Genomic DNA, 144,179 nt, shown 5'->3' with positions numbered 1-144,179 from the left:
GTGTTAAATTTTGCTATTTTCTCATAATATTTTCTTTGCTTTTTTTCTTTTAAAAATAATTCCTACACTCACAAGGTCTTTTTTTTTGGCGGGGAGAGGGGGAGGTCATGGCCCTTAGGGCCCCTTATAGCTCACCCTGCCCCATTATCCTCCTCTTGTATCCACCCCTGGTCAGTGATCAGAGATTCAACTTCAAATTCTTCAGTGAAGGAATATTCTATGACTATTGATTTAACTTGAGGTTGTTGAGGCGAAGAATTGTCGGTTTTTGGCAGGGTTCGGAAATATCAGGATATTTTCGGAAATATCGAAAATATCCCATATTTTGATATATATCGGATATTTTTATACATATCCGATACTTTCAATCAGCACAAACTAGCCTTCAAAATAGTAAATGTATCCTCAAATCACTCTTCATTTTCTTATATTATTACAATATATGGACTTAAAATTAAGGTTTCTTTCTTTATTTACATCTAATATTTCATTTTACATTTTCATCAGTTTTAATAGAGCTAAGTTAGCATTAGCTATTTTACTCATTTTTCTTCTATTAGCTACTTTAGCAGTTATATGATTCAAAAATAAAATATATTAGTCGGTGCACAGTCTTAAGGCATTTTCGTTAGATCTGACGAATGTTCAATATTTAATTAGGCACTTTTAATGCGAGTTAAAATTGTTACATTACTCATTTTATGAATATAAAATAAAAGTAAAAAAAAGGAATTTTATATTACTTTGTTATATTAATGATGCATTAATGCATCATAAAAATATAATACATAACTACATAACCTTTTGGCTATTTTTATTAATAAATAAACGATATTGCTACGATTAATATAATTTTTATATTGAAAGTACAGTAGTTGAAAAAATAAATATTGAAAATATCAAAATATCATGGTATTTTCAAAATAAATATCAGATATATGAGGCCCCTAGTTTCAAAACCGGATACTTGCAAAAAATTCATTTTCTTTTTTTTTTTTTTTTTTTTTTTTTGTTAATCTTGTAGAGAATCATAAGGCCTATTTGCCTGCTCAATATTAGGTTCAAAAACCGCTTCTTTCCTTCTTGAAATGGGGCGGGAAGGTCTGCCTCAGTTTCAAAACCGGACTTTTACGTCTCCTGTAAAATTTGGTTTTCTACAAGTATCCGGTTTTGAAACTAGGGGCCTCATATATCGTAATATATATCATGATATGTATCGACTGATATATATCGGCGAACCCTGGTATTTGGTGATTCCACTAGATGTTGTTGCAAAGGATCATCCCCAATCTCCATTGGTTTTTTCAGTTATAGCACAGGAGGCAAAGAGTTAATCAGGAAATGCATCATTTTTGAGTGAGTAGATCCCGGTTTCCTGAAACACTTTACAGATGTCTTGGGAATCGCTACCCTTAAATATGCAGCTTTGAAAAAATGTTCAATTTGGTAAATTGTCAAACATGAACTGAATGACTGATCAGCCACTTCCTCACTTCCTGTTCGTAGAATGTACTTAATGGTGCCATTAGATACATATTAAGCGGCTGTAGGCGGTGGGTTGTACAAAGTAGGATACTACAATGTAGTAGCCTAAATTTGTACTGTAATCCTTCTAAAAAGTAGTAAAGGTCTATTCCTGTTGTGGCTCCAGCAGCCGTACTTAACTTTTAAACATATAAGTCAAAAATTTCAAAAATGTTGCCTACACTTGTTTTGCGGCTCAAGAAGCCACAATTTCGGAGCAGAAAAAGTAAAGAATATGACAAAATAAAATACAAATGAATTTATTTCTTTTCACTTAATTTCTCAGAATTCTTTTGCGGAATAAAATAAAAACTAGTTAAGCAAATGGAGAAAAACTGATCAAATTGTGAGTGAAAACATTTCTCTGGCAAAACCGCTTTCATAACACTATAGTAAGCTTTCGTGGAGAAAATGTTATTCAGAAAAAGCCCATTCAAACATTTTCCCGCATAAAACAGGCTTCTTACTACATATTGCTTTCCATTTTTCGGTTTTTATTATTTCCTTTCCACTTTTTAACAAGAAAGTCTTTAATTCTTTAATTAATAACTCATCGTCGTGAAGATCAGTAAGTTCAGCAACATCGCACACATTTTCAATAGAAATGTCAAGCATAATTAATTCTCGGCAAAAGATTTTTAACCCAACCAAATCATAACGGTCGGCTGCTACATAGAGATTAAGGGCTTCTTCCGTAGTTAAGTCACGAATTTTTCCGCAGTAGACGTAACGTAGCATATCCCGGACTGTCTCGACTTCCATTTGCACGAGATCAACGGTGTCTTGTTGATTTTCTTTCATGTCGTGCTCAAACATGGCGGCAAACACCTTCGATCGAGCACTGAGCACCGACTTGTGGACGTTGAACTCCTCGTCATCCAACTTCAAAGTGACATCGGAAAATTGACGATTGTTGAACAATTCCTCAAAGTCAGCGGATAATGAATTTGATATGTAGTCCGGTAACAACAGCTCCTTTCTTTCATCTGAAAAGTTAAAAAAAGAAATGAAATTACAATGATAATATGATCAGAACATAATGACCGATGTTAAACCGATCGGGTAGGTTCGTGGTTAGGGGGTCGCGAGTTCGAAACCGGCCGGTTGAAGACCTTCTGAGCGCGAAATGCTAATTGGTGCAAAAAATCTTCCAAATTCCACTCCAAATACCTGTGGGGGGCGCTGAACCACCGGCACCGCCATCTTGACTAGTTCAAGAAGGCAGTGGCTGAACCAGGGGTTTTTTGGTTTTCGGTTTGGATCAAAATTATCGACATGTCAATACATAGTGCTTCCACTTATCGTATGCTTCTGAGCTAAATTGGACTTCCGAAATATTTTGAACTAGAAAACAATTTAAAATTTTGGGTTGGGGTGGGGGGAGAAATAGACGCTGTGAAAAAAGTTCTTACATGTTAGTTCTCTGGTCGCGAGTTCATTTTGGTCGTAAGTTAGTTTTGACGCGAGTTCTGAAGGGTTACGAAATATAATCTTTACTTGGTATTCAGGAACTTTTACCTAAGCTTTTAAAATACTCTAGGATCCCCCGTACTTATCACTACACGTGGTTTAAATGGTTCAATGAGATCCTGAAGACAGCTCGGTTTTTTTATGATCCAGACCGGAAGCCGAGCAATCCCTAGTCCAGCACCCTCAGAGGTACTGTTCACTCAGAGGACTTTGTGACCACGAAATATTTAACATGCGCCAGTCGTCAATAACGAACACGGAGGGTCTCTAATCGGCTGGCATCTACCCGGGAACCTCCAGTTAGTAGTCCGACGCCTTATCGATCATTCTAACTTGGCTTCACCCAACACAATTACAAAGTTTTCATTATGTTTAGCTTGCAATGTGTTTAAAATGTAGTGATAAGTTAGTATTCTAATCATCATAAGTAAATAAATCTTTGCAAAAGGTCACAGAAAATTATGAAAATGTCTTCAAAAATAATTTTAACCGAATAAATTGTTGTAATAAATTGTTGTTATGCATATTTTGAATCAGAAAACTTGTTTTACTACAACAGGTAAAATTCTCCGCCAACCTGTAAATGTCCGCCGCACATGTGGGAACGGGTTGAGGAAAATTATGATTCAGACATTTGATAAGTATACGAAGGACGAGATGACTTTGCGTGAGACAGATATCGCTTATGAAGTTGGCAGACGCTTTTTAGATATATTTTCCAAAAAACATGAATCTGATGGCAAAATTTTCACAATGGACGACGCTAAACCTAGACACATTTTTTCAGATAACCCAAAACTTGATTTTGGAGAACACACAGTAAGTTTCTTCAAAATTTACTATGAACTAACTCCAGAAAATAGTTGACTTCTGACGTACGAACAGGCTACAGCAAACAGGCATTTTATGGAAGTGCCTGATACATAGATTAATCATCAAAAAACGGAAGAAAATAAACGTTTGGAGTCTACAATAGTTACAAGCGCATCAGTCACGGAATCATAAGGGAAAGAAGCTGCAGAAAAATTTGCAAATAAAGTTATTAAGATAGAAACGACAAAGAAAAGGTTGAATAACTTTGTCGGAATTAAGACAAATGAAATGGAAAAAAAAAAAAAGTAAAGTTAATCCAAAAGAAGTGTGCCAAAATTGAATTTCAAGACTGAGGAAGAGGATGACGGATTATGTTTAGTCTGCTTGTAACCTTTTTCTAATTAAAAGCAAGATAAGACTGAATAAAGTCTAGATATTTTTATGTAAAAAAAAAGTGCACATAATGAATGTGGAAAGAACAGAAAAATAAGTACATGTGTTCACTGTACTTCTGATTTTGCACTTTTCGATTATGACTAGTTCTCTGAAATTAATTGTTCAGCCTGGTCTTTTCATTTATTAGTTCACATATTTCATTTTTATGCTTCATTCTTGGAAATGCTCTTTTTCATAACCTGAATTGCAGTATAAAAACTGGATGATATATGCTGGCATCAACTTGCCCCCATTTGGAAAAGGTTGATACACTTGAGTTTCATTCTTAAAAATTCATTTTTAAAAAATGGTAAGAGTTAACAGTTAAACGTAGCATGGTTACTAGGAGGTTTCAAAACACATGTAAAAAAAAAGTTTCTCCTAGATAACAGGATACCCCCTCAATATTTTTTGACTTGCGGATAGTAATGTAGTCTTGCATAATATAGATGAACGCGCGAACGGTGTTCGCAGAAAATTTTTGGCTCTACAGAAATTTTTTTTTCAAACTGCTAATGTGTTGATTTTTAAAAAAAAAAATAAGGGAATTTTTAAGAAAATCCCAGAGTTTATTTATGTTAAAGCCTTTTAAAGCATATGTGTAAAAAAAAATGGTTTTGGCAGTTTTCTTCAGTTGGTGAAAAATAAGCTAACTATAAGTTATTGTAAAAAAGAATTAAATGATTTAAAGCACTTTTTTTTGTCTCTTTCATATTTGAATATAAATTTAATTTTTTATTCAAGGGTGAGTTAGGCAAAATAATTATTTGCAGAACATTTTCCAGTTAGGATTTGTATTCGCAGAAAGCTTTTCGTTTTATCTAAGTCTGGTAATGTACTGGAAGAATTTTAGCTTCCTATTTCAATTGAAAAAGGGTGCTCACCCCCTCCCCAAACTTCATTAGTATGGGGAGGGGGGTTGAAAAAAAACATTGAACTGAAAAAACAGTGTTACATATTTTAATGTACACTAGAAATATGCAAATACATTGCAATAAAATAAATATTTGCAAAAAAAAAAAAAAAACAGCTAGGAAAACTAAATTTTTCTAAATTTATGACATTTTTTACGGTACGGCTAATGTTAAATGGAGGGGTCATTGAGCACCGTCTTAAATTTTGCGTAAGAAGCTAAAACTTTTACAGCATAATACTATTAGTAAGTCTGAAAAATATAGGGGGGTGTCCTGGACTCTAGCTGAAGAAACGTTTTTTTTTTTTTGAACCACCCTAATGGTTACATGCGCAAAGGATGAAATTATGTTAAAGTGCTTTTGCCGAGTCAAAAATTCAAAATGAATAAATTTAAAAAATATCAAGCATTAAAAATGCCTCAACTTGCCCCATTTCCGCTACCATTGATGCCTGAAACGGATGCATATAATTTATCTATTTTTTTGCTGCAACAGATTAGCAAATTCCGATTTCAAAGAACTGTTCTATGTTCCGCAGTCAATAAGAGTTATTTCAAGAACTGGATTTCCGGAGGGGTCAAGAAAAGAAAAGAGGGAAGTTGATAAGTTTATTCGACACTATCTTTCCAAACATCAGCTAACTGACGAGAGGTTAAAATAAGAAATAACAACATATTATCGAACAAACTGCCTACACATGTTTCGGCGTTACGAGGAACGCCTTTTTCATTGCAAAAGAAATGAGCTTATAGACTTAAATACATCTGACAGAATCGATAAGCTCTCTTCTTTTGCATTGAGAAAGGCGTTCCTTGTAACACCGAAACATGTGTAGGGGAGATACGGGCAAGATGGGGTGGCGGGCAAGACGGGGCACCCGGTCTATTATAACCTTCTAGTCGCGCGAACACGTTCAAACTCGCACAGACGATGTGGCACCACGACGGCTTCCAGTGCACTCTCGTATGTGATTCGTGCGACACGTATTTTTTAGGTTATCGAAACAAAAGTGATTTCGCCAAGTTTTCTTCTTATTTTCTCAATTCGTTTAGTACGTGTTTAATATACAAGTAATAGTAGTGTAAATGAGATAAGAGTTTATCCGCATGCGCCGAATATTACGCTAACAGGTAAAAACTGGTTTATTTCTGTCTTGTGTGTTGTTTATTTTGTTTTCTTTTTTAAATACATCAAGACCCATGAGGGCAAGATGGGGTATGTGTTCCCCGTCTTGCCCGCTCTAAGTTTTTATTACGGTTCGAGCTTTTGTGTTGATTAATGTTAATGTATCTCTCGCTCTATATGTATGTTTGTGATTGTATATATGCATGTGGCTTGGCTGTGTAATGCATAGGCGGACTTGTTTGTTTTAGCATGGTGAAAACATACAAGAGAAAGACAAATAGAGGCGAGTGGCCGGAAGAGAGCATGGAAAAAGCTGTTAAAGCTGTTTTAGAAGAGAAAATGGGGTATATGCTAGCAGCAAAGACATTTTCAGTTCCTCAGACTACTCTAGAAAGAAAAGTAAAAAAAGCTCGGGAGAACTTGGCCCTATCTCCATCTAAAAGTATTAAAGTAAAGGTTTCATTAGGACCTAAGCAACCTGTTTTCACAGAAAAAGAAGAGGACGAGCTTTGTGGCTATATATTGGACATGGAGACTAGACTTTACGGACTTACAGCCAAAGACTTAAGAGCATTAGCGTACAATTTAGCAGTAAAAAATAATAAAGTCCATCCTTTTAACGTTCAAAAACAAGAAGCCGGCAAAGATTGGTTTCAAGGGTTTTTGAACAGACACCCAGACTTGTCAATAAGAAAACCCGAAAGCACTTCTGCTGCACGTGCTGCCGGGTTCAACAGAATAGTTGTTGATCAATTTTTTAATTTTTTGGGCAATATCTATGACGAACACCATCTTACACCAGACCGCATTTATAACTGCGACGAAACTGGTGTTTCAGTTGTACCAAAGACTAAATCCAAAATTATAGCAAAACGAGGCCGAAAACAAGTAGGGGCATTAACTTCTGCAGAAAGAGGTACTACAATCACAGTAGAGATATGCTTCAGCGCCAGTGGACAATACATGCCCCCTATGATGGTGTTTCCCAGGAAGAGGATGGATCCACAGTTAATGCTTAATGCTGCCCCTGGAGCATGGGGAGTTGTTAGTGACTCAGGCTGGATGACCACGGAGTTGTTTCTTGGATGGTTTAAACAGTTTGTGAAATTTAGTGGGGCCACAGTAGATCGACCTGTTTTGCTATTATTGGATGGCCATAGCACCCATCGATTTAATAGATGAAGCTCGAGCCAATGGGGTAATTATTTTATGTTTCCCCCCACATACAACTCATCGTCTTCAGGTCGCCGATGTTGTTTATATGAGACCGTTGAGCAATTATTACGATCGGCAAATTACGACCTGGCTTCGCAGCAATCCAGGGATGGTTGTAACAATGCGGCAAGTTGCAGAAATTTTTGGAAAGGCATTCATAGAAACATCTACCATGGCAACAGCTGTAAATGGCTTCAAAAAGTGCGGAATTTGGCCTTACGATCCGACGGTCTTCTCTGAAACCGACTTTGGTCCTTCGTTGGTGACTGATATTCCGCTCACTCAAACACTGACTTCAGCGACCACAAATGTAGCAGTCACAGCACCTGCTGAGTTAGAAACGCAGCAAGTTGACGTATTACCTGTGCTGGATACCAGTGAAGCTGCTATTACTAATGCAACTACATCTCGTGCCTCACTTCTATCTACCGGGGTTGAAACAGAGGCAATTCGCAAAACCATTAATAATGTTCCTGTATCAGCTACTTTTCACGAGACACCTACGGTGACTTCTGCTACCTCGTCGAGTCCTCAACCTGGATGTTCCACGTGGGTTGATGATACAGAAATAGACAGAAGACCAACTACTCCACAACAGTCAACATTTTCTGTTGTTAGTCCACAGCAAATATTACCCCTTCCAGCAAGTCGTAGATCTTCACGCGTGACTCGTAAACGAGGAAGAACAGCCATTATTACTGAGTCACCGTATAAAAAAGAACTGGAAGAAACGATTAAAAGAAAGCAGGTCACGGAAGAGAATAAACTAAAACGAAAAGAAATTAGACAATTAAAATTGGAGAAGACGAAAACGAAGGATAAAAAAGGAAGACCCAATAAAAGAGGAGTCATAAAAAAGAAAAAAACGATAGATAATCGCAAATCATCGGATAACAATAGTGATGCAGATATTGAAAATACCCCTTGTTTGTACTGCAGCGGTCTTTATTTAGATTCCAATGAAGGCTGGATCAAATGTTCTCTCTGTGGTACGTGGGCACATTGCTCTTGTGCTGGAGTGGATGATGAGGACGATGAAGCAACATTCTCCTGCGAATTCTGTCAGGAAAAGTAGGTGAAATGCTGTACCCCATCTTGCCCCTAGGGGTACCCCATCTTACCCGAACCAGAGGGTAAGACGGGGTGGTGGGGCTTTTTTTACTTTTATATCTCTAGAATAATAACTACGCTATGATTGTTCCTAAAATTATAAAAAAATTAAAAACTGATTACCAAAGGAAGATTTTGAAATAAATATGATTGTTTAAATGCAATGGTTTCAGTTTTATTGCCCTTTAAACGTTAGATATCCCATCTTGCCCGCATCTCCCCTATCTGAAATTTTGGGCCATAAAGCATCGTTATTTTTCAAGTTCAAAGGTATTTATTCAATTCTAACTAGAGATTGTTTAAAAGTTTTCATGTCTTTTTTTCAACTGCAGCTATTCCGGGTAGTTTTGAACCAGAACAATCGAAGAAAATTGCTAAACATTGATAGTTACCAAAAATTGAGAAATAAAAATATTTAAATCAAACTAAAATGAGCAGTTAGTCTTTTATTTATAATAAGTTATCCTGACATGTAGAGTAACTTTGAGCCGTGCCATAAATGAGATGCATAATAAATAAGTTTAATACCAATTGAGCTACTTTAACGCAGCACAATAAAATTTCTAAATGTTTGAAAAGTCCCCTTTGTACTTTCCATCATCTTAAGAGTTCTATCATTCATAATATTGCATAGAGCAGTATTGCCCAACCTAATTCCCGCCAAGCTGATCAGGCCCGGATCTGCGAACCGACGCACTCCGTAGTACGGGGGACGGGGCACGTTCTTAAAAGGCCAAATAGCCCAAGAAATAGAAAAAAAAAACTCTAAGACTTATTAGTGACGTTGTAAATATGCACTACTGGCCTCTGGGGCCCCTTCAGATTTTGTCGCAGGGGGGGGGGGCAAAATTTATAGATCCGGACCTGAAGCTGATCTATGTGGTCCGCTGCAATGTTAAATATGTTCAATGTTACGAACAGAAATATACGTTCCGGAACGCAGTCTTTATTTGGTACTACGAATTATTGTCGCAAATATGAAGCCAAATAGTAGAAATTGGTCTCTAAAACTTAACTGGAAAATTAATATCCATAGAATAAGCATGTGGTTGTGACAAAAAGAGTTTTGGCTTTTAATTTTCTTTTCCTTTTCGCGTTTTCCCAAGTTATCTATAGGAAAATTTTTTAAATATATTAATTATTTTATAAGTGTTCTGGCCCGCGAGATTCATCTAATTATAAATCGCGGTCTTTGAGTAAAAAATGGTTGGGCACGACTATAGCAGGGGCGTGCACGGGGGGAGGGGAGAGAAGGGACACCTGTTGGCCCGGGCTCGAGCTTGAAAGGGGCCCGAGATTTTCAAAAAGAGGGATGAAATCTATGTAAGACCTAACGCTAAACAATAAGGAGAGGGGCCCGTAAAAGTCATTCGTGGAGAGCCCCAAAATTTCTGTTCACCCTTCTGATCACTAGCATAGAGTATTACTATGTAGGAAGAAAACTTTCAACAACTTCAAAAATAGTTTCTTGAGTGTAACTTCAGAAATAGGTACATCAGAAAAGGATATGTACTCGAAGAAAATTTTCCCATAAAACAGCAACAACCACCCCCAACTGACATGTAAATACATTAAATTCTCAAATGCAGGCATTATTTTTACCCAAGCATTATTTTTAAATTTGCATTATTTTTGTTCTCTTGCAAACCAAATATTTCGAAATTGGGCGCTTGGAGCAGTCCACAATTGATCTCATGATGAAGGGGAGGAGGTTTCGTGAAATCGTAAGTTTCTGACGAGGGGGAGGAAGGGAATCACAAAAAATGTAACATCACGCCTTTTTTTATAAAATAATATGCTTGTGAAAAATATCATGACATGTGTCAGAAGGGGAGGGGGTAGGGTGAAGTGCGACAGGGGAAGGGGAAGGATGAAAAAGAGCCCCCCTACTCATTTACGGATAGCCCTTTCCCCTCCTACTATAACACTGCGCTCAAAGTATGTTTTGTTTTATTGAGTTGCTAAAATAAAATCTTCGTTTTATCGCTTCAAACAAAACATTTATTGCTCCAATTGTATCCGGTATACACTTCAAATTGATTTTTTTCATTAACTATATGTTTTAGTTTGCTAATTGCTGATCCAATACTTTTTAACCGACGAAAAAACGGAGGAGGTTCTCAATTCGACACGTATATTTTTTTTTTTTAATGTATGACCACGCATAACTTTTTACAGAACAGTCTGATTTTGATAATTCTTTTTTTATTGGAAAGGGTATACCCCGAAGGTGGTCCCATAAAAATTTTGAAAAAAAATTCCTACCCTAAGGGTGGGAAAAGGGGGAGATTTGTTGTTCACTCACAAATTTTTTTTATATATGACCACACGTAACTTTTTACAGAATAGTCCGATTTAGAATATTCTTTTTTTTTTATTGGAAAGGGTATAGCCTAAAGTTGTTCCTATATAAATTTGAGGGAAAAAATCCTACCCTAAGGGTGGGGAAAGGGGGGCGATTAGTAGTTCACTCTAAGATTTTTTGATGCTGAATTGGGTATAACAAAAAAAAAAAAAAAAAACTCACGATGAATGAGATGCAGACTTGTATGTCTCTCGTGTGTACTGTCTTGAGCAGGTAAACGACAGTATCTGCAGAAATGAGTTTTCGAGATTTTTGAAGAATTGTGCGCTGGATTCAGTACTATCAACTGGGAAATGTTGGAATTATATTTTTTTTTAGCGGAAACCAAATAAGTTAGTTTGTACAACAAAACTAACGTACAAACAATGATGACAAAATGCAAAAAAAAAAAAAAAAAAAAAGATAAAATTGCAGTTATAGCCCTTTACCTGCACACGGCAGTGTAGACCTCTCAATCTCTGGTACTTGTGATTAGGGTTAGTTTTCAGTGCCAGTCGTCAAACATTTTTTATATTCAGGATTTGTATGAAAAAATAGGGCGAAGTTTAGTGATGGTGACATACTATTTTTAACCGACGAAAAAACGGAGGAGGTTCTCAAGTCGACACGTATATATATATATTTTTTAAATGTATGACCACACATAACTTTTTACAGAATAGTCCGATTTTGAATATTATTTTTTTATTAGAAAGGGTATAGCCTGAAGTAATTCCCCTATAAGTTTGAGGGAAAAATTCCTACCCTAAGGGGGGGGGGGGGGGGAGAGGGGGTGATTAGTTGTTCACTCCAAGATTTTTTGATTCTGAGTTGGGTATTACAAAAAAAAAAAAAAAAAAGCTCACAATGAATGAGCTTCAGACCTGTATGTCTCTCGTGTGCACTGCCGTGGGCAGGTAAACGGCAGTATCTGCAGAAATGAGTTTTCGAGATATTTGAAGAAATGTGTGTTGGATTCAGTAGTATTAACAATAAGAAAATGTTGGAGTTATATATTTTTTTTCAGCGGAAACCAAATAAGTTAGTTTGTACAACAAAGCTAACGTACAATAGATGACAAAATGCAAAAAAAAAAAAAAAAAAAGAAATGAAAAAAAAATGCAGTTACTGCCTTTGACCTGCCCACGGCAATGTAGACCTCTCAATCTCTGGTATTTGTAATTAGGATTAGTTTTTTAACCGACGAAAAAACGGAGGAGGTTCTCAAGTCGACCCGTATATATAAGTTCTTTTTTTTTCATGTATGACCAGGCATTACTTTTCACAGGTTCGTCCGATTTTGATAGTTCTTTTTTCATTGGAAAGAATTTTCCCAGAAGTTGTTCCCATATAAATTTGGAAAAAAATTTCCCATCCTAAAGGATGGAAAACAGGGGTGAGTTATTGTTCACTCAAAGGTTTTTTACTTTTTTTCGTGTAAGACGACGCATAACTTTTACAGAATAGTCTGATTTCGATAGTTGTTTTTTTATTGGAAAGAGTATACCTAGAATTTGGTCCCATGTAAATTTGGAAAAATTCCTTATCTAAAGGTGAGATATTAGGAGTGATTTATTGTTCGCTCACAGATTTTTTATTACTGAGTTGTGTATTCCAAAAAAAAAAAAAAAAAACAACTCACGATGAATGAGCTTTAGATTTGTCAGTCTCTTGATTTAGAGCTCTCAGTCTCTGCATTTCTGCTAAAGCTCGTTCATCTTGAGGTTTGTGTAGTAACTTATTTGGCTCTAGATCAGATAAAGCAATACCCTCAAGTGTTTTTACTCTACTCAGTGCCACATATGCCTGTCCTTTAGCAAACACTTTCTTTCCGAGGTCTATTACAGCTTTATCAAGGGTCGTACCTTGCAATTTGTGTACCGTGACGGCCCAGCATAGAATTATTGGCAACATCCTGCGCTCAATGTCACCATAACCTTTCGTTCCTTGAAAAGTTGCAACCACTGGAGGTATGGCGACACAACCATCGCTATCTTTTAGTCTGCTTCCTATGCTTTCATCGTCAAACTTAACTAATATGCAGTCCGGTAATTCTCCTTCCTCTAGTTGATCCCTACGTATTGATGGCCATTTTATTTTTTTTTAAATACCCATTGCACCATTGACGAAGCCGTCAGATACTGATATGTTACGTCTCAACATCACACGAGATTCGGCAGCAAGTTTTACCTCTGATAAAAGTCCACCACAATTGTTCACATCTTTCGGGACAACATTATCTGGAGGTTTCTTTCCATAGGTAGCAATTTCACGAGACTCATCTATGGAACGGATTGTATAGACACGACGTCCTCAATTTCATTTGAAACTCGCTCTCTTATCAGATCTAAACGATGAGCGCGTTGCTCTTCACTCTCATTTGAAAGTCGCTCTCTTATCAGATCTAAACGTTGAGCGTGTTGCTCTTCACTCTCATTTGAAAGTCGCTCTCTTATATCTAAACGACGAGCGCGCTGCTTATCACCTTCTTGCAATAAACTATCGTTATTGTAGCTTCTCATTCTCGACAGTCTTTCCTCGCGCTGACCTAAACTCTCCTGTGAACGTGTTAATGTAATTCTCTTTCTGTTTGCTTCCAACCTTTTTTCTTCCCATTAATAGATTCTTCTAAACATCTTTTCCTCATCCGAGCAGCATTTTTTGTAGGCCTACCCATGTTAGTATATAAAGCCTGCTTTTTTAAAATTATTTATGTAACACAACAGATAATTGTTAAAATACGATTATATATATATATATATATATATATGTTAATAGCTAAAGTAAGGTAGGTAGCTATTTTTAACCGACGAAAAAACGGAGGAGGTTCTCAATTCGACACGTATATTTTTTTTTAATGTATGACCACGCATAACTTTTTACAGAACAGTCTGATTTTGATAATTCTTTTTTTATTGGAAAGGGTATACCCCGAAGGTGGTCCCATAAAAATTTTGAAAAAAAATTCCTACCCTAAGGGTGGGAAAAGGGGGTTGATTTGTTGTTCACTGACAGATTTTTAATGTATGACCACACATAACTTTTTACAAAATAGTCCGATTTTGATAATTCTTTTTTTATTGGAAAGGTTATACCCTGAAGTTGGTCTCATATAAATTTGGAGAAAAAATTCCTACCCTAAGGGTGGGAAAATTGGGAGATTTGTTGTTCACTCACAGATTTTTTTATATATGACCACACATAACGTTTTACAGAATAGTCCGATTTAGAATATTCTTTTTTTTATTGGAAAGGGTATAGCTTGAAGTTGTTCCTATACAAATTTGAGGGAAAAAATCCTACCCTAAGGGTAGGGAAAGGGGGGCGATTAGTAGTTCACTCTAAGATTTTTTGATGCTGAATTGGGTATAACAAAAAAAAAAAAAAAAAAAAAAAAAACCTCACGATGAATGAGATGCAGACTTGTATGTCTCTCGTGTGTACTGTCTTGAGCAGGTAAACGACAGTATCTGCAGAAATGAGTTTTCGAGATATTTGAAGAATTGTACGCTGGATTCAGTACTATCAACTGGGAAATGTTGGAATTATATTTTTTTTAGCGGAAACCAAATAAGTTAGTTTGTACAACAAAGCTAACGTACAAACAATGATGACAAAATGCAAAAAAAAAAGATAAAATTGCAGTTATAGCCCTTTACCTGCACACGGCAGTGTAGACCTCTCAATCTCTGGTACTTGTGATTAGGGTTAGTTTTCAGTGCCAGTCGTCAAACATTTTTTATATTCAGGATTTGTATGAAAAAATAGAGCGAAGTTTAATGATGGTGACGTACTATTTTTAACCGACGAAAAAACGGAGGAGGTTCTCAAGTCGACACGTATTTTTTTTTTTTTTTATGTATGACCACATATAACTTTTTACAGAATAGTCCGATTTTGAATATTCTTTTTTTATTAGAAAGGGTATAGCCTGAAGTAATTCCCCTATAAATTTGAGGGGAAAATTCCTACCCTAAGGGGGGGGGGAGAGGGGGTGATTAGTTGTTTACTCCAAGATTTTTTGATTCTGAGTTGGGTATTACAAAAAAAAAAAAAAAAAAAAGCTCACAATGAATGAGCTTCAGACCTGTATGTCTCTCGTGTGTACTGCCGTGGGCAGGTAAGCGGCAGTATCTGCAGAAATGAGTTTTCGAGATATTTTGAAGAAATGTGTGTTGGATTCAGGAGTACTAACAATAATAAAATGTTGGAGTTATATATTGTTTTCAGCGGAAACCAAATAAGTTAGTTTGTACAACAAAGCTAACGTACAATAGATGACAAAATGCAAATTCGTCAGGAATTTGTGTTATCGTAGAAATATCGATCACAGTAGGAAAATGCACACGAACATCTTTATACAGTGCATTATTCTTTAGGAGCCACTGCAATGCCACTTGAAGTTTAACTATATCAATTAGAAACTCCCTAGAATGTTCTAAATTTTCACGACTTTCTACTACGAGCACTAATCCAGTTTGATTACGTTCAAGCGGAAGTTGTTCCGCCAGCTCGACCACATCCTGAACAAAAAAGGATTGCCTGCCCTTTGCACCAGTCTTGGCTCAAACGATTTTGAACTTTTATTATTTTAAGAAATGGCACTACTCTGCAAATAAAACGTTTTTCAATTTCCGATAACTCATCAATTTCTGTAGGTATTGCAGCTACCGACATTTTGTTCCAATAGGCCTGAGGTGGAGTTTTATGTTTTTTAATATTGTTTGAGCATCGTGAACAAGTAATTATATTACCTAAAGCTACCAGTTCGTTAGGCAAAATAGAGCCTAAATTTTTAGTTTGCAATTTCCTACGTTGCTGAGGATACAAATTTTTTTTTTGCATATTGAACACGACAAGTCAGCATAAACATTAATTGATTTCTTAAAGTTTTCTGCGTTACACTGGTTTCTTCGCTCGCGAGCTGCTTGTCGCATGGCGCTCAGACGATTAGTTCTCTCCTCGGAAGATTCGTGAAGTACCACCATTGATGAACGGTTACGAGCAGCATCCAAACGCAGCATACGTTCGTCCTCAATTTTATTTGAAACTCGCTCTCTTATCAGATCTAAACATTGAGCGCGTTGCTCTTCACTCTCATTTGAAAGTCGCTCTCTTATTATATCTAAACGACTAGCGCGCTGCTTATCACCTTCTTGCAATAACCTATCGTTATTGTAGCTTCTCATTCTCGAGTCTTTCCTCGCGCTGACCTAAACTCTCCTGTGAACGTGTTAATGTAATTCTCTTTCTGTTTGCTTCCAACCTTTTTTCTTTATCATTAATAGATTCTTCTAAACATCTTTTCCTCATCCGAGCAGCATTTTTTGTAGGCCTACCTATGTTAGTATATAAAGCCTGCTTTTTTAAAATTATTTATGTAACACAACAGATAATTGTTAAAATACGATTATATATATATATATATATATATATATATATATATATATATATATATATATATATATATATATATATATATATATAATGTTAATAGCTAAAGTAAGGTAGGTAGCTATTTTAAAAGTAATCAAAAATATAAGCATACAGATTATAGCCACATTAGTAGCTTATAGCCACAAAAAATTATAAAATAAAAACTTTTTAACAAAAAAAAATTGAACCGCCGAAATAACTGAAAAGCAAAAAATAACAAACCATTTTAATTAAACCTTAATAACTAAGTTCTTAAACTGATGTAAGTATACTTAAGTATATATTTTTGTAATAATTTAGAGTTTTTAATTAACCTTAATAACTCATTCTTAAATTAATGTAAGTATACCTAAGTAGTTTTGAGTCGGTGCCAAACAATAAATAAACAAAGATCCCTAAATTATCTAAATTTAAAGAAATAACCAAATAAAATTAGCAATGTAATGTGAAATGTCCGGCGATAAACATAAATGTTTCAAAAAATGCTCCCTCCACACGCCATCATTAAATCATGAATACTAGTAGATCGTATACAACAAAAAGTACCTCTCGTTGGAGCTTTGAAACCTTTGGGACCTCGCACGAGAGAGGCAAACAACTAGTGAGAAAAATCTTCAGGATCATGTATGCAATTAACGGCTACAGTTGTTATGCCATACTTACGCTGAATAATACTATGACCCACAAAAACATTTATTTGAGCTTTTAACAAGATGAGAAATCCTTCTTCAGTATGATGAACAATGATATAAACATTTTGACTGTTGTATATGAGGCAAAAGCTCAGTAGCAGCCAAATACTCGACACGTGCTTCTTCGAGACCACTCGACGACGTTCGGGTTTAACTTCGTGAACGCTCGGCATTTTCCGGCGAAGGGGCGTGTCGCCATACGCCATCGCTGCGCCTCACGCTTTACAAAAATAATTAATTTGCTTGTTTGGCACCGACTCAAAACTACTTAGGTATACTTACATTAATTTAAGAACTGAGTTATTAAGGTGAATTAAAAACTCTAAATTATTACAAAAATATATACTTAAGTATACTTACATCAGTTTAAGAACTTAGTTATTAAGGTTTAATTAAAATGGTTTGTTATTTTTTGCTTTTCAGTTTTTTCGGCGGTTCAATTTTTTTGTTAAAAAGTTTTTACCTGACTATCTTGTAAACTGTATAGAGGTAAATCATTAACCATTCGCACAATCTTACATGGAAAAAGTTTCAACGATAAAAATCTCTGTCCAAACATCAATAAGCGGATGTTGGAGTGGGGTATGAGCAAAGTAGAAGGGGTCATGTATTATAGTTGACAGTCAGGATTGATGTTTTTTTTATTTCATTTTCAACAGTAGCACTTGAACATAATGTTTACAATCAGCACTAACATATGAAGATAGAGCAAAATGCAAGAATGCAACAAGGTAAAATACAAAAGTAAACTATAAAAACGTAACAAGTAAAAAATAAAAAAGTTAAAATGCACAAGTATAAAATTTTAAATGTAAAACTGGAAAACTATAAAAATATAAAACTCCATATAACCGTGCTCTACCGCTGTAGTGGATTTAGTGGTAACCAGGTTGCACCATGAGGAGGCATCAGGGATTGATGTGGAGAGACACTACACCCCCCTCCCCCCTCCATCGGCTCAAATTTTAAGAAGGTAAACATATTTCATATTTTGCTCAACCCATTTACACCCCATGAGACTTTATTATTCCGGGAATTTTGATCTTGGGCCTTTAATTGTGATGCATTTGAATATAAGGAACCATTTTGTGCACCTATCATAACAGGAAGTATCAATTTCCTAAAAAGTTCTCTTGCCTTTTAAAAATAACGAGCACTTATTGATTATTTTTCTATTTTTTTAGAAAGTTGATGTGTCATAATATGACACATAGTAGATTCTTATATTCGAATAGATCATAATTAAAAGCCAAAGTTCTAAGTCCCGGTAACAAAGGGCAAGTACATGCGTAAAAATGCCTCATTTGAGTAAATGTGTAGAGCAATTTATATATACGGGGGGCGCTTTATCTTCGATTTTTGTTGTTTGATAATATTATATTGGTGACTGCAGTGTGGCTCTGGTTAGTTGAGATATGACTTTGACAATGTTTACCTTTTTATGTTGAGTTCAGTGGAAAAGAACGGGTTATTAGCATGGGTTTGAGTTATAATACTTTTACAAAACTGCAACAGAAGTAACCCTACTTAACTCAGTGTCAATTACCGTTTCCCATTACCCTAAAAAAGAGGTAAACATTGACAAGTTCAAAGCTTAACTAACCAGAACCGCTCTATACACGGGGCACAAGGTCCAAAGCCCGACTAAGATATGAGGTGGCCCTAGGCTAAACACATCTTTGTTGTCAAACTTAATTATTTTCGCCATTGGATAAAACAATTTCGGGGCCCCTAGAACGTGGGAAACGCCAGGGCCTAGTTAGCCTATTCAGTAATCAGACCTGACTAGAGTCATATCCTCTATAGGAGGATATATAGAGAGAGACATATCTTCCAACCTTAATCTTCCTGGAAAAATTTGTAATGGCTTGAGTTACAGATCCAATGTTAAAAATCATCGATATTTCAATTGTGTATCGCTGTGAGACAGCCTCTTTTGCATCAGATCATAACAAATTAGGAGTTGTAAACGTTTAAAACGTTCTTATCGCTTTAAGGCTATTATTTCAGTCATTATAATTTAACTGTTTAATAGGCGTACAAAGACATCAGGTTTCTTAAAATTCAATGTATTATAATGTAAAAGATTTTTTCCTTAATATCAAATCAATGAATGAACTTACTATTTCAGATCGAAATTCACGAAACGAAAATATTTAAATAAATTAAGTTCTATAGTTTGTGCAAACCTTGCCTGACAGCGTTTTAATTGTGTGATTAGGATCAGCATATCCTTCACAATGCTGCCAGATTAGGTTTGCTCCTAGCATATAAATAAGCATTTATTATTAAGAATTATTTTAAATTATCAAATGATAAGAATATTTTTAATGTTTCAGGATGTCATTATTTTTGAAGTTTTATGTCTCGGTTTAGGTATACAGTATAGTTTTCGAAGGGAAAAAAATACAAAATTTTACTTTGTTTTTGCATTTAAAATGTTATCAACATGAACAAATCATAAAATGCAATGCAACAATACATTAGAAAGAAAATTGATAAATGTATGAAAAAATACCGAAGTGTAACTTTACCTTTGCTCACTTTAGTTGCTTCTTTTGAAGGAAACACTGTGCTATCTTCTTCCACACAGATACTGAAATTAATCGTCAGCAGACTTGTATTGACGCAGGACAAACTTGTGATATTAGCGAAATTTAATAAGATTTTTTCATTTGGATTTATGTTGCTGAAACAGTATTTGCTCTCAGCAAGCTCGCACAAATTATTTCCTCTATCGTCCAAAATCCTAAATTTTATAAACGTGAAGTAAGAGTATTTGAATTGTGAAGTTAAGGCATTGCAGCTGATCCGAAAGGAAGCACTCTCTTGTTGAGTTTCTCCTTCGGGAAAATAGATCAGTTGCCAAGAAACATCGGAACACCGAAAAAGCGGGCTGATTATCTTGTCGCCTGCATCTCTAAATCTGCTTTTTATACGCGCTATTTTCCACACAAATGATGTAGAGAAATGCCTCTTTTCAATTAATTGCGAGTCGGAAGAAGCGGAAAAAGAATCGGCGGTTTCAATATCCATCGTGCTCAATGATATGCAAAAACATCAATCATCTAGCGTTGATCTAACCCGCCACGCAACAAAATAGCAGAATTCAATAAGGAGAGGAAGTGGCTATCAGATGGGCGTTTAGACACAGACCAAAAAATCATTCCACGCTATTCTGATTGGCTAAAAAAGGGTTCGTGTGTTTACAAAGTTTCATTTATTAATTCATTTATTTAAACGGAAGCTAGACAGTAGGGTGGTTCAAAAAACCTTTTTTTCAGCTAGAGTCCAGGACCCCCCCCCCCCTCCCTCCTTAGGACAATTTTTTTAGACTTAATAATTGTATTATGTTGTAAAAGTTTTAGCTTCTTGCTCAGATTTTAAGAGGGTGCTCAATGACAACTTAATTTAACATTAGCCGTAGCATAGAAAATACCACAAATTTAGAAATATTGAATTTCCCCAGCTGTTTTTTTTTTCCGTAAATAATTATCTTATTGCAATGTATATGCATATTACTAGTGCATATTATAATATGTAGCATTCTTTTTTCAGTTCAATGTATTTTTTAAGCCCCCTCCCCATACGTATGAAGTTTGGGGGAGGGGGTGAGCACTCTCTTTGAGTTGAAATAGGAAGCTAAAATTTTTCTAGTATATTACTATCCACAAGTCTAAAAATATTCAGGGGTGCCTGTTATCTAGGAGAAACTTTTTTTTACATGTATTTTTGAACCATCCTACTTGACAGCTTCACATAGATAAGGGACTGCGTAGAAAGCGCCTCGCCTCCGGACGGGAAACGAAAATTTTACAACCGAATCAGGTCCCTGTTTTCTGTTAGGCACCAAAATGTGGTGAAGAGTTGAGAAATTCAGTTAAACATTAAAATTGAGAATTTTGTCGTTAAATGTTTTAAAATTAAAAACGCTATCCCTTTGTACATATTCAACAATATTTAATTTAACAAACTATGGGGTGATGTATGCGAAAATTAACAAACAACCCACATGGGTAAACATTTAATTTTAGTATATATAGAAGAAAATAATTGGGCGTTGCATTAAAAAATGACATTGCATTGTGTTTAAAGAACCCAAAAATAGTAAAAAAGAAAAAAGGAGGTTAGCATAATTAAACATTTTTAATGATGTAAATAATTTGGAGGAATTCGGCAGTGATATGCAAAGCAACGTATGGAACTCCATTTATATGTAAAGCGAAGTTAAAAACACAATTTAATATGCAAATGTATGTAATCAATTTAGTTTGACAATGTATGTAATCAAAAGGGCGAAAAAACCCATAGGAAATTTTAGAATTATATTAGGAATAAGTGGAGTCGTATGCCCCCTATTCGTACCCCAAAAATTGCACTTTACGGCCCTCCTTCCGAAAAAAACCCCTCTTAAATCAGAAACTGGATTCGCCGTTAACTTGAACTCATAAAGCAAAAGTTCTCTAATTAGTTTCGGTTTGCGGCTCTTTTTTATAGGACAAACGAGAGTAAGGTGTCGAATATAACTTTCCTATAAATTACTTTATAGATTGCAAGAGATACTGTTGTAGATTACTGAAAAAGACCTCGGGATGGATATTTTTGTTAAACCGTAACCACCAGTTTTTTTTTTTTTTTTTTGCTTGCGCTTGTGACTTTACGACTTTGCAATTGTAGGTTGCCTTCTACTTATTATTCCCAAATACAATTTGTCAAGTAAAAATCAAGATTCTGATAAGCAAAGTCAAAACGAAAGTGGTGGAGCGGTGTATGATAACGAACGGCTGGGCGGATAAGATAACGAGAGGGTTGCTAATGAAATTCGTCATCTTTTCCGACACGTTTTGTGGGTACTCATAGGCGACTGGTGCACCAAAAAAATTGGGGGAGCAAAGGAGGAGCGTGTCGGAGGGAGAAGGCAAGTTAGGTGGGCGGAGCGCCGAAAGATGATTTTCTTTAAAAAATGGGCGCAGTTGAACTTTAACTTCATTATTGATTGAAGAACCTAGCAACAGTCAACTCCCTCCTTAAAATTCAAAGCTCCAGTTTAATTGTAGTTGTCTTGTGCCAGCTAAGCTGGCAATTTGGGGTGCGCTGCTTCACTTTTCCAACTGTACCGTTATTAGGTGTGTAGTCCGATTTCCACAGTACATACATGCCATAGGGACCCGTTTATAGGTAGGCAACCATTCACAACACAACAACAAGTTCACCAAAAAAAAAGGGCAAGAGGGAGAGTACATGTATGCCCGAGCCAGGATTCGAACCTGGGACCTCCCATCGCACTCAGACTTCCCTGACCAATAGACAAGGCGCCCGACTCCAGTTTAAGTTTCCTGAAATAATAACATGAAAAAATTGCAAAACACCTACTTATTAAGTCAATTCTTCTATCTTTAAACACGTGAATCGATCAATTTTATCATTTTTCAATCAATCTTTAATTTTGAACGCAGAAATATAGAGGTGCAAGGCACTATAGTTTCGAAATTCGGGAGTCAGTTGCTCCAAATTTCAAACACATCAAATATTCATACATAAAATATTCCCAAAACGTTTCATAAATCTTTAAATTAGAATCGAAATGACTTCAAATTCTAAGCATATACTAGTTTTGTATGTGAAATTGTAATTTCTGTCTCAAGTATGAATTCTTTTAATTAGTTTTTAAATCAACTCTGATCGGACTTTACTACTTTACAAGCAACAAACCTTGTTTGAACTCAAATGAGCTGTTATTCGTTGCTAATACGTATTTTACAGGCTAAACCAGCAAAAGCAAGGTTTTAATCTGTTAAAAGTATTACTTTCATCGAAAAAGTCAATTATGCGACATATTTAGCAAACACAATTCTGAAATCATTTAGTTGTTTAAAATTGCTGATCGAATCAAATTCAACGATAGGCTCTGGTTCTCTTGGGCAAACATCATCCAATTGTCCGTCTTAAGAATTTCTTTCATATTTTTATTCAGAAAGAACTTCACAGCGTTCAATAATATCTGGTCAGCGTGCGAATCGGCAGCATTAGCTATTTCGCAAATATTGTCGATAGATATCTCATGTAGCATAATTTTGCGGCAGTTGTGCACCAATCCTTGCAAGCCGTACTGATTTGCTGCAACGTATAAGCTAAGAGCTTCTTTGGGAGATAGTTGACGCACTTTGTCACAGTAGATGTAACGAAGCATTTCCTCGAGTGTACACGGTTCCATGTCAGCAAGATCAAACACGGCATCTCCCGTGTCATTTTCGAACATTGTTGCAAACCTCTTTGATCGACTTCTTAGAACAAGTCTATGTGCTGGAAATTCATGACGGCCTGCTTTCAGAATGACGTCAGAGAATCTCGGGTTCGTGTATAATGCTTCCATGTCGGTCGACAAGGTAGCAATATCATCTTTTTTTGTTGTTGGCTCATCACATAAATATAATGCATCGAACTCTTGGGATAACGTACTTGAATTAGCGTCTTTTTTCTCGGGTAGGATCTTCCCTGAAATAAATGAAATAAAACCATGGTGAACGTACAAGTTTTTAGTGTATATGGATTTCTTACAAATGATATGGAAAATTTAGGAAAAGTAAAAAAATACAAAACTAAAACAAAATAAATATACAAAAGTTTGACTGAAAAGGTTAATTCGGAAGGTTGCAAGTTGAACGAATGACAAGGCAAGAGTAAGTGGCGTGTCACGGCAGAACCTCCCTCCTGCTTAAAAATACACTATACTAGCTTGCAAGTTAACTTGTCAGTGACGTCATTAAGCGCGGAGGAAAAACACTGAGTGAAAAGACCGCCTGTAGGTTTGTAAGGAGGATCTCCGATAAGACACCGCACTGGCAGTTGCCTGCTTGGCGAATTAATCCGCTTTGGCATACTTCAACGAGAGTGGAGCACTTGAGCAAAATCGCGCCAAACGCAGAATATCCCGAGATCGCCAACTGTTTGTGAGCTCTGATTGGCTGGTTCGTTCAGTTGCAAATGAATGTATGGATCCGCGCTGCACCGCTCTTAAAATTGAAAATATTTAACGATTCACAGAAATTATGACAAAAAAATGTCCCTTTTGCGTCGGTTTAACTAACTAATCCGATTTCTAAAGCAAAGTGCGTAATTTCCCCCCGATTATCTGGCAAAGCGCAAGGAACTATTTCCTTCACTTGGCCGCAGCTCATTTCTCCATAGCCAAGAAAGCTTGCAATCGAGTATAGGACCGATACACCTCGTTATGTTTACGAGTGAGTGGTAACAACTTAATAAAAATTACGAATAACAACTTTCGCTACGTTGTAGCATAAGGAGTACCTCACAGTTTTAAGATGAACACGTCCATGTCATAGTAAGTGCACCACACTTTTTTTATTGGTAATTAATCAAACTTTGTGTGGTCCACTGTTTGGATAATGATATACATAATGATTTGATTTGGTTCGAGTTATGAGCAATATGAATAAAAAATTGCGCTCGGGGAGCACTTATAGGCCACCAAGTTTAAACCAAGGTCACGACAAGTCCAGTAAGAGATCAGACACTATGATAGGGGATTTATTTGGATATTGGGATTGAAACTAAAAAAAGGAAAAAACTAGTCCATTGATTGGAATAGTTTTTGACCTCAGTAATGGCAGAGAAGAGGAATTTTCGAAAGTAGGGGAATCTAGGCCAATGTGAAATACTTAAGATAATTTACTTTTTCAAAGTGAACAAATTGAAAATTAGTTCTGAAAATTACGGTACACAAGGACCGAACAATACATTTTACAATAAAACTTGCATTGAAACATTATTTTTTTATTTTTGGCAGTAAGTGTGTACCTCAAAAAAAAAAAAAAAAAAAAAAAAAAAAAAAACAGTGGAAAAATTTCACTTGGTTTTTCAAAAGGGGCAAAGTGAAAAATAAAATATCTTTCTAATGAAATGCTTTCTATTCGATCATTAAAGATATTTTTTACTAAATAAATGGGTAAATAAAAGAATAAATGAATAGGAAATGAAAAAAAAGAAAATAAATAAATAAATGAGTGAATAAAACACTGAATTAATAAGAAAACAAGAAATGAATAAATACATTAGGCATGTAAATGAACTAATTAATAAATGAATATATAAGTGATTTGATAAAACAGTGAATAAGCAAATGAAAGGAACTATTTCATTTGCCCCACATCGACATGCGTAATTGTACAAAGCAATTCCAATACAAATAAGCTTAATAATAAGTAAATAAATATTGCACTGAATATTAATAGGTCTCAATATTTCAAACGTTAATACCAAGAACTTTATCATTTAATAATACCAAAAACATATTATGACTGAAGCAAATTATTACAATATGCGTATAAAGTTTTGAAAATTGCTTGTATTATCATATTTTTTGGTTTTCAGATGTAATTTTTCTTAAATAAAATAGACTACACTTGCTACAATATAGTTAAAATATTTCTAGTTAGGTGGCGCTAAAAGCGGAGAAAATATTTCACCATTTCACTTTGCCCCGCTGTTTCAATTTTCCCCACATTTCCCTTATTGATGACTTTTTTAATATCCAGTAAACAGTTTGACTATTCCAAAACAGCAGCTAAGTTTACTCGTGAAAATTGACGAACGGAAACAAAGATGTGAACGAGATTGACAAATAATTACGCTGTTGCTTCAAAAGTCATTCGCTACCATCCTTGACATAGGGTAACGGCACCAGTAACATACAAGAGTCCAGTAACAGACAGTCGTAAGTTTGGGTTTAAGTAATAAGAATTTTACGCAGGTTAAACTGATGTTGCTGCGACCTATGAATATGATGCAACCATCTAGTGTTATTAGAGTGAATTTTATGAGCTAGTTGGTATTTACAAGGCAGCGGTGGAAAGTTATGAACAGCCAACACAAGATCTGCCGGCGTTTCATGTTCATTTGAATTTAATAAGGTTTTAGATATAAAAAAAGAACTTTTGCACAATTTGAAGAGAAAGGGGGAGTTCTTTCAAATACTAATCCTTTCCTCATCCTATCTGTTACTGGGTGTCATCAGAATTGTCAGTGTCTGTTACTGTGGAATGGGAACTTTTTTCGAAATGGAGCAAATAAAAATAGAATGAACTAATTCATAGGATCCAGAAGCAGCCGAACGTTTGATGAGATGTAGTTGCATGAGAGAAAAATAGTTTAATAAATATATTAAAACTCTGAAAATTGAGTTAACCTGAGAGCGATGTCTTGAGCATGTCTGTTACTGGTGCTGTTACCCTACATGATTTAATAACATAAAGGTTACTGATGTGTGAGATTTTGATGACGCAAAAAATGGAATAAAGAAACGAAAACCGCTTTTGGGAACGTTGGAAAACATAACAGATTTTTCAAAAAGCGAAACAATTCTGTGAGAAAAAGTAAGTTCGCGTAGCCCGCGTAAACGAATCAGGGACTGAAAAACAGAAAAGAAAAAAAACCACTTGCATATGTAAATTTTCTTTAAAAGAAATGCATTAAACTAAGAAAAAATAGTTTTCAACTTTTAATGGTCACATGCGATATGCATCTAGGATAAGTTTTATGTAAAATATTTTCATCCTCTATATTTGTCTTTTGTACATTAAGTAACTTAAAGTTTCGTTATAACGTAATTAAAAACAAGTTGTCCCGGAAAACTATGAATTTTACGCTTGTAAAGCATATTTCTTTTCTTTTTTTTTTTTTTTACGGTTGGGGGAATGAAGGTGACACGACAAAATAACCGCCCCGGGTGAGATCATGCTAGGTATGTTTCTTAATCTTGTTACGAAGGTTAATTCTGCATTTAGAGCAACAGCTACTAATACTAAATTGTTAAACACTTGACGCAAAAAATCAAATACAAATAATAGGAAAAGTACCTTCCTGATATTCCGTTTTTTCTCCAAATACTGTCATATCACACTTGATAGTAAAAATGCCATTTTCAATATAGCCTGAATTATGTTTCATTATCTCCTTTCGGCTAACTATTTCCAAAAGCCCACATTCTCCGAAATTACCTTTAAAATTATATTTGTCAAGTTCACAAGTTTTATTCCTTCCTCCATAGCAAGGTATGATGAATTTCACGGACACTAAGTGATTTGCAGTAGCGGCATTCATTTTGTGTAGGCAAATGCATACAACACCACTGGATTTCTTCGTTCCATTAGGATAAACAACCACCGACCAAGAAGCATCAGCACACCGGAATTCTCTGCTTGCTATACTTTCATTAGGCTGTGCATTATAATTAAAATTCGATATTTTCCAAGTAACAGAAGCATGGTATAATTTCTGCTCTAGCATATGTCTTTCTGTTCCTGTGGAAAGCTGTACATCGAAAGAATTATCCATGTCAAAAAACTACTCTCTTATTGTTTTTGCTGCATACTTTATAAACTGCAAAAGGATTTTCTAAAAGTTTTGATACGCAATAAGTAGAGGAGCAGGATGACGCATTCAACATGTACTCGATAAGCATGACTACTTTCCCAGTTGAATTAAGAAGGTGCTAGCCTCAAAGATAAGACTTCAGATAAGAATAATCTTGGTAAAGCAGATAATTTTGAACGAGCCTTCTAAGTACGGACTCCATTTTTCTATCTTAAGGGGAGTTGGTACCCTAAAACCTTTTCAAAAACATTTTTCATTTTCAGTTTTTATATATTCAAAATATTCAAATCAAGAGCTTTAAAACGGCACTGAAATCATGTTTCTATGAAGATTAGAAGAGATTCAATTTAATGTGGTAATGAGGCAGGAGTGTATTGAAATGTACCTACGTTCGATTTCACTTTCAAACGCGATTTTCTCAAAACGTCGATTTTGAAACCTCACGTTCCATTTTCTAAAAACTACTTAAATCACTTAAAGTTTTCGCTGCATTTTATTTATATGTTCATTATTATACTGAAGTGATTTTTGCTTTAAAACTCAAATTTTTTTGCAGAATAGCTGTTTTTATGGGGAAAAACGATTTTTTCCTTCACTTTAAAAAGTGACTATTGGTTAAAATTTAATGAATTAATAGCTCCCTTTACCCGGCGTTGCACGGGCTACCTAAAAATGAAGAAGATGCCCAGTTGAGATGTTTTTGTAATACTCTGACATCAGTTTCTAACGCGTTAAGGATTTAAAAAAAAAATAACTGTGCATTGCAGAGTTTGCAAAACACCAGAAGAACATATTTTTGGCAAAAATCTCATTAATTATAGTTGTCAAACATACCAATCATAAGTATTTTCAACTAGCACAAAAGTTAAAAATATATGCATCATCAACTATAATCTGGGCTAACGTTGAACTGAATTACGTCTGATAGATTATATCTGTTCAAAAACAACTCTGTTGTAAAAATTTCCCCGCCAAGAAAACCCTTAACTTTTCCGCACAAAAAAGAAGGCCTTCACACATCCTAAACCCAAAAACCCTCAGCCTTAAAAAGTTATGATATCTAGTTTGCCCGCCAAGTATCTGCCAAACTATCATCCTCCCTCTTCTCCTCTTTCATCACACCAACTTCCATTAGAACCTCCTCCCACCTTCAACTCCTCAGAAATATGGATAGATCCTTTAAATTGTTTATCTTGTTTGGCGGGAAGCTTTTTGCTCACCAAGAACAACTTCACTTCGAAACGCTTCCCGCCAAACAAGATAAACAATTTAAAGGATCTATCCATATTTCTGAGGAGTTGAAGGTGGGAGGAGGTTCTAATGGAAGTTGGTGTGATGAAAGAGGAGAAGAGGGAGGATGATAGTTTGACAGATACTTGGCGGGCAAACCACATATCATAACTTTTTAAGGCTGAGGGTTTTGGGGTTTAGGATGTGTGAAGGCCTTCTTTTTTGTGAGGAAAAGTTAAGGGTTTTCTTGGCGGGGAAATTTTTACAACAGGGTTGTTTTTAATGAGATATCACATATTTTTGCATTGATATTATGTACACGTAACTATTTACAAAATATTACAGTTCGTAACTTTAAGCAGAAGGGAAATAAAAGCAAAGGTTTCCTATTATACTCTGTTTGTATTAAGCACGTTGTGTGGGGGAGGACGTGACCTCATAAATGTGTTAACCACATATGAGGGGGGGCGTGACCTTATGTCAGTCTTCAAAGGGGGGTGCAGAGCCTGAAAGTTTGAGAACTCCTGTTCTCCACCACTAACTAAAATGATATCACATCTGCGAAAGTAGAAATTTGATAAATGAAAAAGACCGGGGTTTAACCAATTTTTTTTTTGGGGGGGGGGAGTTTTGAAAACTTTCAAAACGTGAGAATTTGGGCTCTCTCCCTTTTCCCCTTGGTTCGAAAAAGTTTCTGTATCAACTGTTTTTGTTACCATGAACAAAACAGCTAATAAAATTCATGACCGATAAATATAGAGACTTATTGATATATATAATTGACACTTGTCTGGTCTTATGTTCATTAGAATGAAACTTCAACATACGGAGCATAAAAGTAAGATTAGTTTTGGAAGTAACTTAGCAATCAAAGTCGCAACTAAAACAAAAATTTATCATAAAAACTATGGTACTTCGTTGTGAACGAACTAGTGTTGGATGAATTATGTAAGCTCGTCCGTATTTTCAAAGTTTTCGGTGGGAGAAGGGCATAGGATATGAATTCAATGCATTTTATAGGAAAAAAGCAGCAAACTATATAATTGCTTAATTTTTTAGAAAACCTTAGAGGTCAATTGCCCCCCCCCCCCCTCCCTCCCGTGATTGCCCAAATGACGGGTCTGTATGTAGGTATATTGAAATTGTGAAATGGGGGGTGTCATGAAGATAATATTACAACTTTCAACAAGAATATTAGTAAACGATGAATAAACTGAAATGGAATTTGTAGCTACGTGGTTCAATTTTGAAAAAAGTCAGCATCATTTTTAAACAAGCAATAAATATTTATTTCCTAGAATAGAAAACCCAAGAAATTAAATTTTTCGTTATAGAAGCAGTAATAAGAAGTGGTACCAACATTTTAAATAATAAATGTTAATAAAATACAGGCTTCTTGAACCGGAGTCTGGAGTTTGGCGTCAAGAGCTATTTCCAACAAAATTTGTTTGAAAAAAAGTCCGCCTTCAAGTACGGAATCTACATTGACTTTCAGTTTCCCCGTAGGCACTAATGTTAAGTAATTTGAACTGTTCAAAATTGAGCGGAAAATTCTTCAAATCAAAAAGATATTTTATATACTAGTTTTTTATCAAAAGCTTTTTCCTACAAAGTTAGTTTGAAGCAAATTCGCCTCACAGTTCGGAATTGCCTTGAATTTCCCCGTAGGCGCTAATGTTAAGTTTTTTTGAATTGTTCAAAATTGAACAAAAAATAGTTGAAATCAAAAAGTGAAATACGGGAATGAGGTGTCCTCGCCAAGATCTTTCGAACAAAAAAGTTTAAGATAAATAAATACCTTTGTGCTGAACAGTAAAGTAAGAAAAATAACGTTAAAAAAAGCACAAATTTGCCAATAACAGCAAAATTATATTATTGGCAAATTTGTGCTTTTTTTAACGCTGTTTTTCTTACTTTAAAAAACTGTTTGTTCGAATCGGACTATTTATTCAAAAGTTATTAGGGGGGGGGGACGGACAGACAGGCCGACAGAAATTTTTTCCCATCTCAATACCCTACTTTCCAATTTTTAATTTTTCGATATTTATTTAATTATTTTATTAATTTTTGACTATTTTTTGTTTTTTGTTTTTCGCGATATTTTTAAGATGCATCAAGCCTTCTTTCATGCTTTTCTCTTCTTTTTCTGACTTTTACTGGGAAAGTAGGCTAAATGTGTAGGCACAGGTGTAACTCATTGAAATAACTTGAGCTAACGGAATTATTTTAGTATCGTATCTTAATACCTTACAATTAGAATGTTTATTGCCGAATGAATGCGAATGAAATCAAATGATTTGTTTCATCAATTTCATCAACGTATGATAGTTTGATAAGAAAAATGATAAATCGCCATTTGGTAATGACATGTTGAGTATTAGAACTTATTTTTCTAAACGCAACGAATTGTCCCTGGGGGTTGAAATTTTGTAGATGTCCTCAATGGGCCCCCAAGAATATGTAAGCAAAAAATCATTACATCAGCCCACCGGGGAGCTGTTACAGAGGGTCAAGAGGTATATGTGCAACTGTACTCGACGTTCAAATCGTAGATATCACAAATTTGCCACAAAGCGGATATCACAAATTTGCCGCAGCGACTGCGCATGAACCCGAACTTAGCTCATTTCAAAAGTCTTGCTTAATTTAATTGCAAAAATTTTGTCTGTTAACAAATTCCTGCAAAACACGGATATCCACACACATATTTCATATATTTTCAATTCATAATGTGTTATGTTTGTAAAAAAGGCAATTTAGAAAATAAGCAAACCAATAAATACCCCTGTTTTTCGCTTTCAATAATAAAGTTAAGATGTATCATATTCATATACGTACAGTTTCATATAATATGTCACGCAAAATATTAAATATTCTAATGTTTAACTTCAGTTTCACTGACATTTAAGTATTCTTCCCCCTGAAATATATCAAAACTGAAAAACAGGAAGGAAGGAAATTTCGCATCAACGAAACTGGATGGGGGGTGGATTGTATTCTAATCTTATTTATTAATTTGCTTCTATGCTTAAATCTAAACAAACGACATGGAATCTTAAAACAAAGCCCAATGAGCTAAGTCCGCGCGCATGCGCAGTCGCTGTGGCAAATTTATGATGTCCACGATTTAACGTCTAGTTCCAAGTGTTGGATCTGTTTTATTAGTCTTGATTGGGGGGGGGGGGGAATTTCATTTCCTAAGACAACTTTTGAATAACTGTTAAATCTTAGATCTGTTCTAGCTTTGCAATTGCAGTCAGAGATTAGCAAACCCTATGAGCTAAGAGTCAGTACATAAGAATTTAGGGGAAATTAGGGATTTTCAAACTTTAATTACTCCAGCTCATGATGTCCCTGGGGGTTGAATTTTTGTATATGTACTTAATGGCCCCCGAAGAATAAGTATACAAAAAATCATTACCATAGCCCCCCGGGAGGCTGTGACAGAACCATGGGAAGGTACAATTTGGGGAATAAAAACGAGGGGAGGGGGAGGGGAGTCAAATGGTACAAAAGGCACATCAGTAGGGCACAAGGAATGTGTGTGCGAAATTTCAGTTTGATTCGTCTTTTCGTCTGGGCTGTAACCCTGTCAAAGAAGGCGAAAACTTTTTTCAACAGCGATTTTCTAACTTGAATTCCTCTTCCCCCTGATGGTCCTGGGGATCGTATTTTGGTTTACGTCGTCAGGGGCAGCTAGAGATTGAGAATACCAAAAATTAACTTCGGGGGTCTTCATGGGGCTGAGATACAGAGGGGTGAAAACCCCAACTTGTTCTGTCGTGTAAACTGTTTCTTAGTCAAGTTTTTTCTTTCGTCTTTCTTGGCGGTGGATTTGCTTTTGTTGGCTGCTGACGTTTGGTCTTCTTGGCGGCCGGACGCTCCCGCGTCCCGTGATACAAAATATTTATGTACAATAACAATCAGCGTTTTCATAAAATGACACATATTGCTTTACTGATTACATGAAATTAAAGCATCAGGACTTATTAAGTGCTAATAATTGCATTCCTTTAGTACCAAGTCATCAGCTTCCAACTAAGCTTCAGTTAAAATCATTAAAAGCAAACTTTTTTTTTTTTTTTGAGCAATCACGATAGCTTATTGTTCTCACTTGACCGTCTTTGATGTCTGGTTCCTTTTTCAGCTTGGACCAGTGGACTGCAGCCCCACTGTCCTCTGCAGGCGCGGCTCATCCGGTCCTGAATGCTTTTCCTGGGCGGTGGCGTTCATGTCCAACACACACGCTCGCGTTTTCCCACACATACACACACGCCTACGTGCATACACACACCACTGCACACACGCACGCACAACTATACACACGTAACCGCCCAGGTGGAGGCTGTTTTAAGAAACAGTAAACCCACTAAGTAGGGTCCTGTCACAACTCGTTGTTGCGAAACACATAATTTGAATTAAAAATTTTAGAATCTTAATTTAACGTGTTCTTTTAACTATACCAATGCAAAGAGGGAAAAACAGAGATATTATGATTCGAAAACTCACCCATGTGAAGGGTAAAAGTCCAACAAAATAAACATAATTAGTCATACATCCTAATTTAACCAAGATATGAATCTGGTAAGATAAACTTACACTACAATACCTAAACATAACTAAAGAAAACTTTCGTAAGCTGAAAAAAGTTAAGAACGTTGGCCACAAAAAATAAAAAATACAGACAATAAATAAAGGTTATGCTCGAAGAGAGCATCCGATTAACCCAATTGGTTATTTTGATGACGTCAGTCCTACTGAAACAGTTATTAAAATGTTATTTGTTAACACGTATGTAAAAGGGCAACAGAAAGAAATAAAAATCGTTGCTTGGAATAAAAGAGAAACGAAGCTAATTCAAAACAGAATTCTAAACGAAAAAAGTGTTTTAAAAGTAGTTTTAGGATTTACATATCAAAATAAAAGAGAAGTGAAACTAATTTAAAATAAAATTTTAGACGAAAAAGTGAGATTTGGATAGCAGCCAATAAAACTTCGTTTTAAAACAATTCCTATTAGAATTTTATTTGCTAACCTATATGCAAAATGGCAACAGGAAAGAAATAAATGTTCCTGGGAACGTGATGTTAAACGTTTAATTAATTTCGTCAGCGGAGAATTTTATTTGCTAACCCATATGCAAAATATTATTTATAAGCTAACCCATAGCGGAGATATTAATTAAACGTTTTAATTAATATCTCCGCCAATTAGAGTCGTACAATTACGAGATTAGTCTTATTGTTTTCTTTGGGAAATTTCGAGTCGATCGGTACCTCGTTCAACTCTTGACTCGCAGCGATTCTCGAAAACACCAAGCTTCAGACAAACAGACGGACGCGTATAGATAAAATAAACAGAGCTACCTTAAAATTTCCCTTCCGTAGACTCTCGGATATCTCTTGAAAGCACTGTGAAAAATTCTATCATTCAAACTTTTTGAGAAAAAGGTACATAAAATTTAGCAATGAAATATTACGCGTATATACAGGGTGTTCCATTTTAACTTGCAAAATCTTTATTTTCGCAAACGTTAGTTCTAGACGTATACTACTTCTAATTGCAAAAATGTTCAAAATCAGATGCAGAGTTAAGATATTGAAAGTTTGAAATGGAAGTAAAAATAAGTCAAAATAATAATAATAATAACTTTTCATGCGGGTCCCAGGTTCCCTAACTTATGTTTAGGGAAATATTCACAATTGAAAAATAATTCCAACACAAAAAGTGTGACATTAGTACGACCAATATTCACCGAGATCTGAAACGCAGCGTTTTGTGCCTTTCACCACTCATCACTCGCCGTCAATAACACCTTTTGGGGGGGAATATAGCGGTTCACAAATGTTTAAAATTATGTGTGCATAGCGTGTGATTTTTCAAATTGTTCAAGGTTTTGTAGCTTGTTTTTGCGTATCACGGCATAACATTTGCATTTGTTTTTGAATAGCAATGAAAAATATAAAAACATTGTTTTTCTTACTTTGCCGACCTGTCGATCTTCTGAAAGGGCGATAAGTTCCAATCTTATCTTCTGTATGGTCCCTTAAAATTTTGAACTCGAATATCTCCTTGAGTTTTGGTCCCACAAATGTCAAGTTTTTTGTGTCAGTTATAGTTTTCAATTTAAATTATTTCTTTAAATATTAGTTAGGGCTAAGGCTCGTATAAAAAGTTAAATTTTAAATTTTCTTGACTCGATTTTATTTTTGCTTCAAACTTTCAATATCTTAACTCTGCATCTGATTTTGAACCTTTTTGCAATTGGAAGTATACATATACGATTAACAGTTGCGAAAATAAAGGTCTTGCAAGTTAAAACGGAACACCCTGTAGAGTACCAACTACTCTTAAATAAAAATTAAACGAATACTTTTCACGACAAAGAATATCTAATGGCAAGAGTTTCAGGATTTGTTTTTCGTGTGGTAAATTTTTTATTTCAAAGGATTGCAAGACTTAAATTTTTGGTCATTTTATTTTTAATAGTCAGTCTTATTTTCCTTACATCTATTAACAGAATTCCATTAAAATAACAACATTTCACTACGAGCATCTTTTTTTAGAAATATCTTTCAAGCTTCTCAACATCTTTCAAGCAGAGGATTTATAAGCGGTGAGATGCAAAAATACAATACTTTAATATAATCAATTATGTAATTTGTTTTAACAAAGAAACACTATGAAATCAGTTAATTGTTTATGGCTGCTGATTGAATCAAATTCAAAGATAAAATCGGATTCTCTTTGGCAAACATCATCCACTTGTCAGTCTTAAAAATTTCCTTCATATTTTTGTACAAAAATGGTTTCACGGCATCCGTGAGTAGCCGATCATTGTGCAAATCGGCAAGAGAAACTATTTCGCAAATGTTGTCGATAGACAACTCATTGAGCATTATTTTGCGGCAGTTGAGCACCAATCCCTGCAAGTCGTACCGATCCTGCAGTTACGTACAAGTTGAGAGCTGCTTCAGGAGATAGTTGACGCACTTTGCCACAGTAGATGTAGCGAAGCATGTCCTTCACTGTGTCGACTTCCATATCGACAAGATCAACGATGTCCCGTCGATTTTCCTGCATGTCGTGATCGAACATGGCATCGAACACCTTGGATCAGCTTCTCAGAATCACCTTATGCGCCGGAAATTCACGTTCTCCTATTTTCAAAATGACGTCAGCAAATCTTGGGGTCTTGTGTAAGGCCTCGAGATCGGACAACAAGGTAGCTATATCATCTTTATCTGTTTTTGTCCCATCACTTGAATATAAAGAATCGAAGTCTTTGGATGATGTATTAGTATTTGCCTCTTTTTTCTCGGGTGATTCCTCTCCTGAAATAAATAAAAAATAATAAGAAGCTAACATAAGTAATGTACAAGCATAATTTATGGAATTTCAAAAGAATGGTTCGGTAAAAAAGAAAAAAAAACATAAAATGTTTTTAAAAAGCGATTGTTTTATGCATTACATCATATTTGCACTTTTTAAAACTTTATCTATTTTTTACTTAGTTTCCATAGTTATTCAAGAGGTCACAGTACCTTTCAAGCATTTTTTTTTTAATTTAAGTAAATTTTATATTTTTTTGAAACCATAACATGCATACTTATTTCTTAATCAATAACTTATTTTTGAAATTTAAAAATATTGCCTACTTTTTTTTTTAATTCAAAAAATGGAAAGAAATTTCAATTTTTTGAAATCGTTAAGGCTTTTTTATTTTTGCACTAATTAGATTTTTTTTTTTTTTTTTTGCTAAACGATCACTATAATCATCTCTAAAGGTCTGTGCATTCATTTGCTTATGAGTTTATTAGAAAATTTTCTGTGATTAATTATGTAAAAAATCAAAGTTTTTTTCAATTGGTTTTTAAAGGTTTATCATGCTCTAACCATTTGAGTAATTTATAAAATGCTTATCCAATGCACAGATTTGTCAAATATGTTATCCCAATTGCAAAAAGTATTACTTTAAAGCTGTATCTTTAATAGAAAAAAATCCTTAGGGATTCTAATGACATGAAAACACAGAAATACCATCATCGGGAAAAAGCAGTTTAAAGTTTTTCTTTTGCATAAGAACACATAGGGAGCATGGCCTAATACCACTCAAATCTTTTTAAATCTTTGAACTAAAGCAATGAAACTTTTTCCCTGTGTTCAGAATAGTTTTTAGTTTTGAAATAAGCAATAAAATTTTTTTTGATCGTTTCATCCCTTTTGAGATACTGTAACCCCTTAAACATTTATCATGTTGCTCAACAAGCTTTTGAATGCTTAAGTCATAGAAATCGACCGCCAGTGAGGATAATCAGTTTCTAAAAACTTTTTTCTCTTCATCATCTGTGATGAAGTGTTGGCCGTAATAAACTAAGAAACTGTTTTAAGTAGGTAAAACAAGTGGAAATCGCTAGGATCCGATTCCGGACTGTACGGTTTGTTGTCCATCTGCTTTTATTCAAAGTAATTGATCATAGTTTGAGTTCATTTTTTAGTATGGGGTGTGGCACTGTCATGCAACAAAGACTCTCCTCCAAATAATGAGCCTGCTTGTAGCGATCTGCTAGTGCTATTGGAATGTGAGTGGCTCATCATTGAAAAAGATTGAGCACCCCTAATGTACATACATTATGAGGTTTGAAGATAGGTAAATCAATAATTTAAAAAAAAGTCTCGTATAGCACAGTTTCGATACAACACGGTGCGAATTAGCCGTATTATACGAGGACTACCGGTACTTTTTAAATGGTTATAAAACACTAGTTTATCAGTAATGCATTAAATGAGATATTGAACCCACAAGTCTTTGTTAATCAGCAGACAAGACTTTTTTTTTTTGAAAAATAGAAAAAAAAACCCCTCTACACTTAAAATTCTCCAAATATTGCGTTCTCATAAATTTAACCTTTTTTTTTCCCCTATACTTTTAAGTAATATGTGTTTTTATAGTAGTTGCAGTTAATAAATATTAACAATCATTTAAAAGAACTAAGACAATGTATTCCTTTTCTTGTACTGATTATATTTACAAGAAATGAACATGACAACAATTTAATCAAAAATTGCTCCATCTTCTTTAAGGGGGAGAAAACATTTAACGTCCCTTACAGTAAATAATTTGAATGTTTAAAACATGTGTGGAAGTGCTAATGAAAAGTTAACATTTAAAAAAAAAAAATACTTGGGAGCTCTGCTTCTTGCTCGCTGCCGCTCATCAACCCAGTGAAGATTGCTTCGTAATCTTATTTGGTTCGCAAAGATTTAATGCGCCTCTTAAGAAAAATCAGATGAAAATATACGTACGTTACGATTAGAGCATAGGAAAAATCCCGCTCCCCTTGCCGTTAAAAATACAGTTTATTAAATTTAGCAAAATAATAAAATTCCATTCCAATCCGAAGACAAAAGAAACTTGAACTGAGTTGAGTTTAGAACTTTTGCTAAATTCGGAACCCTTTCATCTGTTGTTCTAACTAATCGAGAAAACTGGAATAAGCTCAATCTGATGCAGACAAAAAAAAAAAAAAGCTCTTTCAAATGGCATAGGATGTTAAGGGGTGCTGCATATTTTCATCCAATGAATAGGCAATTTATGTGATATTTTTTCTTAAAAAATTAAAAGCAAAAAGACTAATTCGATTAAAAAAAAAACAGGTGCACACCTTCGGAGCTTTGCAAAATTTCAAGTCTGTAGGTGCCATGGGGTTTCCTGGATGCAGACCCGTCACAGAAAGAATTTCATAATTTCTTTAACTTTTTTTTTAATTTTTTTTAATGTATAGAGAAACTTAAAAAAATGAAGAGATGGAGGAGAATAATTGTAAATAGTATATGGATCATTCTCTAGAAAATGTAACTTTAGAACGCAAATATTTTTCAATTTCGAAACCTTCTTTTTTTTTTCTTTTTTTTTCATTCTTACATGAAAGTGTTACCAACGAAAAGTAACCATAAACAATGGCCCAGCTAAGTTCCAATTATTATACTCATAAATAAGAAAAAATTAAAAAATGCCTTGTTCATGGAAACAAAAAAGAGGAAAAAAACTTTGAATGTTTAAAAACCGAGACCAATTTAATATCAAAGTAGTAATTTTGTTAATTGGTGCAAACAATAAGCTATTTCAATGATTAGTCTCATATTAAACTCTCTTAATTAATGTACGGCTTAATTAGTAGGTATCCTTTTAGTTCAAATGTGTGTTAAAAAATAGTATTTAGTAAATTTGATAATACACTGGCAATTTATAATTTTGGTATAATGCCTATTAGTGATGTATTTCCCCTTCATCATTTATTTTCACCTCAGAAATAATGACATTAATAAGGTTTGTCACGGAGGGGAGATGAACGGAGGTCGTCTAGAAGCAACAGATGTCACCTAAGATAAAAATAAAATAAAAGTGTCACCAAGCACGAAAATAATTAGCTTGAAATACTGTTAGTCGTTCCCGAGAAAAGTTCGTTCTACAATGTATAACGGATTGTGCTTTCCTGAAAAACCAGTTTATAGTAATTTTACAACTGATGTTAGTCAGAAATAGTTTTTATTCTTCTTTCAAAAAGTTAGTTGGAAAACTAAATATGAGACAAACAGCAAAACATCTTGTTCTGTCTGATGTATTAGTCAGTTTCCAGAACAAGCTTTTTTTCTTTGTCATCTTTTATTTGCAAACTATCTTTCAAACAGGGAAATAAAAAACTTATTTCTGACTATTAACAGTTGCAAAATCAGTATTAACCAGTTTCCATGGAAAAACCATTCGTTATTCATTCTAGATGAAGATTTTCTCGCAAACGATAGATAGCTCCTTTTTTATGCTCATCTGAAAGAACACCATCGGGGAGGAAAGAACTATTTTTATAGGAAAAAATATGTTCTTTCTAATGGTACCAACCAAAAGAGGATGAAAGGTGACAAACTTGAGGTACAGCGCAAACAGAATAGGCTATTATTCATGTGATCAATTTTCATAGCCATTTTAGACTGATGACAATATTTTTTAGAAAATCAATATTTACGCTCTGCAACTATAACCCATTAAAAATATGTAGGGGAGTGTGGGGCACAGTGAGCTAAAAATTATAAAATTCAAGAAATTCGGAAATTTTGATTCTATAACAAATTTTTTGGGGTGGATTTGTATTGCAGCTTAAATAGACGAACTTTTGAGACACAAAAATTGAGTTACTACTTAAAGTTTTTGAAATAATATTTTAAAAAAATTAATTTGAATTTTGAGCACTTGAATTCAAATTATGTTTTTCGCAATCACGAGTGTGTGTGTGTATGTAGGCATGTGTGTTTATGTGTGTGTGCGGAGGGGTATGTGTGTTTGTGTGTAGGGGGTATGTGTATGTGCGTGTTGGCATGTGTGTTTGTGTCTGTGTGCAGGTATGTGTGTGTGGGTGGTTGTGTGTGTGAGTGTTTGTGTGTGGTGGGGAATATGTATGTGTGTGTAGGCATATGTGTTTGTGTCTGTGTGTAGGCATGAGTGTGATGAGTGCGTGGCTAGTTGTATGTAGGTGTGTGTGTACGTATGAGTGTCTGTATGTGTATGTAGGTGTCTGTATGTATGCGTGTGTGTGTATGTATGTGTTCGAGTGTGTATGTTTGTGTATGTGTGTAGGTCTATGTATTTGTATGGGCGCGTGTGTGTGTGTAGTTTTGTACGTATGCGCGTGTGTGTAGCATATGGATGCAACCTGGAGACGGTTTTCGCTACAGGAGCAGCATCGTGAGGAGCCGGTCGACGGTGATGCTGCAGAGGGTGCTGGCGGGAAAATAAAATGATAGCACATCAAAACAGTCAAGTGAGAACAATAAGCAATCGTGATTGCTCAAAAAAATATTTTAAAAAAACGTAAAATTTTGCTTAACTGCAACGCACAGAGAGACAGCATATAGGGTTGAGTGAAACATAATATGTTCAACGTTTAAAAGCAAAATTAAACGATAATGAAAAAAAGATTCAAGTTTCATCGTACACCTAAATAAAAATTTAATTTTTAATCCCCAACAGAGATTGATTTCGCTTTGCATCATTTCTTTTCGTAGGAGCTGCCATCAACAATTTTATAGATTTATTCGGACCGGATGCAACATCTGGGACAGATGTTCAAATAAACACAGTCAAAATAGTTTTACTTTTGCTCAATTAACTACTGTACAAGTCTCCATCGTTATATGCTATACCATTAGAACATTTCCAACATAAAAAATATTTTGTTTTGTGTCAAATTCTATCAGAACTTCAAGTGTGCCTCCATCTAAATCTTCAAACCCACAAGATAAATTTTCGCACACTTTATGTAGTTTGATAAATATAAGATTCCCCATTTAATTTTTTCTACCTCATCAGTTGTGTCAAATAAGCCTACAACTTTTCTATATTGTTGACCCTAATTTTTGCTCTTTCATCTTCCAAAATTTTTTTTCGAGAAATGTACTTGCAGTGATACTCTTACCCTTTTTATGCTCTTTCTTTATTACTCAACCGTTCTCTCTTCGGTTTTTTAGATATCCTCCAAAAACCTTAAAAAACACTCACTGCTACAAGCAAGGCTGTTTGATATATAAATTTTATCTATGATTTACAGATTATTAAGATCAACTTTATCTGAAATGTCACTCGGAATCAGAAGGTAAGTTGCAAATGAATTTCTCATGGAATCGTCAGAAAATGCCCCCATTTTCGCCTTACGTGGTTTGATTCGTATTTTTAATGAGAGAAAAATACCTGTAAAGTAAATACACAGCAAGTTGAAAACTCTAAGATCATAAAATCAATTTTAAAAACCATCCTATTCGAATCAGAATTTAGGATGAGGCACAGTGCTCACTGTGCCCCATCTGTGCCACTGTGCCCATGTTTGGGGCAGAGTGAGACTGCCTCACTCTGCCCCAACTTCGACTGTCTCACTGTACCCCAATCCGCCTTTTCTTCTAATTCAGCATTTTAAGAAGTTGGTTTAAAGCCTATCCTAAATGTTTTTAATGATAATTATCTACATATGTAGAATAATTAACGTGATTAAATGGCTAATTTTTATTCATAAAAGAAAATAATATAAATAGATTTATGCAAGAGTCAAAAAAAAAAAAAAATCTTGCCGGAAACCGGAAAAATAACAATCATTTGATTGCAAACGCGAGCAACAACTTTATATCCCAGAATCCATAAGGTCGATTGCTGCAGATTCACGGTACCTGGCCTCATTTCCCCAATTATAATTAAAAAATCCAAAAATAGCTTTGTCTCACTGTACCCCGCGTCTATGGTCCGAAAGTCATGTGGTATCTCAAACGTGATGATGTACCCCGCGTCTCACTGTGCCCCACCCGCTCCTATATTGGAAATCGATTTTTCAAAGTGCGATATTTTGAATTATTTTTTGTTCAGAATTTATGACACTCCAATATCCAGGAAAAAAAATTTCTCCACTGTGTTTTGTCAAGACTTTGCATGCGTGCTACACAAAACTTGATGAACCCGAACGTACCAAAACATTAGAACGTATTAAAAACCAAAAGTGCTTTAAGCTCCTAAAATTTCAGGCTTCCAGTGTGATAAAATTTTCTGCAACCTTAGCCTAAACATGTTAATTTTTCTCAAAAAGCTGATCCGCCTTTTTGGATCACTTTTTTGGAAGATCCTATAGATCCTCAGGATTTTGATCTCGGAAGCTGAAAATGTGCATAGGTTACTTTCAAAGACATCTCTACACCCCTATAAAATTTCATCCAAATCAGAGATTGTCGAACGGGTATCAATAGGTCTATTGACATAGAATGACTCAATAGAGAAATTAGTAAGAGGAACACGTACCTTTGCAAAGTTCCGCCTCAGAGGCATTTGCTTCAAAAACTGTCATATCGCACTTGATGGTAAAAGTACCATCTTTCAAATAACTTCTCCTTACCTCTTCTCGGTGCATTATTTCAAAATCATCTTTGAAAGAATACTTGTCAACTTCATATACTGTTTCCTGTCCTCCACTTCTAGGTACTGTGAATTTTGCCGAAACTGTGTAGTTTTTAGCTGTGCCCTTATGAAGATTAAGGCGAACATAACCACCAGGATATTTGTTTGTTCCATTAGGATAAACATACAACACCCACGGAACATCGGCGCACCGAAATCGCTCGCTTTTTATGAAGTCGTCTCTTCGCCAGTTTCTATCCATGAAATTAGGTATCTTCCAAGTGAAAGAAGCGTGGTTCAATTCTTGCTTTACCCCCTCCGGGACTGTCGACAGCTGTAAGTTAAAAAGCATTTTACTTTTCCAGTACCGTTTATAGTTTGGTAAGATTTTGCTTCAATTTAACATTGAATTCGCTGCTGCAGAATTAACTTTTGTAACTCGTTAGTTATGAACACAGTGCCTGCAGCTACAATGGGCTTGCAGGTATCTCCAATTAAATTTTACCACAGACAAAGCCAAGTCGAGTAATGCTCATCAAATTAATCACCGATATCACAATAACATACTCTTAAAACTTTGACATATGCTCACTGAACGATTGAAGTAGTCCTTCATACAATTTTGAGGCGTAATATTTTTAATTTTGAGGAGCACAGAAACCGTTTCAGTTAAACAAAACTTTGAAGCCAAATTTGACAATTGGATTTTTTGATTTGATAATGATTGCTTTCCCAGTTGAATTGAAAAATGCCAGACACATAGATAGCAGACATCGGATAAGAATGACAATGGCAAAACCGATAACAGTGAATAATCTTCAAAAATATAAACTTTTGTTATTCACCTAAAAGCTCACCTGGAGCTTATGGAGCTCACTTTTCCCCATCGTAGAATGAATCTTTGACAGTGCAGCGTTTAGTATAAAAACTAGCTCAATCTCTTTTTTTAATTTTACTAGAGCGACTAAAAAACATTCACGCTTTCAGCTGCTTTTCGAACAGAACCAGATATTCGTAGCAGTTTTCGAGAGGGGTGGATACAGACTAACATTTCGGAGAGAGGATCATGCTCAATGATATAGTTTTAAGAACGAAACTTTTTTGGAGTTTTTCAGGTGTCAATAAAATGCTTAAATCAGCCAGAAATAAGATGCCTAGTAGGGCTAAACTATTAATTTTCGAATTAAGCGATTAATTTTTAAAATTAGCTAATTTGTACCATAATTTTTAAAATTCATCGATTTATTTCAAACATTTTCTTGAAAAAAAAATTTAAATTTTTTTTAAGAAATTGCAATTATTTATATTTTATTCTAGGAGGGGGGGGGGGGGTCATGGCGCAGACTGTCCCATTGAAATTTTAAGGGGGTTTTGTTTTGAGGGGTAATTTTCACTTTAGGGGCTCTTGTTTCTGGCGGGGTTATCGCTATAGTTGGGGGAGGGGTATTTTTCTGTTTAAGATGAACTCTAGAGATTCGAAGTCAATTAGAACTGGAGTTTTTAAGGCTTTAACTCGAATTCAGTAGGCCTTCCTCTGTTTTAGTCGTTAACTGTCTCTTTCTTCTGTCCGCTTTTTCCTTCCTTTGCAAAACGTTTTAACATTTTTTTCCCTTTCGAAAGCAGGTTTATTTCTTGGAAGAAATAACTTATGGCATCTTGATGTTTTATATTTTTCTATATTCTAAACTTTTCTGTTAAATTTTACTTCTTCTGAGTTTAAACATCTCCGATTGGTACTTTCCTCCGCTATCTTTCGATGTTGTAGTTTAAAAAACACATTTAATGTTTTAGGCAACTCTCATAAGTTTTGTGTTTTCACTAGACCGTAATCGTTGCACTCTCTTTTTTCAGATTACAGATTGTAAGTAGTAATAACTGAATGGAATGAATTTAGTAGCCTGGTGAAAATTGTCACAAAGACTTAAGGGAAGTTCAAAACATTAGAAAAATAATATTAAAAATTTTATTTTCCTGTTTTTTCTCTCATCTCCCTTTTTTACCCCTTTCTTGGGGGGGGGGGGAGGTATCTTTATTTGTCTGAGTTATTTTTTGCATTTGTAATTATTTCCGTATAATTTTGTTATATTTTTTCTAAGCTTCAAAGGCAATAAATATGACAAAATTACTCTTTAAATCATAATTTACGGTACAACTTCTCTAACTAATAACACTTTCGGTCATTTTTCCCTCCGACTCTGCAGCTAAACGTGAAGGGTTTTGGATTCGAGGTTTGGAATTTTGGTGCTGCCATCTAAGGAGGAAAACTACAACTAATTCCTCACCCTGTTTACTTCCCTCCGATTCTGACTGAAATTCCATTTTATTTTCAATTTTTTCCTCTAAGATCAGATGAACTTTTCAAAAAGAGCTTCTTATCGATTTCACATGAGAGTCTCTTTCTTTTTTCTGTGCTAAAAGGAACTTTAAACCGAATTTTATGAGTATTATCACCCTTTACCATTTGTGAACTAAACTCCTGTTTCAAACAATTTTTCCACTTCTTTTTCTACTCTTTTTTAGGGTACAAATGAGGTCAAGGGATAAGGGCTTTGTCCGGTAAAGGCCCCCTAAATTTCTCCCATGGTGCAAGAAGGTTGAATGTATGTATGATCTGTATAATTTGTACTTTTTGGCACCCTCCCTATTGATTGAAATCGATTTTTTTTGAGCAATCACGATTGCTTATTGTTCTCATTTGACTGTTTTTGGCGTCCTTTGATTTTTCCCACCGCCACCCTCCGTACCATCACAGTCCACCGGCTCCTCACGATGCTGCTCCTATAGCGAAAGCCGTCTCCAGGTTGCATCCATGTCCTACACACATGCGCACACACACACAACTACACACACACACAAACACACACACACACACACATACAGACACCCACACACACAAACACATACACACACTCATACAAACAACTACCCACACATTCATGCCAGCACACAGACACAAACACATATGCCTACACACACATACACATACCCCCCCCACACACAAATTCATACACACAACTACTCACACACTTATGCCTGCACACAGACTCAAACATACATGCCTACACACACAAACACATACCCCTACACACACAAACACATACCCCTACACACAACACACATACCCCACACACAACACACATACCCCCACACACAAACACACACACCTACATACACACACTCGTGATTGCGAAAAACATAATTTGAATTCAAGATGTCAAAATTCAAATTTTTATTTATTTTAATGAAGGCGCTAAATTATTTTTTTTTCAATGGCAAATCTATCTGATCGATTCTCAAAGGCTTTGGATTAATTTTCGATTTTGTTTTCGACACGGTTGCGTGATGAATTTCATATGAAATCGGTGATTCGGAAGCGATTTTATCCACGTGGTTGGTTAAAACGACAGAGGAAGAAGGTCGACTGGTGCGAGAATCGCCTGTACGTCAATTGCAAATTATTTTTTCCATCCCGGTACTTTCTCCAAGACATCAGCTTTATAGTCAAATAAACATTTCAAGTAATTTGGGGAATGCACAGACTTCCCATCACTTTATTATTACTTTATTACACGCACTTTAAAAAGTTTTATAATATCGAAAACTTTCGGCGTTCAGATTTCAAAGCCATTTTTTTTTGGTACTTATTTATAATCGGCATCACGTTTAGGTGACATTCGCGACTGGTATTTCCGAGTTATCGTCAGCAATAAATAATCCTGAAAAACTGCTATGCCTTCGAGCAAACTGTTACGCCGATAGTTGAAAATAAGCTCCACGTATTCATCATCATGTGTCTTTGATGAGTTAAAGCTTGACCTTAACAATGTTTTATTTATTTTTGGAGCAATGGGAAGGACTGATTGGCGCTTAGTTGGTAGTAGTTTAGCAAAAGTTTCACTACCTTGTTTCCTCTGACTCCCTAAACTGAGGTAAATATTAATCTTTGTTTCTTTCAATGTAAAACACAAAACTGGCAAAATGTGGAGCTCTCCCCTTTCTGCACTGAGGTCATCAGTTGTCATTTTGTGATTCTGTAAGTCGTACAGTAAAAATTATTTAGGTTACTCTTCATTCGAGAAAATAGCCCTTTAGCCGATCTCATCCATCTAATTGAATCGTTAAAGATAGTTCAAATATGAAGTTTCATTTTTTTTTATTCTTTAAGTCAGAAAATTCCATCAGGTTAGTCATTGAAATGATAGGAACAGGGGGTGACAGTTGTAGCCGCTTTTCACTCGTGAAAATAACCCTTTAGCCGGTCTCATCCATTTAAAAGCCGGTTTTTAAAAAAAATGGTTCAAAACCGAAGTGATTTTTTTATGATTCTGGAAATCATAAAATTTCAATTATATTTAATTTTCAATCTTAAAAATAACCCTTTAGCTGGTGTCATCTAATTAAATTTTAAAGCATGGTTCAAATATGATTTTTTTTTTATTCTGGAAGTCATAAAATGAAAATTATGGCTACTTTTCGCTTGTAGAAATAACACATAAGCCTGTCTCATGTCTCACCCAAGTAAATTTACTTCTAATGCTAAATATGACTCAAACCTTAATTACCATCTTCCGACTTCTATAAGTCATAAAATGACAATTATGGTTACTTTTTCTCCTGAAAAATAGCTTGCCAGTCTGTCTCATTTCATTTCATTGAATTGTTTGACATGATTCGATTATGAAGTGGGATTTTTCTCGTTCTAGAAGTCATAAAATGACAATTATGATTAATTTTCGCTCTCGTTAAGAAAGCCCGCAGACTTGTCTTATCCATCTAATTGAATTATCAATGCTAAAGATGGTTGAAACCTGAATTGCTATCTCATGATTTTGGAAGTCATAAAATAACAATCATGGCAACTTTTGACTCGTAAAAGTAGCTCACCAATCTGTTTCATCCCACCTAATTGAATTTGTTAAATTTGGTTCAAACATGAAGTGATTGTTGGTTTTTTTTATGACTACGGAAGTCATAAAATGACTCGCTTGTAAATATAGCCCGCAGACCTGTCTTTATCCATCTAACTGAACTGTTAATATTAAACATGATTCAAATCTGAATTGCTATCTTATGATTTTGGAAGTCATAAACTGACAATAATGGTAATTTTTGGCTCCTAAAAATAACTCACCAAAATGTCTCATCCCATTTCATTTAATTGTTAAATATTGTTTAAACATGAAATGAGGGTTTATTTATTTATTTATTTATTTATGACTACGGAAGTCATAAAATGATTCGCTCGTAAATATAGCCCGCAGACCTGTCTTTGTCCATCTAATTGAATTGTTAATGCTAAACATGATTCAAACCTGAATTGCTATCGTATGATTTTGGAAGTCATAAAGTGACAATCATGGTAACTTTTGACTCATAAAAATAGCTCTAAAGTCGGTCTCATACCAATTAATTGAGTTGTTAGACATGATGCAAATTTGAAGTGGTTTTCTTGTGATTCTCGAAGTAATAAAATGATAATTGCTCATACTTTTTACTCGTCAAGATAGCCCTTAAACATGTCTCATCCAAGTGAATTGACATGCTAAACATGGTTCAAAACTGAACTGTCATCTTATGATTATGGAAGTCATAAAATGACAATTATGGTTACTTTTTGCTCGTAGAAATAAACTTTTTTAGCAGGTCTTATCCATCTAACTGAATTGTTAATGTTAAAAATGGCTCAAAATGAAATGCCATTTAATGGTTCTGGAAGTCAATGTGGATGGCTTTTGCTCCAATATTACTGTCATGAAGAGTGTTGAGTTTGAGAATGAAACAAATACAAACATTAAAAAATTAAAAATTGGTCATTTTTTATTTTTAGAGTACAAAAGAAAATATTTTCTCTACACAAAGTACTAAATATATAAAAAGAAATAAACCAAATGAAAATATACAATGTTTCTCCGCATGATGTAGGAGAAAATATGAAATCCATCTTTGCTTTTATGGCAAAGATTCTTTGTTTTTGTTCTGATATTTCTGACGGGTGATCGATTAAAAAGATTATCCGTCGGTGTTTTTCGTTATAACTTTTAATGTAACTAATGTGAATGTGGCAAAACTATTTTAGAGTTGAAGTATAATGATTAGAGTCTACTTTGAGTGAGGGTGAATTTCTCCATCCTGTTGAATGATCGGGGATGAAGCAGATATAGAGATGCAATGTTACTTATAGCCATGTTTTTTCCCCTTGAAGATATTTCATTTAATCGGCGCTATCGGCGAAAAATAAACAATTACGCTTTTGGCAGTTTTTTGAAACATTTCACTTGGAAAAATCCGTACTTTTGAACTCCCTCGATCGACTTAAATGAACGGACGCAATCTATTGAGAAGTAAGTGAAACGTTTTGATGATTGATGTTGGAAATAAAAACAGTAGGAAATTTTTGTGTTTTCCTTCATAAATTTTCAAAACAGAAAAAAAAGGCGACTCATAAAAACACGAGAAAATGTAAAAAAACACGAAATCGGGAGATTGACGTTATAACATTTATGTTAGATAACTTATTGAGAAACATCGAAGATGAATCAATATCGATTTGATGCGTTTACTATTTTGTTTTGAATTCAATTACGATTTAACGACACGCTTTGTGAACTAATCACTGACTATGCTTGGAGTGTGTCCGGGCACGAATGCTCCGCACGGCAAATCTATCAGCAATAATAATTACGAAAAACAGATCCTCTTTTAAATCGATCACCCAGTTCCTTCATGGTCTTCTGCTGATATCACTAGCAAGATTTTGTTCCATTCTTTCGGAGACAACTGTCCTTTTGCTCGGTCATATTGATGCTTCCTCTTTCTCGGTGGTATCGCAACATTTCTTTCAATAAATAAACATCTATGAAGTAGAGAAAAGATGAATAATGCTGCCACAAAATTAATCATTTAAAGGAATAAAATTACAGATTCGTTACTTTCAGTCAACAATGTACAAAAAACACAATACATTTGTATCTAAGGAACATTTTCCATACTGGTTAATTTGGCTCCATCAATATAGTTTTAAGTGCCTATTTCAATGAATCTTTTCATACAACAAGTGCTGTAGTTGGGGAAGGGGGGGGGGGGGGGAGAGACGCAATTTCCCAAAATATTTGGTTTATTATTGTAAAAATAACAAATTTAATGTTAATTAGATGGAAACCATATGTTAAGAAAATTAATGTCTACTTTTGGGATTAAAGACGAACTAAGTAATCTAAGCTAGCATTTTTTAGCCTTACACAAATTCGTTAACTATGATATGTACACAATGAAATGTGTGTGTGTGTGCCTCGCTCTAAATATTTTTCTACAACTACAGCACAACTTGCAATATAAAGAGCATTAGGTTTGCCATGTTTTTTTTCCGCCCAATCCAGAAAATAAATTATTTTCAGGTGTTAAAATTGAAAGTTGTCTATTTTTGTCTCAAGGCTAAAATAATAAAACACGCGCTTTTAAATGATATTCTGTATTTACAGAGGTAAATGCCTTTGCGGAACAAAATTCTTCAAGCAGTATTAGTAACTTTCCTCCGAAAATATCGTGAGAAGGGATGTGATTGTATCCAACAGGTTGAACAATTTCAATATCAAAATAATTTTACTTACCTGTGAAAACAGAGGTTTATCTATTTGTGTGTGTGTTAGAGAGGGGGGGGGGGGAGAGGGAAGGATCGTTGAAAAAAAATCATCGTTCTACATAAAACTAACTCTAACTAGCTTTTTCTCAAATATTAAACTAACGTAAAACAGTTTTCCGGTTGAATTTTATACTCAAAATCTCGAATTCCCCAAGTGAGTACTCAAAGGAGGTTCCTCAAAGTGTTCATGGTATCAAATCGTTGTTGTTAATGGCATAAAAAGATAAAATGATTACTCATAAAATCTTACCCTGTTTCAAATTTTATTTCAATAAAAATAATTGTAAATAAGAGTGTTACTGTTTCTCTATCTTAGGAGCTTTGAAAAGCATTTCAATAAGCAATTAAAAAATGGAAACCCTATACCTCCATATTTTTCGCTTTTTTCTACAAAATAACACAAATGTGTAAGCATAATGTTTATCTATCTATCTCTATATCATACAAACATACACTCAAAAAATGATGCCTTAGAATGCCGTGAGAAAATTCCAACTTTTCTAAGGATACCAAGACTTGGGAAAAGTTACATAAAATGCTCTGAACTAATAGTGTATAATCTGAGAGTTTTTCCTCTAATCTTATGAGATAAGTCCGTTACTGAGAAAAAAGATATTGCAGTAGAACTCCAACTATCCGAATTGCAGATTATCCGAACGTATTTCGAAATTTCAGAATAAAAAGAGAGTTTTAAAAAAGATTAGTATATAAAACTAGAAGGAGCGCAGCGTAAACATTATTGGAATGATGAGTCACCGTCTCACAGTGCAGTTCTATTATTCGCTTCTGATGTATAACCCTTGTAGGTACATTTAACATGTAAAAAGGGTTGAATTTTCATTTAATTAATTAAAAGCTTTTTTTCTTTAAAAATAGTATTTTCCCCTTTTCAACACGTAGAGTGATTAATCAAAACAGATTAACTAATTAAATCCAATTATCCGACTTTTTCACTATCCGAAAGAGATCCCAATCGATTTGGGTAGTTGAAGTTTTACTAAATTTAAAATTTTCCTACTATATTTAAATATAGTATATAGTTCTACTGTATAGTATATAGTATATAGCATATAGTATAGTATACAGTATATAGTATATGGTATATAGTTCTACTATATTTAAATTTTTGATTTCCTGAAAATCTTCAAAATTTAATTGCTTTATATAGAAGTAGAGTTCATCTTCTGCATGAAGTTCAAGCAATAAAAACAAGGATAAACATGTTTGCAATCTTTGTAATGTGTTTTGTGCAACAATTGATGCGCTTTTTACCGATGAATTATCCAATTGTGGCAAATTCAGTAATTGTAATTAGATTCATAGAGTCAGGAAAGGATTAAAAATATTAAAAAACAAGTAACAGGAGAGTCTTACTTGATGCGCTAATCCATATGATGTATCACATTTTTGTCGAATCACCAATGTAAGCTCCATTAGCTTTTCCGCCTTCTTCTGCATATCGCACAGCACTTACGTTGCAGTCGGCTGCAAAAATAAAAAGAAAAAGAAGTAAATTTAGAACTGCCAGAAACACTACTGAATGGAGATCAGTTCAACTATAGGACATGTTATATATCAGCTACAGGCAGCCTAAACTAACAGTCGATTTAATTTAAAAGTTTGACTAACACCAAGATTGACTTTGAGAAGAGGGAGGATAGCTGATGCTTTCTCTCGTAGTGTCACTGGTGAAATCCCGTTCAAAATAATGTTTTCCTACTTTAAAAATTTGTAAAACATTCATACCAAGTTTTATTTGCAAATCACTAGAAACTTTAATGTACATCTTTCAAGAAAAAAAGGCAAAAAGATTTCTTTTCTTAAAAATTGAAAGATGTTGAATTTTAAAGAACTCTCAGCGATGATAAAAAGTTTTGAAAAATATTTAAATAACTTTTGATTATAAAGTTTTGTTCTTTTATTTTTCTTCTACAAAAAATAAATAAATAAATAAACAAATAAATAAATAAATATATATATATATATATATATATATATATATATATATATATATATATATATATATATATATATATTTTCCCCCAGACAAAAAATAAAATGTTCCAGAATGTTGTTGCGATGGATTGAGTACAGTCTCGAGATCGACCGGTCTCCTGCAGTTGTATCTTCCCCAGAAGTGAAGGAAATTGGGGTAAGGATTTTAGTTATAATATCGCAAAACGGAAAATAATAGGAAACAATGGTGAGGACTACGGAGATCTTTGACTGTGCAGAAATTTTAACGCAGGAAAATTAATACAATTAAAAAATATATACAAAGTAGGGTAAATTTTGTGAATAGTTTTAAAAAAAAAAAGATGATAAAATATTGCGATTACTTTGAACATATTCAGCTATCAATAAGCCACGGAACTTTTAAAACACTCACATTACATTTGGGGGATTCCTAAACTAGCAGAATTGTTAAAGCTACGCAGTTCCTAATTTCAGCAATACGACGCTACTGTAGTTGACCTGGGGGTTTTAAACTAAATATATAACGAACAATAAATAGGGAATGTTTCTCCAAATAACAGTAATAAGATATAAAATAATTGCTGTGTGCTGAAAACAACAATTAAATTAATTTTAATAAAGCATAAAACTTTCAAATAAATACACACACGTGTATCAAGGATCGAAGAAGGGGAAATTACAAGAGTTATAAGTAGTATGTTCTAGGACATCTTTTGGTTGTCTTTTCTGCCGAGTTATCGCGTTAAAAGGTTTTTCACATGAACTGCTTATTAAATAAAATATTATTTTTGCTAATTTGGCAAAACCTGCTACAATGAAAAATCCGAGAGAGAGGATGAGAAGAGACTTAAGCATCATTTAAAAAAAAAAATTAATTAAAAAAATTTTTTTTTCCGAATTTGCGAATTGTCAAGCAAAAGTTACCAAGTAAGAAAATTTTTGGGAGGTCGCAGTGACCTTTCCTGGCGCCCATGAGAAGACAAGTTTGATGACAACTGGTCTAAACTCAATAAGCAAAGTTGTTAACCTGTACTTGCTTTAGTTTCACTTTATGACATTAGATGCCGCCACCATTTTAAGTTATTTTCTTACTTTATATGATTATTCTTATTATCGCTTGTTTTTAAGATGTGGCAAAATTTGTACTTGATTTCTCAAAAGAAAATTTCTTATTTCAAAATGCTCCAAGTGGCGACAGGTTGGAAGACTGTTTGTCTGAACTCGGCAAAGCAGTATCGTAGGTTGTTCGAACGCTCTAATAAACCCAATAAACATTGTGTATGTGTGCGTGTGAAAAAATAGTACGTGATTCCTAAACAAAATATTGTAGTTCTGAAGAATCCACGAGAAGAAAAGCTAGAAGATTGTTGGTCTTAAACTCGGTAAAGCAATGCCGGATATTAGATTTTCCAAAGCTTGAAACTGTCATCCCTTTTTTTCTTTCAAGTTTTTTCATTGAGTTTCGAAAACCCCGCTCCCTATACAAAAAAAGGGGGGGGGCTCATTTACAGCCCCCAGAAGCACTCGGGCTGCCGCCTGGACCAATGGCCTCGACTTGCTCTCCACAAGATGCATTGTGTATAAAGTATCCATTTAACTTTACACTTTGTCACTAGATAGCGCCACTATTTCTAATTAGAATCGTTTCTTATTTAACTACTACATCCTTACAAGATTGTAAATGCAGAAGAAGACCTTATCTTTTGAAATGAAAGTTAAAGTAAAAATTGTGTCTCTTTCTTTTAAATAGACGGTTTGATGAATTGCTTTTTTTGTTTTAAAAATCAGTTGCCCTACATTTTCGTACATTCATAAACTATCAAATTTTGTAAATATTTCAAATTTTCTAACACTTGCTCAAATGCAAGAAATAAGTTGTCAAGTGTGACCATAAAATCACACTACACTTAATTACTGTTCTAATTATAAAATATCGGGTGGGATCCGGTTCTCTTTCTGCTTCTATGCACAATGCACTGCAGATCGTATTCATATCGCAAAACGTCAAAAAGGAAAAAAAGGAAAAGAAAAACTGTGTGTTAGTTCTTTATGTCAGCGATCCTCAACCGCTAGAGTCCGGCAGGTCGGCACAGGTTAGCGAAGAATTCTGGGAGAACTTCATAAGTTCAAGAAAAACTTTTCTTACTCGAAAAATAATATTCTATCAAATATGAAAATTATATATATAAGTAAGTAAAATAAAATGCATAATATTGGTTTATATAGAAGATAGATTCTCTCATAGGGTTGTTAAACGTAAACCTTTTTGAGATGCTAGAATTTAGAAGAAAAAATGCTTCATAGTATTTTGTACATGATGAAAAGTTTTAACACGTTTGAAGTTTATCTTCCCTACTGTGTCTCGCAAGTCCTTTTTGACTTTTCCGAAATTGGGTTACCGCTGACTATCTATAGTAATGATAGTATGATAGTAACTAGAGTATGAACGAAACTTATAGTACTGGTTCGTGAAGTCCACTTTTACATTAGTTAATAATCTCAACTGAAAAATCTCAGAAACAGTATGGAAAATAGTGCGAAATATAGTTGCGAAACTTTGTGAAACGTTTTATTTAAGCTTCATTATTAGGCCAGATATACATGTGCTACTTGATTTGCTCATTAATAGTTTGCAATCTCAATTTCATTTCAAATTTTTAAACTTCTATACATCATGCAACCAGTTACTACATTCACTAAAATCTATTGCGCAATGTACAAATATTTTAATTCATTTTTTTATTATAAAATAATTTAACTAATGTCAGTACCCATTAAATACGCTAAAGTTACAACAAGAGAATAAAATAGACAAAAAAAAATCATGGGCCAAAATTAATTTAAAGAAGGAAAAGGGTTACAAAAGAAAAAGTAATGTCTCTGATTTTCAAGTTGTCTTTATAATTGCCTTTGTGATTTTTCCTTTTCTTTTTCTTCTTTTTTAACTCACTAATACTATGAAAAAACTTGATTAATACATTGGAAAACTCCCTATATGTCTTTCCATAATTACAATGAAGAAAAAAAATCAAACTTTCTTTGCTTGCTTTTATAAAAAAAGAAGAAAAGCAAAAATAAAAAATATTATCCTGTAAATATTTCCAGTCAAAGTTCTGTATAAAATAGTTTGCAATTGAAGTGGAAAGACAAAAAAAAAACCGTTGTTATTTTCTGCGAGTCTGCTTTTGATTTCTTTACTTTCTAGAAATGAGCATGTGGTTGCAATGGAAGTTGATATACGTGAATGAGAAATGAAACGTGAAACACATTTTTCACCAGTTTAAAAATGCTTCGCTACCTCAGTAGGATAAAGGTAGAAGGATTGTTCAGAACGAAAACGAAACAATGAGATTACTGAAGCATAAATAACAACATGATGAAAATATAGTAAAATGCTGCATCGTCCGCATAAATGTATAAAGATGAATCTCATTTGCAAGAAAAGATGACAGAAAATATTTAAATTTTCCCCCGTGCTTGAAAAAAACGTCTCAATTTTTAAGAAATCTCTTCACAAGTTAAAATGAAAAATGATTAAATAAGCTTTGTGCTAAAAAATGATTGAAGTGAAAAAGCAACGTAAATAAAGCACAAATTATCGAAACAATACAGCAGATAGCTATGTCATGGCTACAATGCAGGCTATTCATCAGTGCAAAAAGCTCGAGACACAACGAAAAGTCGTGAGAGAACTCTTCCCAAGTATTTATTTATTAACTAGAAAATCGCCCGTCAAGGTATGACGGGTGAAAATTGCTTCTACATTTGAACGAAGCCATTGCCTGTTTGGTGATATTTTGATAGTTGAAATTTTAACCCTAACTCCAGTGGATTAACCCTAAACTCCAGTAGGTAACGTTCACTGTTGACAGTTTTTTCGTTTCTTTATTCCCCTGAAATGACAGTCTTATCAGTAAAACAGTTAAGTTACCGGATCGAGTTCAGCCTTCTCACGATAAAGCCTTTCCCTGGATGTCAAACATTACCAAAACATATTATCAAATTATCATGATACGGCGCGAGTTTCATTGTAGAAATACGCAGGTTACATGATCATCGGCTATTATTTATATGAGGATTTACACTTAAAAGTACACTGACGGAAAGCCCAACACGGCACTCCATCAAATTTCACTCAAAACAAATATTCACAACCAGCTTTCGTATCGTTTCCAATCATCCCCGTTGCCATTCCACTAAATATAAAATGTAATTTAAAGAATAATTTATGCGCAAGAACCTGCTGCTCACTTTAATGTAGTTTACACAAATAAACAAAAAAACAAAACAAAAAAAAAAAAAAAAGAATATTTAATAAAATTATTTTGCGCTTGTCTGCCACATTAGCATATAAAGAAAAATTATAAAAAAATAATCAGCATTCAACCCTTGGCATTCATTTGAATTTTGACGTCTCTAAAACAAATTATGTTTGTGCAATCACAAATTGCTATAGGATCCTACTCGTTGGGTTTCTTGTTTCTACAAATGGAATAGAATGGAACGGGAGAAGAAATTTGCACCTGTCATGCTATCATTGGTGATTTTCTAGATTAGCTAATGCGAGGCATATCCATAAAAAACGAAATGGCGATTAGGATGCGGTAATAAAGATATTGATATTATGGGCAAGTTGCACTCTTATATTTATCACAAAGATTATATTTATAGCGTATACCGTTATAGTCTTTTTATTTCTTACAAATCTTAAATGATGGGAATAGGTAATCTCGAAATGTTGAATTTGGATGAAATTTTGTTCTTAAGTGCATCTATGTAGATATTTTTTCATGAAAAACGTGGTTTTACACGAAGAAAATAAACCGTTTTTTAACGTAAAATCCGTTTGAGTTGACGCAGTTGAATGTGAACGCAGGCGATTTGTAACCATGACGTTAAAAATTAGTCTACCTAAATAAATATGAAAAACAACGAGCTAAACTTATTCTTGTCGTCATGGTAATCCTGAAAATCACAGGAACATCAAAAGCGGCAAGATTAGGTAAGTAAGCAATTCGTCATTGCGCATGGAAAATAAAACGAGCTGATGTGTGCATCACATGACTTCCTTTTACGCTAATTTAATGGTAATAGTGCCTTGGACTTGGAGTGACCAAAGAAACACTTTAAATATTTTCACCCCCCCCCCCTCCCCCCCCCCCCCCCAAAAAAAAGCTTTACACAGATTAAACTTCCAATGTTGGCAATTTTAATATGATTCAATAGTTAACTCTTAAAAAAAAAAAAAAAAAGAAAAAAAGAAAAAAAAAACAGAGCCAATAATGGCCAAATTAAAACCAGATTTTTGAAAAAAATTTAAAAAGCCGCCAAATTTGTCGTCAAGTTGCTTGCAACACTTTTGATCGATCAAAACGATCAAAAGCTTGGCAATATATCGCCAAGTGTTTACCAAATTATAACACCACTTGAGTTTGCATTGAAATTAACAATGGTTCCCCCCCCCCCAGAAAGGTGTAAAAGATCCCCTTCAAAACAAACCCTTCTAAAAACTCAATATTCATTCTGTGGCATGTTTTCGCGAACACAATACTTCCTTTACCAAGTAAAAGGAAGTAAAAAAGCAATGTGCATTCAACATTGGCATGTTTATCTTTCATTTAGTGGCTATTTACAACAATGAATTTCACAAATTAAAAATTTAAATTGAGACCACACCTTCTTATCGGTCAAGCGTAGACTGCAACTGCTATACGTAGTTCATGCATTTGTAGAATCATTTATTAGTTGTTTTCTATTATGTACATAAATTTTTGTCTCAGCAGATAATTGTTAAATTCATAGTCCCATGCATACTAAATTCATAATCGTAGAACGTCAGGTTTAATATGTTAGTGCACCGTTTAGTACTAAATAAAGTGTAAACAGCTTACATAAACGTTTTCAATAATTGGGAAACAAAATCCAAAGAAAGTATTTGAACTGAGACACAACGCTTGGACGCGTTTGGTTTTTCAAGGTGAATGAGCTTTTACGCCGTCTGACAGCACTAAACAATGTATGAAAACTCTGCATCTTCAACTATCGGAAATTTGTTTCGAGTAATTATATTTAATTTTGTAGTTCTTCGGGAATTCCTTCTGGGATTGAAATTTTTAAGGAAACGAATATACACTAAGTAACATTGAAAATAGCGCCCCAAGAAAAGAAGAAATGTACAATCGCGAAGTTTTGCATATAAGAAGAGTGACATCTAATGCAAATGATCCAAGTTTGGTGCCAATACGCATGACCGTTTACCCTACAGCACCGGTGAAATCGGGAAAAAGGTGCTGGATAAACAAGTGCATAATATTGGGTTGTTCGGAAAGTAATTTCGTTTTTTTCCCGACAGTATTTCATGGCCTATGCCTTTCAAATAGTCATAAACTGTTCAATTAAAAAAAAAATAATAATAATCTTTTATCGATTACTGGTGTTGTAATTCACCGTTTTGCAACAATCATTTTCTTCATTGTGTCTTTATTAGCTTCAACTGACTTTCCAGAACAAAGTGTCTTTTCAACATCTAAATTGCCGAATAAAATTTTTGTGAACAGTACTGGTGTACTGTCAGTACGCCTTCTCCCCGTGTACATCGGCTTTTTTTTTTTTAATTTCTTGAACAGAAGTTTTACCTCTTCGATAGCGAAAAGTAAAATACGCTGAAAATTCTGCTTTCACTCTTCATATTCCAACCAAAAAATACTGCGTAGATTAAAATGGTCACTTTTACAAGCAAACCTTGCGACATAAGCTTTCAAGATATGTAACGTTTATACGGCGTAAGTGTGAATTTTGGTGTTGCAAAATTCAATGAAATCCAATCGGGAAAAAAACGAAATTACTTTCCGAACAACCCAATATAAGATTTATAAACGTTACGATTACATCCGGATAGTCGGAGAACTTTAATGAGTGAACATGAACTGTAAGAGCTGTTTACAATCAAAACGTGAGAGTTTCAATTCATTTCATTTTCAGTTTAGTGTAACCCCTAAACAACCTCCAATTCATCAGAATTTTTGTACTTTGCTTTGCAAATTGGAACAAGGGCAGTAATGCGGAGACAAATATTCTTACTTTTTATTATTTCCTTTAATTTTGGACCACCTAGTGATGCGTTTAAGCTTATTATGTTTTTACCTTTGTCATTACGTATTTAGTATTCGACTGCCGTTGGCAGGTAAACGGCAGTATCTGCAAAAATGAGTTTTCGAGATATTTGAAGAAACGCGTTTTGGGTTCAATACTAACAATGGGGTTAGGTTGGAAGTAGATGTTTTTTCGAGCTTTTTTTTTTTTTTTTTTTTTTTTTTTTTTGTCAGTGGAAACCAAATAAGCAAGCTTTTTTACTAATAATAAGGCTTAAAGTCTGTCTCTATATCTCTGTTGCACGCATAACACCTAGACCGTTCAGCCGATTTTCATGAAATTTGGCACAGAATTAGTTCATAGCATAGGGGTGAGCACCTCGAAGCCATTCAATTTTGTTCTTTCTCCATGATTTTATTTTTACCACCGTTCGTGGATTTAAATCTTCTGTACCGAACGATTACCATAACATGGACGAGCAAATTACCATAACATAGACGAGTAAATTACCATAACATGGACGAGCAAATTAACATAGCATATTGGCGAGAAATTCACCATCCATTATTTGTAAATATACAGGGGAAACTATTGACCTTTTAATTTTCTACTTCAGGCAAAGATGTGCGGGTACCGCTATGCAAAATAAAGCTAACGTACAATCGGTGACAAAACTGGAAAATGGAAACTTGCAGTTACTGCCCTTTACTTGCACACGACAGTCAAGTTAACTTTAACAATTTATTCGGTTTTTCAAGCTCCATCGTGACTTACCTGGAAGGGTTTCCACAGATTTAGACAACGAACATTGGCGAACGTATAACTGGTAGAAGGCTGAAATAATGACGCACACGCCAGTCATGGAAAACGCATAGAGCCAAGGGAACAGCAGCACTTTTTCCAGGTTCTGCAACAGGAAAAATACGATGTTATTCACTGTTATTTTACTAAGGTTCTTATTTAACACTGTCTTAATCGATTCGATCAAATTCCATCAACCAGAAACGTAGCGAGAAATTTCCTTCTGGGTGGGGCAAAGGAAATTCCTGTCTGCGCGATTGATGCAATTGATCGTATTCGTTTCGATCGAATTCTGATAGAGTTGCATCAGCCTCTGAGTTCAACTACCTACAGCACGAAGTTAGATATTATTAAACAATTAGTTTTTATTAGTTGAGATAGATTAGATTGGTTTTTAGCACACATAACGTTTAAGGTTTCATAAACATTATAAACGGTTTTATGTACACCGTTTATAAAACAAAGCTGGGGGCCCTGGGTAAAAGTCAAAGACTAGTATGTTGTTTCTTCCGTAAATGTGAAAACCACTTAAGTTATTAAAAATAATTTTCAACATGAAAATCTTACAGGGAATGTCTTATATACCATACGCATCAGCATAATAAAATCACATAGTATCTTAAAATTTCAATTGATGGGATCCCCCATTTCTAGCACATATACAAAGGGATTCAGAAGCTTGTGACATTCTGCATTATCTCTGCTTTCTTTCTGCGGATGTCAGTCACATATTTTGAATTATGGGATACAGATCTTCAGAACAGTGTTCAGTTCAGTATGAAACTTATATTTCATATGCGAAGCTAAATAGAAATGAGCTGAAAATTCCGCAATAACTAATGTTTTTATTAGGGATTGGTGATGGGTAGTTTATGAACGAACAAGTCTGAAAGACTGATTCCTTAAAATGAACGCTGCAGTATGATTTCCTAAAAAAACAAACTGTCGTTCTTTTGCGCGAAAGGCGGTTTGTAAATTGAAATTGTACTGATGCTTTATACATCTAAAACCTACATAAAATATTTTTGATTGAATTTTTATTGACATATATTCTTACTTTAAGGTAACTTCAGTTGCTTTTACTTAAGAAAATATTACTGATCCTATGAAATAATTTCAATTTGTGTGAGTAACTTTCACAGAGAGATCACCTGGCAACATTTTTAAAGGGACGAAGTCGTTCAAACGAACGAGTTCAATGCACGGGTAAAAAAAATGAACTGACGTTTCTTAAAAGAAGAACATTGCTCATGCCTAATTTTTAGTAATGAACATTTTAAAGAGGTTAATTAAAAAACATTAGTAGTGTTATTGCTTAAAGTTAACAACATCAACGTTGAGAAAGTTTAATCTAACATTCTTTCGCCATGCAATTCACAGTATGACTTCATTTTAGACCTTTTGCACGCAATGAATGCGTGGAGTAATAGGCAGATGCCCTTCACTATTCACAGCAGGTCTCAAAAGAAGGATTCAGCGAGAAACATCGTGGAACATCAAGCCCACGATTTCTTAATACTATTGTTGATTTGCCGCAGTCGCGATGCAAACAGAGCATAAGCAATCGCTTCAAAATGATCGTTACTAGTCAAGGGCGTACGTCACTTCAAATATGCCAGAAATCACAACAGGGGCTTTGTATTTTTTCAATTTATGCGTAGAACTGAATGCTTTTTGCTTCGTGTTGCAAGGGAAATCATTCATAATACTTGATTAAGCACTGCTTGCACGTCCCACAATAGCATCTTAAGAGAAATGTTGGAAGATAGCAACATAGAGCAGACATTCAATGGAGAAATCACACTATTGAATCCCAATCGCGAACATGAAATTGATTTTCGTTTCATTGTCACGTGACATGACGTGACAACGTGACATCGGAATATTTCCCTGCAGTTTGGAGCAATGGAAGATGATAGCAACTTAAAGCAGATGGTTTTATAGAGGACATGATTGATACCCAATCACAAATATTTGTCTCAATGTCACGTGATATAACTATAGGTGCCACCTTCTTTTAATGAAATTTAGAATAAAAAGGAAACGGATAGCAATTTAGAGAAGTAGAGATATCACAGGATTGATTCCCAATCGTCAACATGAAATAGGTTATTGTTTTGTTGTCACGTGAGATAACATCACGCCTCGTTTTTTTTTTTTTTCTTTTTTTAATTTTTTTAATGGAGTTACAATACGATTTGTTGCTTTTTGTTCGCGAGTAATGACCTGTATACTCGAGTAGATATAATAAAACCAGTAACAACCAATGATCGTGGGAGATTTATCTCCCAGAGGGGAATGGAAAGACCTGCCACATGACAATGAAGAAGTCGATAGGTCTTCCTGGAGGTTTTCTCGGGATACACAGCAAACATTTACGTTCTTTTTATGGATCGACTCGTATTTCTGAAGCTTGCAACTGGCAGAACGTTACGAAATGACATTAAAACCTTCAAATGTGAGATTCGAGTGCAATCAGTTGATTCTTATAGTGATGGAATAGGTGATGACAAGATAGAATTCCCCGGCAGAAGAAAACATATATAATTGAAAGATACATCGATCTATTAATCTTTAAGATAAGGCATAATTTATGGTAACAGGTTAAAATACTTTAAAAAAGAAAATCAAGAATTTATGAAACCTTGGCTTCAGACATTCTGACTACTTCGAAAGGTGACCTTTTTTATTTGTGTGTGTGTGTGTGTGTGTGTGTGTGTGTGTGTGTGTGTGTGTGTGTGTGTGTGTGTGAGTGAGTCTGATAGAACATTAAATTATAAAAAAAAAACAAAAAACATACAAGTGACTTTTTGAACAAACATGTAAGAGCACGATGTACATACAATTACAGATAAAAATTCATAATGTTTGACATATTAAATATGATCGAAAATATATTAAGGAAATTTTCAGGTTTGAAGTACTTATACATTTCATCAAGTCTTAAACCACTTTTGGGTGTCACCAGGGGCAGACACCCAAATGACACCTTTCATCCGGGTAATTTCACTCTGGGGGTGGTTTTTATACATACGTGGAATGGAAACGATAACGAAGCTACAGTAAGTGCCGTTCCGACATTTTGGACTCCGCTCTCGATAGATATCGTTCTTCTAACTTGAGGCTTCTGACGACACAGCCATGCCGACGTATAACCGAGGGAGAAGCCAAGGAAAGGAAGAATGACGACGGAAAAATAGAGTTGCCAAGGTACGTTAGCGAAAATGTTGGGGAAGATGAAAAATTCCATAGTTTGACATATCACAATGATGAGCAATCCTGCATAGCTGCCGATCTGAAAATAAAAGAATATATTGTATCAAATTTTGTAAATGATATTTTTTTGCTTGTTTTATGTGCTTAATTTGTTGTAATCTTGCTAAACTTAACGTTTATTCCATTAATTTTCGCTCAAAATTAACACGGTTGGTTTATGAAACTTTACCAATATTGACTTTGCGTGCTATACAGCATTTAACATAGCGTTTATGGCATTGGCGAGAAATTTAAGAGATATCGCCAAGTTGGCAATATTTTTGGTGCTAAACTTGGCGAGAAATCGCAAATTGTCGCCAAGCTTCATTTGCCGACAGTTCGAACCTTGCACATAAATAATATTTCAAAGCTAATAATAAACGTGTAACTGTAAGCACTAAAATGTGGCAGAATATTCCTGAATGGAAAATGCTAGAATGTCCTGGAAACTTGTTGATGAATCTTTTGCAGACATAAATAGCAACTGTATTTAGGGACTCCAGTTTGACAGTCAGCTGTGAGCTGGAGAACTTGTTTTAGCACTGTTATTGTGAAGCCCATGTGCTGTGGTTTTGAATTAGTGTTTTTGCATACCTATTTGTTGCACCAGTGCGTAGGGGGACCCCTTAGAAAACATCAAAGAGAGCCAAAAACTGCGTTTTTTAGGCTTTTAATTTCGAAACATTTTTGTGAGAAACCTACGATTCGCAGGAACCTACCTAATATTGACAAAAATTACTTAAAATTATAGTTTTAGGGTATGAATTTTTAAAAAATTATAAAGATAGGCACTTTCCCGTCCTCTCATCCCTTTATTGGACAAATACAGCCTAAAATAGCATTTTGGTCCTTCTTTTTCAAACAACTTCTGGTTGGGAACCCCCCCCCCCCCCCCAACGGCTCGTCCCCCTCGTCGAGCATCGCCTAAGATAGCTTTTAAAGCACGTTTTTAAGATAATGCAGAGTCACATCTTTTCCCTAGAATCACCTGTAGAGAGTTTGAAAGTTTACAGAACTTCATAGAACTAACATTTTCGAGAAAAGCCCTCGAACCCATCTCATTCCCTAATGTAACCAAATGAAGCATAAAAGTGCATTCTTAGGCCTTTAATTTTGAAAACCTGGCGAGGAAGAGCAGCACCAACCCCTTATTGTTATTACTCACGCATATCATGGGTGATTTGGTGCGAGGAAGCATTGAAACTCCATTATGTTTATAAATTACTCTTTCAGAGAAAATTGTTTACGACTCAGAATCGGGACTCAATTAATTCTCGTTGTCGATCTCTGGTACTGGAAAATTTATTAATTTCATACACTTTCCAGTACTGGAACACGATTTGTATATGCGATATAAGACTTAAAACACACTTTTAGACAGCTTCTGTTGAAACTCGAACTTCAAGATAAGTAATATGCGTGAGAGAAGATCTAAAAATGTGAGCTTTGACCGTTTAATTTCTATTTAATGTTTCACAGCTGAAACTCGTCGTAAAACTTTTAGGAGTCACCGTATTTTAAGAAAACTTATCAGCTACAGTTTATTGATGCTTATTACGTAGGTTTTTAAATTACGGTATCATAAAAAAAAAAGTTATCCGATTTACCAACAGTCTCTCGCTTTTTCGCTTTGATGTGACGTACTGTCTAACTAAACGAACCAAAAAAAAAAGAAAACTTTTCAAGTGAAATTTTATAGCTCACATGAAACGAATACTTATCTATCCAGGCCCGTGTTCAGGATTTCATAAAGGGAGGGGTTTTGGATTCAATAATTTTTCATTCATTTCTGCATTTTCAGGAAAACACAACGGTGTGACAAAAAATTATTCATTTCTGTTTGATGGTCACAATGAGGGACAAAACGGGGAGTCTAATTCCTAGAAGATTTCGCTTTAAGTAATATTACCATATCTGTTATTGTATTTTTTTCGGTGAAATGTCATTTATCGGCCCCCATTTAACCGGGATAAAATTTGTAGAGTTAAAAGATATATACCAAACCAAACCCAGTGGCACGTTAGCCCATGGGGACTAAGGCCTACTGTCAGTCTACCCTACTCAGTCTTCCTGACCAAGGGCTCTGGGGTGCTACGCAGATGTTCCGGTTAGGTGGTCAGCCTAACGCGTAACCTCCAAGATTTAGTTCCCAAGCGCGCTTGGTACTCATTTTATCGACCCACCAAAGGGATGAACGGCTAAGTCAACACATTGGGATAGAACCCGGACCTGTGGCGTGGAAGTCTACCACTGAGCCACAAGGGTTCAAAAAATATATACGCACTTAAATAATAATTGTAAATTATGATTGCTGCAAGAACGGAATTGTAAATGCGACAAATATTCGGTGTTTGTTTTGATTAAACATACAAATCCTGCATAGAACATACAATAAAGTATAGAACTACTAATTTAACAAACAATATGGAGATTTTGGAGCGTCACACTGACACCGCTGCAGCTGAACAATAAATGATAAAGTATCTTCGAGAAACGGTACTATTTAGATTTGTTAGAAAACTTTGTATTTTTTTGCTTTAATCTATACTAATATTATAAAGAGAGAGGGCGGATTTTTGTGTGTTTATATGTTCGAGGTAATCTCTGGAACCACTGCACCTATTTGAAAAATTCCTTCACTATATGAAAAGTGCTTTCTTACTGAGTGACATAGGCTACAATTCGAAAAAATCCAATAAATAGTTCTTTTTACTTCCTTTTGCAAACGAGCTGATATGTGCATCACATGACTTCCTTTTACTCCAATTTAATGTCATTTTCCCATTATTGGCAATTTTAATGTGATTCAATAGTTTACTCTCTGAAAAAAGATATCTCTCCAAAATATGATTTTAGTCGATAAAGAGAAGGCATTTCTAAATTTCTAGGAAACTTAAAAGGGGATGGTAAAAAAATAATAATAATAAAAAAAATGCCGTGCACAAACTTCAACATTCAAGTTAGTTTTAAGGCAAATTTGCACTTTTCTTCATTTGGTTTATTATTTTTCACCAATGGGAGGGGTTTAACCCCTAAAACCCTCCCCTTGGACACGACTCTGTATCTATCGGTCTATAAACTACTATTTATAATTTAAAGAAGTCATTCCATATTAAAATATTGAAAAAGATAATCGGTGGAAAGAATCCCTGATGACTTGCATCGCGGGTTTGTGTTACTCCGAAGCAACCCCCTACGTAAGTGGATGACTCTTTTTTTTTTTTTACCTTTTGCTTTTTCAACAGTGATTAGCTAGAGTCTGCAACATCTCTTCTAGTTGTTTTGAATTGCGAATAGTAAGTTTGAAAAATGTTAGTTATGATGATAAAATGATGGTAAAAAATGTTAGTTATAATTTATGAAATGATAATACAATTAATAAAATATATTATTTCAAGTTATCCGCTTTAATATTACACGGTCTCTCCACTGAACAAGATGACTGTTAACTTCACTTCTTTCATTTGCTTAAACGATGCAAAAAGAAAAATAAAAAAAAATAAAACGAGAGATAGAAGTAGAGATGAATTTTTTTTAAAATAATAATTCCAAAATATCTACAGCAATGGGGAAAGCATTTTCATTTGTTTCTTGTTGAATATCTTATTTCATATTCATATTTATTGTTTTTTATTATTTATCGTCTGCATTTATTTATTATGCTCAAAACCGTACTGTTAGTCACTTCTACTTTTCTTTGTTGCTACTACTCCTTCGTCTTCGATGTTGCATTAATACGTGAGTATTAATGCAACATCGTTATACTGTATGGATGTAAAATTTATGTGTTCGTGCTGCAAATAAATAGTATACGTATGTCACAACTGTGTTACATTATTAGCGTAAGAATTGCGACTAAACGAAGACACGAAACTTCTGAACTGGTTTGTTGTCGTTTACTGCCAACTTTCCTTCCATTGTGAGTAAATTATTTGACGTAACAATTGTCTTGTGACGTCAGAAGGCAGCTCAATAAACCAACTCTCTCTCTCTCTCTCTTTTGTTTTTACTTCCTTTTACAAAAAAGAAAGTTATTCGCGAAAAAAAATTCACTTAAAAATCGGCCTTAATTTTAATTTTTTTCACCCCCGAATGAATGTTGAGTTTTTTTTTCGACCCGTCCACACTTGGATATATGCCTAGGAACCTGCAGACACCCGAAATATCCATTTTGACAATCCCCGAGTTAATTACAACGAATTTTCTCGTGACGTCCGTATGTACGTATGTATGTGCGCATGTGTGTATGTACCTCGCATAACTCAAAAACGTTATGTCCTAGGAAGTTGAAATTTGGTACGTAGACTCCTAGTGGGGCTTAGTTGTGCACCTTCCCTTTTGGTTGCATTCGGATGTTCCTAAGCGGGTCTTTTGCCCTTTTTTGGGGGGAAATCGTTTTTAATTTCGATGTAAACTGAGCTGGTGTTATAATTTGTCAGACACTTGGCAATATATCGCCAGTTTTTTTGGTTGCCAAGTTTTTTCGCCAATTTAACGACAAATTTGGCGATTTTTTTTTTTTAATCTTATATTTGGTTTCAATTTGGCCACTGTTGGCGATATTTAGAGAGTAAACAATTGAATCACATTAAAATTGCCAATAATGGGGAAATGACATTAAATTGGAGTAAAAGGAAGTCATGTGATGCACACATCAGCTTGTTTTTTTCTGCGATAGGTGTTTTAAAAAATAGAAACATTTAACTTATTGATTGTGACAAAGGTAAATTTTAGAGCTTTATTAATTATTTTAAGATATCTACAGTGATCAGAATATGATTACGTTATTTGCCGAAGTTCTCTCATTGTAATTCAGCAGAATTACCTGGGTTAGAAGTAAATTATTTGTGGAAACAGTTTACTCTGTGGTAGAAATATAGGGGAATGTGGGGCAAAGTGAAATAGTTAAGATGACTTTTTCAAAATGAACAATTGGAAATCTATTTTGAAAATTGCAGTACATAAAGAAAGATCATTGTATTTAATATGAAATCTTGCATTGAACAGTATTTTTTATTTTCGACAGTAAATTTGCGCCTTCAAAAATAAGTGAAAATTTTTCATTTTTTTTAATGGGGTAAAGTGAAAAATGAAATATTTTTCTAATAAAATACTTTCTGTTCGATTATAAAAAAAAATTTGATCAAATGAATCAGTAAACAAAAAAGTTGAATGAATAAATGAAAAGATACTGAAACATCAAACGAATATTTAACAAACAATTAATTAACTTACGAAGAAAAATAAATGAGCAGGTAAAAGAATGAATCAATAAGAAAAGAAGTGAATGAATGAATACATGAGTGAATTACTAAATGAAAGAATGTAAATGAATTAATTAATAAATGAAAATGTAAGTGATTTAGTAAATTATTGAGTGGGAAAACGAAATAAACTATTTCACTTTTCTCTGCAAGCACATAACAAATTGTAAAATTTATTCAAAATACAAATAAGCTTACTATTAACTAAATTAAGACTCCACCGATTATTAGGTGGCCTCAATCAATATTTAAAATCCTATAAATAAGAACTTTATCATGTTATAGTAAAAAAATAATTTTTGACTTACAACATAACATTAAATATGAGTATCAAGTTTGTTTTAACTTGTCTGTATTATTTTTCACCATTTAACTTTGTCCCGCTCTTTCACTTTGCCCACATTCCACTACTACGAATTCAACAACTAAAAACTACTAAACAAGCTTGCACCAACTTGAATCAGTAATGATAGTAAGTTAAAAACAGTAAATAAAGCGACAAGAAATGTAAAAGTTCACGTTTAATGATTTTTTTAGAGCGTCTATTTAAAAAAAGATCAGTGGACTTTCAAAAATATTTTTCAGAAAATCCCTGTAACATGCTTCTAGCACTCATCATTATATAGTGAGGCAAAATACCCTGATCAGCATTCCTCAGTGACTTGAGTACTTTGCTATCATAATATCACTCAAATTGAACTAATTATTTCAAAAAACAGACATTTTTATTTTTTGAATATTTTTACGGATTGATCGACATTAATACAAACAGGAGGGGTGGCATACAAAAGGGACAAATGGAAAAGAGTGTGAGGGAGAAATTTTATTTATTTATTTATTTATTACGCAACACTCTCTATTCTGAACACTCACGGGACCAAACAAAAGTGTTCAGATTATGGGGTGTTCATTATTTAGGGAGACGACCAAATTGTGTTCAGAATGTTAAATGTTCAAATAGAGATAATCCACTGTATACGAGAGAGGAAAAGAGAGAGAAAAATTTATTTATTGATGGCGGGGGGGGGGGGGGATGAGCGAGAAAGAGAGGAGAGAAAAAATTTGTTTATTTACGGAAAAAAAACGAGAAATGTATATTTATTTTCCTCGTTTTGTCTAAATACCATTTAGTGATCCTTTACTGGTTTTTCTAATTAAAAATAATGCTCTTTTTAAAATTTTATCTTGGTTAACAAAGAATCAATTTGCCAATATTGCTTACGAATTCTAATTCATTCATTTCCCAACTCAAATGTTTTTGAATTGCAAAAAATGCTCCATGTAACTTTGAAACATTTGCATGCATTTTTTTTAATTTATACTTTTTTTTAGCGTTTAATATTTATATATTTACTTTGCTTCACAAAGGTACTTTTATGTACCTCACCCCACTTTTTAGCGTAACGTGGTGCATTGTGCCAAATAAGGTCCCCCTGGGTGTTAGCCCAGCTTTGAGTTTACCCCTTAATGGGAGTCGGTACCCCCTATACCGAACCGTCAATGTTAATTTGCCCAGGTTCATTTTCTGAAAATCTATTAAAGATACAATTATGAAATTTTTTCTGTACCTTAAGTAGATTCTTTTCTCTCTAAATTGAAGTAAAATTTCACAGTAAGAAAGCTTAGTTTTGTTTTAAAAAATTCTAATGTGTAAGTCACTGACTTTTTTTTCCAAAAAATGCCATTTTGAAACACGAAATCAGCTTGCGATTTTGCAACACGAAATCAGCTCTATAAAAAATATTTTTGGACTATGAGAAAAATTTTACTTCAGTATATTCAACTAGATATATGGAATAGGTGGTAAAACTTTCAAAACCTAAGACAATTTAGTTTCTGAGAAAAAGGAACATTCAGTTTCAAAAATATCATTTCGAGATATTGCAATTTAAAGGGGGAAATCATACCTCATCAAAATATGTTTACATTTTTTTAAAGCTAATTTTAACTTACTTCTAATGTGAGCACGATCAAGAAGTTTGTATCATTAAAAAGGTATTGAAATAGAGTTTCAAAATATATAAAAATCAAAAAATCGAATTTTTGAAAGTATTTAGGGTACTACTCCCCTTAATCTGTGAACCCGACACATCGTGATATAAAAGCAATTAAGTATACCAACGATGAGTGGTACATATCATATTATGTTATGTACCACTCATCGCTGGTGTCCTACGGTTCCCTTTCACAAAGATACTCATTTACTTATTTATTTTTTTTTCTCATATGCCGTCCTTTTGAAAATTGCTTACTTTTGTGAGAGCTGCAGCAAGTTTCGGAAATTTCCAATGCACAAGCATTCCTACTAACACAGGACACGTGACGGAGACGAGAGACAGCGCCATTTTGCCGTAAGGTATGACGACATCATCTTGGTTCAGATTCTGACCATACATATACAAGTTGAGAGGCATCATTCCCAATGCCACCAACGTCGAGCAAGTTGTCATTGCAATGCTGTGGAAGAAGAATTTTATTTCAAAATCATGTTCAGTTTGAAACTGAAACAAAAAAAAAAGTGTCTAGGTTAGAGAATAGAATAAGGATACGTTGGCAATACATGTCGCTGTTGAAAACTGAGTACTTCTAGTTAGCGACATTTTGTAACTTTGTGACACCCAAAGTATTTTCCGCTATGTTTGGTCAAAAATATGCGGAAACTAAGTATTTAACAATACCAGACAATATTGTATCTTTTTAAATTACTTTTTAAAAGATGAAATAGTGTGTGGAATTGCCAGATATTAAGGTCCTTCTTTCAAAAAGAACTGTATGACACCCTTAGTATTTTTCACGATGTTTGGTCAATGTTACATTTAAGTTACATATTTGGCAATACCAAACAATATTGCATATTTTGGAGTTACTTTTAAAAATATTCAATATTGTGCGGCATTTCTAATTACTACAGGTAAGTTACTTTGTGCATAACTCTATGACACCAATAGTACGCTCCACCTAGTTTGGCTAAAGTTACGTGGAAACTACACGTTTCTCAATACCTCACAATATTGCATCTGTTACTTTAAAAAAGATACAATGTTGTGTAGTATTGCAAAATAATAACTTCCTCTTTTTTTTTTGGGCAATCACATTGCTTATTGTTCTCATTTGACTGTTTTGAATTCCTATGACTTTGTTTTCCCCCGCCTCCCTCTGCAGCACCACCGTCGGCCGGCCTCACGATGCTGCTCTTCTAGCGAAAACCGTCTCCCGGTTGCGTCCATATCCTACACACACACACACATACTCACATACTCATGCCTGCACACAGACACACACGTGATTGCGAAAAATATAATTTGAATTCCAGATGTCAAAATTCAAATTATTATTTATTATTTATTATTTTTTGTAGCTAACTGAAATTTTCTGTCATATTTACTGAAAGCTACATGGAAACTAATATTTGGCAATATCACACAATATTTTGTAATTTTCAGCTAGTTTTTAAAAAAGCAAATCATTAAACGAGTCTTAAAAGTTCCATAAAAAAGTAAAACAATCCGTCGAAATAATAAAAAAAAGAAATTAAATGACATTAAAAGGGTCCATTAAAGTGTAAAATAATTTTCTAACCAAATTAAATATTAATCAGCCTATTAAATGTAATACAGAAAAATAAATTTTTCATGCAACTAAAAAAAACACCAAAAATCAATGTAAAATGAGGAGCGCAAACATGGCAACGAAACAAACAATACTTTACAATTTTCGCCAAAGTAGAAAGTACATAAAGAAGTCGTCAAGTGCCAAATTTACCCCTATTCTACACTTACCAAAGAATTTATCTTCAAATACCTGAGTGAGATGTCGCCATCGCAGAAATAGGTAAAGATGTTCGACGTCACTCCTCCGGGACTGCAGGCCAAGAGGAGTAGACCCGTAGCGTGGAGGATGCCCAGGTTGAGAATTTTGATTAAGCAGAAGGCAGACAAGGGCAGGAGGACGAACTGACTGCACATACCGATGACAATTCCCACAGGACGGCGAATGTGGATCCATAGCTGGAAATGAATAATATTGTATTGAAATTTGATGAGTTTTAGTTCACACAGTCCTATTTCGACAACACATAGACATATAGGCGAAGTTCAAAAAGAATTTCATCTAAGGCCAAGCAATTTTCAGCATGAGCAGAAAACTATTTATTCAGTATGCAACAGGAATAAGACACAATTGAAATTTCTTCAGCTCAGTTTAGTTAAAATTATAAGATTTTCTGAGATATTTCCGTTAAAATACTCGTAGCAATTTAGTTAACAAAATTGTAATAATGTAATACGTTGCTTTTGATCCACTGACTAAATTCTATTCATTGGGCTTAATATTTATTGGACAACTTATGTACGGTAGAACTACTTCGATTTATATCTATCAACTGCTATAATCAAAACGACTCTTTCTTGTAGTCAACAAGCTGAATCTAAGCAGTTCACAACACTGATATCAAAACTGCAAAAAAAAAGAAAAAAGAAACTGCTACAAGCTTGATCTGTTGCAAATGATCATGGCACATGAAAAAACTGCTCTATGAATGGCCCATTAAGGAATAGTTACTTTTGATTTGATAGCTGAAATGGAATACACCATTTCTGAACTAAACTGTCATTTCCTCTGCAACTTTGGGTGAAATTTGTTTTGTTTTGTCAGTAAAGCTTGACCACGGATAGATGGCGGATGACCTTGAAGCAAAACATCATTTCTATCTTTGGAATAGGTAGAATCTGCCAGAAAGCAGAAAATATTAAGAGGCATGGTCTCGCTAATCCTATCTATTCCAAAATAATCAAACAACCTTTTGGAAATGATACAAATGATGTTTTTTGCTTCAAGGTCATCCGCCATCTTTTCGTGGTCAAGTTATACAAATTATTTTAGTGTGGTTCTTAGCTGGTTAAGAAGAATCAACCTCCATTTCACTTTTTAATTTTTCGTCTTTTAATTAGTTTTGAAAGTCACCTCCTCATAATAAACTTAATTTTACTGTTCTCAGAGCAACATTGAACTGAGCCGGAGTTTTCGTCATTAAAGGCATTACACTCTGAGACATATTGACTTTATTATCACATAGATTTTCTCGTGTTATATTTGGAATGAGAATTTTTGCAGAAGAATTTGGTTTATCATGTCACAGAAGCCTAAAACGTTGTTCTCTCTTTTAATGCTGCATTGTATTTAAGTAGCGACTCGAGACAACGTAAGAGTAAAGTCTACTGCATATCTGTACAACATTCGTATTCAGAGTATTAATGGGGGGGGGTAGCACTCACAAGGTGCTTAAAACTCTTGGTAGATACTTCAAGAAGTGATATAGCAACTCAGGAGGAGAATACAACAAAAAATATACCCTGGTTTAATTTCAAAAGTTCTCAAGTTATTGAAGGTAGACCAGAAAATGTTTATCTCTAAAACCCCTAACTTCTGAAGCCACTACAAATGCTACACAAAATTAAACAGCTGGAATGGAGCTTAATTTACGGAAATTGCAAAATATAAATCGTTATAGAAACTTCATAAAAGAATGACAAATAGTTGGGATGCATTCCTCAAATTTGTGCTGTAGCGAGTTGGTAAAACTCCCAGCGTTTCTTGGATAACGCCGGTTGCAACAGCAGCCCTTGCGAAAAAAAAAAAGGTCCTTTTCGCAGCCGATGGGACAGTGGCTCAACTTCTCATAAGCTCCCATCGAGACTGGAGATTTCAAGTTATCTGGCCGGCCTAGTTATGGGACCGCCCCAAACAATGCAACGCCTTAGGAAAAAGTAACATCAAAGGTAGAATCTATTTTACATACATCTGCAAAGAAATGGCACGACGTATATAACGTTATAGGAGCTCTAATAGTGACGGAAACTTGGAACAATAACTTCTCTTGCGAAAATGTGGGTATATTTGGCCCTCTAATCCAGAGGTACCGAACTTAAATTTTTGGGAAGGCGGAAATTCTCAATTTGCCGAATGGAACTCCAAATTTTGCCGAAAGGTGATAATTTTGCTCCAAATTTTGCCGAAAAGAACACCAAATTTTATCGAATGAGAATTTTGCAGAATCGCCAGACAAAATTTGCCGAATAAGGAAATTTTTGGAAGGTCACAGTGACCTCCGTGTCCTCCCATCGAGGCACCCTTACTCCAGTTTGACAATAAGAAGTTATGGCGACAGTCTAGTCATCATGATGGACCAATGCCCAATTTACTGAGGAATTTCTTAAGGTTTTCGACATTTTCCCCATATCTATCTCTGTTGATTTGTGATTCACATCACCTCCTGAAATATTGACCGAATTTGGAACACCCTGTATATATTCACAACACAATGATCTGCATTCAAGAACAAAGTATCCTTTATGTAGCCAAAATAATGACATATCATGAAAAATAATAATGTTAATGAGATCGGTCTACTAACGACATTTTTGTATGTTGAGCATTTTCTCTCTCACCATTGAAATAAGCTACTAGCAGCATTTTCTGGACCGTTTGTGATTTTTACGTTCAGAGGAACAGATTCAATTTCCTATTCATTCTTGAATCTCAATCTGATATGTCGAACGTTCTACTCGTACACGACCATGATTTCGAGATTCTGTGTCTCGTTAGTGACACTCTATCTAATCAAGCTTTACATTGAATTCTAATAGAAATAAACTAGAACCTATTTAAAGTTTTTTTAACTTGACAATCTGTTGCAAAGAAACGATAAAATAATACGCGATGGTTTTATAAGATACTGATTCTAATATGATTTTTTTTTTTTTTTTTTTTTTTTTTTTGTGGCGGCTTCAAAATTCATATATCTATATCAAGTTAGATCAGTTGCGGATTCATTTTTAGCTGCGAAGAGTCCTTGCAAAACCTTTTGAACAGGACTCAGAAATGTGACGTTGAATGTTTGTTTTGGTTTTGAAGTACCGATACAGCTATTTGATCATGACGATGCGCGCTTGGTCTAACTTGCATCTTCAAGGACTGACTTTTATTTTTGATCAGTGACATGAAATTGATGCAGAACATTTTAATCTTGTTATTCTGCTTAGTTTAATCTGAGCAGGTATCCTTGAAATGACACATTCTGTCTGTTAGATGTTTCATGTTACATTATAGTCGGTTAGTCTTTTTTAAGTCGGTTTGGAAACATCTCGACTGACCTAATGAGCGATATTTTTATCATAAATCTTTGTAATCTGTTCAGGAGCAAAACGTTTTAAGGAGACGTTATGTACTACCTAAGAGGGTATCAATAAATAGGGTCATACTTTTTTTCAACAAATTTTACCCCCTTCTTTGTGACAATGCGTCATACTTCCCTTTACTTCCTCCTCCCGTTTACCACGCTATTTTTTCATAAGCATATTTTCACCCTCCCCCCCCCTCAAAAAAAATGTGATGTAACACTTGTTACTCCTTCTCCTTGTCGAAAACTGTCACAGTTTCACGAGCATTCCTCTCCCCTCAATACGTGACATCATTTGCGAACGTCCTCTAAGCTCTTATAATAAATGATTTTAATCTAAAACTGGCTCTTTCAAATTATTTTTTTTTCTTCTATATTAGCGTTATTCTTTATATTAGCGCTTATTATTTTGATTATGGAAGTTTTATAAGTTAACTGGGTAAACAGTAACTTAACCCTTCGGACGGAACATATGTTGTTGTCTTGTGCCTGCTAGGCTGGCAATTTAGGGTGCACTGCTTCACTTTTCCAACTGTACCGTACTAATTTGGTGGGACGTCCGATTTCCACAGTACACTCATGCCATAGGGACCCGTTTATAGGGTAGGCAACCATTCACAATACATTCACACAGGAAGGATAAGGACAGGAGAGAGAAAGTACATCCATGCCCGAACCGGGATTTGAACCCGGGACCACCTTATCGCAGTCAGACTCCTCTGACCGCTAGACAAGGCGGACAGCGACGGAGCATATGTCGCGGTTATCATAAGAGTGTTATAAGTCAACCTAGCTTCTAGTAATTGAAGGTTTGTAAAAATGGGGGGGGGGGGGGATCTGCGTAAGGTTTAACTTCAAGAGAAAAATGTGTATTTAAGCACAGGTACTTTTTTACTATACAACAACTTTTATAAAGTTCTTGAGTAATTCTCAAAATAAGACTTTTTCAAAAAATTTATATCTTAAAATATTGTTGTTAGTAAAACTCTTCAAAAAATAGGGTTTGCGAACAAAGTCTCAAATTAACTTCAAGTTCAAAAATTTCCCCTCTAAGTTTTGAAATTGGAATGATGTATCACTATTGATTTGTTAATATCGTTTTTACACCAGCACGTACCAGTTATTGAAGAGATCTTTGTGCTACTTTTGAGGAAAGAAAGTGCATGAAATTTAGGTTTTGCATCAATAGTTAGAACGTTTTTCGCTAATTTTGAGTTGCGTCACTTTCTTTGCCAAGGTGCAAAGTGTTCTTTTGGCTACACAGTGCAGATTCCATTTGTTTAAAACACACTCACTATCTCGAAAGTATCGCCAAAACCTTCAACAACACAGACCGGTTTACGCAAAGAAGTATTCTAAGCTTGGCCATTTTGAATGAAGTTATACTTATGTTTTTGAAGTTCTGAATTTATTTGTGGTGATAGTTTCCTGGTATGAAGTGTAATCAGCGAAGTATGCAAAGTGAATTTGTGTTATGTGTGCAAAATCTACATTAAAACGTAGCAGTAGCTCTGTAGTACATTTGCATTTCCGAAAAGTAAGGACTTTTTCAGTAGCCAAGGTGCTTCAAAGCGGCAAAATATTTACAGTAAGTACAGATTTTGCTTTCATTTATTGAATTCGGGAAATGCGGATGAGTATAAATATTTGAAACATTACTTAAATTTACGATACATTGTTTCTTTCAATTGCATGAAGATTTGTATTTTTGTATTATTGCTATGTTGGTTAAACTTCATGAAATGCTTTAAAATAAAACTGGAACAAAACCTTACAATTGGATCAAACCGACCACTCTCGTTTCTGCATAATGCCTGCTACACTCTGGTGAAAAGAGTACCAATATTATAGTAACTGCTTAAAAAGGAATTGCAGTTATATTCAGTGTCTGTCGGTTGCTCGTATTATTGACGTTACTTAAAATCATGAAATGCTATAAAATTGTAAGGTGTAAAAATAGTTGTTCTTATCAACGTGTCTAATTTATTGGTGAAAATGCCTTCCTGAACTTTTGAGAAACTTAGCGATGGGACCTGCTTTTACAGGTTTTAAAACTGACCTGCAACTTCATTGCTTCAAGGCCTTTTTCAACAATCCAACACAACATGATTAACGATTTTACAAGTTAAGCCTTAGTAAATAATTGTTTTAAAGGATACAACATGTAAAATCGTTAATCATGTTCTGACGTTTCACAACATGGCCGAAATTAAGGTGTAAATGGGGGAGAATGACTTTTTACCTCTCCAAGGGAGCTTTTCAATATTTTTTTCACCAACAATACATTGTTTATGCTGTGAACACCTATTTTCGATACATACCACAAATAACGTAATACCTATTGCATACCTGTCAACTCTACTAGATTTTCCGGGAGACTCCCGGATTTTTGACATTTCTCCCGGTCTCCCGATTTTTATTGAAAATCTCCCGGTTTTTGTTAATCTCTAAAAAAAATCCTTTCATTTAAGGATTTTCTTGAAAATGAAAAAAAATAAACCTCCTACTCAATTTCAAACTTTAGCACATTGGAATCTGGCAACATCAGTTCTTGTTTACGTTTGCGATCTCCATTCGCGCACTCATCGCTAAGCCTATGTTGCACAACATTTCTTCTTGTACACAAAACGACCGCTATTATCGGGCACTTTGCGGTCGAAAAAAGTAGATTAAATCTTGTTGAAGACCTGAAAAAACTTGTCTATGATTGAATTTTTACAGATAATTGAAATTCTTTTTTTCCCTAAATAACTTCTCATTGAAAAAGTATTACTTTAACTTTTATTCTTCCATTTAATAATTTCATTAATTAAACTCTGTATATGACTCAAGGAACTTGCAAATGATTGTACTTTAAGACATAATAAAAAATCTCTATTTTCCCCCTCAATAACATGGAAAAAAGCGATATTGCGCTACATTTGAAAAAATCTACTGGATTTTTTTCTTTAAATGTTGGCAGGTATGCTATTGTCACCATTCAAGGTCGTGCGTGTGAAATTTATTGACGGCTTGTTTCTGCTCTTTTGCTGTATGTTCTATTGTTGTAATAAGTGTAACCAGCAATTGCATGTTCAAGCATCATTTCATTTTCAAAAAGTTATTCAATATCATCAAAAAAATAGTGTTTGCTAAATGACAGTTAAACAATATTTAATGGTCATTAATGTATGTAACGGCCTGTCCTTACTACAACTTTACTAGAACAGTTACTGATTTTTTGTATTTATGAATAACTTTTTTTTAATTGTAAGAGACGCATTTTTTTAAAAAATATGGTTTTAAAATTAGAAAAAAACATTTAAAATAAATTTTAGCTAAGCTCTCTCTTAAAAATAAACCTATTGAGAGAGAGTTTTAGCTGACGTTAGAAAGAAGATACTGCATGCGAGACCTTTTGACTCCTTGAGATATGGACGAACTTCTAGTTCTAATAGGAATTCTGCACAGAAAACATTTGAAAATCGTATTTAAGTTTCTGTTCATGCTTTTGAAGTGAGCATACTGATTGAATTTCTTATGACTTTAAAAATTCTATCTTGAATGTTCTTTTTGAAAACAGAAGATTAGTATTCAGTTGAAGCTTATGTTTTCTGTTAACTTAATGCAAGGTCGCTTTCTGTATGTTCGACTCCTAACCCAGCTATGTCAAAGATGGAGAGATTTTACATGTAGTCCTATTATTCATACACAAATTCAAATTTCTTACGATGCATGAATATTTAATCAAGACTTCCGGAAGTGAAGCCCGGGGGAGGGGGGAGACGTTTGGAGACGGCATCCTCCCATTTTTGGTTTAAATATTGGTTAATATCAATAACTCTTATTTGTGTTGAGAGGGATCTCATCAAAGATTCCTCTACCCTTTTTCAAAGGAATTAAACTACTGACTGTCACAGTAAAACTTACTGACTGTAGAAAATATTACTTTGAAGAAATATAAGTATACAGACGCTAGGGTTAAAACTCCAGTCTAGGAATTCTGAATATAATAGCACCTGGCTACCAGGGTCACAAAAAATAGAAAAAATAGTAGCCACTTTTTTACTTTTGAAAGCCATTTTTATAAATAAAGAAATAAATAAATATATATATATATATATATATATATATATATATATATATATATATATATATATATATATATATATTCTGTATATTCAGTGCAAAAAATGAATAACCTCAAGGGAATTTGCTCAAGGGCGCACATATGCAAAATTTTAAGGGGGGGGGGCTCAAAAAATTTCCCCATGGTTTAGCAAATTATTTTCCCTATGGAAAGTGATTTCAGTACGTATTAGATAGATTAAAATTCGACATTTATAATAACTTATTCATTAATGGCTGGAAAAGAAATTTTTATACATTTTTGCAAAGAAAAAAGCACTAAAAGCAAGGAAGTTCTCATTTCCAGGGGGGGGGGGCTTGAGCCCCCTTTGTCCCCCTATATAGGCGCCCTTGAATTTACCCCGAATTACGTTGCCAAGGTGGAGTCGACTGATTCGCTGAAGTTTCAAGATTGGAAGTTAGTTGTAGCTCGATATACGATATAATTTTTAAGAAACACATGGTTACCACTTTTGGCAACTAAGATTTCATTTTTTGGTAGCCAGTTTCAATGAAATAACGTTAATCGAGAGCTTTAGTTAAGGTTCCTTGTAGTTTGAGCAATGTCGAAAGAGTTCCGTTAAAGCTGAAGGGTTGAGAAAGGCTGTGTTAACAGTTGAGCAATATTGATCTCTGAAAATAAGGGGGGAAAGCTGAGCTCAAACGTAACTCACTCAATATGGCGCAAAAGCTGCTCAACGATTGAACAGTTTCCAGATTCGAATCTAAATGGTGAGCTTGAAGTACGAATGTATTCGATAATTCTTCTCGGATGAGATACATTCCGAGATGCCCTCGAAAAGGTTAAATCTCTCGGAACTCTAAGCCTTCGATAAAGTGATCAACATTCGTTTATTTTGAAAGAGTTCAACTTGTTTCGCTTTCCCTTTTCAAGATAACGAAATGTCGATCTCGAAACATCAAGGTTGGTCTGTTGTTATTATTTCATTAATCGAATAGCGGAAACGAGTCCTTTCTGTTTCTGGGGGTTAAATGGCAAATTTCGTCAGTTGGTTGGAGATAGCCGCTGTTCAAGGTAGTCCACTGAGAAACCGGCTGTCCAAAAAGAGGTTAAGAACCCATTTCGGGGCCTTTCTCACTTTCTCTTCACTTTCACCAATGTGCTTCCCGCCATTGACCTTTTTCCGCAGAAGGAACTTTCGCATCGTAGTAGTTTAGGATAAATTTTGATTTTCTCTACCCACAGAATGATTCGACGATAAGCATTAACACTTTCAGCAGTAGCATTCTTATTAGGGGTGGTGACCGTCTGCCCCGGAGGGCACGCCACTAGATGAGGGTTCCCAAAATGAATTTAAGTTCATGAAAACTATAAATAGTTCAATTCTGAAGTGTTCACAAAACTATGAATGCTTTACAATTCTGAAATTTTCCCTCAAATTACATCTTAAATTATGATACATAACCTAACACAGTTTAACGAAAATGTAGCACAATATTGCGAGGAAGGGGTGATTACATATGAAACTAGGGAAAATTTTACATAAATTGAGTTCATAGTTTTCACTTGTCTTTTGATATGGACATCAAATTGATAAAAACTTTTTTTTTTGGAAATAATTTAAACTTCATGTTAACACAAACAATAAAAATTTTTGAGGGTGGAGGGAGGGGAGTAACACCACAAATTACCTCTTCAGGAAACCCCCGGGCTAGGAATGTCACTGTTTTAAGAACGATGGGACTTATGTGTCCCTAGATCCGAATTCATTTTATAAATCAGCGAACATAATGAATTAATTATATTTGTTCAATGTTGCTCAGACACTAAAATCTTTTTTTGCAAAAACCATTTATAATTGTGAAAACAAAAATGCATTTCTATATTATTTTGAAAACATGGCAAATGAAAAACATCGATTAAAAATATTGCATTCGTATTGTACTTTTCAGTTTATCAGAGAATTATCTTTCAATTGAAGATTAAATACATGCAATGTCACTACTTATTTAAACATTTCTAAGTTGAATAATAAATGAACCAAACTTCAGAAAATTTCGGTAGTTTTGCAATATAAAAGACCATTATAGACACACATATCCCATTTACCTACACAAAGTCTACATACATGTCATTTACATCACCATTTAATAGTGTTTTCTGTGAAAAATGTCAATTCTCTACCGCAAAGCGTATGGTCCTTAGCCACTTAAAGCATTTCCCCGTGCTTGACACGAGCGAAAGTTACCGACAAATTTGCGCACCCCCGTGTGTTACACGGGCGCTCTAGTATCTCCCGTTATTTTATTTTTAGTGCCCGTTTGATTTCTGTTCTCGTAAAAATGGACAGACTGGATTATTATTGAACTTATTTACCATATATGGCACAATGATGTATTTTATCTTGTGTGAACCAGGGGTGCTCACCTGTGGGGGGGGGGAGATCATGACACAATCTGCAGCATTGAAATTTCTAGGGGGATTCCTTTGAGGGGTATTTCTTCGTTTAGGGGGTTCTCACTCTCAGGGGGGGGGTTCTTTGTGATATTTAAGGAAGTGCCTTTGCGCTTGGGGGGATAGGCCCCCTTGTGTAAAATGTATACTTTTAGAGCTTCTTAGTCCAAAATTGATCTCCGTTTTAGTCTTATCACTGATGGACTGACATTAGTCAAAAACTCTAGTCTGACACTATATGTAGGATTTTTTTGGCAAAATATGACAAAAAAAAGTAAGCAATAATCATAAAAATTGTTGATGAGCAAGGAGTTATTGTACACTCCTTTGTCGAGACATTTCAATGCATTAAAATGTGTCACAAATAATAATAAAACAATTTTCAAAAATATTGTTTTTATTTCTATTTAAAAAGGTTTATGTAAGCCCACAACAGAGCAGATGGGTTTCCTGTGACGCACGCTCTCCCCCGCAGAAAGAGGTCACATTCACTAAAGGTGTACAGAACGAACCTGATGTGGTAGAAAGAAAAACTAGCTTTGTAATCGGTATACAAATTTAACTTGAAAACTGATCGAAAATGAACTGTGTCATAAATTGTGCACAAATTATTCAACAATGAATTAAACTTCGAAATGCAACATAATCTGACTATAAATGTCTGCAACCGTAAATTCGTATGGTCTCGTAAATTTTCCAAAAATGTTGAGTTGTGTCTTAATTATGGTAGTATCATTCATCCCGACAACTTAAAAGTTTGTTTGCGCATATTTTTATTCACAAATATTATAAATAATAAATAACTAAGCAAAATAGGTTTTCCTTTTCATGCTCTTTTTTTAGCTACAAGTACAGTTATATTTAAAATATGACTTACAGACTGAAAGACAATCAGGCAGAATTTTTACCTCCGTGCGCACGATATTTTGTGGACAGAAATTACCTCAGCATTCAGATTTCTAGTTTTTAAATGGCTGATTTATCTGCCGATTCTTGACAGAAACTGAAGGACTCAAACATAAAACCTTAGATAGGATATTGTGCGAAAAAAATCAAACATGTACAGAGCAAAGGCGAAAAATGCGTAATTTATCTCTTTTAGCAACAACTTATATTTTAATATTCAACGCAACACACATAATTTTTATCTGGAATTTAAATTTCGATTCATGGATTTCTCAAATTTCGCTTCTTTAGGAGAGGCGAAGACGAGATCTAGATTTGCCGATTCAAGATGGTCTTCACTTGTAACGTCACACGATTAAACAATTTTTTAGAAACCTGACATTTTAAAAAATTAACTAAAAATTAAATGATGCAAAAACAAAAGTATTTTCTGGCCACTGTTTTTTTTTTTTTTTTTTTTTTTTTTGCTTATTCTATCAATTTCAGTGTCTAAAAGTAGTACTTTTAACTGAAAGAGACACCTCCAATAAGGAAATGAATTTGCAAAATATGTGTTAAAATCATGCTAAGACAACATTTATATAAAAGCAAATGTATGCAGTTAGAACAAAACAATCGCAAAAAGTTTTTTAAAAATATCTTTAAACTGCAATAAATTCTGTTTTTGCAACCATTTTCGGATCCATTTGTGAAGGGATGTCGCATCGGAAGTGACATCATCTTCATGTCAGTACAAATCTCAGAACAGCACGTGATGTTAAATCAGGGCTTTTTCAAGGGTACTATTTGCGGATGTAACTTAGAACGTGATTGCAAATGCCGGTCTGGAAAGAACGTCATCAGATAGAACGCGATTAATTAGGTAGTTCTGATGAAGGAACTTTTTTCGTCTGATATTCTAATAATATTTCTATACTTTTACTCGTCGAAAGATGGAGAGAAAATAAAATTTTCTTGTTTCAATTGGAAGCAAAATAAGAGTTTTAAATAAACTAATGTGTTTCATAGTTTATTGATCGCATTCAATTTTCTTGGTGTGATACAAGTTTATAATTAATCCTTGTTTTTTTTTTTCGGTTTCTTTCTCTTTTCGGAATTCATAACCGTTATTTTCAGGAATTTGCTTAACTTAAGACAAAACAAAAAAAAAGGGGGGGGGGCTTGTAGTTTTGTTGCGATTTTTGTGATGAACGTATTTCCCCATTTTAAACGTTTTAAGTGTAATATTCTGATTTTAAAGTCTTTTCTTTTGCTTGTTTCCATTTCACATTCTTTTATAAATTCGACTTTTTCTGAGCATTTGTGAAATGGCAAAAAGTGAAGGAAAGTGCCTTTTCAGTCAGTCCTGTTAGTGTTTGGAAGGGTTAGGTTGAAATTTGTTCTGCCCATAATACTAGTTCAATGCAAATATCTGAGCACATTTACTTGCACAGACATCATGATGACTCATTATAGATCGCGTTGGAAGAATCCGACCGATTAACTCGCGCTCACCCAAAAACATTCTAATAGACAAAGACACCGGTTGACTTGGCGTATCAGCTTTCGCTCTAATAGCTTCAGTAGTCGGCCGACCAGCCGTACCCAGAGTAACGTCATTAGATCATGTGACATTTCTGGCTCATCATAACTCAACTGCTTAAATTGAGGTTCTATACAACGTTCAGTGGAAAGATGGGCCATTAATAAACAAATGGATTGCAAGAATATTTTCCCATTTTTTCTCTACACTAAAAAGTTAAACCAATCTTCGCCGTCTGCTCGTCTAATTTGTAATTGTCCACGCCAGATGTGGGATTGGCTCCGCCAATTGGCTTCTTTCTTTGTTTACATCCCGTCTTTTCTCCATGAACAAGTGTTGTGTCTTCTGTTCAAATAACCATGCATTAATTAAATGCTTTCAATAGAACAATCGAAATCATATTCACCAGATAGCAGCTACTGACGTCAGTAATCCTCACGTGATCAGTCGTCCAGGTTTAGTGGTCGTTTCCGTATTTAATTGAGCATGGCCAATAGATTGTCGACGGTTAACCATCATTGGTGTTAGAGGGTATAGAATCCCCTATTTTAAACAAGAATTTACCACCCGGGGTGAGGTGGAGGGTCATGAAAGTACGCATACATAAAAAACAATACTAAAATAGATCATAGGACTTAAAAAAACTTCCGAGTTTTAAGAAGGGCCTGACTACTGAATAGGTAAACTTGGCTTACTTTTTAAAGGCCCCCAAATGGATAAAACTGTTTTAGCCAACAGCTAAAATTGTAATGTTTGGCTACAAAGCCCCCCCCCCAAAAAAAAGTATTTGGCCAAGGGCCCCCTGATATCTTAATCGAGCACTGGTTCTAGGCAGCTGAACATCAACATCCCTTCCCTCTGCTGCGTCTTTTAACATATTTGTAATCAAAATTAATTGAACCCAATAAAACATGATAGCCTTTATTTAATACACTGCCTTTTTAGCACAAAATATATTTTACAACATCATCAATAATTACACTGTTTACGAACTCGCACAAAAAAGGAAAGAAAGCAATAATAACGCAAGGCACCCCTAATTAGTCATGTGCAATTAATGCTGCGACGAATTGACCTAAAACTCTTTCTAATCCAAGAACGATTAAAGACTTTTTACTTCACAGTTTTAGTTTCCTAGATAGTTGTGATAAACGACGATTGCTGTAATAAAATTCTTGGTGACAAACGACAGAACGAATAGCTCTATTTTCCCCTTTTCTTCTTGTTCAAACAAGTCACAAACATACAAATCATTCTCTCGTCCTAATGATAATAAATTGGTATGCCGTAATTCAATCTGAACTGTTTCTCTTTCTTTCTGTTAAGTAATACACGTTTCCCATCTCATTACCATTCAGTACGAGTTTTACGTCTTTCGCGGATTATTGGGAAAGCTGTGCTTTGGAGGGAATCCTCCCCACGTGCTCAGCATTGGACATAAAAGGATTACATTCATAAGATCGAGGATGATCTTTGGTGCATCCTTGAAAATTAGGGTTATTTGCATAGAACAATAAAACAATCCAGAAAATGCTTTTCAGGCAAGGCAAGACGCTTATTCGCAATTTTCTTTTCCGCAATTGCATGATTATCATTCATGACGTTAATTTGCAGGCGAGGACTTTCTTTTCTCTTGATATTTCAAGGACTGAAATAGCCATTGGAGGATTCATGCATATGGGGGGCTAGTCACTAGGGTCCGGTTTAGAAATTTCAGCTCAGTAGGTCAGACACATCCAGTACGAACAGTTCGATCAAAGAAAGTACCGTTGAGCTGCAAAGGTGCACCATTTATGTCATTGCTTATGCTACAGGGTATAGGGCACACCGAGGATGGAAGGTGCCAAGCCAGTATTGTAAACGTATCTAAGTTTTCTCTGAAGGTTCCTGATTCTTTTTAGAAACATGACTGGCTGTTCATTCGGGAAGGCTTCTGAAGTCTTCAGAAATATTTTAAGTCAATTTCAGGAAGGTTACTAACTTTATTGGTGAACTTTCCTTTCTTTGTCACATATGTTACTTGCAGGAATTAGGCACATTAGCTGCCCATTATTTCCAATAACGATTCTAGTTTTTTTTTTTTTTTTTTTTCACTGTGTTCAATAATGCTGTTGCTATAATTCTTTTTTCTGCACAAAAAAAAAAAAAAAATAATAAGAACTTTACTTATACCCGGTAATATTTCGCGATTTTTTACGATCACACACTCTTTGATAATTTATTAATAATCATTACTAATTTCGCTGATATTTAGAGTAAATTAATACATGCATTTTGAGTTCAAATATTTATATTAACTTCATTTCCGCTAAAAAAAAAAAGAAGCAAAAAATGAACAATGAGGTCCAAATTATTCGTCTCATTTTCCTGAATCTTTTTGTACTCCTATAGTATCTTCGAAGCAGGCAATTAATAAACCATTATATACTCTATTCGGTGCCTCTGGTTTAATAATCTGATTCCAATTCAGTTCCTTATTTTTTCACTTACCTTAATAATCAGTATATTTGCTGATTATTGCAACTTACATTAATTCAACACTCGGGCATGATTGACAAAGATGCATGCTAATGATTACTTATCATTATTCCATCATAAAACTCTAACTTTAGCTTAGTAAATAATACTGTCGAAGTTCATTTACGGAAGCATCAACTAGTTTTTGCATCATGCGTATGAACTCAATATAAGGGCTGTTGAACTTTAGCTAAACTTTAGAATACAGCCTCGAAGAATAGAACTGAGTCTTCCCCACACTGCCATTTCGAATCATTAACGCAGACGAAGTCATATTTCGAACATTCCCACTGCTCATGGCTGAAAGCGCCCGTCATGGCATATCCTCTTGCTTGAATAAGTATCCACCTGTTGATGATTAGAAATCATAGGCATCGAAAGGTAATCATCATCTTAAGCATTACTTTGTACACGGCCTCCAGCTTGAACGCTGATGATATTTTTGCATGAGGATAGACAATAGCGAAAAACTTCGCGGATTATTATAAGTCTTCATTCAACAATCTAAAAAGTTCATGGTCTGCCAACAACTGTTTCGGCCGATGACATTGAAATGAGGCAAACAAATCAAGCTGCTATCCTTCTTCCACTGATGATCTTGAACCATGGCAGAGGATCTTAGAATTATGGGGACATTGGTGCAAGAGTACAAGTACAATCCTGACTCACTGAGAATAGAAAGATTTTAAGGAAAATTTTGCAAATCTATACTAATAATATTAAGCTGTAGAGTTTGTTTGAACGCGCTAATCTCAAAAAGAACTGGTTCAAGTTGCAAAATTCTTTTTTGCGTTGAATAGTCCATTTATTGAGGAAGAGCGTTGGCTATATAACATTACGCTATGACCAACAGGCGTGGATCAGCAATAAATTAAAACTAAATCAAAAAATAGTCATTATGCATTTTTTGTTGCACCAATAGCTTGAACTTTTGTTGCCTGATTAGCTCACTCGGTGAAGCGCTGGGTTCGAATCCGGCTGCGGGCCGGAAGATTTTCAGCAGTCATTACACGGCTCATTTAAAAATTAACTAATAAGTCAAGGGTTTTCAATAATTTTTTATTGAATTTTTTTTTTTTTCGATTTTCTTCTTTAACGGAAAACATCGATGTGGATAAGGATGCGCAATTTCATACTTAATGTATATCATACATATTATAGCGTGATGTACTTAAAATAGTTTTAAAAACATCAATACATTGCTGTCTTATTAACGCGGGTGAAACTGCGGAGCACAGTTAAAAATTAAAAAAGGAAATTATAAATTGTTTCTCAATATTATTACTGATCCAGGCAACGCTGGGTATGTTTGCTAGTTTTAAATAATCAAAGAACTATTTTTTCTCTAGTTAACTTTATGTATTTTAGAAATACAGTGAAACTTCTCAGAAGCGATGACAAGCCGTTGCAAGTAAAACCGGTCGTTTAGAGGGGTTGTCATTCTGAGAAGTGTCAACATTAGATTGTGCAAACAACTTAAAAAAATAGAAATAAATTGACTCATTGGTTCTTATTTTAAAGAGGAAAAAAAACAAGAAATTGCAAGATAAATCCGGTCGCTAACAGGGTTATTTGGTCTCTCCTGGGGGAGTTTTATCAACGGGTTGACTGAGAAAAAACCGGTGGCTTGGAAAATTGATCGATAAAGGAACGGAACTGGTCACTGATAGAAATTTCACTGCAATTATTTTTTTAATGATTTAAATTCAAGACTTTCTTTGCATTTGGTGTGAGACAGAATTGTGTATATATATATATATATATATATATATATATATATATATATATATATATATATATATATATATATATATATATATATATATATATATATATATATATATATATATATATATATATATATATAACACTATCATATACTGTATTTATAATCTGGACAAGTCAACCAAAATGAACTTCACTACTCAGTTCAATAGGCGTCATAGGCAGCTGTATGATACTGGTAGACAACAAATTTGTGTGTATATATATATATATATATATATATATATATATATATATATATATATATATATATATATAAAGCCGCATTTCGTATTCAAACACTCGTATATTTCAAACAGCGTAGGTGTTTTTTTATTGATGCAGTCCAAACTTCTAAATCTTAGTAAATGACTCCCCAATCTGATCGCAATTTACGGATTTTATTCAACTCATAATTAAAACAGTATTTCAAAAAAAAAAAAAAAGAACTTCCTTGAAGAAAGAATTTGTAGAAGATTTAAGCTATTAGAAAAAACTTCACTCACAATTGTAAGGTATATTCCTATTTTCTTAGTAACCAGCAAAAAATGAGTTATAAAAAACAAATAAAAACAGAAAAGTCAACTCAAGAAATGGGAAAGCCATGAAAAGAAGCATACAAAATGTATTACAATTACCGAAACAAACGGGAAAATGAAATGTTCAAATAATAATAACAGGAATTGAATTTTCTTCAAATGATTTTGAAACATTTATAAGGGAACAATACCTTTTTCAAAGTATGAATCAGAAAAAAAAAAACCGCATTGTTAATAAGATAGGAAGCGCGAGAAACTACATATGTCACAGATCAGTTATTTTTCTGAATTCTACTTTCAAAAAGGGGTACAATTTGATTGTACTTGTCCATAGAATTCTCTTTTTTTTTTCATGAAATTAAATAGACAATTTTAATGTTTAAAAATAAAGTTAATGACCTTTGTTAAAGGAAAATAAATAATTGCTTTTGCATGAAGCTTCATTTTAAAGTAGCGTTTCTCCATTTCTTTGATAAGGAAAATCCCTCATAATATCCACTTCTTTCATGAACCCCCTGGTTTTTCTTCAATGGTATAGTTTAAATGCATCAATGAAAAATGACTTACTAGCAATAAAAATTAAATCGTGTCATCAAAAGTAACACTTAAATGTAAAAAAGTAATAATTACATGTCATTTTAATACAGATTTCGTATTCTTGTATTAGCATAGTCGCATTGATAGTAATTGAGTATATTATCCGCAATTCGTTTAAATATTTTATCTGAGTCGGAATATATTGATTGAATACTTCGCTCAGAACTTATTTTTATTGACATAAGAACTGACTAGTCTGAATTCAAAACAAATAACGTGAAATCCTTGACTGATTGGAGCCCTGAAGGCTCCACGGAACACAATTTAAGAAATGCTGTCTTAAAGAATCGTTTTATGTCGTACACGTGATCCTATTTATCTGCAGACTGCTTAAAACGACTTAAAATATGAATGTGAAATATTTTTCTCTTTTTGCTGCTCATTTTATTGTGTTAATTCTTTTTGCACTGAAAAAGTGGGTCGTCGAAACGCTTGAAACTTATTCATTTGAGCACTCTTCAATTTCAATGTTGTAATTAGTTCCGCTGTGTGGTTCCCTCTAATACTGATGATGTTTAGTTATAGTGTTACTAAAACAACAGGCAATGGGGTCGTTTCCAAGAATTTAAATGTATTTTTTCTGAAAGAGCATGCTTAAAACATAGAATCTGATCGTTTTTTAAATAATTTCTTTAAGTTTAATATTTTTAAAAAAATACTTAAATCGGTGCTCTTTCATCGTTTAATGCTTATGACGATGACATCACAAATGATGAAATGCAATTCAGTGTTGCCATTTTCACGGTCCAAAATATTTAACTCGCATCTTTACTCACGTGTATTTGCAACGATATGGTTGATAGCAAGCGTAGAGCGCAATTTTAATTCGCTTCTTGATTATTATAACGTGGAAATGCGGTAGAAAGATGCGCCATAGTGCATCATTTGTGACGTCATAAAGACCACGCCTTGTTTAAAGAATCGGACATTTTAAAAATTTAATTAAAAAATAACTGTTGGGAAAATAAAAGTATTTTCTGAGTCCATGTTATTTTATTTTTTATTTTATTTATTTATTTTATTTATTTATTTATTTTATTTATTTATTTATTTATTTATTTTTGGCTTATTCTATCAATTTTAGGGACAAAAAGACTTTTGACTGAAGGAAACAACGCCATTCAATCTATATTTAGCAAAAACTAATTCCTCTGCTGTACAAAGCTCTTTTAATATAGAAAAATAGAGAAATAGAGGGTCATTCCATAGAAATGTCAACCTCAACCTCAGAAATTTTTTTTCCACAAAGCCTTAATTGTGACCTATCATTTCATTCAGCATACTTTCTAGTACATAAATCCAATAACAATTTGCAAAAATTTCATTCGGTGTTTTTCTTCTGGCTCAAAACGTGCGAGGTTGTAGAAAAGGCTTAGCATGTGCAAAAAACATGCGTCTAGGTTTTCTTGTGTAATGTAAAAATTTTTGCAAATTTTTAAAAGAACTATGTTTATTCTAAATGATTAGATGTTGGCCCAATAAAATTGACTGTTCCTTTTGCATGCATTATAAGATAAGTCTTTTAATTAGTTTGGTTATTTCACTGAAAATATTTACGTTACGTTAGTCACGAAAATGTACTATTTTCTACTTAAAAACTAAACCAGGTGATTGAACCAAACAGCACTTTTTATTTTCTTACATCTGTGTCATATCTACTTAAAAAGTGCAAAATATTCATTTTAATATCAGTAGATGTAAAATAATTAGTGTGACTAACGTAACATTTGAGCTGTGACTAACGTAACGGTTTGCATGTGACTAACGTAACATTTTAAAAATACTGCTAATATTTAAAATTCATTTAATTTAACGTAAATTTTCATGAACAATTTTGAATGTGTAGGCATTCTATATTGATTAAAAAAAGTAAAGGGTGAAAAATACCAGTTTTTTTACATTGTAGACCTTCTGTTTACTTAGAAAAATACTTTTTTGAAGGTCTTTATGAAGATACTTCCAATTTAAAGAATTATTAAAAAAGAAAAAAAGTGAGTAAAGCAAAATGAGTACTCTGCTGAATGTGCATTCAACACAAGAATCCAATCTTAAGAATTAAGATAATAGAAATACAGTCTTAACAAAGAGGAACATCTCTATTTTTTAGAAAATACATCTCCACCTATTATTAAATGAAGTAACGGCTGCTCGTTGGAAAACATTTGAAGATGTTACATGATACAGTGACAATAAGCGCTGCTGTCATATATTTCAGAAAATGCAAGAATGATCATTTAGAAATTCAAACATTTGCGGTGATATCTGGAATTAAAATGCATTCTGATAAAACTTCGAATATTTTTTTTTTCAATATTACATTTTAATTCAAAAGGATGCACAACACTATTCGTTCGATGAATCAGTAAACCTTTAAAAATAATGTGCCATTGAAAAGTACTACGGAGTTTCTTATAACGATAACTAGTATATCAGCAGAATACTAGAATTCAGTGAAACTACCAACTTGCAAAGAGTTAATTTTTTAAAAGAGAGATATTTAGGATTTAATTAGACCAAGAATGATGTTATTCAGTTTGTAAAAGAAGGTTTTTTTTTTTTTCTTTTCGCACATTCAAATTGAGTTAATTGAACTGAATCCTTCCATTCAATTTCTTACACTAATATAGAAAAAAAGTAAAGAAAAAACCATAATACAACACAAAGAAGGTTCCTAAAAAGTGTAAAAGTAATATAAGAGCAAGAAATTAATTATAAAAAGTTTTTGATATGCATTCATTGCTTGTTATTCGATGGTTACGTTAGTCACGTTACGTTAGTCACGCACAGTTTTTCGGAAAAGTACCATTTAGGGCCAAAAAAGATTCGTCTGTAACAAATATGTAGTACGATTTTAAAAATAGATTGTTTACCTCTTACAAATATATCGGCAAACTTTAAATGTCTGCGTAAGTTTCAGAAAAAATTAGCTTGTAACATAAGCATTGTTTCTCAGTGTTGCAAAAATGTTACGTTAGTCACGATGCCTTTTTTGGAGAAAAAACACCTGCTAGCGTTTATTTTGCTTCAAATTCTTGGTAGAAATAAAAAATAGTCACCTTGTAAATTTTAGATCTGCATAATAAACCAAAATACATTTATTTTTACTCCCGGTGTAAATAAAAAGAGTTTGAAAATCAGCTGCAAATGTTACGTTAGTCACTATGGAATGACCCTATATCTTAAACAAAATGTTACATTTTGTAATATAAATGTAAAATGTGAGTCCTACTACATACCGAAAGAATTTTACTTTTAAGTTATAATAATAATATACTACATTTTACAGTAAGTTACTGCCCTAAGCCAGGGCTAAAGCAGAAATACATAAAATACACAGCCCGCTCAGTCGTTCCATCTGAGGACAGCAGTTTCGTGCTTTTTAGCACTCATCAACCCGGAATAGGAAGTACTTGAACTGGAACCAGAAAACCTCTTACAGGAGCCAAGAGAGCCGAACAAACTTGTAGCTAATGTAGAATTGGCACACCAGACGAGTGACCGCAGAAACTGCGGTTCAACTTAAAGTGTATTTTATGTAATACACTACATGTTTCCAAGTTTTTACTAATTAAGCCGAGAAATATCTCAGTAATAAGGAAAACAAGAGAATTTGTATAGAATGTATTTTCATAAGAACTTCTACTGCAAAATAATAAAAAGAAGGAGAGGGAATTGAAAATTTCAAGCGTAGAGGTTTTCAAATTTATTTTAATTCACCTGTTATCGAATTTCGTAGCGAATTAAAACAAAAATCATAAGTAATTAACAAGAGACTGCGTATTACAGCAAAAATAACTACATTTTCATATTAATTAACCCAACAAAATTTGTAGAACTTGAAGATTGAAATTTAAAATCCCAATGCACAACTTTGATATCGAAATTAAAATATTCTATGAGCAAGAAAATGAAGCCCTTTTAGGAAAGTGTTTTTAGTACCCTGCTGTTAAACGTTTCGTGTAAAAGGAAAAAATCAAACTTAAAGATACTGCAATTTTTTTGAACTTGAAGATTGAAATTGAAATCTTCAATATACTTTGATACCAAAGTATAAGGATACGACGAACAGGAAAATGAAATCCTATGAAAGTTTTTTTTAGTTTTGAGTACCCAGTTATTAAGCCTTTCTTATAAAAAGAATTCAAACTTAAAAATTCTGCAACTTTTTTGAACTTGAAGATTGAAATTGAAATCTTCAATATACAATTTTGATACCAAAATAAAAAGATTTCTCGAGCAGGAAAATGAAGTCCTATGAAATTTTTTTTTAGCATCCTGTTATAAAACCTTTCGTGTAAAAAGTTTTTATAAATTTAACTTAAAAATACTGCATAATGTAAATAAATTATTTGAAACAATGAGTAATTTTGTTAATCAAGAGCGCGTTATGAAACATTATGTCTATTAAAGTCTTCTTCCTTTTGTTTGAAAACAGGAATTATTTTTTCTTTCACACTTACGTGAAAGAATTAATTCATTATTTCACATCTATCATCAAAATAAGCACAATTGCACCGTTTACTTCAATCATTCGATCATCTCTATTATTGTAGAGGGAAAAGTTTTGGAAAAGGGTCTATCCAACAATGGATAAAAATATTCGTGCGATTTTTATCCTGAATATAGTTTCCCTGTTTAATCAAAAAACATCTGGTTTTATGCTGTACATGCACAAAATGCGTTTCTGTTTCGAAACGTAGATGTTAGACAGCATGAAAATTCTAAGAGCTGAATTTTTGCTATTATTCTTCTGTTTTGAGTGAAAATTAAGTACAGGAAATTAGTTACTTAAGTGTTGAAAGGTTTCCACACGCAAAAAGTTTCTTAAAATGCAATGTATTAAAATGTGTTGCTTGGTGACTTCAACCGTGACATTTTTAGGTTATTTTTCAGATAGAAAAATATATAAATGGCGACATGATGTATACTAAAAAAGAGAAAAATTAATCAAATAATTAACGATTTTGTATTTAATTGTGTTTCTTTTTTGTTATTCAATCCTAGCACTTTTAGGTTATTTTTATGTAAAAAGAAAATATGAAACGGAGACATATAGTAAAAATATAACTAAAAATTTTAAAAAAAAGCAAATTAATCAAATAGTTAAGCAGTTGTGTATTGAAATGTGTCTCTGAGTTATTACTCAACTGTGCGCTTTTTAGGTTATTTTTCTGACAAAAAAAAAAAAAAAAAAGAATGGTATAGTAAAAATATCGCCAAAAAGAGAAAAAGCAAATTAATCAAATAGGTTAACGATTGTGTATTAAAATGTGTTGCTTGATAATTATTCAAACATGATCTTTTTATGTTATTTTTCTGTTAAAAAATATGAATGGGAGCATAATGTAGAGTAAAATATTACTAAAAAGTGAAAAAAAAAATGCAATTTAATTAAAAAGTTAAAGATTGTGTATTAAAATGTGTTGATTGGTTACAAGACCTAATGTTTAGTAAAAACATCGCTAAAAAGAGAAAAAAAAAACAAATATTTAACAATTGTGTATTAAAACGTGTTTAATGATTGTTATTCAACCGTCGCGCTTTTAGGTTATTTTTCTATTACAAATGTATGAATGGAGACATAATTTTTAATAAAAATATTGCTAAAAAGAGAAAAAAAAGCAAATTAATTAAATAGTTAATCATTGCATATTAAAATGTGTTGATTGATTATACGACACTATGCATAGTAAAAAATATCGCTAAGAAGAAGAAAAAAAGCAAATTATGAAGTAGTTAACAGCTGATAAAGTTTTTACAGCGAGGTTCTAACATGGGAAAATGATGTCTAGCAGTTCATTAGGTCCGACAGACCATCAGACGGACGGGCATTACATAGACCGTCAGACGGAGATAAATGACAGACTTCTGTCAGTTATCCCCATCAAACCCTTTGTTGTCTTTGTCTGTTAGTCTCAATAAGTTTAGAAAGAATAGGGTAAACGCAATAGTAGTTGACACCCTCTATATAGTAAGAATCGAAAAACTACCTTCGTGCTTGAAAAGTATAATGAAAAAGAATAGCGTTTAATTACACGAAATTGCAGATTACTACAGACACTTGTTTCAACGTTACAAGGAACGTCTTTTTAAACGCCAAAAAAAAAGTGAGCTTGTGGATGAAAAAATATTAATTTTTGTCGGATATTTTTCATTCATAAGTTCACTATTTTGCGTTAAAAAGGGCGCTCCTTGTTACGTCAATACACGTGTCTGCATATATATACTATAACAGTAATCTGCAGTTTTGTGCAGTTAAACGTTGTTATTTCTTATTTGACCCACTATAGCAGTTGGCACTGCACTCAGTTGCCACTTATAAGGAAAAAATAAATTAATAAGATAAACTCTGTCGACAAAAACATCAGCTATGTATATTTTCTCTTTTTGATTAATTTTTTCTTTATAACTTACATAACTTCTTAATAAGTTTATTTGCTGCTGTACATGAAAAAACAAAATTAGTTGGAAGAATTCACCTTGGAGTGTAGGGGGTGGGGGAGACTGGCCAAAAGGAGGATGGTTCAAACCAATTTACATTACATTTGCATTATTTTTCGCTTTAAGAAACCAAATGTTTATGTCAACAACTAGTGCAGGTATTAACTAGTGGCGGTTTACCTTAATCATATAAGAACAAAACATTTCTTGTTCTCGATCAAGACTAGTTATTCCCATAGTACATTACTACCTTGAAGTCAGTGACGCACACAGGCATTTTGCAAGGGGAGGGTCCAAGGTCGAAACCTCATTCTCATATCATACTCCAATACGCCGTCAAACATAGTGACTTGATTTTATCGATTCCCCGGGAACGAGAAATAGTAAAAAATAAACTATTGAATAAAAAAAATAGCCTCATTTATGAAATATACTTAAAAAATGACCAGAAAGCAAAACAATTTAGGCTTTTACTTTTCTCATAATTAAAAAATGGATTCAAGTTCATATAATCTCATTTTAATCTGTAATTACAAAACTAAAAACATGGTTATTACAGTGTATTCATTTATAATCACCATTCTGTTTCTTATAGACAATTCGTTGTAGGAAAAGTGCACAATATTTTTAAAAATCTTTAAGCACGAGGATTTTATTTTTTAACTTATTAGAACGCCTTTGTTTGAAATTATTCTGTGTACAAAAAACATAGAATCGTAATTCAGCGGGGGAAACAAAAGAACTCTATGGGAGGTGACCGGACCCCTCCCTTGTGTGTGCCAGTGCTTGAAGTTAATTGTTTTTGCTAAAAAGCTGACATTGGAATCACACCTTTAAAGACTCTACACATCTCTAACATCTCGAAATATTGTTACAGATTCGGGGGTAGTTCTAACTGCATAGAGCAAAAACTTTTCAAGCTTGGAAAGATGGTTGTGAAGTCGGAGGAAAAAGACCGACTCCAACTTCTACAATTTTAAAGACTCAGATTCCTTGCTCCCAAAATCTGTCCGGCTCCGATTTTGAAGCTCTATTTGAAAACAGTTTTCAATGAACTCCATTGTAAAGGCTTTGAAAGGCTTTAGGAAGTTGTTGCCAAGTAACGTTATAAGCGATCATCATTAATGTTCATGGGAAAATGAAAGGGCTGAAAATTCTTAACGTTATAGCAGAGTAGTCGTCACTATAAACGATGTCACTATAACGAAGTTTAATCATATGGAGAACTCTCAAAAATAAAAACACGTCACTTAAAAACAGGAAAAGTATTTTTTGCTTATTCTTCTTTTTCATGTAAAAGAATAAACCTTTATCTTTGAATTGCATACTTTCTATCATTTTTACTTCCTTTTACAAACGAGCTGATGTGAGCATCACATGACTTCCTTTTACTCCAATTTAATGTCATTTTCTCATTATTGACAGTTTTAATGTGATTCAATAGTTTACTCTTTATCACCATCAGTAGCCAAATTAAAACCAGATTTAAAAAAAAAAATCCGCCAAATGTGTCACCATGGTGGCGACCAAAAGACTGGCGATATATCGCCAAGTGTCCACCAAATTATAACACCATTTGAGTTAACATTGAAATTAACAATGATTTCCCCCCAAAAAGGGGCAAAAGATCCCCTTTAGGGCATCCGAGTGCAACCAAAAAGGAAGGTGCACAACTAGACCCCACTAGGAGTCTAAGTACCAAATTTCAACTTTCTAGGACATTCCGTTTTTGAGTTATGCGACATACATACACACATACGCACATACATACGTACATACAGACGTCACGAGAAAACTCGTTGTAATTAACTCGGGGATCGTCAAAATGGATATTTCGGGTGTCTGTACGTTCCTAGGCTATATATATATATATATATCCACGTGTGGTCGGGTTGAAAAATAAACTCAACATTCATTCAGGGGTGAGCAAAATGAAAATTAAGGCCGATTTTTGAGTGAAAATTTTTTCGCGAATACAATACTTCCTTTTTTGTAAAAGGAAGTAAAAAGGAAGTATTGTATTCGCGAAAAAAGTTTCACTCAAAAATCAGCCTTAATTTCCATTTTGCTCACCCCTGAATGAATGTTGAGTTCTTTTTTCAACCCCGACCATACGTGCATATATGCCTAGGAACGTACAGACACCCGAAATATCCATTTTGACGATCCCCGAGTTAATTACAACGAGTTTTCTTGTGACGTCTGTATATATGTGCTTATATGCGGATGTGTATGTATGTCGCCTAACTCAAGAACGGAATGTCCTAGAAAGTTGAAATTTAGTACGCAGACTTTTAGTGGGGTCTAGTTGTGCACCTTCCTTTTTGGTTGCATTCGGATGATGCTCCAAAGGGGGTCTTTTGCCCCCTTTTGGGGGGAAATCATTGTTAATTTCGATGTAAACTCAAGTAGTGTTATAATTTGGCGGACACTTGGCAATATATCGCCAGTCTTTTGGTCGCCAACTTGGCGAAAAATTTGGCGATTTTTTAATTTTTTTTTTAAAATCTGGTTTTAATTTGGCCATTGTTGGTGATATTTAGAGAGTAAACTATTGAATCACATTAAAACTGCCAATAATGAGAAAATGACATTAAATTATAGTAAAAGGAAGTCATGTGATGCACACATCAGCTCATCTAGCAAAAAAAAGAAAAGAGTAAAATGAAATTTATCTACAAAAAAACTGTCTGAAACATGCTTTTACTCTTTTTGTTACCAATTTAAAATGTATAGGGATAAAGAATCTGAATTTCACGTTTCATCCAACACCATTGAATTCTATACCAAAACAAATGGGCAGACGATTTAGTGTTTCTCAATATTTCAAGCTCATGCTGCGCTTACGCGTGTAGAGTTGCCTTTACTGCATTGATTGTTTCTATGAAAAATGGGAAGACCCACCAGCTTTTCTCCTCACTTTCTTTATGTGTATTCGTAAAGCGTATCATCCTCTTTAAAAGGTAGCGAATTTTTATGATTTAATGTCTGTTTTTAAGAACAATGAAGGTTTAAGCTTAATTTTTTCCCCACTTTATTTGGAAGAGGGAAAATTTCTCTGCGGGTTCTTTCTTTTGAGTGTTTTATAAAACTCAATTTTATTAAACACCGATAATTAGGTTAACATATTCTCGCAGATTTATAAAAAACAGACCCAAATATACGAAGGTTGAACTATTATACTAGTAACTTATTTATTTACATTTAATACACTAGGGGGCTCCACCCCCTGCTTGCTGGTGCTCACCAATCGCCGAAGATTGCTTTGGAATCTTATTTGATGTAAATCGGTCTGTACGAGTTCCGTTTCAAACAAAATGAAAATTTCCCTTTACCTCCGTAGAAAATGGAATTGAAGTAAAGAGCTCATAATTCGAACAAAATTCCGCTCCCACCTCAAGACAAAAAGAACTTGATAGAAATATGCATAACCGAGGAAATGGGGGGGACACTTTGAGAAGAGCACCTTTTTCCCTTTAGTTCCGGGTTTGAATGGAGTTGAGCCTAGAACTTTTCGCTGAAATAGAAGCTTCTATATCTGCTGTTCTAATCAATGGAGAAAATTGCAACAAGCTCTATTTGATGCAGAAAGAAAAATTTATTGAACGACATCAAATGTTAAAGGGTGTGGGAAATCTTTCATCCCATAAATAGGTAATTTATGTGAAATTTTATCTTAAAAAATTTATTGCAAAAAAAAAAAAAAAAATGGCTCGAAGTAATTTTGTACAAATTTTCAAGGTGCTATGGGATCTCCTGAACGCAGGCAGGCCACAGACTATCCTTTCACAATTTCTTTGACCTTTCTTTTCTTTAATAATATAGTAAAACTTGTCTACAACGATACTGTTGGGACTTAAAAAAATATTGTTATAGACAGGTTATCGTTATAGACAGTTTGACTATTCATGCTAAAAGTTTGCTGGGACCAAGGGAAATGTCGTTATAGACAGGTTTATTGTTATAGACAGTATCGTTATACACAGGTTTCACTGTATAGAGAAAAGTGACTCACACACCATACTAACAAGTTCTATACTGCCGCAGGTAAAAGGCAGTTTTACGCAGGTAAAAGACAGTAAGTGCACATTTTTTTTTTTTTTTTTTCATTTTTGTCATCTATTGTACAATCTAGCTCATTTGGTTTCCGCTGAAAAAAAAATAAATAAAAACACGGAAAAAAAAAAGCGTTTTCAGCATTTTTCTATTGTTACTATTGAATCCAAACTCGTTTCTTCAAATATCTCGAAAACTCATTTGTGGAGATACTTCCATTTACTTGTCTACGGCAGTATAGTTCTTCAGTACTATCGTTGGTACTGTAAACGACCCGCTTCCTATGATGTTGAAGTTGCAGGACACGTGTAACAGTGCTTGTACTGCTAATAGTTCTAACGGAGCGGTAAACTTCCTGAAGAGTGTCTGAAACAGTTCTGAATCGAATGACAAGTCGTAGTTCAATGATTAATTTAAAAAATTAAAAATGAAAGGGACGCCTTGTCAGATTCAAGTAGTGGTCAGGGAAGTCTGACTGCGAATGGGGTTGTTCTGGGTTCGAATCCCGAATATAGATGTGCTTTCTCTCTCCTGCCTCCTTTTTTGCGTGAATGTGTTGTTGCTCTGTGAAGGGGGGGGGGGGGAATAAACGGGTCTTTATGAATGGCATGTGTGTAGTGTGGAAGTTGGACTAAACACCAAATTACTGCAGAGTTGGAAAAATGAAGCAGCGCTCCCCAAATTGCCAGTCTAGCTGGCACAAGACAAAAAAAAAAAAAAAAAAAAAATCAAAATTGACTAGATTTCTAAAATTAGAAAAGCACTTCGTGGCCTCTTCGTTCAAACAATCAACCGAACAGGCACTGCTGAAAGGGTCCTGCGTTTTCCACATTGTTAGTAACAGGTTCTTCACTACTGGTGACTATATTGAACTATAAAAGTTGGTATTTAAGTTCCTACCCTCGTACATTTCAGTTTTAAGTTAAAGGCTTTTCTTAGTGCCAAAAAAAAAAAAAAAATTCAGTTTGTTTAAAAATTGCAAGCTTGAAGTAAGTCACTGTATTTTCTGTCAGAAAAGTGAATTCTGAGACCTGCAGTTTTTCCGGTCATTGAAAGACAAAATATCAAAAAGCTGCCACTTAAGAATGAAAGTAATAAATTGAAATTTAAAACGTGGTCAATTACTGAATTTGCGTACCTCATTTCATAACCATTTCGCTTGTTTTGCGATGCAAATAAACAAATATACACCATCAAACAGAGCTGTAATCCTTAATTTTTTAAGATCACCCATAGAAAATTAAGGATCGTCAGCGGAAGATGCATCAATTCCGGGTACATTTTTGTTGCATTTCTTATATCTGGCTCCGATCTAATTAAGTGGTGTACGTTTTCAGTCACGTTGGCTCCCCCCCCCCCTTCCCCTCATTTGGAACCATGAAACTACGCATAAAAAAAATCGGTACATTTTTTTTTTCTTTCTTTTTTTTTGAAATCGGTTTCGTCTCCTTAATTTTTATTTATACAACGTTTTCATATACATTCCTAGTTTTAAGGATGAAAAGACCTTAGGTCACTTTCAATTAGGATATCAACGAACAAAACCTATGTTTAACAAACTTAAACCTACGTAGTTTTCATTATTGTTGTGTGAACGAAATAAAAATATTTTTGTGCTAAATAATGTATAAATAACATCATTTAAAAAGCTCAAATTTGAAGGGGGAAAAAAAGTAGTAAAAAAGAGTGATGACAAACGTATAGGGGAGGGATTTAAGGAATCTCCTTTTCAGTGTTAATAACGCCTCCTCAGTACGAATATCATTGGGATATTTCTTTCATTTATATGATATTATGAATGCGAAAAAAAAAAAAAAAAAAAAAACAGATTATTAATTTTGTAGAATGCATGTGCATACTTATTATGTACAAAAAGCTTAGACAGTGCGGAACCACAGTCAGTGTTGTAGCACCCTTCCACAATAACGTAGCGCAGGGATTGTTATAACCCCATGAGAAGCCCTATAACAATATCCACATCCTCATCCTCATACGTATATATGATAGCGAGTGATCGAGTAACGCTCCTGACGTCACCAACAATAAAACTCGCTATACGCCATGATATGTTGATTTTTTTTTTTTTTTTTTTTGGCAATGTTTGACATGAAGAGAATTACTTTATTTTGACAAGGCTGAACTGGATCCGGTCACTTAACTGTTTTACTGGTAAGACTGTCATTTTTGGAGAGTGAAGAAATGAAAATTGTCAACTATGAACGCTATCTATTGGAGTTTAAGGTTCATCCACTGGAGTTAGGGTTAAAATTTTCACTATCAAAATATCATCAAACGGACAATTGCTTCGTTCAAATGCTGAAGCAATTTTCACCCGTCATACCTTGACGGGCGACTTTCTAATATATAATAATAGCGAATGATCGATCGAGTTTGGCTTCTGACGTCACCAACAATAAAACTCGCTTATACGGCATAATAAGTTGATAATTTTTTTTTTTTTTGGTAATGTTTGACATGCAGGGAATTGCTTAATTTTGACATGGCTGAACTGGATCCACTAAATTAACTGTTTTTCTGGTAATACTCATTTTAGGAAAAGGAAACGAATAAGGGTTCAACAATGAACGCTATCTATTCGGAACTCCAGCGCTCGAATACGCTACCTTGCAGTGATTTACAAAACTGCAAATGAAACTGAAACATTGCCACGTTGCGTTCCATGTGTGTCTGTTGACGTAAACACAGGCAGTTTGTTCTGAGTATTTATTAACGCAATCGATGTGTCTTAGTTTGCTTTCAGCTACAGAAATTAATTCGTCCCTTAGTAGTATTCTCGAGCTCCTCAAAATGATGTTAGTTTTCATTATTTCCTTAATAATTGATGAAAGCGAAAATTCTGGATTAACAAACTTGGATAACGTTATACAAGGTAAAAAATTTTATTGTTTTGTATGAATTTGTAAGAATATGGGAGTTTTTTTAATCTTAAATTAACTAAACTTACCATATTTTACAGCAGCATTTAGTTGGAATGGACAGTATGCAAAATATTTTCTTGAATATATTATCCTAGAACAAAATGAATAACCGAGAAAGAATTTTTTTATTCCTTTTATTCTCAGCTGAAAGGTTTCGCCAAATTTGTTTAGGGTTATAGTTTTAGTATAGTGCGAGCAAAGTAGCCTTCGCGAGATTTCGCGATTTTAGTTAAACCATTTTTAATTTTTATCATGAGTGGAATAAAATGGTAGAAAGATTACAGAATTCGATAAGTGAAAAGAAATAATGGTCAATCAACTGAAAAGAAAACTACCACCATATATCCGTGACAATTTTGTTGATGATTTGCATCACATGACACAATTAAATCGTAACTCAGAAATTAGAAAAATCGAAACAGAAATTTTTTAAATTAACCGATTCGGGAATTCGAAAGAAATAACTCATATAAATGCAAAACAATAAGCGCTAGCCAAGCAAGGCAAAAAAGTATCATCTTCTTTCGATAACAATTTGTAATGACATATTGAATTTTCTAGCATTAATTGTTATTCTTGTCAGGCCACAATTATTATTTAGTTTAATCAAGAATTGATAAATATCGAATTCAACATCGTGGAAATAGCTGCTTAGAACTACGAACTACGCAGTTTGCATTAATCTTTGACGTTTAGTAATGCTTCTTGAATTCTCATTTCTTTCTACGTGGGCCAGAATATCCACAAGACTTTGAAAATTAATTTAAAAAGAATAAAGCGAAAAAATCATACGTACGAACAAAAATCACAACACTTTTAGCATTTTCTTCGTTACCATGTGCGTTTGTTTTAGTTTTTAAGTCCGCCATTAGACAGTGACTGCAGTGCCCCTATAGTTCGTTGGAGTTGCGAATTGGAGTTTAGTGTTAATCCACTTGAGTTAGGGTTAAAATTTCAACTGTCCAAATCTCCAAAAACAGGCAATTGCTTCGTTCTAATGTAGAAGCAATTTTCATCCGTCATAGCTTGACAGGTGGTTTTCTAAGGTACGAATATAAATATATGCCTGTGTGTATGAGTTCATAAGCGAATCCCCCCCCCCCGCTCCAACAGATTGATAGCCACGCCACTGCGCCCTCCACTAATATATTGTCGTAAAGCCCTTGATCTCAAGTGCACAAAAAGAGACATAAAGGCTGAACTCGATTTCCATCAGCCAGCGACGAATGTTTGGAATTATTTAGTTTTGTAAACTCCATCACGATGCATGGAGAATGTGAAAGAATCTCGGCTAATTGTTCGAAGTCGGCAGTGAAAGTGGCGCGTTGCGCCACTGACCGCCCGTCGAACGAGTAGCGTGCGTGTGTTTGGTGCGCGGGACGGCAAACGAGAGTGATTGCTGCAAGAGCCCAGTTTTGACCCATAGCTTCGGGGGAATTGGGAACGAGGGCAGGCGCATCGTTCTTCCACAAAACAAAGCAGAAATTTGAGGGAAAAGGCGGTATTCTCTCGTGTTGAAATCACTTTCTCTGAATTCATTCGATTAGTCCTTAAATTCCATCGGGATACGGGATCGCTGATCCTATGCTAAGTGCTGGGAGTTCGAGAAACATTCAGGAACTCAAATTGAATGAATAAAAGCTAGATGAATGTTTCTTCTTCTGTTAGTTTAACAGAAAATAAAGAATTTCTTTTATTTAAATGATTAAAACGCATAATTTTTAATATTCTATATGAATTAATTCTTTAAGGTCTAAAATTACAGGGAGATCGCTGACGGTATACAACGAGTCTCTCGGGAAATTTCAGAGACTTCGAGAAATATTCAGGTTCTCTATTAGGGTTGAACTAAATGCTTAATGGATGATGGATGTTTCTCCTTCTTATAGTTTAGTAGGCAATGAAGAGTTTCGAAAAAAAAAAAATCATTTAAACATATAATCCTAAGCAATTTCTGTGAAAATATTTTTTTAGATCTATAATTACAGTAGGATTGCTGCTCTTTTTGTCGCTCTCTGGAAATTTCAGAGACTTCGAGAAATATTCTGGTACTCTACCAGGAATGAACTAAAAGCTAGATAAATGTTTATTTTTTTTCTATTAGTTTTATCGGAAATGAAGTGTTTAAAAGAAACAACGATAATTTAAACGCATAACTTTTTCAAACACTTTCTATGAATTCATTTGTTGAGTTCCAAACTTACAGTGGGCTCGCTGATCGTATTCAAGGAGTCTCTCTTGAAATTTCCAAGACTTCGAGCAATATTCAGGTACTTAAGTTGGGATGGACTAAAAGCTAGATGAATGTTTCTACCGCTACTAGTCTAGGCATAGAGGAGTTTGAAATAACATTAAGTGACTGATGATTTTAAACTATTTTTTTGGTTTCATTTTTTCAGCTCTTAAATCACATTGGGATCTCAGATCATATGAGTCCTAGCCTTCGAGTAAAGATCTAGGACTTTCAGAAATATTTAAGTTCTTGACTTGAGTGAACTAAAATCTTCTACTACAAGGTCAGAAGAAGAAGCAGGGTAATTCCACAGAAAAGGGGAAAAGGTCTCAGAATTTTAAAATAATCTTTTTCTCGTAATTTTGATATCAATGGAAAGGTAATTATCTGAAATGTATGGAAATAACAAAAATATGCAACAAAAGCAAAATTAATTAGAGTTCTGAGGCTTCAAATCAGGTTGTTATGATCATACGAGTAACTTTTTTATACGACTTAAGATTGGCTGTTTGATACTTGCATTTTTCAAATATTCTCTCTAAAATATGCTTCTCAGAACTCTCTAGAAGAGTTATATACAAAAAAAATTGAACTTTAACTGCAAAACTTAATTTTTAGGGATTTTTTCATATAAGGCATTTTTGTAATCCTACGTCTGACACCAAAATGGCTGAAAGTTTATATTATGTAAAACTGAGTGGAGATTTTTACAAAATATTTTGTCTGCAAATAAAGATTTTATATGTAATTAAAAATAATCATTTAAATTAAATTTCAAAAAACTAGTTACGCTTAAATAAATGGTCAGAAAAATGTCTACCTCCGACACCAATATTTTCCTAACTGAAACTAGGTTTATAAGTATACGAAAATTCCTGGTTAAATTAAATAATTCACACATGCTATTCATGCCTAATTATGTATTTATATTTATATTTTACATTTCATAAATTTAAAGAACATATACAAAGTAGTCTTTTCCTTATTTTATGAGTGAAGACTTAAAATACAAACTTCCTGGAATGGTATACAGATATTGATACATTAGGGGTGTCCATCTCCCCAAAAGCAATGAGATCCCCTCTGCCCCCCCCCAAATCCCTGAAGAACACCCAGAAGAATAATATTTTGTCAGAAAAACAAAGAAATGTCTTGAAAAACATTCCTTGTAAACAAGTTCTATGACATAACTTGGGCCATGACCCCCCCTCCCTACATTCTTTTTGCATAAAATTTTTAGTTTCAAATTATTTCAATTTTCACAAAATTATTTGATTTTTCACAAAAAATGTAACCCTGGAAAAAATTCTGCACAGACTCCTGTTATGCATATTTTCCCCTTTTTTATTCTTTAAAATACCATAATATATAATTCCACAAACAAATTAAGAGTTAAGCAGCTTTTTAAGGTGTTTATTTCATGTCGGATGTTGTCTGCTTTGCACATTCTACATCCGACACCAACTATTCTACGTCCGACACCAAGGGGAAAAAAAATTTTGTGCTATTTATCCGTGAATTAATTTGGTGAAAAAGGAAAAATTATTCATATTTCAGCTTTACTTTTCAACATTCAGGTAGTCAAAAAATCTGAAAATAGTTCATTGAGCTGAAACTTGGGTTTTTTCAACGTACGTCAATTTTCAGTTCCCCTTTCATCTACGTCCGACACCATGAGGTTTTTTATTTTTAATATTTATAGTTTGATTTTTTTTTTCAGAAATTCTATAAGTTTTTATATTGTTCCTACATACATAAGTATTGAGAAAAAAAAATGGCTCCGTTCATCCATTTTAACTCTGAAAAATATGAACCTTTATTGATAAATTTCGTGCAAATTCTACGTACGACACCGTGGAATTGCCCAGCATCTACTAGAAGATTTTCTTCTTCAGAATATTGATCCATTTCACAATTCTGATCCAAATTTTCATGAATATGTAATCTAAACTGATTGCAGGATTCTGAACCATAGTCGTGTCGCCTCATTGACGTCGGGAAAGAAGTCATTTGTTTTTACATGGTGAATCGCAATATATTAGTTTAAAATATGCATGGGTAATTCCACGAAAATGTTAACCTTAGCATCAAAATTTCAAAATTAACAAAACTCCTGGTATTGAAGATCATTTGAAAGCTTGAAATGTACATTTTTTACCTGTGCCAAGTTAGATTTTATTTTATTTATTTATTTATTTATTTATTTATTTATTTATTTTATTTTATTTTATTTATTTATTTTTTTTTTTTTTGAGAATAGGCTGTGATAGATGTCTATGTCCTTTTTTTTTTTGGATATTTCGGTATGTAGTCAACTACCGTCTTGTTTTCACTGCTGTCGGCAAGTTAAAAAAAAACAAATTTTGGATGTTTTTTGAAAAATTACACCTAAATAGACCAAATTTATGAATTCCCACTGTGAAGCTACACAAGGGTCAATAAAAAATTATTCTGTATCACACTATAATTAAATAATACTGGGTTATTCATTATTCTGTAAGGGCGGTTTTGAAGCGCTGTAGTAAAAAAAAATAGTGTGTCGTGATGACACACAATAGAGGTGAAACTTTTGTTTAATTATTTATTTATTTATTTGCATTCTGAACTGTTACTTCATCCTTACGTGTTCTCTCACTCCATGTTCTTGTTCTTTCTGCGCCCGACTTTCTGCGCTCACTACCAAATTGTACATTTTAACGTAAGGAAATGGATTAGAAACAACGAGAAAACTAAACAATACTCGAAATTCGTTTTTTAAATCGTTGCCAAGAACAATGAAAAATAATAGTAATGGTAAAGTTAATTTTGTTAAAAGTTAAACTAATTTCGAGGCTGAACTGAAGAAATATGGAAAACGCTTTTTAACAGATGACTTGACTTGCATCAAAGAAGCCTGCATCATTTGAAAAGTTTAAATCCACAAATATATGCTTGCTTAAGTTCAGCCATGAAATTAATTGTTAAGTTTATTAGCAGAATTAACTTATTATTTTTCATTGTTTTTGGCAACAATTTAAAGATAACGACGTCACTTCAGTCACACAAAAAGTTTGCTGATCAGAATTTCAAGGCCCTCGCATAAGAAGTTTCTCTTTAAAAAAAAAGAAAAAGAAAACTTTGACGAATTCAGCAAAAGAGAACATTTGAAGAAAACAGAATCGCGTGAAGTTTTATTTACATATACCTTACATGTGTTCTATGAGTGAATCATTGGGTCACACGGCATACATCCATGCGGTAGTCCAGTTCTTGCCACACTGTACTCAACGTGGTAATTTGAACGTTGTTGACAAAACATGTTATCCTTGTGAACTTTCCCACTGACGAAGTATGAACATGTTTTTTCAGAAAACAATTTAAAATGTAGTTCTTACATATATCGAGAGCGCTGAATCCGACGATGGGGGTCTAACTTTTTGCAACTTTTCCATTTATGAGGTAGATGCGATTGAAATATAGCATAGGGTACATTTCAGTAGCGTAAATCTTCGTATGGTTGTCGGCTGGCTGGGTGGCGTGGTAGTGAGGCGCTGGTCTTCTACGCCTAGGTCCCGGGTTCTGACCCGCGGTGGGCCGTCGATAGATTTTCAAGTTGCTGAAAATCGTCAGCGCACATGTCGTATGATAACGCGACTTGTAAGGGCATTCGTTTGACTTTGAATGCCCCCAGCAAAATTAAGATCCCTAGGTGCCGTTTCGCATCGAAGAGCACCCAGCTGCCGCCATCTGGTGGAAGTGGGGGCAGATAGATGTTTAAAAGAGGTTGTATCACTTTTACTACGTAATTTAGCAGAAATGCGTGAACGTATAACACGTGCTGTCGTATAACGTTGATGGTACTATGATGAGTTGAGTGCGGTTGAACGTATGTTAAGTATGTAAACTAAAGCTTGACGCGTTTTTGTTTTCTTCCAATTGTTCTTTTTTGATGCATTCGTCCAACTTTAACGTAAAAGTAAAAGACGGGAAAATCATGAAAGAGTAGGTTTCAATCATCTCAAAAATACGCTGAAAACAAACCAAAAAAAAGTCAAAAATATTTAAAACAATTAGATAAATAATATAAGAAAATGGAAAGCAGGGCATTGAGATGGGGAAAATGTGTGTCTGACGGTCTGCCTGTCCCTTCCGATAACTTTGAGATAATAGTTCGATTCAAAAAAACAAAAACAAAAAAATTTTCAAAAGATCTCAGTGAGAATATCTCCGTCCAATATTTCATTCTTTGACTCAAACAATACAGTCGGACCTCCATTTATCGAAGTAGCAAATTGCCGTAAAAAAATTCGATATCTAGAAATTTCGATGTATAGAAACGATTTTATTTTATCCTAAAAATCTCCTAAAACATTAAAATTTAAGTTAATTTTCGTGTATGAAACCCAATTTACCCAATTTCTAATTTATACGAGCATCTGATTAAATGAAAGTTAATAATTGAAAAAACAACAAAAATTAGATTTTTGCGCGCCTCATCTTTATTCTTCGGCAATTCAACTTGATCCGCAACATTAGGGGATTTTCGTTTTGACAATGTAATCGAGAGAAAAGTAAAGAATCAATCTACTTAATTTGAATGATTTTTATTGTCGCTAAAAAGACTAAGAATGATAACCAACAGAACAAAAGGGATAACTTGAAACTGAATTTACAACGTTAATGGTTACAACTAAGATTTGAAATAAACTTGAAGGAATTTTTAAGAACTCCAGAACGAAACAACGACCTATCTACACACCCCTAAATCTCAGATTCCTTATTAGTTTCGTAGCAATCTTTAGTGAACATAATTTTATCCACTAACCTTCATTTTTCATGAGACAAACAGTCTAAAGTGAAAAAGAATCTACGAATGTCTCGAAAAAAAAATTCAATATAGAGATTTTTTCGATATGCAGAAACAATTTTTCTATGTAATCAACATAGAAATTTGCTGGGATTTCGATCTATAGAAAATTTCGATATGTGGAAGTTCGATATATAGGAGGTTCGACTACATTTCGTTTAATTTTTAACATTTGCGCCTATGGGGAAATTAAAGGCAAATATAACCATATTTTTCGAAAAAAATTCCAACTTGTTCATTTTGAAAAAAGTAAGTTATCTTAACTATTTTACTTTGCCTTACCTTCCCCTATACATAATTTAGTTAGCAGCATTGATCTTCGTTTAATTTTAATATCGTGCCGTAATTATTTTCCCTCCTTTAATTTATAACCCTCCCCCCTCCAACTCATTGAGTTATTGTTAAAATGTCATTTAATGAAACGATTGAGTAACTACAGCACACGTGTGGGGGAAAACCATTGCGTCAATACATTTGCGGTCAATATTCATTTGCGTTCAAATTTCCCAAATCTTTCATTGACATTTAAGCAACAGTTTACTTTGTATTGTTTGTGAACCCGACTGGTTCGGGGTTTAGTGGGTGTAAAACGTTTAGTGACGCCAAAGCATCTACAGTTATGCTTATGCTGTTTCAAAAGTACATTTGAGATTGAAGGAAGCTAGCATTGTGAGAAAGTCAATTCATTACGGATCATTCAATGAGTTTAGCTGTAGGAGCACAATATGTACTTTTTCAAATTGCGAAACTCTTTGGTGCCACCTGGATAAACAATAGAAAGTGCAATTTAAGGTGCACACTCAGCAGCAAAACGTTGACGAAGGGTTGGAAAATCATTTTAAGAATTTGAGAGAACAGGCTTTATGATTGGCCATAATATTAATCAGTACTTTAAAAATGGTACTTAAAACTTTACATTTGTTTTTATGATTAAAAAAAATTGTGATTTAAGAATCTTTTTCGTCTGGTATAATGGGGTTGTTTCCTTCAGTCAAAAGTAGTACTTTTTGTCACTGAATTTGATAGAATAAGCAAAAAAACAAATAACATGGACCCAGAAAATACTTTCATTTTCCCCAACAGTTATTTTTTAATTATTTTTTTAAGTGTCCGATTTTTCAAACAAGGTGTGGTTTTGATGACGTCACAAATGACGCTCTTTGGCGCATCTTTTTTTACCACGTTTGCACGTTATGATAATCAAGAAGCAAATTAAAATTGCTCTCTACGCTTACTATCAATCATATCGTTGCCAATACACGCGAGTAAAGATGCGAATTAAATATTTTGCAATGTGAATGGCAACACTGAATGGCATTTCATCATTTGTGATGTCATCGGTAGAAGCGTAAATATGAAAACACGGCGATTTAAGAAATTTTTTAAAAATATTAAATTTAAACAAATTATTTAAAAAAATGGTGAGATCCTATGTTTTTAAGCATGTTCTTTCAGAAAAAAATACTTTTAAAATTTTGGAAACGACCCAATTCAAAAGATATAAAGGTACTGTTTTTGAGGTAAACCAAAAACTGCATTTTTGGTTGATATAAAAAAAACAGTAAATTTTATTTTACGGAGTACTGTTACCGTACCATACAGTACTACTACAAGTACTATACTGAAATTATGTAGCTTTACAAATAATTACATGACTGATTCAAAAAATCAGTAATCCAACGCCATTAAGCACAAAAATTGCAAAAAAATTTCAGACACGTGTTTCGGTGTTACAAGGAACACCTTTTACAATGCAAAGAGGTGTGAGCTTCTGGATGAAAAGTCATCCGAGAAAAAGCAACATGGTGGAACAGGAGATAGTATAAATATCAAAAAATCGAAATTAAACGAAACAAAAAAGATAAAATGACACCTGGAGGCAAAATTTATTATATAATTCCATCAGGAAAAAACCGTTAAGTAATAAATTTTCCAAGAAACTCATAAACAATGCGAAAATTCCAAAAATGAAACCACTCTGAATAAATGAGTTTTTCCCGCTGGTAAATTTATTGCTATGTATGAAAGCAATGTATGAAATGGAGAAATGCAGGAAAAAACAAAGTGAAGGATAAACATATTGGAATTAGTTAATCACAAAAACAAAATAAGAAAGCAAAAAATGAAAACAATAAAAGTAAGAAATGTACGACGTTTACATAAAAATAATAGAAAAACTAAACCAATTGTAACAAAGGAGTCCACACAGAAGAAAAATAGGGAATTGCAGTAAGATCGTTAACTAAATTAGAACGGTTCCTCAGGATGTGGAAAGATTCCCAAAAATCAAGATCTAACGGATTGGGACATTTTTGGATAACTTGATAAGAGTTAAAATCAAAAGAGTGATTCGATTCCCAACAGTGTTGGGCAATACTGGATTTATTCAGCTGTTGTTTTCTCACATAGCTTTGATGTTCTTTTAACCGAAATTTCAAAGAACGGCGGGTCTGTCCGATGTATCCGAATCCGCAATTGCAAACAATTTTATAGATCCCACAACAATTAAGAGGATGAATAGAATCTTTAAGAGGAGAGAAAGAAAGTTTATTAATAGGAGAAAATACCACTTGGAATTGGAATCGCTTCAGAATCTTAGCAACCTGAAAACTAATGCCAGGGAAGAAAGGCAGAACAACTAAATTTTTAGTGTTAAAAGTTCTATTACGAACAATACTTTGAGATTTTTTGCAAAGTTTTTTATAAATGGAATCAACTAAGGTGGGCGGATAGTCTATATCAACAGCCACAGCTCTTAAATAGTTAAGTTCCGCATTAAGAAGCTCAGGTGAAGAACAAATATTCATTGCACGATAAACAAATGTGTTGAAAGCTGAATATTTTTGATTAGGAGGATGAGACGATAATCTATGTGGGGGTAATGAAACAGCAAAAGGTTTGCGATAAACTGTAGTTTCAAAACCGGACTCAGTTCGAGAAACGAGAACATCCAGAAATGGAAGGCAATTATTCTGTTCTTTTTCACCAGAGAATTGAATATGAGGATCAATGGAATTTAAAATAGATAAAGCATCATCAATGCTTATTTGATCGTGATTCATAAGAACAAAACAGTCATCAACATAGCGAACATAGAAATGAAACTGTAGTTTCTGAAACAACTTGAGCTCAAAGTAATGCATGTAAATATCACTAAGGATGGGGCTAAGTGGGTTTCCCATTGCCAAACCATCCGACATTATATAAAATTTACCATTAAAACCAAAGGAACATTGCTTTAGACAAGTATGAGTAAGGAAAACTAAATCCTTAATTTCCTTAGAGGTAAAATGAAATTCAGACAGTCTACTCTGAAGGTATAACAATGAACCCTCGACCAGAACGTTCGTAAATAATGAGTTCACATCAAAAGAAGCCATAAAAGAATTATTTGGAACGCAATTCTGAATTTTTTTGACAAAATCGATCGAGTTTTTTACAGTTATGACTCATAAGAGGAGAAAACACAGAGACTAAATATTTTGCAAGTTTATAAGAAGCCGTACCAATATTGGAAACAATCGGCCTGAAAGGAATGCCAGCTTTATGTACCTTAGGTAAAGTATAAAATCTACTGCAATTAGCTATAGAAGGAATAACAGAGCGTTTAACATTTAATGGAATAGACTGAACAGACTTGACAGCAGAAGAAATAGCCTTTAACTCATTATCACTAGGATCTTTAGAAATCTCTAAGTATGGACCAGAAGAAATCAAATCATTAGTTTTGTCAACATAAGATGATTTATCAAGAACAACAATTTGACCACCCTTGTCAGCTTTGGTAACAACAATATCTGAATTAGAAATTAAATTCTTTACTGTACGACTAACGTATTAGTAACTAACGTATTAGTAAAGACGGGATTGGAAATTCTAGAATTTAAGTCCACACTAGAAGCAATAAGATGCCTAACGCAATCTTTTTGATTGGATGATAAGGTACTAAATTTAAAAGCTTTCTCAATAGGAGCAATAAGCTTAGAAAAAGAAGGTTTGCTGGCCAGAGCAAAGTTATCATTGCATTTTAGAGCATTAATTTTAGAACTGTTTAAAGGAACACTTGGAATATTAACGACAACATTTTTATTTACCACTGGTAAATTTTCCGAAGAAACACGTTTCGAATTTCTACAAAGTTTAGCTAATTTCTTTTTCAAAACAACTTGATGATTCTCCGAAGAACGAAGGGTTCTAGAATAAGAAGTCGTTAATTACATGACTGGTTTATGCTGCGAAATAATTAATCGGAAGTTCTAATTAGCGGAAGTACTGTCGTGGGCAAATAAAGTGTAGTGACTGCTAATTTTCCATTTTTCATTTCTTTTGAACTTTTGTCATCTATTGTACGTTTGCTTTATTGTACAAGCTTGCTTCTTTGGCTTCGCTAAGATAAAATGTCATATTCCAACATTTCTCTATTGTTAGCATTTAATCCATTGCGCGTTTCTTCACATAGCTCGAAAGTCGAAAACTCATTCCTGCAGATACTGCCGTTTAACTGCCCATGGCAGGATAGTTCATTGAAAGATTTATTTGTGGATTTAATAATTTCTAACCCGTCACCACGGTAGTTGTTGGCAACCAAGCTAAAGACAAAGAGCCGAAAGTTATTGCTTTGAGCTGTAATCAATGTTTGGGTTGTTATGAAAACAGTAAAACATATTTTATGGATAATTTACTGTTGCAGTAAGTTCATTTAGGTTTAAATGACTATTTTGAGTCAAAAAATAATTAGCCAAAGATGTAATTAGTTGCCAGCTGTCAATAAAGTTTTTTATTTGTAAGTTGTATTATTTATTAGTTGTGTTATTTGTAAGTTGTATTTGTAGTTGTTAAGTATCCGAAATTTTGTTTTTGAATAAGTAAAAATGTTTTTTGAACTCACTTGTTTGTAAGTTTAACTGGTTTGTTTGATTAATTACAAGTTATTAAAATATAAATTCAAACTAAATTCCCTAATGCTTATTACCTAAGAATACAAAAAAAAAAAAAATAAATAAATATTTCAACTTTCTAGGACATAGCGTTCTTGAGTTATGCGACATCCGCACATACGCTCTTACATACATACGTACATACGGACGTCACGAGAAAAGTCGTTGTAACTCGGGGAATGTCGAAATGGATATTTCGGGTGTTTATACGTTCTTAAGCACTTATCCGCGTGTGGTCGGGTTGAAAAAAAAAAAAAAACTCAACAGTAATTGGGGGTGAGCAAAATGGAAATTAATTCCGAATTTTGAGTGAAATTTTTTTCGCGAATACAATACTTCCTTTTTTTGTAAAAGGAAGTAAGAAGTACAGTAGTTTTCATCAGTTGTCTTCACATAACGTTCGTATTTTTTCCACTTTGACTATTATTTTAAAAAAATTCAAAGCTTGCGAAAAGATTTCCCTAACAGTATAGTTCCCCAAAAATATAGTATCCCAAACCTTATGCGTAGTTCTATATGGCTTAAAACCTCATTAGTACGTAGGAGTTGAATACTACTGAGCAATCCGAATACCATTTAGAAAACAGTAGAACTAGAAAAAAAAATCCTCTAAGCAGTATAAAATATTTTGAACAGTCAAATTTCATGATGAACTTTAGCTATCGTGTAACTAATAAAAATACAAAATGGTCTTACTATTTACGTTACATATTACCATATTGCTAAGTCTTTCTATGTCGATGTTTTAAAAAAATATTGCTAACTTTTTGCTTTCTTTCTTTTTGTCCTTGTAAAACCATTACAGTTATGTTTTGAAAAAGTCGCACAGTGTGATGTAAAAGTCTATCATACAGAAAGTGAAAGAACCTCTGAAATTCAAGGAGTGTAAAATATTTTCTGATCAACGTTCATACTGTGCATTTAAAACGGAACAAATTGTTATGCAGTACGTTATGGCTGAAATAATCGAAATATTGACAAACTATAAATAAAATATAAACACGTTAAATGTCTCGAATTAGGCCCATTTTATTGCAAGCAATTGATTATACATAAAAGACTAAAGAAAAATCTTTATGCAGATAACTTGGATACTGTTTTGATTTTTTTACAGTGAAATTTGCCCGTACCAGACGTTTTAAATTTTTTAGTTCCCCCTAAGAGTATTGATTGGCAATGTCCACTCTTTGAAAATAGTTTTCTTGTGGAAAAAACAAATTTCTTTAAAATAGTTGCAGATAGATAAGTCTAGGAGAAATGAAGATATTTTCCTAAAAATTTTCACAAAATTGAATTTTGGCGTTGCGGAAAAATTGAAGCAAAAAGGTTTAATTTCCGTTCATCAATTTTCTTTCCAGAGAGCGAGAGAGTGAGAGAGAGAGAGAAGAAATATAATATTTTTGGCAACGCGTGCGCGCGGAAGGGAAAACTAACTTGTGAAAAATCTAGATTCTTTAAAAAGTAGAATGTCAACAACAGATAGAGATATTTTCTTCAAATTTTGAAGTAATGATAGATCAAAATTTTGAATTTTTTTTTTAACCTATTACTCTTAGATGTTAGAGGTGAAAAGATATTATTGGTGAAAGTTTACTTTTGTCAAACTAATAGCAGTAGCGGATTCCCACATTTGGACGCCGTCGCAATATATTCTTGGGGGGCCCTTTATCTAAAGTAAAGTAAGCATATTTCGATGTAGGGGAATGTAGGGCAAATTGAAATAGCGGGTAAAGTGAGAAGGTGAAATAATTACTCTGCTTTTAGCGTCACAAATCTGATAATATTTTAACTATCTAGTATCACATGTAGTCTATTTCAGTCAAGCAAAAGTTACAGCTGAAAATCAAAGAATATGATGTTAAAAGCAATTTAAAAAAAAAATGGTACTCTTATTGTAATGTTTTGTTGTAAGTCAAAAAAATTTTTTGTTACTATTAAATGATAAAGTTTTTGTTATTAACGGTTTGAATATTAATTGAAATCAACTAATATTCGGTGCAGTATTTATTTGTTTAATATTAAGCTTATTTGTACTTTTAATAATTTGTACAGTTATTCAAGTGCATGCAGAACAAAGTGGAAGGAGCGAAGTGAAATACCTCATTTCTTTAACTTATTCAATCCTTTACCAAATTACTTACATATTTATTTATGAATTATTTCATTTACATTCCTTCATTTAAAAATTCCCTCATTTATTTCCCCAATTTTTACATGTAAGGGAATGTGTGGTAAAGTGAACTAGGGGGGCAAAGTGAAATTGTGGAATATTTACTCCGCTTTTAGCGCCACCTATCTGATAATATTTTAACTATAACATGTAATCTCTTCCGGTCAGTAAAAAAATACCACCGAAGATCAAAGCATATGATAATACAGGCAATTTTCAAAAGTTGATACATTGTAATATTTTGTTGCAAGTAAAAAATTATTTTTGTTATTATGAAATGATAAAGTTCTAGTTTTTAACATTTTAAATATTAATTGAGACCTTCTAATACTCTGTGAAATATATATTTAGTTAATATTAAGCTTATTGGTATTTCAAATATTTTCTACAATCCGTCAAGTACATGCGGGGCAGAGTGAAATAGTTAATTTTGTTTACTCGGTTGATCGCTAATTCATTTACTAAATCTTTTACGCATTCATCCATTTATTATTTCATTCATTAACATTCTTCCACTTAATAATTAATTGATTTATTTATTCATTCACCTATTTTCTTATTCATTCACTATTTTACTTGCTCATTTGTGTTTCTTCCTACAATACTTAATTAACTAATTAAACTTTCAGTTAATTGTCTCAGTATATTTTCATTTTCTCATTAAACCTTTGATTTACTGATTCATTTGATCAAAAATATTTTCTATAATTGAATAGAAAATATTTCATTAGAAAAATATTTCATTTTTCGCTTTGCCCTATGGAAAAAAAATGAAAATTTTACTTTTTTTTTTTTTTTTTTTTTGAAGGCTCAAATGTACTGACAAAAATAAAAAATACTGTTTCAATTTAAGTTTTATTATAAGATAGAATGTTCTTTCTTTATGTACTGTAGTTTTTAAAATAAAATCTCAATTTGTTCATTTTCAAAAGCCTCAATCATCTTAACCATTTCACCTTGCCCCCCTCATTCCCCGACCGTTTTGGATCCCCTTCGGGGCCCTTCGCAATTGTAACACTTCCGACATGGCAAATCCGCCATTGACTAATAGTATTGTAGATACGGCGTAATTTCTTATACCAAAGTTTCAAAGATGGCTAACTTTACAAAACCCTTGGAGTTATTGACAGAATTTTTTCAGATCAAAAAGTTGGATTGGATATCCAATGAGTTTTAACAAAGAAATGAAGTTTGTATGATTATTTTTGTCGAAGTTATTCAAAAAATAATGAAAAGCAAATTTTTCAAAGGATTTTCAAATCGGTGGACACTAGTGATGTGCCGTATCGTTAAAAAAGTAGATCTACGGATACGGATACGGATCATTAGTGTCACGATCCGCGGATACAGATACGGATACGGATCTCAATTTTTTTTTTCAACCCAATTCAACTATCCAAGTGTAAAATTTGTTACAGAAGGTATTCCCGTCAGAATAATGGCAGTTTCTTCAAAAATTCAACTGCGGCAACAATGTAATCAAGACTATGATTTACTCTTAAGAGATCTCCGTTAAAATTGAGGGAAAGTTGGAAGGAATGGGTCAGCGCAGCATTAATGCTTAGATGGAATGTGAAAAATTATTTCTAGCTTACTCGGTAGATGTAGTATACAGGAGCAAGAGTGTAAAGCTGCTACTGGAGAGGCTAGAAAGAATTTTTCCCATTTTATTTCAGAATAAATCCAGCGCTGACCCATTCCACCGAACTTCTCCGACCGACGAAATACAGAATCGGGAATACCTTTACAAACAGTAAGTAGAGAATTTAGTCTCACTTTTTTTGAAGGATCCCGAGAAAAACAAAAATGAAGAATAACAGAACCTCCAAATCAATAGCAAAAACTAATATTAAATTAAAAAAACCAAACATGTCCCAGAGAGCCGACCTCATATTAAGATGAATTTCGCGGGTCAGAACACACATTTGTTAACAAATATGAACTGACAGCAGGTAAAAATTTTAAATCATTGAGTTTTTTCTCCTTATCTTCCGACTATGAAATCGCTACCAATCACGCGTATAAAGGCTTAGAATTGCATTTAAAATTTACTTAACAAGATTATAGCTTCTACTGTTTATATGTAGGAAGTTTCAAATAAATATCAAACGCAAAAACTTCGTTCTTTCAATTAGGGACAACATTTTTAACGGACGGGTAAATTTTTACTACCATAATTGTGAAAAACGTTAAATCAGTGGTTAATTAATATCTCCGGTAATTAAAGTTCTACAAAAACGATGCCAAGCTAAGAACACTTTCGATCAAGTAACCTTTTGAACGAAAAATGAAATATAAAATCGGTTAGGAGCTACGATGCCACAAAAAGACACACTGATGCACACTTTTAAAACTTATTTCCCCTTCCTTTTTGCAACAAGGGGGGGGGGGGGGTACAGATTGATTTCTAAAATTATACCTTATAATTTAAATAGGAAATAAAACCTAATTTAAACGGAATTTAAGAGCCTTTTATTCAAGTATTTAAAATTTTTTAGAATAGAAATGATCCGTTTAAGATCCGCCAAAAAAGATACGGATACGGTTACAGATCTTTATTTTCCATCGGATATCCGCTGATACGGATATCCGGAACATCACTAGTGGACACATACCGGAATACCAACTTTTTTAGTAAGAAAAACTATGAAATTTTCCTAGTACTGAATTGAAGCTAAGCATTTTTTGAAATAAAAAGCAATGATGAAAATACTTTTAAAACGGACCACTATTTACAGTACAGGAAAACGTTGCCGCTCCAAGTAGCGGATAGCATGACTTGTTTTATTCTTCAAATAGGATTAAAATCCTCGCAATTTTCAACTCACAAAATACCTGTGCACTAAATGCTGTCAAACCAAAATTCGATTTCAACATTTATCTACTTTTCAATTTTACAATTTTTTTTATTATTATTATCATTATCCTCATCATGCATTATTGCTATTATTATTATTACCATTATTATTATTCATTAATATTACTGTTTTGAATTCTTATTATTATTATAGCTATTATAATTACAATAAGTATTACTCTCATTATTGCTTATTACAATTGCTACTATTGTATAACTATCATCAACATCATTATTATTATTCGTATTATTGTCATTAATAAAATAATTATTGCAATTACTATTATTATTATTATTATTGCAATAATTGTTGATATTATTATTATTATTGCAGTTTTTATTATTGTTACAATAATAATTGTTATTATTTATATTACTATAACAATAATTATTACTTTTATTATTGCTTTTATTGCAAAACAGTTATCTTCTTCTTCATCATTGTTATTATTATTGTTATTAATAAAACAACTATTATTATTTTTCCTACGATACGATATAATTCCTACGATAATTATTCTATTATTGTAATTTCTATTATTATTGAGATTGCTTTATTATTATTTCATTTATTTATTTTTCAATTGTTATTATCATTAATGACGTGGAATTTATCAAAAAATTATTGTCATTCACTACTTTCATTTCACTTATTTATTCATTAGTTATCACCGTGTTTCTCCATTCCTTTTATTCCTGCTCAAAAGTAGACTAAAATAACAAAAATGGACGTTGGTAACAAAGCAACGTTTTAAAACTAAAAGACCCTTGAAAGCTTTGTTGCAATCAAGTCGCAGCGAACTGTGACGACCGAATGCAAACATGACACCTACTTAGTGTGTCAGTTTTGCTTTCGATATGTTAACAGCGGAAACGGGGTTATTTACTTCGTCGGAAAACGGGAATCCGTTCAGAATGTGATAAATCATGAGAAGGCGTCTACGCAGCGCTTTACGAAAGTTTTTCCTGCAGCATTTAGATGATGATACATTGACGCTGATTAATGATGTTTTGATACAAAAAGTGTCATATTGTTGTCAATATCGAATCCCGGATAGTAATGGAAGACGTAATTATAATGATATTTTAAATTTAGTTTTAAATTATTCATTTATTTATTTATTTATTTTATTTATTTATTTCAAACTTTTTTGCGGTTCTTTTGATAAAACTTTAAAAACTGAATAATTAATGGAAAAGGAAAAAATATGTTGATTTTATTTTGATTTTTATTGAGCAATCACGATTGCTTATTGTTTTCATTTGACTGTTTTGATGTGCTATCATTTTATTTTCCCACCACCACCCTCTGCAGCATCACCGTCGACCGGGTCCTCACGATGCTGCTCTTATAGCGAAAGCCGTCTCCAGGTTGCATGCATGTCCTACACACACGCGCATACATACACAATTACAGACCCACGCACACACACATACACACACATACCACCCCCACCTACATTCATATACACAACTACCCCCACACTTATGCCAGCACACAGACACAAACACACATAACCCCCACACACAAACACACACGCCTACATACACACACTCGTGATTGCGAAAAACATAATTTGAATTCAAGATGTCAAAATTCAAATTAATTTTTCTTTTTTTTTTTTACTTTTTTTTTTCTTCTTCATTTGAAGAGCGTTCGAAGTCGTTGACTCGTACAAATAATAAAATTGTGAACATTTTCAAGACACATTACGGCTATTTTTTATAAGTTTTTTTTTTTTTTTTTTGAATATTGAAGGATTAAGTTGTCGCGATTTAGTAAAATACGAATTATTGATTACGAAAAATCTTAATTGAAGGTTCTTTTTCGCCACAAAACTCGTAGAAAGTCAGTTAATATAACTGATGCGTGGTGGAATATTAACAATGCAATCAGCCGTGACACATCATTTAAATATCATAATGATGGACTATGGGAGAAAATTTTTGCACTTTTATTCCAAATTAATAGCATAAACTATTAATTTCGACTGCTAAACTAGATAGTAAACATAACACCGTAAATTTTTTCGCGTATTTTAAGGTTCGAGAATGAATCAGTTAAGAGTTAGTATTTACGTAAAACCTTAATTTTCTCCACTGCTTTTTTTTTTCTTTGAGCTGCTTTACTTTTGTTGGTGCCGAGAGGCTGTTTTTCTCTGTTGCTTTTGTTTTATTACTATTATTATTATTTTATTTATTTATTTTTTTTAAGTAGCAGTAGACTTTAAATGTGATGAGTATCAGGAGCGACAAGAGACCATGTCAGCCTAGACGGAAACTATGGGCCCAAACCTTGCGGGGACCCATCTCAGAATCGTAGTATAAATTTTACTAGTTGAATGGGGGCTCGGAGACCAAACTGACAAGGGGGCTTGCTTTGACTCTCGGCGGCCCTGATGAGTATAGTCTATTTTACTGGATGAAACACAATTTAATTCTTCATGTTTTTTGCGAGATAATAATAATAATAATTTAGTTTTTTAGATACCCAGCCATTGCAGTATTGTTGACAGTTTTTCCAATTTAACCAATGTGAAGTAAAACGGTTCAGTTATTTGTGTCTTGCGATGTTTAACATACTTTTTAAGTGTCAAAAAATATGAATCTTGGAAGTATTACTTCAAATGCGCGTGCATGAGTACACGAATTTATTCCTTCCAGTTATTAAAGATACATCGAATTTTTAACAGGTGTGAAGTTATGCAGGGATTCACAAGATTTTCTTTTCCTTCGTCTAATAAATACATCATCTTCTACATTGTTACATTTGTTTATGTTGATTCCCATAAAGCAGCACCCCCCCCCCCCCATTTAAATAACCTTTTGTAGTAAAAATCAATACTTTATGCTAATGAAATCAAACTTGATTGATCATTTAGATTTCACAAGAAATGAGTTTTTTAAAGCCCTCCCCGAAAAACAAATCTGGTTGCGACCCTACGCGCAATAGAACCTCAGTACTACCGGATTCGTTTTTCCAGATCTCTAGATATTCAAGTTTCGTTTTCGGGAAAAATAAAGCACGGGAATGAGAAGAAAAACAAAATAATGTACCTCGTCAGATAAAAATGGAGACAATTATGTTTAAAATATTGAAAAATTATTACTGAAGAATAAAAACGCGTATTAGTCTCCGTCTTCCTAAGAACTGACCTGAAGAAACTCACCTTCAAAAAACAGGCAGAGAGAGACAGAGAGAGCTGTTGCGGATAAGAATTCAAAACACAGTTACTCGCTTCGCTCCGTATATTTCGATGGTCATATTGTGTATTAGTGCACGTGTTGCGTTTTGTGAGTGTTTTTTACATTTCCGTCATTCTGCACCACAGACGAGACTTCTACTTCAAATGGCGATAGTTGGGTACCAAAATTTCTTGCGAAATTATTTTATTTACTTATTTATTTATGTTCTTCATGAAACCATTTAATTATGTAAAACACTTACGCAGACTTAAAGTGGGCACAAGAACGATCCTTAAATAGCACCACGGCAGCCAATAGTTTTCTTTGACGTAAGAAACATTGTCTTGTTATTTCACCTTTAAATATTATGTTCATGCTTTAAAATGAGTTTTAAACGAAATAGATTTCCTTAAATTTTAAAAATAATCAACTAAATCGCACACGAAAGTTCGAAAAAAGAGTAGGGAGAATGTGTTTTTCAGAACAAAAAATTTCTTTTTGCTTATTATTTACAGTGGAAATTACATCCATCTAATGGTAAAAACTATTTTTTACCTTTATTTTCTAGTAATTAGATCACAAGTAGAAAAATTAAATTTAATGCGAAATTCAAATCCTAAATTATATTTTTGGAAAAACTCGCGCTGATATTACAATGTGTGTTTATAAGTGAACAAATCTTTACTAATAATAAAGCTGAAAAACTCTCTGTCTGGCTCTCAGTGATGCGCATAGCGCCAAGACCGTTCGGCCTATTTTTATGAAATTTGGCACAAAACTAGTTTGTAGCATGGGGATGTGCACCTCGAAGCGATTTTTCAAACACTCTATTTTGTTCTTTTTCTGTTGCAATTTTAAGAACATTTTCCCGAGCAAAATTATCATAAGATGGATGCGTAAATTACCAAGTTATCATAACGTGGAACTGTAACATGAGCAAGCCAATTGGCGAGAAATTCACCATACATTGTTTGTAAATATACAGGCGAACCAAAAGACCTTTTAATTTTCTACTATGAGCAAAGGCGTGCGGGTACCACTAGTCCATAATAAAGCTAGTTTCAAACCCTAATTAAATACCTAAAGCACAAATGTGGGAGTGAGAAGTGAATAAAAAACAATAAATAAACATTACTGCATGAAAAAGATGAAATAAAAAAATAGAAAAAAAAACTTACTTGTTCCCACGTGATATGACATCCCATAGCGAACATAACGGCCACCAGGAGCACCACAAGTAAAATATCGTGCACAGTTTTTAAAAGGGGCACCGGCGGCGGGCCGGCGGTTCCGTTCCCCGAGCTATTCAGGTAGGCGCTTATCTCGGTCGACAACTCCTCCATGTTTGCATATGTCCGACCGCCAGCGCGCGTTTTATATCTCGAGCGAGGACTTGCGCAACCCCGACTCTCGCGCCCAATCCGACCAATTTCGGATCTCTCTCCTCTCTTCTCAGAGATTCAAACTCGGAGGGTTTTTCTCTCTCTTTTCTATTCCGTACATCTCAAATATTTTTTTTTCTACCGGATGTGATAGCTACAAATTTTAATTTCTCTTGTTTTCCTGTTTTAATATTATTATTTACTCACACATCGTTTACCAACCTTGCAGAGATATTGCTAGAGTTTTTTCAAAGCGTGAAAATACTCCTCGACATTTTTTGGAGAAGTTAAATTCTAGTTAGAGGAGTAAAATATACATACACAGTGAAAAGTCTGTAATAGCCAGCGATTGCTAAGAATGAGAAAGAAGGAAGATGGCAAGCAAAAAAGGAGATGTGTACTGTTTTGATTTTCTAGCATTTTGAATAGTAAAATTTAAATTTGACTTGATTTCCACTTTAAGTTTTAAATACCACATTTAAACTTAAAAAAAAAAGCACAATTACAAAATTCCATTAACAAACTGCAGAGTCTGGATGTCATAACCGGGCTCTCGGTATATTGCACTACTCATGACTAATGTTTTGGCTCTTTTTTTTTTTTTTTTTTCTTTCAAAGTTGACTTTTTTCCGATCATTTGGGCCTTTTACGGAGAATTTTCCGATTATTTTGGTTGAAAGAGAACTATCGAATCTACCGCAGGGTTTCCAATCTGGCATTCTCGATCCCGAAGGATCCCGCATGATTTTTAGCGGGATTGGGAGCAAATCCTGCGGAATTTCCTATCCTTACATGCAAACAAATTAATAATTTATTGAATTTCAAAAAATTTACATGCAAACATTTCCCAATTTTTGCCGTCCATAAAACGAATTTTTGACAAGTATTGTCAGAAGTTTTAAGCACTTTCCTGTACATCTGCAAGAAGAGCAAGAAAAACTTGATGTCTCATATGATTAACAGTAAATTTACCATTCGAAAAAACAATAAAAATAGAGTATATTTTCCTGAGTCTGATTCGAGGTTTTAGTGTTCATATATCCAGCAATTGGGGAAATGCGTAAAAATTAAAGCCATAATTTAAAACGTACCCTAAATATTGAAACCCAGAAAATTGGGCTTTAGAAGAAGTTGAAAATATGTATTTCAGGGAGCAAAATCCGGTGGAAAAGTCTGAGTGCAATATTGAAACGCTTCTGTAAACTTAAGGAATGTGCTCGAAACCTTTAACTTACTAAAAGTGCACAATATTTTTTTCCAAAAGAGAAAACAATTAAAAATCTGATATTTTTTGTTTATGCTCTCTAACCTGCAAGAAGAGCCTGGCGATGTCTTTGTCACCTTGAAGCTAATATTATACCTGATGGTGGTTCCTTAAAAATTATGTTGGATGAATAAGCTGGGCAATCTTCAATATATTTGACGCGACTCTAAAAGCAGTGACAGAAACTTGGATGAGACACTAGATGACTCCTGCACTGATTGACTCCTTACAATCCCAAAATCCCGCGGGATTGAGATCGGTGCGGGATTGGAAACCCTAGTCTACAGAATCTTTTCTCTCTTTTGCTTTAATAAGATTCAATTAAATTTACTCCAATAATAATTGATGATTTTCTTAAAGATGGGTGCTTAGTTCAATATTTCACTCAAAATTAGATCTAAATGATTTTTCTTAATTTTTGATCTGTACCTCAGAGCCAGACTGACATAAGTCCGAAAATTGCGATTTTTCGTTTATTGGTGCATTGTATGTGGTAGCCTATTCCGTATCGAGTTATGTGAACTTTTAAAAAATCCTTTTCAATTTTTTACCAGGGTTAAAAGAGCGCGTGTCTCATCCTTTGCATTCGCCAGGAAAAAGTTTTTCCTCTCTCCTGAAAAATAACCATAATATGACTTACGTCCTTCTGGCCCTGAGGTACAGAACTGTTAATACTATTGTAGCGCAGGAATACCGATATACATTTAGTTTGTGACATAGGGGAAAGAGGGGCACATGTGAACATTTTTTTTTTTTTTTTTCATTTCTTAATTTTTCTAATATATGATCAATTTTTCAGGGTAAAAGTGTCCCCATGTTGGAATAGTCCTTTCTTTGTGCCCTGTTTTTTTTTTTTTTTTTTTTAATTTTATGGAATTTTTAAAAAATGTCTTCAATTGTTTCCATGTGCCCTTAGGGGGGAAATGTGAACAAGCCTGGGGCACATATGAACACGATTGAAAAATGCTGGAAAAACATCTCATTTTAAAGAAAAACTCTTTAATGTAAAACATATACGTATATACCAATCGTATATTGAGCGGTTTTTAGCTTATACCGTGTCAGTTTAAATGGTACAGTAACTGTCATTAAGGGAAGATTTTTTTCTAACTATTTAATTCTGTTTACTGTGAAATTTTAAAGTTTCGGAGCATGTTCTAACCACTGAATCGACAAGAACAAAACTTACATGACAAAACAATACAAAGAATATTTTATGTAAAGTTTATTCTTCTTATATAGTTCATACAGAATAGGATGATGAATTTTAAAATTATTTTAAACTTCGGTTTTTTGTGAAAAGGAAAATATTTCGTCTTTTTTTTCTTGTAAATATTATGTCACATTAAATTGTTGGTCACCTATTTAGTAACAAAAGAATTTAAAAAATTAAAAATTAATTAATTAATTAATTAAAATAAATAATTAATTTTACGTTTAGCCGTATTTTACGTTTTTAAACCCAGTCCCTTAATAAACGTAAAATCGGGGTTTCACTGTAGTTGAATATTGAATAATTTAGTTTCCTGTCTCTCCTGTAAAATTAGTTTTGATGGAGATAACTCAATTTTTTTTTTTAATTGTGCTACAAGGTTTTAAAAATTCCATTAAATTATCGTAATGTAAACTCATTATCATCGTCAAATGCCCAGCTCCTTTTGTTTTAAAACTTTTTTTGCATTTCAATTTCTGTTCCTCCTTATTTGGAGAAACGCGAATTCCGCTAGAGATGACTTTCTCGGAAACATGTGAAATAACGGCGATTGTGTATGTCCTGCAAATATGTATTCGAGATCAGTTTTCAGTTATGATTCAGTCGCGTTCCTCAGCTCGAACAAGTTCTCAAATTCGTGAACAGAACATTTGACAACAGATTTTTTTTAATTAATTAATTTTATTTTATTTCTTTTTATTTATTTATTTTTTTTAATTAACATTTGCAAAACTGAGTTTTATTTTGCCAGAAAATACTTTTTCTTAAAACGCATGTTGGTCAAAATAAGGAGGTTTTTCGAATTCAAAATTCTGAGACTGAGCTGGAAATGAGAAGAACACTGATAAGTTCAATTGTTGAAGCAAAAAAAAAAAAAAAAGAACATATTAATCCTCTTTGCTCTTGAAAAAACAAAAACCAAAACAAAAAAAAGTTATATAATGGTTGTAAAAATACTACGTAAGCTCATAAAATAATAATGATAAAAAATAACAATATAAAATAAAATTTATTAAGCTGCTGGATGTCCAGCGAAAAAAAAATGTAAATGACTACGAATGTATAGTTATCCAAGTCACAACACGCTTCATTTCTCGGGGAATATTGGTCGTACTAATGTCAATTTTTCTTTAAATGATTGTGGTTTCCTCTAATATGAATATGAAGACCAAGAAAAAAATAAATAATTACATTTTTTATATTTTCCCTAGTTAATTTTTCCGCTTCAAATTTTAAATATCTTAATTATGCATCGTATTGTGAGCTTTTAAGTATTTATCTGGACCAGGCCCAACCATGTCCAAACAGAGGCCATGTCAGCCTAGTTGGGAACTAGGCCCGGTGACACTGACTCAAAAAAAAAAAGAAAGAAAGAAAGAAGAAAGAAAAAAAGAGAGAAAAATAGAAAGAAAAATAAAAAAAATAATAGGCAGTCATGGAACTGCCGACAGAAGTAATAACTTAAAACTACAAAATTTGTGCGCGCGCGTGTGTTTCATTTTCGTTAAAAATAAATTGTAGTTTTAAAAATTAAAATTTTATAATTCGTAAATTCAAAATATCAGCTGCAGTCTAATTTTTACGTTTATAAGCAATCCGAGCATCAAATACATACATTTTGGTATGGTCTATTTCAGCTCGTTTATAAAGTAAATATTGGTGCGAATATAGGAAATATTTGGAAAAAAATCTTAGTTTGTGTTATTCAGTTTTCCATGCATAAAAATAACAAACAATACGCATACTGAACTTTCCACGTAATCAATTTACTATGTTACTCCTCTTTAGCCGACATGCCGTGAGATTGACCAGAATGCCGGAAAATTCGAATTTTGAGGCATGCCAGATAATTTGGGGCTCATTTCAAAAAAAAAAAAAGGGAGCTTATGGATGAAAGAACATTTGGCAAAAGACAAAGTTGTTGCCCAATGCAAAGACAAAAAGATAATTTGTTTGCCCTGTTTTTATACATTAATCTGTACAACTATGCAATCTATTTTAAGTTGATCTGAAACATTATGTATTAAACTGCTTTTGTATGATGATATGGAAACGGTTTGGTGACGTGTTATTTGAAATTTAATTGTTTTTAAACATTTAGAACATCGATTTTAAGTTTAATTATACTTAAAAGTATAAATTAACCAATTATGAAAATTTCTAAAGCCTTTTTAAAATATTTAAAAAGTCCGATTTAAATTTAAAAAATCTTATTTAAAATTTTAAAAAAAAGTCAGTTTTTTTTCCAAAAAAAAAACTTTTTTACACTCTGATCATTATCATTTTTATCATTTTATTCCAAAACTGATACTACAAGTTTATGCTGATTAAATAGGAATTAAACAATTTTGATTCGAGTCAATTTAAATATCTTATGAAGACTGCATCAAATGTAGTTTTCCTATCTCTAAGGTTGCAATCATTGGATCCACTATTTGGTTTCAGTAAATATTAAAATTGTAAATGACAAGAAATTTATCAATTCAAAAAAAAAATTATTTTATTCATTTATTTATTTATTTATTTTTTATTATTATTATTATTTTTTTTTTTTTTTTTTTTTTTTTTTTTTGACTTACAACAAAATAGTACAATATGGATATCAATTCTTGAAAATTTCTTCTATTATCATATGCTTTAATTCTCAGACACCTTTTTCCTGACTGGAGTAGACCACATGTGTTACTAAATACTAGTAGTTAAAATATTATCTACCAGATAGGTGGGCTAAAGCAGTGTAAATATTTCACAATTTCACTTAGTCCCGCTGTTCCGTTTTGCCACAGAATCCCCTACTTATTATATGTATCTGTTAATTTTCTAAACACCACCCTATGATCCAGCTATACAAAAGAAGTTACTTTATAAATAAGAATAATAGGCATTCCTTCAAACAATAAAAGAAATTTTCGAAAAAAAAATCTTATATTTTGGGACACGTTCTCATTTGAGAATATTGGCGTGTATAATTGATACTCTTGATCACATTCGCATCCAATAGTAAATAGCTTAAAATAAATAAAAACCGGGAAAAAATATTTATTTATTTATACAAAAGTAACTCCATGAAATCGCAAATTACTAATAGAAAAACCCTTCTGTATTAAATTGCAACTTCAAGCAATACAGTCGGATCCCGACTTAAGCGAGGGATGCGTTCCAAGACTCCTCGCGTAAGTCAAAATTTCGCGTTATAGAAAATTGTTGTGTACGTGATTAATTAATTAACATACCCAATCACTTTAGACATTTTAAAACACCTTTTAAACTGTTTTATAGACCATTTTTCAACTATATATTACCGTTTCTTACATGAAGAGCTGAATATTTTATGTAGTTTTTAAAAAAAAGCTGCATTATTCAACATAAAATAGTTACGATGCATAAAACCAATGATCAATGGGAGAGAGAAACATAAAAATAAAACAGTACGGTACGTACAGTATGTAGTAATAATAAAACACTGCATTGTAAAAGTAGATACAATAAGTTACAATTAAAACTTAAAAATTGAAGATGATTTATGATGCGTAATCAGATCGTTATTCTAATGTATTTTTAAACACAGTAGCTTCGCATTTATTTTTATAATATTTACATTAATGGTAACAGCCCTCTTTCAGGGTCTCTATAATCTACAATACAAGAGCAGATTCCAATTTCATACTGTTTGCATTTTGCTCAGACATTACTCTGCAAGCTTCATATTAAAACTAAGATCAGGACTTATACTGATTGCCTTTTGACTTTTAATTATACGTATGAAAGATTCACTCATACATAATTGTCGTATCATCTTCGACTCACTTTCCAGTTGTTCAAGCCTATCAAGAATCTTTAGCTTTTCTTAAATTGTCGCAATTTTTCGCTTTTTGTTTCCATCTTCAAACCTTAGATGAAACGGCATGCCTAGGTGCCACAATTTTTCATCACCTTTCATATTTAAACTAAAAAAATGAAAAATGAGGAGTGGTAATATATACACACTAATAAAGCTATATTTATAGTATGGTGCGTGATAATTTGCGTATTCAGTGATGATGAAAAGATGAAAGTACATTCACGAAGTCAATGTTTAGTAGTCAATAACAAAGCCGAAACGCTTTGTTATTGGCTGCTAAACATTGCATCACGACTCCTTTCCAAATATTTTCGTGTTGAGAGCGATAAATTCGCTTTAGCTCTAAAATTCGTTGCTCCTGAAAACTTGCCTTATAGCCATTTCGCATTTAAGTCGAATCGCGTTGTAGCGGGACTCGATTGTAACTACATTGCACCACATAAAATAGGTGTATTAATAAAAAAATTACCGCACTAAAAATGCTCTTTACTTTATTGAATACATTTTTTTTTCTTGCGCATTTCAGCATGATAAAAAAGGCGATAAAAAAGAAAGCTATTAATCTAAGTATTTTTGATATTCAAAAGCACGAAGCTTTTTACATATTTCCACTGAAAAAATTACGTTCTCAATTTAAAATGACAAACAATATTGAAAAGCATAAATTTTTAAGTGCAGACACATGTTTTGAGGTTGTAGTGAACCCCTTTTTCGTATTAAAAAGATGCTAAATCATAAAGATCTAAAAAAAAACACCGAAAGACGTAACTGTTAGTACTTTTACGTTTTAGCGCAAATGTATTTATTCATTTTTAAGGCTCTCAAGTGTTGACAGGGGTTCCTTAAGTGCATGGTGCGGCAAAATGGGGGCCGCGAAATATGCATGATATTAATGTACATAATCTAACAGGGATAGGCTAGGTTCAGTGGCGGATACAAAGGGAGGGTCATGGGTATCATGACCCCCCCCCCCTCCTTAAACCGTCGACAACAGTATTCTTCTACATTGTGTTCAAACACTTAATGCATAAAATGTGAAAACGATTACAGTATCTTTTCAATTTATTAATTATTCTTGAAAGTAAATATTTGAACTACTACTTCGTTTCATTGCTTCTGAAATTAAAATTGCAACGTTTATCCCCAATTAAATGCCTTACTCCTGGCCAATTTGGTGCTTTTTCTTGACTACTAAGCAGTTTCCGAAATTTTTCGGGCCCAAAACCGTACGTTCGTTCATGAGGGTAGAGGGGGGTCATTCATCGGCATGACCACCACCTAAAATAGTTTTCTGTATCCGCCCGTGGCTAGGGTATTGTGAGAAAATTCTAATTCTACAAAGGGTGCCGCAAATTGGAAGAGTTTGAGAACCACTGTGTTAGATAATACTTTTTACGTTTTATTCCTCTAATTACGTTAGTAAACTTATTCTTCTTTTGTTTAATGACCTAATTCTGGTGTAAGAAAGGAAAAAGACTAGTTGAAAGTAAAGCTTTCAATGGAGTTAGTCCGTAGAATAGTTCGTGTTTTTTCTTTAAAAACTAGTTTTCCCGAGAGTCGAAGCCGTTTCCGTAATCGTCCGTGTCTGTGAAAGGATCTGATTTAATGCTGGATCACCGTCGCATTAATTCTAAGTCCGATAGTTTTTCGAAATGACGTTCAACCATTTGTGTCCTAGTTATGAGAAATAAACAATCATTCAGGAGTATTGGGAAAAAGACACCTGAAGCTGACCTTAAATCAATTCTTCATATACTCCATGCAAAATATCTGTACCTCAGAGCCATACAAGTTAAGTCCAAAAACTGCGATTTTCAGTTTAATAGTGCATTCTACGTAGAATCCTATTTCGCATCGAAAGCCATATGAACGTATTTTTTTAACTTTTTAAAAAAAAAATCCATTGCAATTATTTACCAGTGTTAAAAAGGAAAGCAAGTACGAGAATGGACTTACGTTAGTCAGGTTTTGAGGTGCAGATATTTTTCATTACAGCTTTTGCTTCTCAGAACAAATATGAGGTATTGTTTCTTTAATTTTGAGCTGAAATTCATTTTTTCGAAAGATACATTATTAAATATTTAAAACAAGAACGCACCCAAAATTTCAAAGAAACAAGGAGTTTAACTTTTCCCCCCTTTTTAAATCCTTGATCACATGATCAAGGAAATGAGTGTCAAATGATCCGTCTCGGTTAGCTGATGAATTTTAATTTCTTTCGAAGTTTTTTTTCGAACCTATCACTTTGTCCACATGTAACAAACATTGTTTGTCACTCATGCCTTCATTACGAAATCCACGCAGATCTTTCTTCCTTATCGCAAAGTCACTAGTCACTCAATCTCGTTTCTGTGGTTTTGACCGCAACAGGTTATCCCATCCACAAACTGCAGTTTCGTCTCTGCCTCGTCCAGTCTGGAATAGGAAACAACAGAGGTGGAGGCAGATGTCTTCTCTTGAAGCTGAGAGTGCCAACAAAGTGGTAGATAAAAGTAAATTTATCTCAATAGTGACAGTCCGCAGACATGGTGTAGTTCAACTCGTAAACTGAAGACAAAGCTTGGGTATAGTTAATAAGTTACCACCCCTAAGCCAGGGGTGGTAACTTATTCCCGATACCAGGGCTAAGGCCAGTGGCGGATACAGCCGGCGGGCAACCGGGCATTTGCCCGGTGGGCCGGTCATGTTTGGGCCGCTCAGTTGCCCTGTCTAAAAACAACAAAATGTAAATACCGCTACGTAAATTCTCTAGCTTCAATCCGTCTTAATGTATAGGCTTAAGCCCGCACCGCGGGTAGAGGATGCAAGGCCGGCGCCAAAGGGGGAATAGGGATGCTACACCACCTCAGTTTTTCAGAAATGGGGCCGCCAATTTCATTTTAGTAATGCAATAAAAAAACAGGAAAACTTTGGCAGTATTAAAAAGTTAAAATACTTTTTGCCCAATTGTCAGTTTCAGTTATGAATGACAGTTCACATTTACTTTACTTATGAATGACAATTAACAATTGTTATGAATTGTATTTCGTAACAATTGCAATAAAAGTGATATTTTTCAATAAAATTTTAGCATAAGATGAAATTTTAAAACACAATTTAGAGCATCCAAATAATATATTATTAAGACTATTCAAATAAAGACCTCCGAAATGTGCGTTTCTAACATTTTTTTTTTTTACAAAAAATGAAGTATTCAGTTTCCCTCAGTATCCCTAAAGGGGGGGACCATTCTACCATTTACCTTTTCGTTTTTTTTTTTTTTTGATAAAAAATATCATCCGGAAAATCAGAGTTCAAGTGCAGAATAATACACAGGCCCCCGAAATATGGTTTAACTAGGAGAAAAGTTAAAGTCACACTAAATAAATAGTCACATCAGTGTTCTAAGTGTTTGAATGTGAAACAGAACTAAAACTTTTATCAAGAGGTGAAGAAGATTATGAATTTAAAATAAAATGTAGAGTGGAAAAAAGGGCCTGAGGTCATTAAGGTTTTTAAGATATCCAAAGCACCAGGTCAGTTCAAAAAAAGATTTTTTTTTTTACCTGCGGCCGCAGATAGCTTGCATTTCAAGCAAATAAAAATACTAGGCTGGAATTGAAAATTTTACTATGGAAAATCCAAGTTTAAATGGTTTTGAAAGAGAAAACTGTAGGATGGTGATTCTTTTTTTTTATTATCAGTAGTTAAAATAAATAAATAAATACAGATTGGGGCATATCCAAAAGGGGGGGGGGGGAGGGATCCAAAAACTTATATCTTCCTTTTCAGTCACCAAAGCCAGCCTAAAGTGCGCTTTTAAAACTTTGCTTTTTAGGATTTCTCGGAAAAACGCTTTTAAATTAACGTCATAAAAGATGGCCCACAACAGCGTAATTATGATTTCAGCTTCAAAAAACTTCGAGGAGAGCGTTTCCGGTGAAACCGACCTAGAAACTTCCCCTCCCCATCATTAAAGAGCGTCAGAAATCAGGGTCGAAAAAATTTCGGAAGTCCCTTGAACATTTTCCCATAACATCATCGAAGATTGTCTAAAATTTCATTCTTTGAGTTTCAATCTCAAAAAAAAAAAAAGGAGAACCCCCGAATCTCCCCTCCCTTCATAACAACATCATGGCAGAAGAGTTTTTGACCTATTCCCTAAAGTTAAATTAAAACCTCAAATTAAATCTAGGCACCAATCAATTTTTGTAACTGGCCATAGTCATCTCCCTATCTACGTACTTCGTTTCTCACTTTCAGATTCTGTATCAAGTAAAAGTTCATGTCATGGTGTCATGGACTCTCAGATACACACCAGACCTTTATATCTTCCACTAACCTCATCTTTTCACATTAAACATAACCCCTCTCTTTTTCCTTCCGAAAATCTTCGCACAGCTTTCTTTCATCCTCATGAAAATAAATTAATACACACCTCTCTTTTCATTCTTCTCCAAAGGGGGTTATCTTGTTTTTAAAGTTTAATTATGAACTCATGTGATAAAAAATTACTGGTGTTTCTAAAATTTAATAAACTGTTTTGTTTTCAGTCCTCCCCCCTCCTCACTCCGAGAACATAGTGATTCACATTTTCTATGTTTGGTTTAACACAATTATTTGCATTTAGTGCCAATTTTTGGTTTTTATGCCATTTATCAAGCAGCTTTATAATTATAATCATTCTGCACTTTTGATGTATTGTATTGTACTTCTTATTGTTTTTTGTAACATTCAAATTCTAATTGTGACAGGTAACGGGAATCTCTAAGGTGTACGTATATGCATAACAACACCAAAGACCGTCTACAGTGTTAGGATTTATCTAGTTTCGAAAGTTTACCATCTATCTTCTCTTTTTATTAACATTACGAAAGATGTTTAAAACTCCGTTTCCGAATCTACAGCATCAAAAAATTTGAAGGAAAGCCCCCCCCCCTTGTCATTATTAGTAAAGCACGTCAGAAATCTCGGTTTTCATGCTTCAATTTTGAAAAAAATCTAAGGATAGCCCTGCCATTACTCCTCCTCCTAAAATCATAGGTGGTTAGTTAAATTTTCGTTTTCGAAACTTCACTTTTGAACAACTGTCTATGCCCTAGTTCTTATCAAAGACAGCTTAGAACCACGTTTTTAGGACTTCAATTTAATCAAATTATTGGTGGATGCTTTGTGGGTGCTGCTCGAATCTCTCCTTTCACTAACGTCGCTCAAAATCTTCTAAAACCGCGTTTTTAGTGCTTAGATTTTGAAAATTTCCTGGACGCCATCTTCCTAACATAAATGAGAATAATATATAAATCCAATTTTGGAGTTTCACTTCCAAAAAAATTGCCGAAGGAGGGCCTTGAAACTTCCGCTCTCCCTACATCACCAGAGATCATCTAAAATTGCGTTTTTAAAACTACAATTTAAAAAAATTTCCTTCTGAACTAATGTTAAACTTACAATTTGGTTTATATTGCTAATATTTAATGTAATGACTCCCGTAAGCAAGAAAATTAATCTACTCTTTTTTTCTCTTTGTATTGAACCATGTGTTTGACAAAATTTAGGGGTCAACTCGCCTCCCTAATAATCTTCCTAATCTAACAAAAATTATGTTAGAAGATATTACGGAAATAATCAATGAAGCTCCAAGCATTTAAAAATATTTAAATAGATTATTTTACCCCCCCCCCTATTTTTTTACAAACAAGAATTAGCTTATCTTGTACCAAATGTATACCCAAACCATTGAAACACAGAAAGGATCTGTTCCGGTAAATTTTTTTTTAAAAAAGTATTTAATTTTTACGAATGATTTCCTCATATTTGAGGGATATCGTTTCCCGATCGTTTGGTAAAAACTAGTATGAGGAGCTATGGGGCCGCGACATCCTTTATGCCAGGGTCGATTTCTTGAACCTATCCGCCACTGGCTAAGGCAGAACTATATGTAACCTACCGACAGCCCGGTTATCATATCCAGAGACTGTAGTTTCATCCTTGTTCGAACATTTTCTTTTGGCACAGTTCGATTAATTGATAAAGAGATGTGGGATGTTTTCAAGAAAAGTGTGTGTTCCCTGACACACCATGAGGTTTGTGTTCCGGGAGGCATGGCGTAGACGGGTTTCCTTCACGGTATCCAGAAATACAATATTCTGCATATTCTATCAAATTTCGCCCTTCAACCCTTTTGCCGTCTCTACCACTATGATTGACTTGACACCCCGAAGTCCTCGCACCTATATCATTTTCACGGTTCATCTGTTTTAGATATCGGGGAGTTCCCCCGAACCACTATGTTTGACAGAATGAGGTGTTTTACAAATTGATACTTAGTATGGGACTGATTCAGTTGACAATTGATATATTTTCCTTTAACTCAGGGCTAAATTTCTGTGCTAGGAATATTTTTCAAAGGATTTTTCTTCTGACTAGTTAAGCGATTCTTAAGCCTCACTAGTTAAAGGTGTTTTCGAAGGAAATGTCATAAGCCGGCTTGATGCAGGGTGATGGGAAGTTCGAAAATGCACTTTACATTATAACCTGCAGTTGAAAAATATCACCTTTGTACTAACCTGCTTTCAGCATGGTCAGGAGTATGATGAAAATTCTACCTTCAATGATTCACTTCTTTCCCCTTTCGTAGAGAACATCGTATCGCGGTTTGAAAATTTCTTTTGTACGACGAACTTTTGATCAATGTAAATGAGCTCACTATTTTTTGGTTGATGGAATTTGGGGTTAGCATAAAAGAATATCCCGCTTTATAAATTTATATTTCATAAACTCTTACACTTACCACTGTAAATGATGCATAAAAATAAAGATAAACTGTGAAAGTTCTTCTGCACGTACGTAACTACACTGGTGTGCAAAATTAAGGACGAAGTCGAAAAATTAGCATATCAGCTGAATGAAGAGGCAGAGCGGACAGAAAGACCAATCAGGAGATTAAGTAAAGTGATGTACGGTAGCACATGCGCAGATATGCAGGCAGACGTAATGGGGGAGTGTCTGAGTAGTATAAAGCATGTTGTCGGTGTAAGATCAGTATTTCTGGCAAAGAGATTGCACACCGTATAGCAGTTAAAATCACACCGAGTTGCTGCCTCAGCGAGAAATGGCGAATCTGTTAGACGACATCTGGATGCTTTTACCCGAGGTCGAATCATTGGGAAGTTGGAGGAAGTGTGGCTGCAGAGTTCGGAATTGCTCACAGCATCGTTTCACGACTTTGGAGACAATTTCGAACTACAGGAACAGCTATCCGGGGGTTCAGTAGTGGTCGTCCACGAGGAACCACACCCGCAGATGACCGGTATATTGTCTTACAGGCCAGAAGAAACAGGTGGCAGACAGCGGGAGAAATCGCTAGACACTCGACACAGGCGACTAAACGACCGATATCGCGTTTTACCGTGGCCAGAAGACTGCACGGTGGTGGTCTGTTTGCACGACGCCCTATACCGTGTGTACCTCTAACGCCTGCCCATCGGAGAAGACGTTCTCTGTGGTGCCGGGAACACCGGAATTGGAGAGACAATGAATGGGGACGAGTACTCTTTACAGATGAGAGCAGATTCAGTCTGAGTAGCGATTCTCATCGCATACTCATCTGGAGAGAGCGGGGAAGCCGCAATCATCCCTCGAACATCATTGAAAGGGACAGGTATGGAGGTCGCGGTGTTCTCGTTTGGGGAGGCATCATGCTTGGTAGTCGTACAGACCTTCACATCTTCGACGCAGGTTCAGTCAACGGGACCCGTTATTGTAACGAGATTCTTCTTCCATATGTGCGTCTTTTTAGAGGCGCTATGGGTCCGCAGTTCCTTTTCATGGACGACAATGCACCATGTCATCGCACAGTAGCTGCCGAACAGCTCTTAGAGAGTGAGGATATTGAACGTATGGATTGGCCGGCACGATCTCCGGATCTCAATCCCATCGAGCATGTATGGGATTTTCTAGGCAGACGCATGGCAGCTCGTACCTTACCACCAGTAACGATTCGGGAGCTTCAATTGGCGCTGCAAGACGAATGGGCAGCAGTGCCTCAACAACTCATTGACACCCTCATTCTCAGCATGGGCAGACCGGAAACCTGCTGTGAAACCTGCCTAGCAGTCAGGGGAGATCATATCCCCTACTAAAGACCGGATGTTTCTTGCTGTACACCCATCACAGGGATGTTTCTGCCTTCAGTCGCATTGTGCTCCATGCTACTTTTTCAATAAAGCTTCTTTTTATCCTTCTGATTTCTCTTTTAGTAAGTGTTGCTTTCATTACACATGTCCTTACGTATTGGGGATCTTACGGTATTAAATGTGTTTATTTAGAAAGCTTTTTTACAAAGTTATATTGAAAAAACCGTCTCGTCCTTAATTTTTGCACACCAGTGTACATTATCGAACGGGATTAATTACATAAGTCAATAGAAAAATAGTTATTTTCTTCGAATGGGATTAATTACATAATTCAATAGAAAAATAGTTATTTTCTTCTTTTGATAACAAATGAAATACTCGGTTTAGTTTTTCCTTGTTCGTTGTGAAAGTAAAAGATGGAGTTTAGCATCACATAACAACTTTAATTTAGCAGAGGAATGTGTTACTTTGATTGGAAGTTTATGTTCAACATTCAATCTGTTTCTGTACAACCGTTAGTGATACAACAAGTTTAGTGCCGATAGTTTTTTTTTTTTTTTTTTTTTTTTTTTTGCCTTATTTATTGTGAAAGTAAAAGATGAAGTTAAGCATCACATAACTTTTATTTAGCGGAGGAAAATGTTACTTTTATCAGAAATTTATGCTCAACATTCAATCTGTTTCTGTACAACCATTATTGATACAACAAGTGCAGTGTTGAGATTTCTTTTTTTTTTTTTTTTGCCTTATTTATTGTGAAAGTAAAAGATGAAATTAAGCATCACATAACAACTTTTATTTAGCGGAGGAAAATGTTACTTTTATCAGACATTTATGCTCAACATTCAATCTGTTTCTGCACAGCCATTATTGATACAAGGGCATTGCTGAGATTTTTTTTTTTTTTTTGTCTTATTTATTGTGAAAGTAAAAGATGAAGTTCAGCATCACATGCCAATTTTATATTAGCAGAGAAATTTGTTACTTTTCTTTACAGTTCTGGTTCAACGTTCAATCTGTTTTTGTACAGCCATTTAGAGTACCTTTGAACCATATGGGCCAACTTTTCACTACTTCTTGTATTTCATTACATATGACTTCAATGGAAATAATAAAAAGCGCAATGCTACACTCTGCTGGCATGATTACACTATGTTTCGCATTTTTTCGTTTTACAAAATGAGTTAGCAACACTGAATACACCTCAATGTTTAATCCAATAATTCTGAAATTACTGTTTGGTAGGTAAACATTGAACCCTCAGTTATCTGTGTAAAATAATGTTCGAGTTTACACAGAAAATCGAAAAGCTCCAATAATCGATTATTGGTTTGTTCACAGCAAGTAACTCAAAAATGGAAAACAACTTTTGACGCCGTAGTTCTTGAACGTAGAAGTTGTCTTCGGAATTTTCTATTTCTTGGAAGGAGAAAAAGTCACCATCTCCCACATCGACGATCACAATCTCTAATTTGAATAATAACTGCTTCACAAACAATACTGTTTAAAATTTTCAAACATTTGTTTTCACTTTCAGTAAAGAATTAATTTACTACTATAAATTCTTATCTATCAATGAATGGATATATCTATCTGTTCTTTTCTTTTCTTATCTACCTATCCTCCTCTATGTCTAACTATCATCTTTAGATATTCGTATCTATTTATTTATCTATATTTACCTATCCTTATCTATATCTAACTATATGTTTTGATTCCTATATTTATTCACATCCCCTCATTTAAAAATGGAACATTCTATTTTGCTAAAATTGTATGTATATATTTGTAGTACTCAGGCCACGATAGATAATACAGTGAAGTACCGTTTATACGTTTTTGAAGGGACTGTATGAAAAAAGCGTACAAATGAAAAAAAAAACGTATAATAAGTGTTGGTTAATGTGTATTTGACTCTGCAGGGACGAATTTAAAAAATGTACAATTAATAGAAACGTATAATTGATAAAAACGTATAAAAGAGAAACGTATAAACGGTGCTTTACTGTACTTAATATATTGTAATAAAATTCTGAATGCAGGGAATTATAGCGGTAGTATATCGGCTGTGTCTTACTCTAAACTAGTTAAAGATATCGTCGACCGGAACAACTTTGATTAGTGAGACATCTTTACTGTTTTTTGAAAGCGATGATATTTGGCACTCGAATAAGTTTCAAAACCTGCTTGTAAATACGGTAGTGTTTTCATTTCACAAAGAAACACTACCTAAATCAGTTTCTTTAGGGGAGAACTAAATATTATTAGTTTCAAAACCTGTCAAGATGTCCCACATGGCAAAGTTGTGCCGGTTGGCGGTACATCGCTAGTATTGAAACTTTAGAATGAAGAGACGACATAGATGTGAGAATTTGATTCATGTTCTTCACACTATGGTCAGGTTTAGTCGTATGTGTTGGAGCATCATTGAGATGTAAAATGATAAGTCGTGCAGGAAATAATGCTCATATCATAGGTTGCGCCTGAATGTATTTCTCGAAAAAATCTCCTTCTTAACACTGAACTTTTCTCTGTGTTACTCAACGCTAACTCAATGCTATAACTGTAACTCAAAGCTAACAAGTGTAAGATGAGAAAAGTCCAAACTTGAATCAACGTAAGCCTCAAAAACTTGAAATGTTTGAAAAGTTTCAAAATCCAAAACCCACAAACATATTATTTATTAGGTTTAGTCTTAAAATAAAGGTTTTTACTTCATTATATAAAACTTTAGAAGTACTATTATTATTCATTTTTGTTTTTTACAACAATCAAAAAGTTTTCCCTACTAACCAGAGGCAAAACCGCTTTAATAAAAGCTAATAGCTTCTTGGGTATGGTTTAATTTTTACGGGTCTAAAATACACTTTCAGTTTTTCTATATTTTCACTCACATCGAAATTTCATTCAAAAAATGAGTTTAAGAAATATAACTTTTAACACAAGAGTATACTCACTCTCTTTCAGTTTTGATTCATCTTATATAATTTATTCTTCGAAAGCTCGATCAAATCTACGCTCCAAACTGACCACTCATAGTGACGGAAATTCTTACTTCATAACATATTACGAAAGTTTTGAAAAATTGAGAAGGAGAGAAAAATGTAGAATCTAAGTTTTCGTGAATTTTTCCATTTAAATGCAATCGATACTGAAGTGTTAGTGTCGATTTTTTTTTTTTTTTTTTTCATTTAGCTAGAGGTCCTAGTGACCACGCCCGTATAATGTGAACTATGCTCAAAGGATTTTCAAAAAATCTGGAACTTTTCTGATTAGCAGTCGTCTCCAACGTGTTGCCCGGGGCCCCCTCGACGCCGGTCGCATTTTATTTAGGGTTTGTTTTGTTTTTTCTTTCTGCCGTCCCTCTTTACTCTTTAACCGGTTCGTGGAATTAAAGAGGCCTCGATGTAAAAATTTATTTCTTGGTTCTCAAGACATGAACTACCAAGCTCTACTAAAGGTGAAACAAAAATACCGAAAAGCAAGTTCAATAAAGCTGGATTCTGTTCTGTTTTTGACGATTTGATTCATTAAAGCGGCTGGTTCAATTAACCACTGATTCAATTAACCGGCGTTCACTGTAATTGAATTTTAAACGAATTAAACGGTTTTCAGAGGGATGGAAGTTTCTTATTTCTATGTTTCTAATGGTAAGAGCGAAAATTTACAAGTAAATTGATTTACCTCAAACAATTCTTTTGAATTTCAGACGATGCCCCCATGCTTCAAAAGATCAAACATACCAGAAATGGGAATAAAATTTAATTGATTTTTCTTGATTATACGTTTAACAATGGAGGTGTTTTTTTTTCGTTTGCCTAATGGCAAAAGCTAAAGTTTTCAAATAAGTTGTTTTACCCCAAACAATTATTTTGAATTTCAGACTGTATTTCTATGCTTCAGATGATGTTTCAGAAAAGAAATAAGGAAAACTTTTAATTGGTTTTCTCTGATGACACGTTTGACAGTGGGGGCAGGGCCGATCCTAGGGTGTCGGCCGCCCGTGTGCAGAGACCTAATGTGCCGCCCTTCAAGAGTAATTTTAATATTTTGACTAATCTTTAACGTCTATATAAATCTTTCTTTAACTTTCTGTGCCAAGTTCGAATTTAAAAAAAGGGGAGGGGGACAGAAGAATGATCTTATAAAAAGGAAGAAAGTAATAGATACCAAAATTTACTAGTCGTAAAAACGCATTTTATAGTCTTTCTTCGGTGACATCAGAGAAGGGACGGAGGAAGGGGAAGCGTGGGGGGAGGTGTCAGGGGTTCAGGAGAGGAGGATTGCTTCAAGAAAATTATCGAAATTGGCGTATGAAAAATATTTTTACTTAATCACTAGTTGTGTTTGGTTGCAAGGACAAAAGAGTCAAGTATATTCAAGGTGCATGTAGAAATTTTCTAAATTGACGTCAAATATCGCAATTTTAGGAACTTTTTCGAGACTTTAGGTGAAAGTATTGTTGCAGTTCTTTCCTAGAATTCTTTCAAAATTGAAATC

At 33.9% G+C, this 144,179-nt stretch overlaps 4 protein-coding genes across 4 annotated transcripts in view; all 4 read right to left on the bottom strand.

Annotated features, from left to right (window-relative positions):
- LOC129230241 (speckle-type POZ protein-like B) overlaps nucleotides 1–145 on the bottom strand; it is a 17,579-nt gene extending 17,434 nt beyond the window's left edge. The window contains exon 1 of the mRNA XM_054864642.1: nucleotides 136–145. Coding sequence (XP_054720617.1) covers nucleotides 136–145 — 10 coding nt within the window. The remainder of the gene's footprint in view (nucleotides 1–135) is intronic.
- Nucleotides 146–885: 740 nt separating this feature from the next.
- Nucleotides 886–20,152, bottom strand: LOC129229699 (TD and POZ domain-containing protein 1-like). Its single transcript, XM_054864063.1, has 2 exons — nucleotides 19,613–20,152; nucleotides 886–2,510 (listed from the first exon to the last, which is right to left on the bottom strand). The coding sequence occupies exons 1-2, from the start codon at nucleotides 20,112–20,114 to the stop codon at nucleotides 1,939–1,941; spliced, it is 1,074 nt and encodes a 357-aa protein (XP_054720038.1). The 5' UTR covers nucleotides 20,115–20,152; the 3' UTR covers nucleotides 886–1,938.
- A 2,595-nt stretch (nucleotides 20,153–22,747) lies between these two features.
- LOC129229698 (TD and POZ domain-containing protein 4-like) lies at nucleotides 22,748–27,507 on the bottom strand. The gene is made up of 2 exons (XM_054864062.1): nucleotides 26,954–27,507; nucleotides 22,748–23,573 (listed from the first exon to the last, which is right to left on the bottom strand). The coding sequence occupies exons 1-2, from the start codon at nucleotides 27,429–27,431 to the stop codon at nucleotides 22,942–22,944; spliced, it is 1,110 nt and encodes a 369-aa protein (XP_054720037.1). The 5' UTR covers nucleotides 27,432–27,507; the 3' UTR covers nucleotides 22,748–22,941.
- A 20,933-nt stretch (nucleotides 27,508–48,440) lies between these two features.
- Nucleotides 48,441–125,208, bottom strand: LOC129230240 (ileal sodium/bile acid cotransporter-like). Its single transcript, XM_054864641.1, has 7 exons — nucleotides 125,044–125,208; nucleotides 72,457–72,662; nucleotides 70,908–71,112; nucleotides 63,171–63,431; nucleotides 60,110–60,242; nucleotides 51,641–51,751; nucleotides 48,441–49,480 (listed from the first exon to the last, which is right to left on the bottom strand). The coding sequence occupies exons 1-6, from the start codon at nucleotides 125,206–125,208 to the stop codon at nucleotides 51,666–51,668; spliced, it is 1,056 nt and encodes a 351-aa protein (XP_054720616.1). The 3' UTR covers nucleotides 48,441–49,480; nucleotides 51,641–51,665.
- Nucleotides 125,209–144,179: the final 18,971 nt, after the last annotated feature.

The sequence above is a fragment of the Uloborus diversus genome, chromosome 9 (genome assembly GCF_026930045.1).
Source record: "Uloborus diversus isolate 005 chromosome 9, Udiv.v.3.1, whole genome shotgun sequence".
NCBI classification, from domain to species: Eukaryota; Metazoa; Arthropoda; class Arachnida; order Araneae; family Uloboridae; genus Uloborus; species Uloborus diversus.
Note: the sequence above shows the minus strand (reverse complement) of the source record. Positions and strands in the feature narration are given on the sequence as shown.

Excerpts from the sequence above, each read along its gene's own strand:
- LOC129229699 (XM_054864063.1), bottom strand. The coding sequence starts at position 20,114 with ATGGATATTGAAACCGCCGATTCTTTTTCCGCTTCTTCCGACTCGCAA. Across the intron at positions 2,511-19,612 it reads AGCAACTAAAGTGAGCAAAG|ATGAAAGAAAGGAGCTGTTG; the intron begins GTAAAGTTACAC and ends TTAACTTTTCAG.
- LOC129229698 (XM_054864062.1), bottom strand. The coding sequence starts at position 27,431 with ATGGATAATTCTTTCGATGTACAGCTTTCCACAGGAACAGAAAGACAT. Across the intron at positions 23,574-26,953 it reads AAAAACGGAATATCAGGAAG|GGAAGATCCTACCCGAGAAA; the intron begins GTACTTTTCCTA and ends CATTTATTTCAG.
- LOC129230240 (XM_054864641.1), bottom strand. The coding sequence starts at position 125,208 with ATGGAGGAGTTGTCGACCGAGATAAGCGCCTACCTGAATAGCTCGGGG. Across the intron at positions 71,113-72,456 it reads GATGGCGACATCTCACTCAG|CATTGCAATGACAACTTGCT; the intron begins GTATTTGAAGAT and ends CTTCTTCCACAG. Across the intron at positions 60,243-63,170 it reads CGTTATCGTTTCCATTCCAC|AACCTGGAAAAAGTGCTGCT; the intron begins GTATGTATAAAA and ends TTCCTGTTGCAG.